Source organism: Heptranchias perlo, chromosome 33 (assembly GCF_035084215.1).
Source record: "Heptranchias perlo isolate sHepPer1 chromosome 33, sHepPer1.hap1, whole genome shotgun sequence".
In the NCBI taxonomy this organism is placed as follows: Eukaryota; Metazoa; Chordata; class Chondrichthyes; order Hexanchiformes; family Hexanchidae; genus Heptranchias; species Heptranchias perlo.
The window spans coordinates 15,019,774-15,163,952 of NC_090357.1; the positions used below are offsets into that span (position 1 = coordinate 15,019,774).

At 41.3% G+C, this 144,179-nt stretch overlaps 1 long non-coding RNA gene across 2 annotated transcripts; it reads left to right on the forward strand.

The window, feature by feature from the left end:
- The first annotated feature begins 32,014 nt into the window (after positions 1–32,014).
- LOC137301488 (uncharacterized) lies at positions 32,015–118,106 on the forward strand. Of its 2 annotated transcripts, XR_010958301.1 has the most exons (5): positions 32,015–32,108; positions 84,057–84,276; positions 98,953–99,078; positions 105,927–106,340; positions 117,888–118,106. It is a non-coding gene; the product is annotated as an uncharacterized lncRNA (long non-coding RNA). The 2 variants fall into 2 exon arrangements; XR_010958300.1 differs by lacking the exon at positions 117,888–118,106 and having other exon boundaries at positions 105,927–108,452.
- Positions 118,107–144,179: the final 26,073 nt, after the last annotated feature.

Sequence of the window (144,179 nt, forward strand, 5' to 3'; positions counted from 1 at the left end):
ATGCCATGTGGAAGAGAGAGACGAGATGACATTTATCACAGCTTGCAACATTCCATGTCACAGCAAACTGAGGCTCCAGCGTTCTACATTAACCTAACATCTAGCTGTGGAAAGCATGCGAAGTAATTGGAATCCAAAATTACATTTATTTTTATGCTGCTTGTTAATCAGATTATTAAAATACATTTCAAAGCAAAATAAGTACATGGTTGTAGTAGTTTTAACTTAATATTTCATAAAATTAAACTACAGATTGCAATATAGTAAGAAACAAGTTCAGTTTACTCTTCCTTTTAGGTGTCTACCATTTAGGCAGTGCAATAGCACAGTTTACCCAGATACTGATTCCCACTGCTTTGCAGAGCCATAATCAAAAAAAATGGACTCAAGCCAAAGAAGGAGATGCTAGGAGCAGTGACCAAAATCTTGGTCAAAAAGGTATGTTTTGAGGAGGGGCCTAAAAGGAGGTGAGGGAGGTGAAAGGGTTTAGAGAGGGAATTCTAGAGTCTAAGGCCTAGGTAGCTAAAGGCATATCCACTAATGGTGGAGCAAAGAGAGGGGAGGATGCATAAGAGGTCAGAGTCAGAGGAACAGAGATCGGAGGGGGAATGTGGAAGGTTCTGGTTTGTCCATGTTTTAATGTTTCCACGTGTCCCGTTTATTTCCACTTGGTCATATTCTGTACCAACTGTGGATTTGTTAGGTTAAAAAAAAAACCTCATTCTGATCTGTGATTATGAAGATATTAATATCAGTGTAATTTTTTTATTAATCAGTCTCACTTGATTTGAATAAGCGATTTTGTGTCATCCCATTAAATGAACTATAATTCATCTCTAATACTGATATTCATACCTTGCTGAGCTATGTAGCCAATATCTCCCTTAAAATTATTACTGTACCTAAGCCATTATCAGATACCGGCGAATAAGCCTGAATAGGCTTGAGAAAGGAACACTTAGCATTATATCACTTTGTATGGGCGTGTTGTGCTATGAGCTGCTTGCTCTGACTCTATTACCTTCTCACTAAAACTCCCATTAAGTAGCAGTACAGGATGATGAGTAAAGGATTAAAAATCAGGCCACAGCTAGCGACTTTATACAGCGGCTCCTCATGCGCACCTTAATTACTTCTCACAGACCATTTAGCAATGTAAAGTACTGAGTGAACTGACAGAAAATGTAACAGTATGTTCTATTAGAAGACCCAGCAAGAAAATACTGAATGTTGACACAACATAAATCTTACGGAGTGTAATTTATTTTCTTGTTTTATTAACTTGCTGGCTTCCAAATGACACAGTGGTTACTTTTATATGTGACTTTTCCAAATGGCATAGTTTAAAATTCAAGACAATAGCCTCTTTAAAAGTCTGCAAGAATCACATTTTCAGACATTTCCCTGAAGCCACCTTTTATTCATTTACTGTGCATCCGCAGCATTTACTGGGTTTTTACCTTCAATTTTTAAAGATAGAATAATTATGCACAGCTGTTTAATTATACATTTGAAAAGTTACTGGAGCTCTCTGTAGATTGTCTGCAGTGGTTTGGTGGTTTCTGAGTAATTTAACACACCTGGCAGTCACCAGATTATTTTAATGATTGTGTGTCTGTCGCTTTCTGGTTTTCTCCCTCTTCCACTCATTAATCTCCCTTTCACTCCTTCCCTCGCATATCTCTTTCGACATCCTCACCCTATTGCTCCTCCCCTCTCTCCCATATCACCTTCCTCCATATTCATACCTCTCAAGTATCTCACTCTTCCTTCTCTCTCCTGTAACTCTTGACCTCTTTTGTATATCTCCTCTCTCGCTCTGTCCTTTTTTCTTTTTCATTTCATTCACTATCACACACGCACTAAGTAAAACTTTAATATCTTACTGATGTGGACTCCTAGTCCAACGAGTGCTACAGTAATTATCTGTACCATCTCCTCTGAGAAGCAATATAAAAATTGAGTTCCCAAAATGCAGAACTTAATTAAATGTAGTCTAAATTTGCATAATGTCAAAAGCTTTGAAGTAAATCCATGACTTACAATGAAACATTTAGATATATTCCTTGTAACTCTTATTGAATTGTGTATTTCTAAAATAGACTTCCACATTGGATGCCTTGCTGAGCAGATATCAAACATTTGCAAGAAATTTACCCCCTACTTACTGCATGAAATACATATTCCTACATTGTCTGAATTTCTTCCACTATCAAATAGAATTTGTAGAAAGTTCAGTTTGGAGGTGGGCCATCTGCGACATCTGTCTCTGAACAGTATCCCAGGGAAAAATACTCAAAATACTTTTGGCTTATCTCAATTTATTTCTTTCAATGTTATATTTTGCTACAGAGTCCCCATGTTTTTCTGTTTTTTTCCCCCAGGTTTTAGTTTCCTCTTTTTTTAGTTCTTGTATATCTTAACAGGACCAGATATGAAGACAGAAGATAGAATATTATGAGGAAGGTTGCTATAGATAGGAAAAGAACCAGATGGAGTATTTGTAAAGTCAGCACAGTGATGGAAAATAGACTAGCTGTAAAAAACAAGAGTAAAAGTAAAATAAACACACAGCAACTAAGGAAATAAGTCAGGTAACGACTTTGGTAACTGGGAAAGAAGAATGTTAATAAAAGTGAATAGAATTTTTTTTTCCAAACCAGCTTAAATTTACACAGGCCTGGCAGATTTTTCTAGCCTTTACATTAAAAAAATGATGCAACTACACCAAATTGACAAGCTCAGTTGTGATGGGATTATAGGGCAGCTCAATTTACTTCATAATTGTGTATCAGCTGAGAACCAGGACTGCAAAATTTCCTATTACAAACTTGCCAGGGGCAGATTCTCTCAAGTAGAGTTGGTGAAAAGCATAGGCCACGTCTGTTTTGTGAGTGGTTCTTCTTTGGCTTTTTAATTCCCTCTGTTCCACTCTGCACGGCCTTCTTCCCCTCTCATTAGTTGTCAGGCTATTGACACTATTGGCATACTTTATTAATTTTACACGCCGTTAATTCTTCCAGTCAGAGTTATTGTTAGAGCATCCAGTGAGTGAAAAGCTAATTTAGGCAAGTGACTAGAAGGCCATCTCACCATGCAGAAAATCCATTAATTTAAACTAAAAAAAAATACACCATTCTTAATGTAACCTTTCAAACCTTATTAATAGATTCTCACTAATAAAATAAAAGTAATGGGTAAAATAATAAAGATTAAAAACTCCTGAATCAAAGAGCTAAAAAGACAATTTATGTTCCAAGATTTAACTCCTTGATGAAAAAGGTTTTAAGTAGAAAATCTATGTGAACTTTTAGCCTCCCTTGACAATCCTAACTTCAAAGCACTGCTCAGAATATTATGAATGAAAAATCAGTCAGCTGGAATAAAAGCAATATGAAAACCCCCAAGGGGCAAAATCTCATTCCCAGAAATCTTAAAATCCAGAGTTAATTTTCTCAGAGTGTCACTGTATTTGTTGTTTCCTGGAGTGTTAAGAATCTATTTTCAAAGGTTTTAACAATGCTTTCAATGTTGTGCACTATTATGGTAAACCCAGTGATCAATTGAGGATGAGTGTGAATCCAATTTCTGGCTGCTCAATGAAGGAATTTTTGTTTGGTTCCCAGGAGTCTAGTGTTGGGTTTGTGCTTGCTGTGGGTGTTGTAATGGGCACCTATTGATGTTCTCTGGTCGTGCTGGGGAACTTGGTGTGCTAGGAAGTCCAGTGATAATGATAGATGTGTGCAACCCAGAAGGCTTGTTTACTCGTTTCGATTAGGTGGGTGGTACGTTGACTTCGCGAAAAACATATTTTACCTTTACCAAAGCAAAACCCAAATGTTCCTTCCTGTTACCTACTACACCGAAATCTGAATTGCTGATTTCATTCACACAAAAGATCAGAATGGTTTGTCTCTGGTGTAATTAACTGCATTGTACCTTTGATGTATATAAAATAATTTGTTCTATAGTACAGATTTTGTACATAATGCCATCACTCAAAATGTTAATATTTTCTGGGATTGTCAACATTATTTTGTAACATCGGTTTGGTTAATCGCGTATATGTGTATAAAGGATTGTTACATTTAAGAATCTCTACATCAAACATGTCAACAAACATGTTGGGTTTCTAACCTTAAAAACAGGAGTTAGAAGCAGGTCTGAGGTTCTTCTGAAAATAGGTGGTGAACTCAGAATGAAAGCTCACTATCAATTTCCTGCTGCATTGATACATATATGATGTGTTCAGGCTGAAGGTTTATGAGAAGATGAAAATGATTAAATTTGCTCTACCAGGAAATGGATACTTTGTTTATTGAATATATATGGATTATTATATTCAATTTGAAGAAGTTCGAGAAGAAGAATTGATTCTTTACAGATTTTCTCAATGCATAGTATGTTTAGCCAATTTGTTGCACTTCATTTTAGAATAAATACACAAGTTGCTTTAGTCTGTCTGACAGTTGTCCTCGTTACAAAGACAGTTCGGTAGCATAAAGTGAGATGTTAAATGCAGTAAACAGATTACTACAAATGGGAGAAATTGTTAATTCCTGTGTGAGGACAGAATATAGAAAAGGCACAATTGCCTGATAGCAGTTCCTGTACCTACAATCAGACAACTGAAAGAAGGTTTTCTTTCTAAATTAAAAAGCAGAACCTCAAAAGATAATAATCTCTAGATTACTACCTGAGCCATGTGCAAATTGGCATAGGGACAAAGAGATTAGATGGTTAAATACATGGCTGAAAGAGTGGTGAGGGAAGCAAGGGTTTCAATTCATGGGGAAAGAGGGAGCTGTTCTGTTGGTACGGGCTCCACTTAAACCAGGCTAGGACCAATTCCTGGCAAATCAAATAACTAGGGCGGTAGATAGGGTTTTAAACTAATAAAGGGGGAGTGGGAAAAGAGAGTTCGAAGGTAAATTTATAAGTCTAAAGTGAAAAATCAAGGCCATAGAGCTGAGTAGTGATTTGGGTAAAAACAAACAGAGTGTATCAGGAAGGGACAGAGAGTTTAACAAAGGTAATAGGGCATTAGTGACTAAGGTCAAATCAGGGAAAAATAGTAAAAAGTTAAAATGAAAGGCACTATATCTAAATGCACGAAGCATTTGTAACAAGATAGATGAATTAATGGCACAAATATAGATAAATGGGTTTGATCTAATAGCAATTATTGAGATGTGGTTGCAGGGTGATCAAAGTTGGGAACTAAATATTGAAGGGTACTTGACTTTTAGAAAAGATCGGCAAAATGGAAAAGGAGGGGGGATGGCCCTGCTAATAAAGGATGTGATAAAGGCAGTAGTGAGAAAGGATCTTAGCTCAGAAAATCAGGATGTGGAATCAGTATGGGCGGAGCTAAGAAATAACAAGGGGCAGAATAGTTGATAGGCCTCCTAACAGTAGTTATAGTGTTGGAGAGAGTATAAATCAGGAAATTAGAGGATCGTGTTAAAAGCATAATGCAATAATCATGGGGGTCTTTAATCTTCATATAGACTGGGCAAACCAAATTGGCAAAAGTAGTTTAGAGGATGAATTCATGGAATGCATTCAAGACAGTTTCCTAGAATGATATATCGAGGGACCAACTAGGGAACAAGCTATTTTAGATCTAGTATTGTGTAATAAGACAGGATTAATTAGTAAATCATATAGTTAAGGATCCTCCAGGGATGAGTGATCATAATATGATGAATTTCATATCGAGTTTGAGAGTCATGTAGTTAAGTCCAAAACTAGGGTTTTAAATTTAAACAAAGCCAATTATGTAGGTATGGGGTGGGGGGGTGGTGAGTTGGCTAACGTAGATTGGGAAATTAGATTAAAAGATATGATGGTAGATAAGCAATGATGAATATTTAAATAAATAATTCATAATTCTCAATTAATATACATTCCCTTGAGGAATAAAAGCTCCACTGGAAAAATGATCCGACCGTGGCTATCTAAGCAGTTAAGGATAGTATTAGATTAAAAGAAGAGGTTTACAATGTTGCCAAAAAGAGTAGTAAACCTGAGGATTAGGAGAGTTTTAAAAATCAGCAAAGGATGACCAAAATATTGATAAAAAGGGAGAAAATTGAATGAGAGTAAACTAGCAAGAAATATAAAAACAGATTGTAAAAGCTTCTACAAGTATGTAGAAAGGAAGAGATTAGCAAAAGTAAATGTGGGTCCCTTAGTGGCAGAGACAGGAGAAATTATAATGGGGAATAAGGAAATGGCAGAGAAGTTAGATATAAATTATTTGTTTATCTTCACAATAGAAGACACAAAAAACATATCGGAAATAGTGGGGAACCAAGGGTCTAATGAGGGAGGAGTTTAAAGTAATTAAGATTAATAAATAAAAAGTACTGGAGAAATTAAATGGGACAAAAAGCCAACAAATCCCCTGGACCTGGTGGCCTGCATCCTAGCGTTTTAAAAGAGGTGGCTGTAGAGATACTGCATGCATTGGTTGTGATCTTCTAAAATTGCCTAAATTCTGGAATGGTCTCCGTGGATTGGAAGGTAGCAAATGTAACCCCACTATTAAAGAAAGGAGGGAGAGAAAACAGGGAGCTATAGGCCAGTTAATCTGACATCAGTAGTAGGAAAATGCTAGAATCTACTATTGAGGATGTAGTCACAAGGCACTTAGAAAATTATAATATGATTAGGCAGAGTCAACATGGTTTTATAAAAGGGAAATCGTGTTTGACAAATCTATTAGACCTTTTTTGAGGATGTAACTAGCAAGGGGAAAAGAATGTAGTATATTTGGATTTTCAAAAGGCATTCAATAAGATGCCACACAAGAGATTGTTACACAAGATTAGGGCTCATGGGATTGGGGGTAATATATTAGCATGGATTGAGGATTGCTTAACGGACAGAAAACAGAGTAGGAATAAATGGGTCATTTTTGGTTTGGCAGGTTATAACTAGTGGAGTGCCACAATGATCAGTGCTTGGGCCTCAGCTGTTTACAATCTATATCAATGACTTGGATGAGGGCATCGAGTGTAATGCATCCAAGTTTGCTGAAGATACAAAGCTAAGTGAGAAAGTAAGCTGTGAGGAGGATGCAAAGTGGCTGCAAAGGGATATCGACAGGTTAAGTGAGTGGGTGAGAGGTGGCAGACGGAGTATAATGTGGGAAAACGTGAAATTATCCACTTTGGTAGGAAGAATAGAAAAGCAGCATATTTTTTAAAAAGGTGATTGACTAAGAAATGTTGGTAGTCAAAGGCATTTGGGTGTCTTTGTACATGAATCACAGAAAGTTAACATGCAGGTACAGCAAGCAATTAGGAAGGCAAATGGTATGTTAGCCTTTATTGCAAGGGGGTTGATCTAGAAGAGTAAGGAGATCTTGCTGCAGTTTTGGTCTCCTTACCTACAGAAGCTTATACTTGCCTTAGAGGGGTGCAACGAAGGTTCACTAGATTGATTCCTGGGTGAGAGGGTTGTCCCATGAGGAATCATGGAGTAAAATTGGCCTATACTCTCTGGAGTTTAAAAGAATGAGAGTTGATCTCATTGAAACTTACAACAATTTTTTTTTCAAAAAGAGGGCTTGACAGGGTTGATGCAGAGAGGCTGTTTCCCCCAGCAGGAGAATCTAGAATTAGATATCATAGTCTCAAAATAACAGGTCGGCCATTTAGGAGATGAGGAAAAAATTCTTCACTCAGAGTGTTGTGACTCTTTGGAATTCTCTACCCCAGAGGACAGTGGATGCTCAGTCATTGAGTATAATCAAGATTGAGATTGATGCCTATTTGGACTCTAAGGGAATCAAGGGATATGGGGATAGGGGAGGAAAGTGGAGTTGAGGTAGAAGATCAGCCATAACCTTATTGAATGGCGGAGCAGGCTCAAGGGGCCATATAGCCTACTCCTGCTCCTATTTCTTAGGCTTATAAGGTTTTATTAAAACCCTAGAATTGGAATACTGAGGCAAGTTTTCATGAAAATCATGCTAAATTTACACAAATGTTTACAAACACAGTGATGGCGAGTTTGGCTGATTGAGTCTAAAAAGATTGCCCTTTGAAAAGTAATCAAATGATATTCAATCAATGATGCTTTTGACAAGGCTTTAACACAGCAGATAGCTGTAGGGAAGTGGCATTTTCCTGCTGTATGGTTTGAGGCAAAGTACAGAATCAATTGCTCAACTGACCAAGCAGTACTTGATAGTACCAGTGGATAACACAAATCACAAGATAAATATGGATGGACAAGGCCATTTGACCCATCTTAGTTCATCCATCCAAAAAGTCCCTAAAGTTGTGGGGGTCAAAGCAGGTGGCGAACTGTTTAGCATGAGGACCGGCAAATTTTAACTCTGGGGCCTCATTAGCATTTCCCAACACTGACTACAACCTGAAGCTGGTGGAAATGACATCATCACTGGCAGGCAGGAGTCAAAATTCATGAGGGTCAGGAAATGGTCCCCAGGAAGATAAGTAGGAATGGGGAGAAATGGGAATGTCTGAGAACAAGGGAGATAGGGTGGCAACGCATCCCTGTGGGGCAAGGAGGAGCACCCCTAGCCCAGAAGGAACTTTAAAAAAGAATTAAAATTAAAATTTACCTGGGCCTCCTGTGGCCAGGATCCTGCCTTTCACTGGCAGGTTTGAGGCCGTGAATCCCTTAGTCAGACCTTTAGTTAAAATGGCAGGCACGCCCAACGGACAGCATCATCAAGACACAACTTGGCCCTTTAAATTAGGCCCCCACTCCTTTGGTCTTCCTGTGCCTAATTTCCAGCTAGTTAAAATGGTGGGGGGTGGGAACACAATGCGAACCGCACCCACCATTTTAACTGTGCCCCCTCCCCGCATCTAAATATATACATAACACCCAGGCAATCAAAATAATTAGCATGTTGAGATTAATGCGCTTCACCTAATTTTCAGTTCCTCTGTATTTTAAATCATTTGGTTAATGGACGAGCTTAAGAACCATTTAAAGCAATTACTTAATATGAATAGTTCTATTGAAACCTGATACATACACTTAGTTCCTAATGGCTAAAATATGGTCCAGCAATAAACAGAGGTAGAATTTGCTTCAAAGGAAATAGATATCTCATGTGGAAATTACATCCTCACTTTTATTCCATTTATGTTTGAAATTGTGCTTTGGTAAAAGGTTTCTAAAAAAAATGAAAGTGCCAATTTATTTTTCTTTTTTTAATAAAATTGACCAGATGTTTTAAATCATCATTAAAATTCTTGGTGAAACAAAAAAGGTAAATTGTGATTTCCTATAAAAACTAATATAATTAGTTTGTCCCAGAAAAGAAATATGCTTCACTTTTTTTTTTAAAATGGGACACCATCCAGCTATATTAGTCTTCTTGAGTCGCAATGAAACTTTCAACAAGGAACTTCCACAGTTCCAACACAAGATGATACTAAAGCCTCAATTTTGCAAGGCTTAGCTGGCAGAGCAGAGCCTTGCTATTGGTGAGCATAGGTCACAAAATTGGGTGCACATGTCCATGTGCCTGATTTACTCCATTTTGGATTTTGTGGTCAAGAAATTGGCCAGGCACAAGGAGGCAGCACTGGAGACCAGCGTTAGCCTCAATTAAACAGTAAAATTAGTCAGAATTGGTCCCAGGCCAGAATTCACATTCTTTACCCAAAGAGGCACATTACTGTTCATCAATTGCTCTGTGGGAAGTGGATATCAGCCTGAATTCATCTGGATGGCAGTAATCCCAAGATTGCATCACAGATATGCTGTAAAGCGTTGAGCTGGCCACCACCTCCGGGGCAGACAAAGTCTACTACTATCTTCTGTGGAGGGTGCCTGGAGTGCTAAACAGGTACGCACATAATGCAGCATCACATCTACCATGCCAGCTATCAAACAGGGATTGGATGCTGCTGTCAATTGTCCACAGGATGTTTTGTGCCTCCACGTTCGTTTTCCTTTCTTTCTACTAATATTTTGCAAGGTATTTCTTTCCCCACTCCCTCCCTCACCCACCCAAGTGGAAACCAGGCAGGATAGGAGGTAAAATCCAAGCGGTACACTTTTACCATCCTGCAGTCATTTTAACGGTACTGCTTTCTTGGGCACTTGAGGTGTCCGCCTGACGCAAGTGGGAATCTCATGTAAATTGGGATCATATGACATACATAGGACCCCAAAGCTATTTTAACTGCCTATGGGGAGGAACATCCACTATAGATGTTCCGCTCAGTAAAACCTGGTGGGCAAGAAGCTGAAATCTTTACAGGTAAGTATTAAAATTATTTTAGTGAGACAGAAGTGCTCCTTTGGGTCCAGCAAAGAAAGATTCGGCCTCTGCCACCCTGCGATGCCACCCCTTCTGTGTTTGCGAAACTCTCAACACCAACCCAACTTACTTGAGTGCCAGCTGTGCAACCTCCGAGCCATACAATATTCACAGCCCAGAACCTGGCGAGCTGCCTCTGGATTCCCGTTTTGGGCGGGCAGTTTGCTACATTATGTTAATGAGGCCCAGCCATTAAAACGAACTGGGCCTCAACACCTGCGCTTTCTACCAGCCAACCGACCTAGGGTTAAAATTCCCCCAATAGCCCGCCCCTATATACTGCCACATCAGAGATCCTAAAAGTTTGAGCTGCTAGCCAAATTTTCTGCAACCCCAGAGCTGCGATGGGAGCTTATGCTAACTATTCCAACCAGTCATTACCACAGTGAAGAGTAGCTAACTTCACTGATCGTACCATACATCATACGGCTCACTGGATAACCTTACACAATAGAATTTTGTATTTGTGGAATGACAAATGATAGAGAAAAAAGGCACATGACATTTTTGTGGCAGTATAAAAGATTTTGGCAATATTACTTTATCAAATTATTCAGTGAAATGGAATGAATGGAACTTTATTGAATAATAAACTTCAAAGCAAAACAAAAAGTGCATCAATGCAATCTACATCACACCCTACAGTAAAATCAGCTTTAGGGTTCCAATAAAAGAAAATACATTTCATTTTTAATAGGTCATTAAACATAATTTAATCTATAGTGCTTCTTCTGCACTGATCGAGAGCCATGGGAATAAAATGAAAGACTCAGTACCCAATCTTTTTATCTTGTTGACTTCTGTTCAATTTGCATTATGTATTGTTTCAGATTTATCTTGTCATTTTTAGTTCAGGAGGCCAAGATTATGACTAATGCTGAATCTCTACTTCCAATCAGTTTATATACTGATATATAAAGATCAAAAATGTAATTGGAGGTCACGGTGGTAAAATGAACAATGCACTGCAACACTGAACCATGTGGACCCTTGACTGTTGTAAGTTAACTGATCTTTGTTGGAGCAGCAATACATTGGCTGCACATAACATCAACATCCTTGTACTTTGGAGGGACAATTGGTTAGGCTTCATAATCCTGATGGCAGTCAGTGACCCCTGCAGATAATGCATGTGTGTAGATACAGGAAAAGGACAGGATTTAAAAAATTCACATTGTGTGGTATATTTATTGCCCATCTCGTTGCCCAGAGAACACATGGTGGGTCTTCTCCTTGTGGTGACTGAGCTCTGACAATTGGGTTAGATTGGGAACTCCAGGATTGTGACAGTGGCAATTAAAGAACAACACATTTCCAAGTCAGGATGGTGTGACTTGGAGGGGAATCTGAAGGTGATTGAGTTGCCTTGATGTTGCAGCTCTATTTTTGACCTTCAGAGGTCACAAGGCTGGGAGGTGCTGTCTAGGTAAGCCTGGCGAGTTGCTGCAGTGCACCCTATATAGAGTATATAAGGCAGCCACAGTGCATCAATGGTGATGGTGCTGGATAGAGTCCAGTGGCAGGGGTGCAGATCAAGCAATTTGCTCTATCCTGGATGGTGTTGAGCCTCTTGAATGTTATTGTAGCTGCACCCATTCAAGCAAGAGCGCGTATTCCATCACACTCCTTCCTTGAGCCTTGTAGATGGTGGGGAGGCTTTGAGGGGTCGAGGTGAGCCATCCATCAGCATACCCAGCCTCTGCTCTGCTCATATAGTCACTGTGTTGCTATGGCCAGTCCAGTTAAGCTTCTGGTCAATAGTGACCCCCAAGATGTTGATGGTGGGGGATTTGGTAATGGGGGTGCTGTTGAAGATTGGGGGAAAGAGGTCAGGCTTTTTCTTCTTGGAGATGGTCACTGCTTGGTACTTACGCGGGACGAATGTTATCAGCCACTTGTCAGTCGTAGACTGAATTTGCCCAAATCCTGCTGTTAGCTGGCATGGGCTACTTCATTATCGGAGTTGCGAATGGAGCTGAATACTGTGGAATAATCAGAAAATAACCACGCTGCTGACCTTATAGTAGAGCGACGGTTACTGATGAAGTAGCTGATGATGGTTGGCCTGAGGGTGCTGCCATGAGGAGATCCTGCTTGGCTGCGATAGCCCCCATGGTGAAATGGCCTGCCAGTACTCACTATCCGGGCTTACACATGAAGAATGAGCACTTGGCTGCAGTACCTGAGGACCACTGCTGCTTATGAGACTTTTATCCCAGCTTATGTCATTGTCTGAAGGAAAAGAAATATAACAGGAGAAAATAAGAGAAAAGGGTGAAAAATCAGAAGAGAAAAAAAGTTACTTTATAACTGATGCAAATGTGTTGGTTCTCTATAAACAAGACTTGTAGCTCACAAACAATGTATGCTATGTCAGATCCCACAGTCTATCCACTAGTTGTGTAGTGAAGGGGTAGACAAATTAATTTTTTGCTAAAGGACTAACTAGATTTTATCCTACCAAAAAAGGTTCAAGATTTTGGTATGATTTGGTATGATTTTGAATGGCCATAGATTTGCTGCTTTGCAAGCTGCAGCACTACTTACCTCAAATATTTGAATCTTACTCCCCCATAAATATTTCAATAATGTTCTGGCTTCATCAGTAGGAGACTTGACAAGCTACATAAGTGCCATTGTGAAGACTAGGACTAGTTTACGTACTGAACTGCCCAAATGCATGCTCTAAACAGAAGACATATGTACCAGAGTACTTCCACAGTCCTTGGGTGTCCAGCTGTGAAATTGCTTGAACTTAGTTATTTACGTCAACTTCCAGTGCTCATAAATACCAAGTAGTGACAGGCAATCATTGAGACGGACACTTGGATCTCATTGTCTGAAGTCAATGCTGAAATGCCATATCAAGTTGCAGGAGACAATATTCCAACTTTATGACACACAGGTCTCAGATCTATCAAGCATTAACTGTTTGGCATTTGACTGATATTTGGCATTCACGGTCAATTGTAATCTTTTTGTTGTTTAATAAAGAAAGATTATTTTAGCCCCCCTCCACTTTAAAAGCAATGCAAGGACTTTTGCAAAAAGGAATTAAGCACTAATATACATGAGCTTTCCATCATTTTTACTGTGTAAAACAATAGTCAGATTTAATGCTGAATATTTAAAAAATATGGGCAACCATACAAATGCAAGATTTAATTTGGATCCACTAAAAGTTTTATTAAACTATATTTTTGAAAATTATACAGCACATTTAAAATCAAAATTAAGCCCAACTAGGAATAAATAACTAAAGCCCACAAATTTCCCACAGATTTGCACTAAACTCCATCATTAAAGATCACCTGTAACACACAATTAGATTGATGTTTAGTTTCACTGAACATTTTTTAATATTAAAGGCCTTCTGAATTGACACTTAATAATGTCAAACAATGCTTAACAGTATTTCACAGCAAACACTGTAGAAAATGGCTGATTCTTTTATTTAAGAGATGGTGGGAAACATTTACCACTAGTGGACAGCACTGGGAGCAGATCATCAAAACAAAGATTTGCTAAAATTACTGGAGATTATTGGCAGATTCCACATTATTTCAAGCTGGATCTCACAAGTAATACATTTACCAGCATGAAATAGGATAGTGTACGAAAGGGCAAGAACTCGGACCAATTCCCACACATACCAATTGCTGGATACGTATCTTTGTTTTATTAATACCCCGCATGTTATTTCAGGGACCATTATTGGTTTCTAGGTTTTAGTTGGTGAACCTGGAGTAATGCTAACAGTCACATGGTCGCTGGTCAGATTCATGAGCAGTGTCTGTACTACAGGCTGGTCACTTCCGCTCTTGATTCTACATCAGATCTTCATGAAGTGTACCCCTGATCCAAGGGTAAATTCCTGTCATTGTCCAGAAACACTTAAACTGTTAACAAGTCTAAATTTTACACTACATATATGAAGTAATGGAACTCTAGCTCTTACATTGTGTGTGTTTTTATATGTAACCTTCAGTCCATCCTCTCCTATTGCATAGTGTGAAATTCCAATGAGAGATATACTTTTGCCAGCATGCATTATTTATTTTTATTTTCTGCAGTCAACAATAGTTTGCATTTATACAACACCTTTAACATATGAAAAAGTTTCAGGGTGCAGAAGCACAATCAGACAAAAACTGATGCCACGCCAAAAGAGGAGATATTAGGAGGTGATCAAAGATCAAAGAGGTAGATTTTAAGGAGGGTCTGAAAGGAGGAGAGAGGTGGAGAGGTTCAGGGAGGGTATTCAAGTTTAGGGCCTAGACAGCTGAAGGCATGGCCACCAATGGTGGGGCGAAGTGAGTGGGAGGTGCACAAGAGGCCAGAGTTGGGGGAACGCAGAGTTCTCAGAAGGTTGTAGGACTGAAGGTGGTTACAGAGATCGGGAGGCCATAGATGGATTTAAACATGAGGATGAGAATTTTAAATTTGAGGTATTGTTAGACCAGAAGCCATTGTAGGTCAGTGAACACAGGGGTAATGAGTGAATAGGACTTGCTGAGGGTTAGGATACGGACAGCAGCGTTTTGGATGAGCTCAAGTTTATGGAGGGTGGAGGATGGGAGGTAAGCCATTAGAACATTGAAATAGTCAAGTCTAAAGGGAACAAAAGCATGGATAAGGGTTTCAGCAGCAGATGGGCTGAGGCAGAGACATGGAAGTGGAAGTAGGCAGTCTTTGTGATGGAAAGGATAGCTGGTCAGAAGCACAGCTCGGGATCAAATAGGATGCTGAGGTTGCGAACAATTTGGCTCAGCCCAAGACAGTGGCCAGGGAGAGGGATCGAATCGGTGATGAGGAAACAGTTTGTGGTAGGGGCCAAAAGGCAATAAATTTGGTCTTCCAAATATTCACTTTAATTCATGTATAACTTGAAGGAAACATATGGCGAGAACTATGGGAACTAAACATTCCTAGCTATAAAATTTTAAAGGATGGGAGGGGCATTGTAATTAAAGACATTAATGGGTTTTTTTTTAAAATTGATGATGGTTCTCAGACAGAGTCGGCCCGAACAGAGATAAGAAGTAATAAGGAATCTGGGGTCCAGAAATCCACAGTCCTTCCTCACACAACCACCATTATTCCAGTAGTTATGCAGAGGAAGGGCTGAAAATCTATGGGTATGCCAGGTTCTGGCCTTCCCAGGAGTTTCCATGACATCTTATAAGGGTCGGAGTCTCCGCTCACCCCAAACAAGGCCAGCAGTGGATGTGGCCCAGGGAGTGGACTCCCAGGCTTGGGATGTGGCTTGGACCCTCGACGATTCTAGAAATTGTTAATGGTTTTTTGAGGTAACTGATGGTGACACTATGAAGATGTTTCCAGGAGGGGAGATGCCAGGCTACTTCCCCCAGTGCCATCAGCATCTGTCAGGTTTCCAGGCCTCCCCAATCTGTGAGGGCACCAGAGATGTGCCCCTAGAATTTGAAATAGCTTTCAGAGCAATCACAGGAGCTGCTAGCTTCTTAAATAATTAAAGGCAAGTGTTCACCATTACCTTGACTAAAAAATATAAACACAGAAGTCATGTCATCTTTAAAATAAAGTTAGCTTAAAGACTTTGCTGCTCATAATTATAGAACCAAAGAAGCTGACAGAGCAGAAGGAGGCCATTCAGCCCATCGTGTCTCTGCTGGCTTTTTGTTCCACAATTCAAAATTAATCCCACTGCCCCGGCTCTCTCCATAGCTGTCTCTTCCTTTTCAAGTGCTTGCATCTTTTAAATGATCTCTGCCTCAACTATTTACTGTAGCAGAGCAGTCCATACTTTTAGTAACTCTTCTGCATAAAAACTTTTCTCCTCAGAGAGCCTACCGGATACCTCATGGAATTCTGTGTGATTAACATTCTTCATGGCCTTCAGAGCAACTTTCTCCAGGGTGGACCCTGACCACATTTTATGAAGTGTCAGTGAAATGTTGGACACAGCCGAATGCAACAAAAGTAGTTCACGATGACGCAAGAAAAGCATGTGGTCAATTAATATAGCAAAGCCATATTCCAGGCTGAAAGATCATATGATATACCAAGCTGAAAGCAAACCTGAAAATACACAGAATTAGACATCTTGGCCACCCCCAAAACCTTTATTGCACCTTAATTAAAAATAGGCTGTTTGGGAAAAAAAAAGCAGAGTCAAAATGGAATTCTACAAAGACTATTCCACTGACTCATTAAGAAAACAACACTGTCAAATCTTCATTCACTTTTATCCCAAGTTCTGCTTTTAAAAGGTCCTCAGTCATTTGACCTTTCTGGCTGAAGACTACTGTACTAATTTCAGTTGCTTATCTGTTACTTCTTGCTTCTGTAAATAACTGAAAAAAAGTTTAGTTTAGCTTGGTACAAAAGCATTTAGCGTGGCTGAGATTGACCATCTCCTAAAGCGACGTGACATGCAGTGAAAGTCCTATACCATATCTGGTAACATTAAAAGGAGTTTGTTGTTCACCTGAGGCAGGCTATCACATTACTTCATGCTTGGGGAATGACAGTTCGCATATGCGAGCAGACTTTTTGTGTTGGGCACAAGAAAAGTATGCAAAGTGAGCTTGATTAGTAAGGTCTGTTTTAACAGTCTTCACACCGTACAGGATTAAGTGAGGTGAACAGCTTAGAGTTATGGTCATCCATTTCCAAAGCTTAGGATCAGACTCAAACTATGGGCCAGAGAAAACTGGAGCTGTTAAAATTTAGACTGCCTACAGTGGAAAGGAAGTGGCAAGATTTCAGATTGAATTATCAATCTACATCATGCCTTCTCCTAGAAGAAAGATTGTCCAGCACCGCAGTATATCCACATGCAGCAAAAAAAATGGAGACCGGAAAAAAAAACAATACTGTCCTCCAACTCTAATGTTTGCAATAATGGGAATGAGATTCAGCACCTGTCAAGCAAGTCCAGCGTACGGGCATATTCCATTTGTTTAAGCAGCAAGGACTGGAAATCTGAAAAAGCCAAGAGCAATATTGTTCCTAAAACCCTTTGAAGTGCTTATAATGATGGGAATGAGATTCAGCACCTTCTCAAAGGCCGTCTGGCATAGCAGTATTTTCACACTGAACTGCAACAGTTGAATACCTAAAAAGCTAAGAACCATACTGGTCCTCAATCCTAAACCCTTTGAAATGTTTTAAGAGTCTGGTTCAGTACCTGCCAAGTGTCCAGCATAGGGCATATTCCATTTATCTGAATAGTAATAGGACTTGGGTATCTGAAAAATAATGTTCCCCAGCCCTAATCCCCACACAGTGAAGTCCAATCATTAGCATTCCTTGGAAAACATTAATAAATTTAACACCCATCTCTGGAGACCCACTATGCATGGGTGTTCTTTTTAAAGCCAGTTTACTAAGTTATTGTAATACTAAGCTAAGGGTTGAAGTACAAAAGTAAGGAAGTCTTACTACAATTCTACAGGGTGAGACCTCATTGGAGTACTGTGTACAGTTTTGGTCTCCTAATCCAAGGAAGGATATACGTAAAATGAAGGTTCACTAGATTGGTTCCTGGGATGAGAGGGTTGTTCTATGAGGATAGACTAAGTAGAATAGGCCTATATTCTCTTTAGAAGAATGAGGAGATCTCATCGAAACATACAAGATTCTGAGGGGGCTTGACAGGGTAGATGCTGAGTGATTGTTTCCCCTGGCAGGAAAGTCTAGAACTAGAAGGCAGAGTCTCAGGATAAGGGGTCAGCCATTTAAGATTGAGATAAAGGAGGAATTTCTTCATGCAGAGGGTTGTGAATGTGTGAAATTCTCTACCCCAGAGGGCTGTGGATGCTGAGAGTCGTTGAATATGTTCAAGGCTTGGATCAATAGATTTTTGGACTCCAGGGGAATCAAGGGATATGGGGATTGGGCGGGAAAGTGCAGTTGAGGTCGAAGATCAGCCATGATCTTATTGAATGGTGGAGCAGGCTCGATGGGCCAAATGGCCTACTCCTACTTCTTATGTTCTTATGTTATAATATTAATTTGTTATAATTAATGACTAGAAGACTCTCATTCCTCTCTACCCTCATTTTACAGAATTCATTATAGTTTAAATTTAGCTCATTTCTAATCAATGTATCGTTAAGTCCTTTGTGAAAAGATGTAGAATTTAAGCTAATTTGATCTCATTCCTTTGAAGTAAGTAGATGGATTCTTATACTGAAGTTGTTGACGACATAGCAGGTCTTCAATTGCAGTTTCCTTACCAGACTGATTCTCAGCAGTCACCAATTTGTTTCACAACTTAGTTCACACTCAAGACTCATCTTTGAAGAAATAATATTTGTTTCTTCCAAAATTCCATTAAATAGCAACAGTTGGTAAATTACCAACATTTATACAAAATGGATGTACATTGTATTAGGTACTGCTTGCAAACTTGACATATTGCAATTAGTCAGAGTATTTGGACCAGAGGTATGCTCTATCATTGTGTATCTGAAAAAAATCTTAAGAAAAAAGCATTTTAGGGGAGAAATTGGACGTTATTGCTCCCATTTTATGAGGATAAAGAGGGTGCAAGGAAGGCCAATGTTATTCACCCCAAGAACACCGGAAACACCTGCGGCCTCCTGAAGCAGGCATTAGGCCACTTGCATATGCTCCATGTGTGATGTCCATTTCAGGCTCGAAAATGGGCCTGAAGACATTTCCGCCCTTGGTATCATCCCCCACCCAGTTCGCTTAGTAGTTTGCAATTTTAAAAATCTATATGTTCAATGTGTTTCCTGCTAAATTTGATTATCAAACTTTATTGGAAATCTCAATGTGCAACTTGTAAATATTGGACTTCTGAATCCAACCACCTACACTCTTGGGAAGATTGATTGTAGGATCTGGGGCTTACAGCACTTAAGGCCAGGAGAACCTTGTACATAAATCTAAATGATGTTACTGAATCAAAGATATTCACTCACGAGAACACTCCCCATCTCAATGTCTACTATTCATTTTTTTTAAAAAAACCTTTTATAAGATCGTGGCTACCAGTCTCGTGTGTGACACCTACAAAAAAAGTCCAATCCTCCCCAATGCAAAATCAAGACTTGGATATTAGGTATCAGTACAGATCATGGAAACTAAAGCTTACTGCAATCCCAGGCACATGTAAACCTTGCCATGTAACAAATTCATAACTACTTGCAAGAAGGAAACTATGCTTTGATATTAGATATATATCACTGATCATGCCATTGCCTGGTATGCATGTAAGAATGATCTACAAGGCAGTCAGCCTTGGCTCAGTGGTAGCATTCTCATTCAAGTCAGAAGGTTGTAGGTTCAATTCCTACCCCAGAGATTTCAGTACATTATTTAGACTGACATTTCAGCACAGTACTGAGGAAGGGTTGGAATATCAGAGCAACGGTCTTTTGGATGAGACATTAAACCGAGGCCCCATCTGCCCTTTCAGGTGGATGTAAAAGATTCAATGCACTATTCAAAATGGAGCAGGTTCCCCTACCCGGTGTCCTGGCCATTCACTTAGGCATTTGCCTATTGTGAAAAGTTTGCTTTTGATCTGAAGTGTCAGAAGCTGTCTGGACTAGATCTACCTACTACAGAATTTTAACTTAGTCCAGTGGTGCTTCCATGTCATGTCAGTGAGGTAAAACTGTAGGGTAAAGGCATAACTGGTAGAATCATCAGACATAACAGTTAAGGACCAAAGTGCTGTTCATCTCCCAAGTTGTTTTGCTTCAGTATAACTTTACATCTCACAATAAATAAAATTTGTAGTTTAGTCTGTAACATATGGTCTATCAGTGTGGTGTTTGTCCAAATATTAAAGGTTAGGAATGGACAATGGGAATCCCGTGCTACTTCTGATGTATATTGCAGCAGTATGAGGGTAGGTTCTATCCCAGTCATATTATGCACAACGTTAAGTATCAACTTTTCGGAGGCTCCGGGCTTCCTATATAAACTGCCTTTGCAGTGAACATGAATACAAAGTGTTTGGAGAAACCCCAAATTAACAACTGATGGCAGCTAAAATGGGTTAAATATCACCTGCAGATCAAAAACAGGCTGTTCAAAGTTTAAAGCCAATTACCAGAAGCAAACAGCAGGAAGAATCAGAACTGTAGGGGGTGATTTTAAACCCCAAGAACGGGTGGGAGTTGAAGAGAGTTGTTTTTTGGGTCGTGACCACAACCCGGCTTTATTTCCAGGTTTAATGTCGACGCGTAAAAGTACAAGCTTCCCGTTGGGAATGTAAAGTCTGAAAATTTTGTGCTTGCGAGCCAAAAGAACAACTATTTTCAACTCCCACCCGCCCGTTCTTGGGGTTTAAAATCACCCCCGTACAAGAAAAGATGCAGACCAAGAGTTAGACCTGGCTTATCTGACAGCAGAGGAAAGCCAACACCATCATGAAGTTAAAATGTGCCAACCAGTGATGGAGGAGGAAAAAGAAGAGTGGAGGTTGAAGGAGGGAAAGAGTGGTGCAAGCATGAAGAGGAAGAAAAGGAGCAACAGGATCAACTGGAGAAGGAAGAAAAGAAACATCAACTCAGATGCAAAAGGAGAGGAGCATCAGTGCAACAATAAGGCAGAGGAAAAGGAGAAGTAGAATTTTACAGCCCAGGAACAGGCCCAACAGGTCGATGCCAGTCTTTATCCTCCACACAAGTCTCCACCCATCTTACTTCATCTCACGCTATCAACATATCCTTCTATTCCTTTCTCCCTCATGTACTTATCTAGCTTCTCTTTAAATGCATCTATAAAGTAGCACCAAAATGCACTTGAACTGGCAGAGAAAGGCTTATTGACTCAGAGGGAGGATTTAGTTGATCCAACCCATTCCTGTGTAGAATAATTTTACAAAATTCAATCTTATTCCAAATTTTACAGATTTACAAGGGCTATTAATTTGTTAGCAAACCACCACAAGCGGGATAACGAAGTATGGAGAGAAATACTGGCACTTTACAGTAAAGCACTTACTTTATTTTTACGTGCGACGCCAATGAACTGTACACATTAAAATGTTGCAAAACAATCAAATCTGATGTGTGACATGGCACCAGATAAATGTGTTTAGGTGTAAATTTAAAATGTTACAGAAAGCTCAAGACTGTGGTTAGAGAATTGATGGTAGGAATGGATGATTTATTGACATTGTGGTTACAAGGAGAAGATATATTTCACTCTAAGATGTTAGATTAGTTAATGGCAAAAAATTTTCAGGAAGGGATAAATATCTTGTTAAACAAATATGATCTCAATCTATTGAGGTAAAATTCAAGCCATATCAAAAAGGTCACCTTAACTGTTCCCAGTTTCAGAATAATTTAAAATCCATTCACAATAGTTTAATACGACATTGGATTCGTTGTACGCTGCCCTTTCAATCTTGATTAGAAACAGTAAAAGCCAATTAAATGTAGTCACAAGATATTCCCATATTACATTGTACGGTGCTGTGGTGATCTCAGCCATGAATCAGCTATCAACACTGTCACCTGAAGCAGGATGCAATGAGGGGCTTTACTACCTACCCCTGAACTCAGATTTTAATATCTGAATTTTACTGATAAGCAAAATATGACGTCTCTTGTCTGCAATACTGTGCTTGCACTATTGTCAGATAAGAATCACTAACTGTACCTTTAATCCTCATCAAATACAACAAACCTTGCCCTGCTGTTTGCCTCAATTAAGCAGCCATTAGTCCCAGAATCTATAGGTTTCTAATTCAATTAAGTTTGTGCATGAAGTGCACACCTGTTTAGGAATATCATGGGTTTACACAAGCTGAATCTGCTCCTAGAATAACACATGATTAAGTGTTTAAAATTGCACCTCTTGCTTGGATTCGGAGCTTAAAATTTCAGCATCTGTCTGAGATTTAACAGACGTAAGTATCTATTTAAGCAATTAGTTTAGTTCAGCTAATAAAAGCTGACCACTACTTAATATGCAGTCTTCAATTTGAACCCTTAAAATGCAGAGACTATTTCCTACCATAATCTTCAATGACAGTTTTGCCTTTTACTTCAAGTTACATTTTTCTGAATATTAGCAGAGCGTTTCCTAATTCCTGCTTTTGTTGCTTGACAACCTTTTCCTGTAATTTACTAATTTGAGTAAAATGCCACTAGAGCACAAAATATGCACTGGAGGATTCATCATAAATTCAGTTAACAGTAGGCCCCATCTGCGTGAAGCATATTGCTGTCTATACTATGCATGAGACCATATGGCCCAGGAGATTTAGTTCTCGGTTACTGTGGTGGAAACTTAATGAAAAGCACTAAAGTACTGAAGTAGTTACACTGAAATTACCCAAAGCTGCCAAGGGTTGAGAAACTTCATGCCGGAGATGAATGGGGAGAATGGGAGCCATTAGATTCTATTAGATCATCAAAGAAAAATGCAGGAGACTTGACAGGCTGTAGCAAAGACCTGAAATTATTTCCAGAATTATTTCTGCCATTAGACCTGCAGACGTTCGAGCTGTGTGGTTGCTATTTTGCAGTTTCAAAGTATTATTGATAGTTTGTGTATGTAGATCAAATAGAAATCGATTCACCTAACTCACTGTTGCCAGTTTGACAGATAAATTATATTATTCCCAACCAGTCCTGTCCCCAGAGTCAGTTCTAAATCTGAAATGGAGACAATAGGGCAGTATCCTACTCTAACTCAGTCTTTCCTACACGCTCCAATTCTTTACAATAGATGACTCTTCATTTTAAATTGCTTAATTTGAACTGTTAATTCAAATTGAAATCCTGTTAAAGCTCGCCTTGTGCTGTGTTAAGTAAATTGCTTAATTTGAACTACTGGATAATTCAAACATTTTTACATAAAAAACAATGGCTTTGAATTAATGGAAGAGGCTTGTAACTTCCTCAGGTCTTTTTCTCCTACACATTTCAGAATTATGAAACTCAAACTTTGGCACCACTGAACTAGTGCTTCTCAACTTATCCCATCTTCTCTCCTACTTTTCTCAGTATTGGTGGCGTCCGCACTGTGGACTTTCTCCACAATATTGAGGTGCAGCTGCAGCAGCTCGTGTCCTGGCATGAACTAGGAAGTCTGGCTTAAACAATAGCAACTACTCTCCTGCTCCATTGCTCATAACCTTCCAGGTTGCTGACAGCTCAATCCACATCCACCAGATATTATAGAGCACGAACTCTGGCATGGAGTATCCCCCCATCCTTATATTGTCCACTGGTTTTCATGGCGTTGGATGGTACTGAGTCCACAAGCAAATAAAGATTTTTCTCTCTAGCCTGAGTAACAGGATCCCAAAGATTGCCAAAGCAAGGATGTTGGCAGGCATATGCTATGTAGTGTAGTTTTATTCTCCAGCAGTTATATCCACAGATGTGTCCAACTGTGGCCCCCAACACCAGCCTTGGGTCTCAACCCATGGAGGTGAGTGCTAAAGGCAGCGTCCACTCACCTCTAACAATCCTGCCAGCAGATTACCTCACCCCACAGCAGATGATCAATCAGATGGAAATTTGCTGGTTCCCAAATCTGTGAGCACCCACCCACAACCTCAGCAATCCTGCTGGCTGCACATTAAGCTATTTGTTGTTGAACTATCATCTGTGAAATCGGCAAACAATGGAACTCTACAGGAGGGCTGACCGATCCAGATTGATCCTTCACTGCGCCCCTTTAGGTGACCAGAACAGGTGATTGCAGAGAATTAAGAGGGCTGCAGTTTCACAATCTGCCCAGATAAATGTATTATCATCCAGTCATAAAACAATTTAGGGCCATTTTGGGTGGCTGACACTTCCCCCAGTTAATTGGGAGGTAATAATAATATTCACATCACCTGTAGAGGAACTAAACCCATCCCCTAATGGTGGGGCCAATAACAGAGCAACTGAGGTACAAAAAGGTAGAGCATGCTGGAAACACTCAGCAGGTCAGGCAGCATCTGTGGAGAGAGAGAGAGGAAGGTAAGGCTATCATTTCAGGTCAATGACCTTTCCTCAGAACCCATTAACCTGCAATGTTAACCCTGCCTTCCCCTTTCCACACATGCTGCCTCATCTGCTTCCAGCATTTTCTGGTTTTATTTCAGATTTCCATCATCTGCAGTATTTTGCTTTTTGGGGTGCAAAGCTTCTTTCTAGCTACATTTCCGCACTAATGCGGTCCTTGGTGATATATAGGATTCCTGCTCTTCTAACTGCTTCTCAAACCATCTTTACCAATTACACAATCACTTGCAGCAAATTTGGTTTGAACCCTTGTAAGGGTTGCCACCATACTTAGTTTCTAAAGACACTCATATTGTGGCTCTCCCTCCGCTGAATATTAAGCTCAGAAAAATGGCATGAATTATACAATTACATGTCACATTTCATAGAACCTGTTAAAAAAAAGCTTTAAATTAGTAAATAATGGAACAACACTGTTTGTATAACAGTCTCCATGCAACTGTTCAAGGTACAGAATGAATGTTTAGCACTAACTTCAGTCTGTGATTTATTTAACAGTAATAATACCTGGAAAGCCACAGGTGCTGGAGGAGCTCGAGCTCCGGGTTTCAGAGCTTGAGCAGCAGCTGGCGTCACTGCAGTGTATCCGCGAGGCTGAGAGCTATGTGGATAGCATGTTTCAGGAGGTGGACACCCCACAGTTTAAGGAAGTGCAGGCAGAGAGCGACTGGGTGACCGCTAGACAGACAAGGAGGACCAGGCAGATAGTGCAGGAGTCCCCGGAGTGCATCTCGCTCTCTAACCTGAATACTGGTGAGGGAGAGGGTTCCTCTGCAGAGTGCAGCCAGAGCCAAGTCCACAGCACCATGGGTGGCTCAGCTGTATGGAGTGGGGGTGAAGAAAGGTCAGGAGAGCAAGTGTTAGGGGAGCAGACAGGCCTTTCTGCGGCTTTGGCTGCACTCCGCAGAGGAACCCTTTCCCTCACCAGTATTCAGGTTAGAGAGAGATGCACTCCGGGGACTACTGCACCATCTGCCTGGTCCTCCTTGTCTATCTGGCGGTCACCCAGGATGGTATGTTGCCTCCCTGGTGCCAGGGTTAAGAATGTCACTGAGCGGCTGCAGAACATTCTTTGGGCAGGTTGAGAGGGTGAACAGCCAGAGGTCGTGGTCCATATCAGAACCAACAACATAGGTAGAAAAAGGGATGAGGACCTGCAGGCAGATTTTAAGGAGTTAGGAAAGAGATCAAGAAACACAACCTCAAAAAGGTCATAATCTCCAGATTACTTCCGGTGCCATGAGCTAGTGAGTATAGAAATAGGAGGATAGAGCAGATGAATGTGTAGCTGGAGAGATGGTGCAGGAGGGAGAGCTTTAGATTCCTGGGGCATTGGGACCAGTTCTGGGGAAGATGGGACCTGTACAGGCCGGACGGGTTGCACCTCAACGGAGCTGGGAGCAATGTCCTCGCGGGGAGGTTCACAAGTGCTGTGCAGGGGGTGGGGGCGGGAGGGTTTAAAACTAATTTGGCAGAGGGATGGGCACCAGAATGTAGCATTGGAAAGGAGAAACAAGGGCACAAAGGATCAGGAGAGAAAGAGAGCACTAGAGCAAGTGATAGTACAGTATTAGGTGGGATCAGACCAAGAGAGAGTACAAGAAAGTCTAAGACTGGTTTGCAGTGCATGTGTATAAACACACGAAGCGTGGTAAACAAGGTTGGTGAGCTGCAGGCGCAAATAGCCACATGAGAATACGATATTGTGGCAATAACGGAGACCTGGCTCAAAAAGGGCAGGATTGGGTACTAAATATTCCTGGATAAAAGGTGTTCAGGAAAGAGAGGGAAGGAAAGAAAGGAGGGGGTATGGCAGTATTGATTAAGGAGAATATTGCAGTACTGAAGAGAGAGGATGTCCTGGAGGGGTCAAGGACAGAATCTATTTGGTTAGAGTTAAGAAATAAAAAAGAGGTGCCAAGACACTACTGGGTGTATTCTTTTGGCCACCAACTGGTGAGAAGGATTTAGAGGAGCAAATTTGCAAGGAAAATTACAGAGAGGTGCAAAAGTTATAGAGTAGTGATAACTGGGAACTTCAACTATCCTAATATAGACTGGGATAACAATAATAATAAGGGCACAGAGGGAGAGGAATTTTTGAAGTGTGTTCAAGATAACTTTCTTGACCAGTACTTTTCCAGCCCAATGAGGAAGGAGGCATTGCTGGACTTGGTTCTCAGGAATGAGTTGGGCCAAGTGGAGCAAGTGTCAGTGGGGGAGCATTTAGGGAGCAACGATCATAGTATCAAAGTTTAGAATAGCTATGGAAAAGGACACGGGCCACTCTAAAATAAAAATATTCAATTGGAGGAGGGCCAATTTCAGTGGGATGAGAACGGATCTGGCCTGGGTAAATTGGAATCAAAGATTGGCAGGCAAAACTGAAATTGAATAGTGGGCGGCCTTGAAAGAGGAGATGGTTTGGATGCAATCTAGGCACATTCCCATGAGGCAGAAAGGTAGGGCAACTAAAGTCAGAGCTCCCTGGTTGACAAGAGATAGTGAGTAAGATGAAATGGAAAAAAGGGGTATATAACAGATGTCAGGTTGATAACACAAGTGAGAACCAGGCAGAATATAGAAAGTTCAGAGGGGAAGTGAAAAAGGAAATAAGAGGAGCAAAGAGAGACTATGAGAATAGACTGGTGGCCAACATAAAATGGAATCCAAAAGTCTTCTAAAGGCATGTAGTAAGGAGGGTTGGGGCCGATTGGAGACCATAAAGGAGATCTACTCATGGAAGCAGAAGGGATGGCCGAGGTACTAAATGAGTACTTTGCATCTGCCTTTACAAAGGAAGATGATGCTGCCAGAGTCTCAGTAAAGGAAGATATAGTTGAGATACTGGATGGGCTAAAAATTGATAAAGAAGAGGTACTGTACTTAAAGTAGATAAGCCACCCAGTCCGGATGGGATGCATCCTCGGTTGCTGAGGGAAGTAAGTGTGGAAATTGCGGAGGTACTGGCCATAATTTTCCAAACTTTTGCGGGCAATAAATGTTGGCCTCGCCAGCAAGGCCCACATCCCATGAACGAATATAAAAAAAAATCCTTAGATACAGAGGTGGTGCCAGAGGACCGCAGAATTGCTAATGTTACACCCTTGTTCAAAAAAAGGTGTACGGAAAAACCCAGCAACTATAGGCCAGTCAGTTTAACCTCAGTGGTGGGGAAACATTTAGAAATGATAATCCAGGACCAAATTAACAGTCACTTGGATGAGTGTGGATTGATTAGGGGAAGCCAGTACGGATTTGTTAAGGGCAAATCGCATATAACTAACCTGATCGAGTTTTTTGATGAGGTAACAGAGAGGGTAGATGAGGGCAATGCAGTTGATGTGGTGTATATGGACTTTCAAAAGGCATGTGATAAGCCTACTGTGCGGCACTTGATCATCAAGATTGCAGCCCATGGAATAACGGGGGCAGTAGCAACATGGATACAGAATTGGCTAAGTGACAGGAAACAGTAGTGGTGAACGGTTGTTTTTCGGATTGGAGGGAGGTGCAGAGTGATGTTCCCAGGGGTCGGTGCTGGGACCACTGCTTTTCTGGTTATGTATTAATGACTTGGACTTGGGTGTACAGGGCACAATTTCCAAATTTGCAGATGACAAAACTTGGAAGGGTAGAAAACAGTGAGGAGGATCGTGGTAGACTTCAAGAGAACATAGACAGGCTGGTGGCATGGGCAGAAACGTAGCAGATGAAATTTAACGCAGAAAAATGTGAAGTGATACATTTCAGTAGGAAAAACGAGGAGAGGTAATATAAACTAAAGGGCACAACTCTAAAAAGGGGTGCAGGAACAGAGATCCAGGGGTATATGGGCACAAATCGTTGAAGGTGGCAGGGCAGGTTGAGAAAGTGGTTAAAAAGCATACGGGATCCTGGGCTTTATAAACAGAGACAGAGTATACAAAAGTATGGAAGTCATGATGAACCTTTATAAAACACTGGTTCAGTCACAAGTGGAGTATAGTGTCCAGTACTGGGCACTTCATTTTAGGAAAGATATGAAGGCTTTAGAGAGGGTGCAGAAGAGATTTACTAGAATGATTCCAGGGATGAGGTACTTTAGTTACGTGGATAGACTGGAGAAGTTGGGGTTGTTCTCCTTGGAACAGAGACAGTTGCGAGAAGATTTGATAGAGGTATTCAAAATCAAGAAGCGTCTAGACAGAGTAGATAGAGAGAAACTGTTGCCATTGGAAGAAGGGTCAAGAACTAGAGGACATAGACTTAAGGTGATTAGCAAAAAAACCAAAGGTGACATGAGGAAAATCTTTTTTATTTTTACACAGTGAGTGGTTAGGATTTAGAATGCACTGCCAGAGTGGGTGGTGGAGGCAGATTCAATCATGGCCTTCAAAAGGGAGCTGGATAGGTATTTGAATGGAAAAAATTTGCAGGGCTACAAGGATAGGGCAGGGGAATGGGACGAGCTGGATCGCTCTTGCATAGAGCCGGCGCGGACTCGATGGGCCAAATGGCCTCCTTCCGTGCTGTAACCTATGATTCCAATATCTAACTGAACTTTGAGAACGAATTAGAAGCAACTCATTATTGGAAAATCAGTTACAACAAACTAAAAGAAAAAAAAAAACAGTACAGGTAATATTCAACATCTATAAATAGAAAAGGCAAGTTAACGGTGTAGGTTTAGACCCTTCATCAATAAGCAAGGATTTTAGTAAGATTGCGGGGGGGGGGGGGGGCTGTTGGTGTGGGGGGGTGGGGGGGGGTGGGGGGCTGTTGGTGCGGGGGGGTGGGGGGGGGGGGGGGGGGAGAGAAAGCACAAGGCATATGTTTAGAGTGAAGCAACAGATAACCTAAATCATAGAGAGGGTGAATGACAGCAAACTACTTAATAGAAAATGATTTGATGCCCTAGAAGAATATCAGTGAAGCAATGGAAAGACATTAAAAGAACAAAAGAATAGTTAAGAAAGTGAAAAGACATGAGGCCCAAACAAAAAGACCAGAAAGTGAGGGAAGTCGGAGAAGGGGAAAAAAAAGCTGCAAATACAGGAGGCTTGAAGTAATAAAAAAAGGCAAGCATATTGTAAATAGACACAAATGATAGGAAAATTTCATGCAATGTTTTCCTATCATTTTCGCCTTAGCCTTAGGCATAAGGAACATTGGTGTCTTCCTGGAGGTTCCACATTGCTATGAGCAGCAGAAGGTAGACTTTAAAAAATGAATTGCCTCTATAATCAATATGCATAAGCTAAGGTGCTTCTGAGTTTTTAAGTTAAATCTGTCAACTTGTACCCAGCCTGAGGTAGATGGCCACACTACACAAGCCCACCACAGCCATTCCCTGGCCACATCCAAGTGGAGTTCAGGGAGCCCATTGTTATCCTGAAAGTGGCCAGGCTCTGAGACACACACTTGTGGCGAGCAGAACTCTAACCACATTCAAGATGTGCCAGGATTCCACAAGAGCTGAAAATCCCAGCCTACAGGTCTGCACTTCGTCTTTACTTTAATTGCTCTAAGGTATGGCTTTCAGGATATCACTTAAGAGGCTACTTCTGCTTCTCCCACATCTATCTAACCTGCACAATAGTTACAGCTGCAATTAGAGTAAGTGTGCCAGTGTGGATTACCTATTTTGTATGGTATCATTTTCAAATGCAATTGTAAATATAAACTGCGGTCATGATCTTTTTCTCATTCTGAAGCCAAGATGACACGACTTGTTTCCCAGCACAATTCACGCCCATCACTTCCGTGACCCAGCATTTTCTACAATAAATCTACACTTCGATGGAATGATCTTTCAATCTGTCACTTTTTATTTTAACAGAATTTTATCCCCTCATGTGCATGTCTTAAGGTTTTCAACTAATATCACTCTTAATTAACAATAGTTTAAGACCGTCAGCTTGAATTGTACAATATGTAGCCAATTTTTCCATCAAATGATTGAGCGCTCTTGACCCCTCCCACATTCACAAGCAAAATGTATCCTGGTTTAAGGCTCAACAGTTCAGATAAAGGGTCACATGCAAAAGCAGGAATCATACTTGAAAGATTAACCCACTTGTCTTTTTCAGAGGCTGATGAACTTGCTGTACATTTCCAGTGTTTTATGAGCAAAGGCTTTACCATTAGACCCTCACATTTTTCCCCCCAATTACTTTTCTTTCCTCTTACAAGGAAATTAAATTCCTCCTGTCAATAATTTTAGCAAAAGAAGCAGCACAAGTACAAAAGGGCTATTTCCCATTTGGTACAAAAGCAAATGTTTTCACTAAAATTATTGACAAGAGGAATTTCGACTCCAAGATGCTCTAAATCAAACATGGTGTTGTATATTAACATACAAAAGAATGAGAGCAAAAGTATTCAGCACAGGAGACACCACTGCTTGTGGAACAGTGCGAGTAACAAAAAATTCCAATATTGTTTCATTTTTAGCTGTGATGCACGTTGCACATGACCAGACTCCAGAGAGTTTGACCATGGTTGGCAGCCACTGTCTTGTACTTTTTTTTATGCCCTTCGTGTAGGTCTTACAAGACAATTGGACTGGAAGATTGTGTTTTTAATATAGATGCCTGTAAATGTACAGCATTCAGTGCCACTGTGTTATTTATGTTCCAACAGAGCTATAACAACATTTTTCAGTCCTGATGTTTTTCCTTCTTCAGAGAATGGGCGACATAAAGCTCTAAAAGCTCCAATTATCATGCATTTAAGAACTCTTGGAGCCAATACGTTATCCTGGTAATTGTTATCTTCAGCACTTCTTTTACCGAACTTTAGCAGTGGCAGGCATATCCCCTGCAGATATAATAGCAGTCGGATGTGGGTAAGCCTGATTTTCTCCTCAGTTTACAAAAAAAAGTTTAATTTCTGTAATCATAACAGCTTGTGCCTACTATACTCAATTTATCACATTCCCAAAATATAACCACAGATTCTAAACAAATAATGCATGAAACATAAAAGTTATTGTGCTACTGGGACCATGGAATAGTGTGTGGTTTAACCATTCAGAGTTGAACATTGTCGCTTCTAACAATAGATTAATCCCTGCCGCACTGTGAGTCTGTTACTTATCTGGATGCGCCTGTTTGGTGAGGGAAACCAAAGACTTTACTGGTCGGTCAGCAGCCCCCCACCCTCCAGTTCTGATACAAAGATTAACCTGGTCGTGTTAGTGAGATGATTCATGGCAAATTCTATCACTGCTGTTTGTGTGGAACGAAAAGGATCACAGTGGGAGTAGGATACTGGGAATAATAAAATATATTTTAAAAATAGGAATAGGTAGGATATACTATATATGAGTTAGAAGAATAACATTTTAAAATGGTCATGGGGAAGAGAAATAAATGGTAAGGTGCCCACAAGTGAAATGTTGATTTTTTTAATTTAAAGTTGTGTTGTGTTTGTTTTAGATTTTTTTAAATCAGGTTAATGTTACTAACATTTCAGTAACTTATTAGTATTCCTTCAGTGTGTAAGTATTTCTTCAGTGCACAGTGTATAAGACAAAACCAGTCAGCCCAGGGGGCCAGCAATTTATCTGGACCTGGAAACAGTCCAATGATTAACACTCTGGAATGTTGCTAGATTACTTTGAGGTTAGAAAGAAAATTGGCAGAACTTTATCTTCAAGGAACTTTTGTCTGTGGTTAGTCATCTTTTAAATGAATGGGCAGAGGCAAAGTGATAAAACAAATCATGCGGAGCATATTCCAGGAGGTGTAGTGACAGAATAGTCGGAGAAATGAGAGTTGTGGATCAGCAAAGATGAAATATCATACCACGTGAGCACATTTTTCAGCTATTTTGTATTATCCACACACACAAGTAGATATAATTGTGAACTAGGAACTTTTTTATTTAATCTGAAGTTTCTTTTGTTGTTCTATGGATTTGTAGAATGAAGTGGTAAGAAAGGCTTTCAGCTGTGAATGTCCAAGTTGTTTGTGGTAACTACTTGGGTGCTAATTTAATTCTGCCATTTTAGTTACATCATTATCTTGCTAGCAAGTCTGAGAGCAGTTCTTTGCATGTTAGCTGATGGTTGGGTAAGTAATAGTTAATATCACCCTGCTCTGGGCTTTTGTGTGTATTTCTTTGACACTGGAATATTTTTATTCTTCTAGGAGCTGATAGTAGTTATGGTTTAAAATTCTGATCTCAGTTTTTCCTCCAAGGCAAAGAACATTGCCTGACTTAGTTCCTTCCTGTTAATGTATTAGAAACTGTGCCTCAGCTTACTAAAGATGCAATTTTGCTGCCTTGATTGATCAAGTGATGTGCTACAGTATAGCTCACAAAGTAGATTCATGCTTATTGCATAATTTGTATTATTAAATATTGCAACAAAATTAGAGACTTGCTAGGGAGCAACAGTGACACTAATGATAGTGACGAGTATAAAGCTGAAGCATTTGAACCCTGAAGGCAGAAGTATGCCCCCCTCTGCTGTTCCATGTACTACACAGGTCTAATGAACAGAAAACAATTCCCACAATTTTTTTTCTTTTAAAATTGAGAAAATAATTTGGTATTATTACTTGTTTTGTGCATTTTGCCTCGAGACAGCGAAGCTTTAGTTTGTTGTGGATGAAGTTATGGAGATGTAGGGAGGAGGTCGGAGGCAGGAGGAGGTTAAACCCTGAAAAACGTGGAACCCAACCCCATCACAATGCGTATGCGCCTGCTGCCATTTTTACGGTGGTGGGTTGCGAGGTATGCGTATATCCCGACTTGGAGAGGCGGGACACTTCATTAACATATTTAAATCAGGCTCCCACAGTGCAATTGGGAGCCTGATTTAAATTTAACAGTTGCCGTGTGGGTTTCCCAGGGCTTGGGAAACGCCTTAGTAAAAGGGAGGTAGAAGCTGCCGGTTCCAGAAGGAGAGTGCCTTTTACAGCACTCTGTGGGCCAGGAGGAGCAGGAGTACTCCCCCTGGTCCTCAAGGAAGCCTTCGGCCTCCCACTGCTGATCGCAGCCTCTCTCTAGCCCCAATTGCTGGCGAGCATTTCTTCCAGCACGAAAGAACAACACAAACAATCAGTGACAGTTCAACAAATCACCAGTTAGAGACAAAAGAACAGTTACCCCAACACCCGGCATTTATGTAGGATGGGTCCCAGCTGCTGGAGTCCTTCACACTGAATGTAGCAGTTCTGCAGATCAACGTGTTTTAATGTATCAGAGTCCAATGGCATGAGACAGCACCGCACAGTCGATCGGGGTCAGCCACAAATCCTAAACATTAAGTGTTCCCACAGACCCCACCGTGGCCTAAGCCAGTCCTTTACTCTCAGACTCAAACAGGTAGTGCAATGTATTCAGGAGGTCCCTTTTACCAGTTTTACTCTCCATGTTTCCAATCTGTCCTTCTCCTTCACCCAGTCGGTCACTCGGCAGGGGGCTGGGTTTTCTCGCCCGGCAGTCGGCCGGCCTATCAATTTGGCCGGCTACCAGGGGGGAAATGGAAGGATAAGATATTATAATGAGGTCCTGCCATTAAATTTGGCAGGACCTCCGCGTCCCCGGCCTCACCGGGTTCTTTGGCCGCTTTCAGCCTCCTCCACAAATATCGAGGCAATAGTCACCCTAACCCATGGACAAAACAAAAGCCATAAGGTGTGGCAGATATATTTTAGTATTTTTCCCCGGTGTTGGAATTCTTTGTAAAGCAATTTACAAGCCAATTTACTCACCACGTATGTGGTTAGCAGTTTTACTAACCAGGCTTACTTCGAAGGCACTTCAATTGATAATCACAATGAATTAAAAGTGGAATTAAGGAGTATCTGGTCTGATGTTTACCCTAACTGTAATTAATTTTCATTTTAGATCATTTCAGCATTGCTCTTAATCAGTCTGTCTTTGGGTGCACCAAGGGCCTTTTTGAGGTAAAATTCCTACCTTTGTCATCTTGGTTCATTTTCCTTATCTTAATAAAGGAATGAAAGGAGGATCATAGTTACATGATCATGCTTTGGTTCCTTAATGGCTCCAATAAGCATCTTATTGAAACATAGACAAAAGGAATATTATTTTGTATTTAATTTAAAGAAGTTTTTTTTCATCTTGGAGACAAGGATCTAGCAGAACATTGGGTTTTGAACAGAGGAAGTGATAATTGGGCGGCAGAATGGGACTCATACTCAGCAAATATATAACAGGTACAATGATTGATTAAAACCTACACCTTAGGGAATACAGTGAAGCCAGCTTGGGGAGGATGTCCTTCTAGGCTGACAACTGCAGTAAAAGACAACCCTCCTGAACCAAATTGTTCACAGGTCTACCAAATCTTCTTTGGTGTCAAGGAGCAGTGACATCTGCTAATTGGGCTGTCAATGGACCTATAAACAGATTAGGTTTTTTTTGACCACTAAGAGAACATTGGTAAGAGGACTTGAGGTTACAGGGCGATGAGGAGGAGGTTGGAATGCCCTCATCATTCGAGAATTGCGTAAGTGAATTGAGAATTCATTTCCTGACACCTGTGAAGTACTTGGCCTTGGAGAAGTCACAGTTGTGCAGTTAAATTTGCATCCCATCTGCTAAAAAAATTAATTACAAAGTTTAATACACACACTAATTGCATTTGCCTAATGATTCCATCTTCTTGCACTGAAATTGAAAAAAAAACATATTTTTGGCAAATGACTACATAAGGATTTTTTTAAAAAGTAGGAATGTCTCTTTCTCACAGCTTCGTGTGAGAGAGAATTTCCCTCATCAACAGCGATAAGATCTGCCTCTACATTACGGTGAAAAACCATGTGCTCCAAGCTTGCTTCTGTTTGCATTTGCAATCATGATTGACTAAAATGTTGTTTACATCAGTGTAGCAACATAACCAATTCCAACTGTATAACTACAGCCCACTGAATTTTAACCAAAGCAGAAAACAAATACATTTGTTTCTTTAGCACACTTTACAATTTACCATTCAGGCAGCATAAAGTATCAGGCTACTTCTGATCAATCCTCTTGTTACAAGTTTCAGGTCTGCATCAGATATTCTCTCAGGTTCAACGTCACCAGTATGCCATAAGTGGACCCTGCATCCCCTACCATCTGGAAAGTACCTTCTATCTTCAGACAGATGGACTCATGAACATTCTAGTAATTATATTATTTTACACAAAATACATGACAGAACAGAATACAATTTTCAATGAAATCCAATCCATTTTGCCATTGCCCTTGATACAAGACTAAGTTCACTTTATAAGCCAGTGTTCACTGAATTGACTAACATTAGGAGGTGAGAGCTCTCTTGACTGTTTCAAATTCAAACCTGAGGAAACTGACTTCTCCAGCTAAACAGGAAACAAAAAGCCTCACCTTGACCACTCCCCAGCTGCGTCAGGGATTGGTTCATTGAGCTGCCAATCAATACTGCCACCACTCTTTCATATGGGTCTTATGGCAACTACGTTGTCGGTTCAGCTAAGCCACCTGCTGGGCTCAATGAAAGGAAGCCATTGTAATGGTAGATGTGTGAGTATCACTAGAAGATGCTGGAATGTGCTAATGACCCTCCTCCCATTGTCTTGAGCTGATACAAATAACTTTTAATGTTTTGCTTATTTCACTAACACAATGCTGGGGGATTAATTTGGGGATTAAGCCCTAGGGTCCAGAACTTGACTTTATACCAAAAACATATAAGCCCCAAAAATCCATAGGCCATGATCCCAGTAGTTACACCAGGATTGTGACTGTCGGTTACACAAGGACTTACCTGCCAGTGTTGATCCTGCCAGAGTTTATGGCGCATCTCATTTGCAGCTGGTTGGCTAGCTGGAATCCAGGCCACTATGCTCACGGCTCCAGTGCCCACCTATCTTTGTGGTTGAAAATCCCTCACCTTGCCGCCACTGGGGGAGGAGGGACTATCAACAGCACTGCCCCCATGCCCCAGGAGACCCCAAGACCCCAGCCTCACATAAGGCAGCCAATCCAGTTTTTCATTTAAACATTTTTTTAAAACTTTTATTCAAGGTCCAGGTCACTTCCCTCACCCCTGTGGGGCCCACTTGCATCCATCTGGAGGCTGTCAAATCCCTTGGTGTACTTACAACAGCTTTTGCTGATCCTTGATAGGCAAGATGACAATAATTTGGTTAACTATGGGGTGGCCCTCTCTGAAGTGATAGGCATCCCAAAGATTTTTTTTTAATTTCCATTTCTGCTTTCTGTTTCTTGCTACACCATAATTTTGGGCCTTGTCCATTTTGTCTTGATTTATTGCTTTGCAAACCCAATTTACATCTGAATTTAAGTTTAATTGCACTATCTTTTACCCGTGTAGATTTTGTACCATTACAAAATATAACATTTTTGCACTGTGCCAGATAAGGAGCAAGATAAAAGCACATTTACAGCTACCATAGTAACCACACAAGTGAAAATATAAAACTGAACCTAACATATACTTTCAGATCCATGTCACATTTTTCTAACATGCTGTAATTAACTGTGACACTTTTAGTTTTTCTTTGAAATACAGTTCGGTAACAGAAAGGCAATTATGGTGACAACATAATAACACATCGGTAAAGATGCTCACTTCACATCTCTATGGTTATACATTTGAGTCCTGACAAGAGTTCAGCAGTTCAACCTTTTGGTGTACATGGGATGACTTTTAAGAAGCATCCTTCAGGCATTCAGTTTCCTTTTTATTTCTCAAGATGCTTAGTCGGAAAAGTTAATGAACCCAATGAGGTGCTGCATCTTATTTGCATAAAGAATCTATAAGAGAAAGAATACGGAGAAGGTTCATTGGGAAAATAATGACCTCATCAACATGGCTGCTACTCCCCTCTCTTTGCAACTAGTTTCCTGGAACCTTTTTGTCATCTAAACAGAACCTTAATTTAATGTCATACATTGGTTCCTACCTCCAGCAGGTTAGTGACTCAGTATCACGTGGGGATGTCAGCGGTCAATAAGATGCCTAGTCCTTAGGCGATACTTGAAGACATTGGTCTCTTTATAAAAAGTGGATCACACAGTTGTAAAAATGGTCTCATTTTTTAAAAAAAACTTATCTTCTCCGACTCTTATCTGTGAGATCTTGATACAAAGTAGCATGAGGTTATGTACAGGAACATGAATAATTTCATCAGCGTTCTTTGGCTGAGCAACCAGGGTGGACATTTGAGCACTGTAGAAAGGAACCCCAATCGTCCCTTGTTCCTAAATCAGATTCCTGTAGATAAACCATTTTTTCCTGCAGTATCCTAACATTTGGAGCTGGTATTTATGTTTATTCAATAAAAAAAAACACATGGATTAAAATGCCCCCAAATAATAGAATTGAATGAAACTTAATATTTTTTTAAATCTGTAATGGGCATAAAGATCAAGCAGCAAGAAAACATTTGCCTAATGTACGGAGAAGGTGTCTATAAATGGAATATACAAATGAAATAGGCAAATGAAGTTACTTTAAAATGCCAGTTAATTTAAACTGTTATTGTTTTCTTCAATTGCCAGATGGAATATGGGAAAGTACTTCTGAAGGGGAGAAAGGAAAAGTCAGCCACTGTCATCAACCGATCTAGTTGGCCCTTCTAGCACAGCTACAATGTAATCCGTGTCAATAATAGCTAAGATGTCTTTGGTTGACTTTCCTCCCACCCCTGCACATGTCGGGGGTGCGCTCCTGCACTGCACCTGCCTGGAGCACAGCTGAATCCGGATTAAATTACAGGTTTAGCTCATGAGCAATGGCCTGGCCTTTAGCCAGGCCCGATCGAGAGTAAGAACTTGTCCAGCACTAATTCCCATCACCTTCCGGGCCTTCTGGGCACTGACAAAAACAGGACCTCCATCCCTGCTGCTCCTCCTTGCCGGCCTATACAATGCCCAGTTTACCTTTCAAAAAGGTGCTGGCTGCAAGCTCCAAGACCCACTTTCTGTGAGTAATTTTATCGTTGAATGTGTGCCAGGCACAAACCCAGGTTAATGCGGCAAGCAGCATTCTGACATCACTCCAGCACCGTAACATACAATTTTTTTGCTTCAGGCAGCAGCTTCTCACCTACGCCAGGATATTAGAGGAATTGAATGTCAAGCGCAAAGCAAGGCCTGATATGACGGACCTCTGTTCCGACATCCTTGGCCTAACGTTCTGTGTTTCGGTGCTCACGGGGCCTCAGGCAAAGGAAAATTGATTCGGGCTGAATCAAGATCTTCAAATTATCAGGACTGAGCCATTACTGAAGTCACAGTTTAGGAAGTCAAGAGACTAGCACAAGGCAAATCATCTCTTTGCACATTAGGCTGTTGTGATTAGTATTCCCCTGAGCAGCAGTAAGGAACGTGAACCATTATCATCCTACTTGTGTTAATAGAAGTTATCTTTTGGCTATTTCTCAATTATGTTATCAATTGGAACCAATGATGGTTAACTAATTCCCAGCAGGAGCAAGTTACAATATACAGAGAAAGTGCAGAAAAAATAAATAAATTGTAGAAATATTACAGCAGGAGTTTGTAAATGTAAATTAGGTCATGTTTATAGCAACCATTTTGAAATATGTAATATATAATTTTGTAGCGCATGGATATTTGCAAGTATTCTGTTCAGATAAAGATCATGAATTGATGGCTTTTAATATTTCAAAAGACTGTAAAGGTAATGTAAAAAGAATGAGATAATGGATGACAACTATCGCTTTATGATTTACTCATTTAACCCTTTTACTGAGTGTCCATTTCTTCACAGAATTAATATTGCTTTCCTCTGATTAAATAATTTATAGTGGCCATCCCAAAGCCAGAAAACATCACGCGATATTGCGCATTAATGTCTTTGTTTGCGGAGATTGGGGAGGGGGGGTGGGTGAAAGTAATCACTGAGAAGCATCCACAAGCCACTGGTCATGCAGTGATCCCAAGTACTTACGTTATTTGTCACAACAAAGCTGCTCTAGTATTGCTAATGTCTGCTAATGAACCCTTTACACACTTTAAATATCAAACATGCCGACCACCAGCATTTTACACTGACATCAGGATTTTGGGGGCCTCAGTGTATCAACATTTGATGATAAAAATCAGTGCAGACCGTTCCCTCCTCTCCCAGTATCACTCCTACCAAAGTCTGGCTGCTAATGTACCAGACAGGAAGAGAAAAACAGTTGTGTCAGTGAAGAAAACACCCACAGGAAAGACTATACCATTTTCTGAGATGTTCCAAGATTAGCTTAGAGACACAACAGCCTCTAACAATCGATAAGTTCAAATACATCATGCACTAAAATGGTGCTAAGCTACCGCTACAAAAATTAACTCCTAGTTGCTTTTAAAACCATTAACCATTTGGTCGCATGCCCAGTAATGTTTTTAAAAAACCTTCTTGTAGGCTTGTGTGGAGCCTAAAAACCTACACAGACCAGTTGGGCCAAATGGCCTGTTTCTGTGCTGTAAATTCTATGTAATCATACCACTGGCATTGGGGATGTTGCTGTTGCATTGGAGGGTTATGAGAGTGAGATCACAGGCCTCTGGAGTTGTCCACACCTCAGCCCCAGAGCAACACAAATTTTATTAATAAATAAGCTCTATATTACAACTTCACGTAGATCGCAAGATGAATTACAGATGAAGTCGCCCATCCAGCCCATCTTAATTTATTCATCCCAAAGCACTGTACAGTACCCAGGTGCCAGGTGTGGCAAGGCAGTAGAGGCTGTAAAGTTAGCACTACAGTTATGTCAGGAGCAGGAGGGATGCAAGTGGGCACATGAAGAAACAAATAATCCACTCTCCAAACAAGGATTTAAAACACTGTAGATAGAGTCAAACTCATCAGCAATGAAGAAAGGCAGGAAGGCTGCTTAATATCAATAAATGTCGCTGCCCAATTTAGCATGATAATTAGAGTGCTCGGTGGAAAGATAATTGAATTACATGGAGGAATGCTGGGTGAGAAGGCTCGGAGATGTTAGATAATTGACTGGTGGCCACACCTGTGTTTGTACATTAATAGAAGCATTCGGAGTGAACCACTTGTACTGAGCTGGTAAAGACAGTTAGAAAGACAGTGCTCTGGAAAATATAAACCCCTACTTCCTGCTCTGTTATTCCTGTTTCTTTCCCAATCCTTAAATCTCATTGGTTGAGGAGATAGACTGTTGATCCCATCGTTCATCAAGGTCCCAGATTCCCTGTTGCCCTCGCTATGCGATTATCAGCTCGTACTTCCAGCAATTTGCAATGTAAAAAATTTTCAAGCTGAAGGATGATGGAAAAAGTCTAACTAACCGGGCACACCATCAGATGCCCCACTCCAGCAAATTCTGGGCCATGAATTCATGGCATGGAATGGAGTTATGCACACTGGGAGCGCACAACAGGAATTCAGGCACCAAGACCAGAAGGCCCTGCAAGACTTTGTGATCCCAACCTCTGCGACCTGAGGTCTGAAATGAAGAATCTCTACACCATAGAAAAGATACAGCACAGAAGGGGGCCATTCGGCCCATTGTGTCCTCGCTGGCTCAAAGAACAACCAGGTGCCCATTCTAATCCTACCTTCTAGCACCCGGTCCGTAGCCCTGCAGCTTACAGCACTTTAGGTGCAGGTCCACTTACTTTTTAAAAGAGTTGAGGGTCCCTGCCTCTACCACCAATTCGGGCAGCAAATTCCATACACCCACCACCCTCTGGGTAAAAAAGTTTTTCCCTCATGTCCCCTCTAATCCTTCTGCCAATCAGCTTAAATCTATGTCCTCTAGTTCTTGAATTCTCCGCCAGGGGAAACAGGTACTTCCTGTCTACTCTATCTGGTCCCCTCATAATTTTGTACACCTCAATCAAGTCTCCCCTCAGCCTCCTCTGCTTCAAGGAAAACAGCCCCAGCCTATCATCTCTCTTTGTAGCTGCAATTTTCAAGCCCTGGCAACATTCTTGTAAATCTTCTCTGCACTCTCTCCAGAGCAATTACGTCCTTCCTGTAATGTGGTGACCAGAACTACACAATACTCCAGCTACAGCCTTACCGGCGTTTTATACTGTTCCATCATTACATCCCTGCTTTTGTATTCTATACCTCGGCTAATAACAGAGAGCATTCCGTATGTCTTCTTCACAACCTTATCTGCCTGTACTGCCACCTTCAGGGACCTGTGCACATGCACTCCAAGGTCTCTCACTTCCTCTACCCCTCTCAATATATTCCCATTTACTGTGTATTCCCTTCCTAAGTGCACTACCTTACACTTCTCTGGGTTGAACTCCATTTGTCACTTTTCCGCCCACTCCACTAACCCATTGATATCTTCTTGGAGTCTACAGCTATCCTCTTCACTATCAACTACACAGCTAATTTTTTGTGCCGTCTGCAAATTTGCCAATCATGCCCCCTACATTCAAGTCCAATTCATTAATATATACCACAAATAGCAAGGGACCCAACACTGAGCCCTGTGGCACACCACTGGAAATGGATTTTCATTCGCAAAGGCATCCATCGACTTTTACCCTTTGTTTCCTGTTACTGAGCCAATTTTGGATCCAATGCGCCACATTTCCCTGTATCCCATGGGCTTTTACCTTTCTGACCAGACTGCCCTATGGAACCTTGTCAAATGCCTTACTAAAATCCATGTAAACAACATCCACTGCACTACCCTCATCAATCCTCCTGGTCACTTCCTCAAAGAATTCAATCAGATTTGTAAGGCATGACCTTCCCTGAACAAATCCATGCTGACTATCCCTGATTAAACCAGGCCTTTCCAAGTGACAGTTTATCCTATCTCTCAGTATTGATTCTCATAGTTTACCCACCAGGGTAAGACTGCCCAGCCTATAATTGTTCAGCTTTTCCCTCGTACCCTTTTTAAACAATGGTACTACATTTGCAGTCTTCCAGTCCTCCGGTACCTCCTCTGTATCTATTGAGGATTGGAAAATGATCCTCAGAGCATCCGCTATTTCCTCCCTAGCTTCCTTCAATAGCCTAGGAAACAATTCAACCGGCCCTGGTGATTTATCGACTTTCAAGGATTCCAGTCCCTCTAGTACGTCCTTTCTCATTATGTTTACCTTATCCAATATTTCACATCTGTCCTCTTCAACTACTACGTCTGATCATCCCTTTCCTTTGTGAATACGGAGACAAAATATTCATTTACAACCCTACCCACATCCTCTGCTTCTACACACAAGTTACCCTAATCATCCCTGATAGGTCCCACCCTCTCCTTAGCTATCCTCTTGTTCTTAATGTACTGATAAAACATCTTTGGGTTTTCTTTAATCTTACTAGCTAATATTTTTTCATGCCCTCTCTTTGCTCTCCTTATTTCCTTTTTTACGTCATCCCTGTACTTTCTATACTTCTCTAAGCTTTCTGCAGTATTTAGTTTTCTGTGACAGTCATAAGCTTTCTTTTTCTGCTTTATCTTGCCCCGTAGACAACCAGGGGGCTCTAAATTTGGCAGTGCCACCCTTTTTCTTCGAGGGGACGTGTCTGCATTTGCACCCGGAGTGTAAACTTGTAAAATTTCAGGAACCTGGCATCCATGAGCTGCTCCTGGTGTTTAAGCTATTAAATCTGTTTCACGTAGCCCAATGGCAGACACCTAAATCCAAGTTTACCTGGGTCTACTGGAGGGTTAAGGAGAACGGATTTAGCAACAGAGTCACTAGGAGCCAACTCATGGACGCCTGGATCTGAATTAAAATATGGAAAGAAGGAAAATGTAAAAATCCTCCATCTCCCCCACACACACACAATAATAGTCATGAAGTGGCCTAGATCGTAAATCTAAGAGACAAATCTTATCCATTTCTTTTAAGGAATGGAAACTGAGTTTACAAGCAGCCGATGAAAAGGAAAGGGTTTTTTGGTCATACAATTATTAGGTTTAACTGTCTTGTCTTGAAACCCTGCAGTATCACAAATCGCTCTATCACAGGGTAACCACTGTTCATTGTGTTCGGAAGTCCCAGCTCTCAGTGTAACAAAAATATTCTGGCACAAAAGGAGGAACAAGCAGGGGTTACCTGAAATTTAGTTACAATAAGGAACAATCATCAATCTCCAATACTTTCACTAATCCGAACTATATAAAGTTTAAAGTACTTAATGTGGCCACCAAAAGTGGAATTTTGTTCTACACTTCCTGTGCTGGTTCTTAAACCAACTTAAGAAAATAAAAAAAAAGCTAAACCATAAAAATAATTTTCCAATTTTGAGTAAATCTCAACAAAAAAGAGCACATGAAGGGAGGAAAATCACTCAACAAAGTGGTTTCTGTGATAAAATGTGTTCCATTCTCCTGCATGATAACGAAAAGAAAAATATGTTCCTTCCGCAATAACAGAGGCATTAATGGCCCTGATTTTAACTGCCCCCAACTGGTGGAAGCCGGGTGGGGGGGCAGTTAAAATAAAGCCCAGTCATTTACCCCCCTCCGATCCCGCTGCCTTCCTGCCATGTCCTGATCTTAACCTGCTCTTTTGAGCAGCCAAGCAGGACACCCACAGGAAGGAAGCGGGGTCTGACCATAAACACACAGATCAGGTCTGATTATGTCATCGAGACCCAATCTGCAATTTTAGTTGAAGGCCCGAGCGGGGGAGCAGTGATGGCTTCGCCATGTGGCAATCCTTTCAGGAGCTGGGTCAGGGCCAGAGGAGGCCCAGGCAGGTAAGCTTGCAAGTTTTATTTTCAGTTTCCTTGTGGGCTACGAGTGCTCCTCTGGGCCCCACAAGGAAGCCTTGGGCCTTTCTTACGCCAGGTTACCCCTCTCCCAATTATGCCCAGAGCCTTCCCCTCCCTCCCGACCTTTCGCACAGGCCTCCCCTCCTCTCTCTACCCCCTCGCCCCAACTGGTGGGGACCGTTTCCATGGGTCCCCGGCTGCGGCCTCCTGCCGCCAGGTGCCCACTCTTGCCCACCAACCAGGTAGACAATCTGGCCAAGTGTCTGGCGGGACACTGTAGCGATTTATTCAAATAGGGCCCTGCCATTAAGGTCAGCAGAACGTCTACGTCCCCGGCCTTGCTGGGTTCGTCACCCACTACCGAGCTGCCGCATACCCTTCCTGCCACCACCCTCCCCGCCCCTGTAAAAATCGAGGCCCTTATTTTCAGAACCCTCCTCTATGATGAGATTGATGGCATCCTTTCTCCTCTATCTTTCAGTGCTTGAGCTTATTTCATATTGTGTGCGCTGCCGTTTACAGTTGATGGTTTTTGATCATGGATTTCAAAAAGACTTCACAGCAACAACCGAGTGAGGTGATTTAAATCCAGTAGAGCCATGTTTAAAATTCATAACACTTGAGATTGAAGCAAAAGGAAAAGAGAATTTCATCAACTGTGACATGCTGTCATTATGATGATGTCGGTGGTGTGCCAAAGGTACATGGTTTTGAAAGGATGGGATAATATTTACAGTAAACTCTACTAAAAGTTATTTTGCCTCAGGATTATTTTACCCTGGATTACATTTTAAAAGCCAAAGATAATTTTGTTTTAAGCACATATTCTTTATCCTGGCAGTTCTGGACACCATTGACTCTGTCCTTCCACAACAAGAATAAAAAAACTTGCACTTATGACACCTTTAATGTAGGAAAATGTCCCAAAGTGCTGCACGGTAGCGTCGTCTGACAAAAATTGACACTGAGCCAAAGAAGGAGATATTAGAAGCGTTGATTAAAGGCTTGGTTCGAAAAGGTACACTTGAAGGAGCGTCTTAAAGAATAAGAGAGAGGTGGAGAGGCAGAGACTTTTAAGGAAGGAATTCCAGAGCTTAGGACCAAGACAGCTGAAGGGAGTGGGAGATGCATAAAGAGGTCTGAGTTGGATGAACGCAGAGTTCTCAGAGGGTGTAGGCCTGGAGGAGCTAACCTAGATAGGGAAGGGCAAGGCCATGAAGGGATTTGAACACCAGGATGAGAAATTTAAATTGGAAACTTTGGGAGACTGGGAGCCAATGTAAGTAAGTCAGTGAGCACTGGGAGAATGTGTAAGGCGTAACTTGGAGCGGGTTAGGATATGGGCAGCAGTTTTGGATGAGAGGGGACGATGGGAGGCCGGTCAGGAAAGCATTGGAATAGTCGAGTCTGGAGGTGGCAAAAAACACGGGTTTCAGCAGCAGGTAGGCTGAGGAAGGGACAGAAACTGGCATTGTTACGGATTTGGAATTAGGCAGTCTTTGGGATGGAGAGGATCTGGGGGTCAAATAGAACACCGAGGTTGCAAACAGTCTTGTTGAGCCTGAGACAATGGCCAGGGAGGGGGATAGAATTGCTGGTGAGAATAGAGTTTGTGGGTTGGAGGGGAAAGATGATTACTTCAGTCTTCCCAAAGTTTAATTGGAAGAAATTGCAGTTCAGCCAGGACCTGATGTTGGACAAGCAGGCTGACAACATGGAGGCATTCTAGGGGTTGAGAGAAGAGATGGAGACGTAGAGCTCGGTGTCATGAACTTACGTGCGGAACCTGATGCCATGTCTTCAGATGATGTTGCCAAGGGGCAGCATGTAGATAAAGAAGAGGAGGGGGCAAGGATAGATCCTTGGGGGACTCCAGAGGTAACGGTGCAGGGGAGATTCTTTGGCTATGATTGAATAGGAAAGCATGGAATCAAGCGAGGGCAGTCCTGCTCAGCTGGACAACGAAGGAGAGCAGTTGAAGGACGATGGTGTGATCAACAATGTCGAAGGCTACACGGAGGTCAAGAAGCACGAGGAGGGAGATTGCACCACGGTCACAGTCATATACACATACAATGTCATTTGTGACTTCAATTAGGGCCGTTTCAGTATTGTGGCGGGGCAAAATCCTGATTGCAGAAGTTCAAACAGGAGTCACGGGAAAGACGAGCACAGATTTTGGAAGTGACAACCCATTCAAGAACTTGAGATGAAAGGAAAGTTGGAGATGGGGCTGGAGTTCGCAAAGATAAAGAGATCAAGGGTGAGCTTTTTAAGGAGGGGGTAATGACAGCAGTTTGAAAGTGAGGGGGACATTATCTGAGGAGGAGAGGTAACCATTCATAACATCTGCTAGCATGGGGGCCAACAGGGGAAGTTGAGTGGTCAGCAGTTTAGTAGAATGGGGACGAGAGAGCAGGACATAGGTCTCATGGACAAGATAAACTCAGAGGGCTTCAGGGTAAATCGAAGAGGAATTAGAGAAAGATGCAAGTTTAGGGCTAAAGTAACACGGAATCTTGGGGGAGGTTTGGCTTGGAACTGGAGGAATGGCAATGGATACAATGAGTGCTGATAATTATAAGGGAAGCGAGAATATCCTACAGGAAAGAAGTAATTCTTCATTAATATGAAGACATTTAAACCTTGTCAAAATCCATTTATATTGTTCAAATAACATCAAGGTGGAGCTAATCTTTATTAAGAGAATAACCCATTTTCAATAAAAAAAATTATTCACTCAATCATTTAAAATTAATTTAGCTGGAAATCATATTGCATAGTGTTTATTTTACACTATAATCCTGAAGTCAATTCTGAATCTTAAATGATCACAATTTGGCCAATTTATGTGGATTATTTTCTCCCCAGGACTTTCTCGTTGGGTTTTGAATGCTGGCTCTGCCCATAGGCAAGTGCAGCAGGAAGTGTTCCAGTCGATAACACAGGAAGCTGGAAATAAAATTAATTTAGCATTAAGTAATCCAATCTAAAATAATCCAATCTAAATTACAGATTAAATCTGACAAGTAATGTTTCTAATCTGACTGGAAATTCAGATACAGATTCCCTCTGACATTATGAAATCGGTTTCAATTAGCACTGCATTCAGCTTGAGGGATCTTACCACTCAGAGGTAGATTTTGACTTTGTGCGATAGCGAATTGGCAGCCCTTTTTGCATCTCTCCCTATTTTTATTTCCATTCAGAGTCAATAGAAATAAAAAATCGGGAGAGGTGTGAAATGGGCTGCCAACTCGCTATCGCCCAAAATCAAAATCTACCCCATAATATCAAATCGATTGCAGGACAGGCACACAATAGGGGAATTCACCTAACTTTCTACGGTTCTGCTTTCACCATTATGTTTAGATAGGTGACAAGAAGGTTGTTATTCTCTGACCATGCTTTAACTTATGATTGGCTATAATTAAATAGCAAAACATTAAAGACTGCTCTGATTATTAGGCAATTCCCTTTTATTGATTGGTCATTTAAAGCGACATTGCATTCAGAGCTCAGCGAGGCCTGTAACAACACAGCAACATTTAGTGTGGAGCATAAAATGAAAGATGCACATTTATCACATCTCAGAAATGTGTCAAAAGTACAATGCATTCATTTGAAATGCAAACACTACATTCATTATGCCCAAAGCAAGATTCCACAGAGAGCAATGAGGAACAACCAGTTAATCTGCACCTTGGTGCTGTTGGTTAGGTCAACGGAAGAGCTGCCTGATCTACTTTGAATAGTGACACGGGATTTAGCATCGACCTGAATTACTGCAACAAGAGGAGAGGGTCTCGGTTTAACATATCAAGTAGATCCACAAAATACAAATCCAAAAAAAAACCCAAATTATTAATGCAGACATATGTGGAGTGTTGTGTCCTATTTTGGTCATTGCACTTACAAAGAAAAATGGAGGCAATGGAAAGGGTGCAAGGAATTGTAACAAATTGTAACTGAGAGTTCAGTGATTATCAGAAAAGTTATGGGGCAAGGAGGCTTTAGAAAGGGTATAATGTAGATTCATTGGGAGGTTGTCTAGTTCTGAGAAAATACATAATACAAAGAAAGACTTGAAAAATTGGGTCTTTTACCATTAGAGCAACACAGATTATGGGTCGATTTGATGGAAAGGTTTAAAATTATGAAAGGATGGGTAGATAGAAGCAGTTGGGTGAGGGGCCATAGATACAACATTAAACACACAGATTTAGAACAGAGGACAAGAGAAACTTCTTTACACAGAGTTGTGAGGCTGTGGAATTCACTTCCAGAGTTAGTGGTTGAGGCCGAAATTAAGTCAACATTCAAGATTAGATTGAATAGGGGGATGAAACAATCTGGGAATAGGATGGGTAGATGTGATTAGAACTATTTGAGTGGAGGGTAAACAACGACACGGACTGGTTGAGCAGAATGGCCTGTTTCCATGTTGTAACTCCAATGTGTTTCTATAACTTTTCACACATGCCAACCATTAAGAGTTTCATAAGAGCAAGGAGCAGAAGTAGGCCATACAGCCCCTCAAGCCTGCTCCGCTATTCAATAAGATCGTGGCTGATCTTCGACCTCAACTCCACTTTCCTGCCCACTTCCATATCCCTGGATTCCGCTAGAGTCCAAAAATCTATCTATCTATCTATCTCAGCCTTGAACATATTCAATGACTCAGCATCCACAGACCTCTGGAGTAGAGAATTCCAAAGATTCACAACCCTCTGAAGAAATTCCTCCTCATCTCAGTCTTAAATGGCTGACCCCTTATCCTGCAACTATGCCCCCTAGTTCTAGACTCTCCAGCCATGGGAAACAACCTCAGCATCTACCCAGTCTAGCCCCCTCAGAATCTTTTCTGTTTCAATAAGATCACCTCTCATTCTTCTAAACTCCAGATAGTATAGGCCCATTCTGCTCAATCTCTCCTTGTAGGACAACCGTCCCATCCCAGGAATCAATCTAGTGAACCTTTGTTGCACCGCCTCCAAAGCAAGCATTTCCTTCCTTTGATAAGGAGACCAAAACTGTACACAGTGCTCCAGGTGAGGTCTCACCAAAGCCCTGTATAATTGTAGTAAAACTTCCTTATTCTTGTACTCCAACCCCCTTGCAATAGTGGCCAACATGCCCTTCCTTATTGCTTGTTGTACCAACATGTTGACTTTGTGTTTCGTATATGAGGACACCCAAATTCCTCTGAACATCAACATTTAATAGTTTCTCAACATTTAATAGTTTCTCACCATTTAAAAAATATTCTGCTTTTCTATTCTTCCTACCAAAGTGAATAACCTCACATTTCCCCACATTATACTCCATCTGCCACCTTCTTGCCCACTCACATAACCTGTCTATATCCCTTTGCAGACTGTGTCCTCCTCACAGCTTACTTTCCCACCTAACTTTGTCAGCAAAGTTGGATACATTACACTCGATCCCTTCATCCAAATCATTAATTTAGATTGTAAATAGCTGAGGCCCAAACACTGATCCTTGTGGCATTCCACTAGTTATAGCCCGCCAACCTGAAAATGACCCATTTATTCCTATGCGCTGTTTTCTATCCATTAACCAATCCTCTATCCATGCTAATATGTTACTCCCAACCCATGAACCCTTATTTTGCATAACAACCTTTTATGAGGCACCTTATCGAATGCCTTTTGAAAATCCAAATATACTACATCCATTGGTTCCCCTTTATCTACCCTGCCAGTTACATCCTCAAAAAACTATAAGATTAGTCAAACACGATTTCCCTTTCATAAAACAGTGTTGACTCTGCCTAATTGTATTATGATTTTCTAAGTGCCCTGTTACCACTTCCTTAATAATGGATTCCAGCATTATCCCGACCACTGATGTTAGGCTAACTGGCCTGTAGTTCCCTATTTTCTCTCTCCCTTCTTTCTTGAATAGTGGGGTTATGTTTGCTACCTTCCAATCTGCTGGGACTGTTCTACAATCTAGGGAATTTTGGAAGATCACAACCAATGCATGCACTCTCTCTGCAGCCTCCTCTTTTAGAACCCTAGGATGTTGGCCATCAGGTCCAGGGGATTTATCGGCTTTTAATCCCATAAGTTTCTCCAGTACTTTTTCTTCTACTAATGTTAATTACTTTAAGTTCCTCACTCTCATTAGCCCCTTGGTTCCCTATTATTTCTAGTATGCTTTTTGTGTCTTCTACTGTGAAGACTGATACAAAATATTTGTTTAACATCTCTGCAATTTCCTTATTCCCCATTATAATTTCTCCTGTTTCAGCCTCTAAGGGACCAACATTTACTTTTGCTTCTCTTCCTTTTTACATACTGGTAGAAGCTCTTACAATGTGTTTTTAATATTTCTTTCTGGTTTACTTTCATATTCTATTTTCACCCTTATCAATTTTTCGGTCATCCTTTGCTGGTTTCTAAAACTCTCCTAATCCTCAGGCTTACTACTCTTCACAACGTTACAGGCCTCTGCTTTAGTTAGCCACTGATGAATCACTTTTCCCCATGGAGTTTTTATTTCTCACTGGAATGTATATTCATTGAGAATATTGAAATATCTCTTTAAATGTTTGCCATGTTTCCCTGAATTGAAATGGAGATATTCAACAGAGAGGAGAGGAATGTGAACTTGGATCCAGGGCAGGAGAAAGTGAAAATGTTTTGTTCAAATACTGGCAAAGGAGATGTCAATGGAACAAGCTGAATGACCTTTGCATGTTCCTTTCATATATTTTGCATTTTGCCTGACTGAAAAGTTACATGGTATGAAATATAACCTTGTTCTCTAATCTACTGTTGGACTTGTAGGCTAGAGCCTGAATTTCAACTAATCCAAATTAGTGTTTTTAGAAGTTACTGAAAATTACCCTGCACGTTAAAACCTATTCAAATTCAGCTAGCGCAGAATCACTTGAAGGGCATGCATGCAGTGTTAAGGCTTTCACATACAGGGGTGGCAATTAAAAATCTCAGCTCTCTGTGGAAGGTTTCAAATTCAAATCTGGGTTCATCCAATCGTACTTATCCACGATGTTGATGAACATTAATTAATTTAATCTTGGTTCTAAACACAGCAAGGGATGTTTAACAAGAAATGAAAGTTGTGTGGACTTAAGCTATAAATGAATACAATGAACATGGACAGATATAGCTTCTGGTGAGCGACTTTCTGTTCAGTTAACAGCAGTTGTCGGTTAAGTGGAAATATTTAATTGAAGAGTTATCATCGACAACGAAATTGAATGGAACGTGCACGAGGCCCATGCGGAGATCCAGAAAAACAGGCCAAGTAACATTTTGTAGTAACCTCCAATGCTATTGGCATAACAATTGATACTTAAAATAGAGTGGCATGATCAGCCACGGTTATGTTCCTGCTTCCACAAAGTTGCGAAAGTAATTAAGTTCATTGCTTGATCAGTGCTATGAAAGCACAAGGTTCTATGATGAGAAATCTTGTATGTGGTCTACAATGTCAGTGGTATCAGATCAAATTGTTCAGAGTAAAAAGGACTTCAAGCATGCAAAATCTAAAATGCTAATTTGATGTTGACATTTGAATATATAAACTGTTTCAATCATCTGTTTTTAAAGGGTGCTTTATTTCCATTTCTCTGCACTTTAGAAGTAACAATTTCAAATTCCTTGTCTGCTTTTGCAAATCTAATTTCCCTGGTTTTTTTTCTTACAAACAAAAACTGCCTCTCTAATATTAATACAATTTACAAATTGACAAATGTCTGAACTCATCTTACAAAATTTAAAGAGAACATTTTGTTGGCCACCTGCAGCAACACCAACTTGATGCCAAATTACTTTTCAGTTTTACTTTTGCTACATTATTTCACATTATAAACATTCAATAAAAACTCTGACATCATTGTGGAATGAAACTGCCACCTTGAATGGAGTACAATTTAATGTTAATCAAAAGATGCCGTCTTAACATCATTACGTTAAATAGCACCAGCAGTGGACTCTTGTTAAAATCATACTCCAAGGTGATGGCTTTCTCACAGTCCAATCTTTAAAGGCATTTTAAAATGTCAGAAACACTAAAGCTAAAAGAACTGGAGAAGCAGCTCAAATGCTTCTAACCCAAATAACAATTCTACCAGAAGACCTCTACAGATCCCTTGGGTACTGACCGCAAGTAGGAACCATTAAATGAGCAGACTGTCTAAAGTGTATCTTGTTGCTTACCACTCCATCTATTGATCACAAAATGGCCACTACTAAGTAAAAAGATTAGCTAATAGAACCCCTAGCTCCCAGTGAGCTACCTATCAATTGCACACGGTCGCCACTAAAAAGTCAAGCTAGAATAGAGGTGTCCAAATTACAGCCCATAGGCCACAATTGACCTGCGAGCCCAGGCAATTCAGTTCTATTTGCACTTCTATTTCTTTCTTGTTGGTTTGTCCTGTCTGAATTCAATGGGCTTCGAGGTTTAGAAAGAGCATTGTTGCCTCATTGGTGGATACATCTCAAGATACATTAGTATCTGCGGCTTGAGAGAAGTGTAAATTAAGTTGAACGTTGATTGAAACATATGTAGCCGACAAGGCTCTCTGGTATGTATCTAAGTGGCCCATGAAGATAAAGATTCTCCTTGCTCAAGAATGTCCAAGCCTCAATTGTGTAAGAACAGAACAGCATTTACCATGGCTTAGATCAGTGATGTCAAACAAATCCGGACTGGGCAACAGTCTTATCTGGCTGGCGGTATGCTGGGCCGAGTCGACTGGAGCGGGACATGAATCTCCCGGCCACTACTTCCTAAAGCCCGGGAGAACTGTGCTTTTTTAAATTTTGTGCCACAGTAGCGGCTCCCCACGTTCCATGACATCACCATTAAAGACTGCTCTTTAGACCGCTGTAGAACTGAAAACTGGTCGGAGATTGCACGGTGCATAATCCACCTAGTTTTTCCACACATTTTGCAGAAGGGTCTTGAAACTGGTGCAGGATCACGAAACACGTACCAATGCTACCCCGGTATGTCCAAACAACTTTTGCTGAATGTGGCCCATGCCAAGTGCAAGGATGTCAGATCAGACCCACCATATACAATGCATTTGACACCCCTGGCGTAGATGCAGCTGCACTGGCAATGGGGTGGGTTGGACGTGCTAAATTTTGCAAGGCAAGCTGCTCCTCTCCATTTTAATTTTGCCCCCTGTACATGGAAAGTATATGCAAGGAGGCAGTTCTGCATTCTAGTTCGATAGGAGTCGCAGAATTGCCCCTTCATGAATTTGTCCTCATTGTCCAATTTATGCAGCGCAATGAGAACAGCCAAAGGCATTCCAAACTTGTTTGGTTGCAACTTGTAGTGCAGCAGCAGTTGCAAATACTGCAGGGAAGTCTTGCTTAGTAAACTTAAGGTTTGTTACCCAAAAAAAAATCTAAACTTCCAACATTAACAAACAGCATCCTTATTTTAAGGATTAGGCCAAACACATCAGGCAGGCTATTGAGCAGATGTGCACATTCTACGTGGGAGAAGTGGGCACTCACCCAAAGTCATAAAATTGAGACCGAGACTAAATTTGAATAATCTTATTGTTTAAATGTGGGATGAATGTGCCTGTAGAATTTAGAATTTCCTAGGCAATGCTCAGAAAAATATCACATGCCCCCTTCATTTTCATATTTTCTGCAGACTTAATGAGGCTCTTACTAACGAGTAGTCTCTGGAAAATACATGGTTGGATGATTTGGGTGCAGAGTAGGTCTAAGGCCTACTCACCCAATTTTCTTGACCCTCTGCCCATGTGTATTGCATGATGGGTGCCCAAGATCAGAAAATTGATCCTAAAATGTTTAAAAGGTTGTTTGGTAAAACACCAACTTTTGCATAAAGTGTCAATCTTAATTTCAGGGATTTATTGTCAGTGTCAGAAGACTTGAGAACACAATATGGCAAAAAGATTAGTTGGCGGTGGGGGGGTGGGGGGAGGGAAAAAAGACAACCCAGAGGCTACGTAGAGATTACAGTACAAGATTTATGTCCCAAGATGCCTTGGCAGCACAGTTCTCCTTATGATGTCTGAGATTGTTGCTACCTCAGTTATAACACTTACTGGTTGAATCCCAAACTGATTAGACGCTCATACTGCTATTGCTGTAGTAACCAGTGACAGAATCATATGCCAGCAGAAGTCGCCATCTACAGGAGAGGAATGGTAAAAGGAGCACGTCAGAGGGATAGAACTGGAAAGAAAAGCCTTCTGTTTGACATCAACTTTTGGCTTCATTTTACACTGCGTTCCACTGTATTCCTAGAAAGAGATGTGAAGCTGCCTGAAGAAAAGGAATTCAAGTCAGCTGGGGGAAAATATTGACCAGTGGGTCTCACACTTACTGTCTTTTGAAATGGTTTTCAAACTCCTGAAAAATAAATCACTGGGAGATACAAAATATCTCATTCAACTTTTTCCAGTCATTCACTTTTTTTTGCAAATTATTTTTCAGTGTGCAGCATTCAAGTCTTCTCCAAAATAATAGTTATACAACATATAGAATTCTGACTTGACTTTCAATGCTACATATTCACCAAGTAATAGAACGCTGCATCAAAGCAACACATGACTGGAAAACCATCCTATTTTTTCCATGGATATATTTATTTCATCAGGAGCTATTTGAAGGAGGGTCCTGATAATGATTTGCGTTGTTGACCTGTTTTTTTTTCATGCTTCAGACTGATTCACACCTCTTTGAGGCAGGGGTCATTTCGATAGGAAAGCGAGCAAAAGCCAAAGATTAATTTCTAATTCCAAGTTTTCATTCCTTCAAGTGCTGTCCTTGACCAAAGAAAAAGGTTACAGTACAGCCCCAGCTGTAATATCTCTCCTTTCGATTCCATGAAACTAGCTGTCCTGTGTTCAGAAGTAAGTCAGTGAAATTAATGTAGTTATGTAAGATATAATAAAATCACTGTTCGCTAATCCTGGTATTAAAAGCTCATCTGCTGCTGAAATCCTCATCCATGCCTTTGTTACCTCTAGACTCGGCTATTCCAATGCTCTCTTGGCCGGCCTCCCATCTTCCACCATCCATAAACTTGAGCTCATCCAAAACTCTGCTGCCCGTATTCGAACTCCCACCAAGTCCAGTTCACCCATCACCCCTGTGCTCGCTGACCTGCATTGGCTCCCAGTTCGCAACACCTTGATTTTGAAATTCTCATCCTCGTTTTCAAATCCCTCCACGGCTTCACCCCTCCCGATCTCTGTATCCTCCTCCAGTCTTGCAACCCTTCAAGATCTCCGTGCTCATCCAATTCTTGCCTCTTGCACATCCCCGTGCTTTCAGCTGTGACGTTCCCTCTCTAAACCTCTCCACCTCGATCTCCTTAAAACCTACCTCTTTGACCAAGTTTTTGGTCACCTGTCCTAATATCTTCTTATGTGACACGGTGTCAAATTTTGTTTGCTAACATTCTTGTGAAGCATGTTGGGACATTTTGCTATTTTAAAGGCACTATATAAATGCAAGTTGTTGTGGTGAATTGGGTTGCCTTAATATAAGTTGATACTTGTCCATAGGATGATTTCACTGTCATTTCCCTGGGTTTATACTTTTACGTCGCAAGATCTCAGCAAGTTGATGTGCAGACAGATTCACTTCAGTTCGTCAATCCATTATATAATCAGTGCTTACTGGAGAATGGAAATTTCTCAGATGTTAGATGTCAGAATCCACTGACTGAGTCCATTGAAATAAAAAGAGTTACGAGAACTGTCAGAAGTGGGCAATTGCCTTGTAAACAGCAGCCTGCCATGAACTCTACGTACGCTTCAAGTCTTTGTCAAACAAAACATCACTGGTATTCAGCGATCTTTGGTCACATTATGGGTATTGCAGTCACCTGACCCATCCCATGGGTGGAAGTAATAGCAAACCAGTCAAAAACCACAACTGACAGCTCTACACATTGCAAGGGTCCACCTCTTAAAAACAAAGAATCCACCTCCTCCGGCTGGATCTTTTATTTTCTAGGTTGATCTACCGGGGCCCAGTGAGTCGTTATGTAGAACATTCCCTCAGGAGAGTTTTTTAAAAATTAAGGTAATCCACGATATGATAGATTGTATACAGTTTGAAAAGGAATGGGTTTCTCATCCTTGTTTTCATATCCCTCCATGGTCTCGCCCTCCCTATCTCTAACCTCCTCTAGCCCTACAACCCTTCGAGATCTCTGCGCTCCTCCAATTCTGGCCTCTTGCACAGCCCTGATTTTAAAATCGCTCCACAATTGGCGGCCGTGCCTTCAGCTGCCTAGGCCCTAAGCTCTAGAATTCCCTCCCTGAACCTCTCCTTAAAACCTACCTTTTTAACCAAGCTTTGGGTCACCTGTCTCCTTATATGGCTCAGTGTCAAATTTAGTTTTTTTTCAAAAAATAAATCGCTCCCGTGAAGCACCTCGAGTTGTTTTACTACGTTAAAGGCACTATATAAATGCAATTAAGGTTGTTGTTATTCCATGATCTCCATTTTAAATCCAAGCTGCAATTTTATTCCTACAAAATCATTTTCTATTTTGTGAAAAATATATTTTCAAATATGTTTAGTTTTGCAATCCACAGTAATAATCCTGTTATCTCCATTACAAATGACTTTTTTTATCTGGATGGGTCAGTTTTGCACCTTATTAATTATTAATTTCTGGGTCACGTCCTATTTTTAAGATGTGTTAACAGTCATAGAAACTAGAGGAGAGAAGGAGGCCATTTGGACCATTGTACCCGTTGCTATTTATAGAAAGCAGCATTTAATTTTTAAAAAATTATACCTACTCTTCTCCAAATCTATACCCTAGATAAGCATGTATGAAACTGGTTCTCTATACAAACAAGAAAGTACTGCATAAATATGAGCACTGGTTTAAGCCAGCATTATACCCGCTGTCGTCAGTATGCTGTATGGTGCAGAAGGGTAACTAGTGTCCCAGAAGTAATATCATATCAAACACAAGATGACAGGTCTGCAAACTGTGAGAAGAATAAGGAGAGTTTTCTTGCAGGTACTGGCACAGTAATTTGCTGATCTTTGACCAAATAAATCATTGCAACTTTAATTATATTAAAAGGCTTCCTTGTTTGAAAGTTTCAATTTGCATTACCCAGTGGAATAGCAATAATTTAAAATCACTGGATTGCAAAAATTAGGCCCGATAAATTCATACTTGAAAAAAATTAAATCTCCGGTATAATCACGTAACAAAGTCTTAATAAAACCAAGCAAGTATTCGATAATTCATTTTGACATCAATATTAATTGCTTGACATTTTTGGCTTTAGACACCAAAACTGGGGGCTGCATAATTTGCTATTAAATGAGATGCTTTGCCCTATTAAAAAAGATCCACTTTTCAATACAGTACAATCCTCTTTCAAAAATTAAAAAGCACAAGTAATTTAGCCTTGGAGAAATCCAACTTATAATGTTTCACCTTTAGCAACAGTAATGTCATCATATGAATCGTTCTTAGATGGATTATGTAATTTCAGGCAGTAGCTGCACAATATATAGGCAGGTGGACAAGAGACCCTGAAGGAGAGGATGTGATGGCAAGAGAAGGTTAATTGAGGCTGAGCAAGGCTCATCATATGTAGTTTCAGCTGCTTGTGCTTTCTTAAAGGTATTGCAATGACCTGCTATTTCTCCAAGGGCAAATGTCACTGTGCACAGTTAAACAAGCTCTTCTGACTTTCACATTATAGGGGGTGCCTCGAGGAAGAGGTCAGCTACTCCGATGACCTCCCAGATCAACAGCTGCTGCCACATTCTCCCCAACTCTGTCCTGGCATCTTATCTACGCAAGCACCAGCAGAGAGAGACTCACTCATTAGGAATTAGACAGACAGTTAGAAGTGTTGTCACTGGGGAAAGTCACTGAGCACTAGTGAAAATGAGAGAGAGGAGAAATAACCTCCTTAGCTGAGGAATCTACAGACCCAGATCTCAGGAGTCCAGTCTTTAAAAGGAAGAGTGATTTGGGAGCATCAATATAATTTGCAAGCAGTGAATAGAGCTTCCACACTTAGGGTTGAGATGATGGATAAGTGGGTTCAGTCCATTACCCACATCTGCAACACATTGTGGGTTCCCACAACCTGCAGAACACTCCGGAGACTGACAGCGGGAAATTGCTCTAGCATCAAGATGCCAGGAAGAGCTTATAAGGACACTACTGGCTTCCGGATTACATAGGAACAGGAGTAGGCCATTCAGCCCCTCGAGCCTGTTCCGTCAATAGCAGCTACCAATGCTTCAATAGGGATTCAACATTCATAGGGCTTCCAAAATCTCTTTGGGAATATTAGTTCTATGATAACACTGACCAGTAGTATCTGAACCTGTGCCCAGCATCAGAGGGCTGCAACAAGTGCGCCCAGATGTTGAAGTCTCTCCAGAGTGTGGCAGTGAGCCCACTTCCTTAAGACCCCCTCCAATGCAGGAGCATTGACATTGGCCTAGTACCCCTAGCTACTACAAGTGCCAAGCTGTTTTTTCTGGAACAGCAGCTACCCGGAGACTAGAGGCACTTGGGGTCTCTATGGCTCCTATGGAACCATCCCAGCCACCCATTACTTAATTTCATGCCACTCAAGGAGCACTTTTTAGGAGTAGAAGAATAGGAACTAGAGAATGTTGGAAATATTAATGCTACCAAGGGTTGTTACTCCTTCATAATGATTCAGGCTCAAGTGTGACCAAACATGCAAGCTTTATTATAGACACAAGAACAACATTCTAATACAATTATATCAAATAAACAAGGATGGTACAAACTGTCCCGAGGAAGTTTCAAGCTGATCAGGCCTTATCCTAGGGTGTGGGCCTCCATCGTCCCAGAAGTTGCTTCTAACTGTAGTGGGTCAGTGCCTCAGGTTTATATCTTTTTCTGAAACATATTTGCTTCTAGTAACTTAACGACATTAGCTCCATGATGTCACCTGTACCAGACATCTCCCCCCGAGGGTGCCCATTGTTCCAGACATCTTCATCCATTCTATGGTGTTAACTCTTGTCCATTCCACCTTTCTTAAGGGGGAGGGATACGCTCTTGTCTTTGTCGATTTTGATTGGCATAAATGTCTGCATCCGAACAATCGCGAAGGTTACCTAATTAACTGAACAAAGCTCCTGAAATTAACATTACAGGATTAGTCTGTGTCCAGGTCCTGAGTCTTTGATTGTGCCTTGGGACTTTTTGTTATCTGTTTCTGACAATTGGTCTTCAATGTGTCTGTTTCACTGAGAATATTACAGAGACAATATTCTCAATAACTTTGCTTGATGTCAGGCATATGATTTCCTGTGGGATGCTGGCTCCCTTTGTATTGAGCAGAGCTGAGTAAGAGTAGCAGCAAAAGGCCTGACTCAACCACCAAAGTACATTAAAAGGTCACAATGCAGGCAAAGAAACATCAACCTTCAGTAGCAGCAAACAAAATGGCCTCCTCAGTGGAGTATCCACCTCGGGGATACTTTGCAGCAGCTTTTACTGCCACTGATTTAATAGTGGTACTTATTGGGCTGGAAATGGAGGGGAATACGGTGGAGGGGTTTAAAATGGGGATGGCACCAGGACCCAATCTGCAATTTCAACCTGAGGCCTGAGTGGGGGAGCAGTGTTGACTCCCCAGACAGGCAAACCTGTCTGGAGCTGGTTTGTGGGCCAAAAGGGGCCCAGATAGCAAGTTTTAAAAGTTTTATTTTACATTTCCATGTGGACCCGCAGGAGCAGGAGCGCTGCTACAGGCCTCACAAGGAAGCCTTGGACCTCCCTTGCGCTGGACTACCAGCTCCCCCCCCCCATCCCCGATCATCGCCAGATCCTTACACCGCCCACACCCCCACCTTTCCTTACCAACAGTCTTCCCCCTTCCTCCCAATCTTTCCACAGGCTTCTACTCCTCCTTCCCCCCCTCCCCCAACACTGACTATTGGGGACTGTTCACACAGGTCCACGACTGCAGCCTCTGGCCTTCAGCTGCCCAATCGCGCCCACCAGCCAAGTAGTCAATCTCTAGGTGTCAGGCAGGACTTGCAGAGCTTTATTTAAATAGATCGGCAGGGCCTCCACGTCCCCAGTCTTGCCTGGTTTGTCACCGGCTTCCAGGCTCCCCCTAAACCCTTTACGTTCCCTCCCTCCACTCTGAAAAATCGAAGCCTATGTGGCCACTTGGGGCAATCACATAAAACATTATGCAGTATTGCTTTTAGGAGAGTTTAATATCCATTAGAAATTACAACAATTGTTCATTTTCTTTTGAGAATATAGCTGCAGAACTGAAGTAAAATTAACATCTGTGATGCAGACAAAATGGTGCCAGCAGCTATGAGTTTATAAAGTACCAGAAATGGAGTGTATAGCCTCAGTTGCTGATGTTCTACATGCACATTGTGTTCATAATATAAAATTCAGATCAGTGACCAGCAGGAGGTCATGTTTTAATAATGAGTAGCTTTTTACAGAATCCTTAATGTGACATGTTTTAGGAATTAAAATGAGAATGGCTAATTGTGCACTACATGGAATAATTACCAGATTATACAGAACTCTATAGTTATGTTCGTATTACAGAGTTATTATCACCAACTCCCTTACAAAGTTTATATTAAAATGAAGGATGATTGCACTCAGCAATAAAATTATGGGCTTACATTCAGCTTTAACAATGGGCTAAGTATCTACTTTTTTCAAAATTAACAAACTTCCAACAAAATCATGTGAATCCCGAGAATGCAATTTCATTAATGAAAATGATTAAAAAAAGCATGTGGAATAATGATCCTTTAAGGTTTTCTGAGCAGCTAATGAGTCACTTAACCACTTCAAGTGTTCGAACTTTTATTTATCCAGCTGTAGGAGTATGTAAAAGGTGTGGAAAATGTCTCACCAGCACAGAAAAGTATATATTACTGACCAGCTCTGCAAATCCTGGTGAACTCAGCACAGCACCACATCATAGAGCTGGTGAACTCTGTTCAGCTACTAGAGTCTAAAGATACAGCATGGCTATTACAGTAATGTTACTTGCTGTGGCATAACTACAAAATGTTACCATTCTTTAAGCTGAGGCCTGGACTAAAATATTCCTTTTTACATTTGATTATGCAGCTGCAGAATGCTGCAGGAGCTCGTTATTAATGTCATTTAACAAAGCCCGAATAGACAAACCTCTTATTTTTTGCTAATATTTGTTAATCCAGGTTTGGAGAAGTAGCAATGCTCGTGCAGCACGAAACACAGGCAAACAATCCATAAGCACTTTATACCACCTGTGCACTATTTTTCAAACATCTTTTTTGGCTAAGTTAGCAATTCAGTAACATTACCCCTTGGTACAAAGTCACATCAGGGTCAAAGTCAGAGTCAACAATTAACAACTTGGCCACTTAAGAATTGGTGTTCAGCCTTCTTTTAAAAAAAATGTTGCTTCTTTAATGAAAATAAATTGTGATGCTTTTAACATCTATTCTGTTAGTAGACTTCATTCAAATGTGGGCATCAGAATTTGCTGTAAACACTTGATTGTCACATTTGGATCTTGGAGTAAAATGCAGCCCTGACTAAAGGGATGAAAGTTTCTTCATTCCGTTTTTTTTTTAAAAAGCAATAAGGATCCTTAATTAATTTGGGAGTGCTTAGAAAAGCAAGCAGGTGGTTTGTGCGGAAAACCAGAAATGTTGTTATAGCTTAGTAGATATTTTTCTGAGGCCAGCATTAAGGCATAATATTTGAAAGGGTAAATGGAGCTTTGAATCACATGCAATGTGATGTGTTTGAGCAAGAAATTTACAATTGTATGTAAACATGGATGAGAAAAAATACCTTCTTTGATGGTATTGGTTGAAGGAGGAATGATGGTCAGGACAACTCACAGCTCTTTTGTACTGTGGGATCTTTTGTATCCACCTTAACAGGCAGATAGGGCCTCGGTTTAACGTCGGATCTAAAAGGCTATGGGGGGGGGGGGGGGGGGGAAATTAGATGGGGCCCATTTTCGGGCGCAGGTAGTGTGATCCCCTATGACCCCACACCCGATGGCCCCTACACAGACAGCACGTGAACTGAGCTGCCTGCTACTTACCATGATATCTCCATGCAGCTAGCGCTACAGAAGCTGCACAGAGAACGAGAAAGCCAGAAATGGGGTGTGCTCAGCGCACGTCATCGGCAGCCTGCATCTCTTCAAAGGTGTAGGTGCACATTTTGAAATGGGACATGCACAGTCCACTAAGGGGAGGGGAAAATGGCTGCAAGGATGGCAGGACCAGCGAGAGAGGGCCCCATGCTTCTCAGACGCTGTACTGGTGGAAGGGGTGGGAATGGACGGCCAACATGTACCCGTAGGGGGGCAGGAGACCCTCCAGACTGCAGCTCCACAGGCATTGGCAGGCTGTGGCGCAGGAAGTGAACGCCAAGAGCATGGCAACACGCACGTGGGTGCAGTGCCGAAAGAAGTTCAATGTTTCGATACGAGTCGTCAAGGTGAGTGAATGCAAGTGTTAAGTGGCACATTCTACCAACTGCACCACTGCTCAGTGCATCACACCCCCCCCAACAAACACTGCCATCCATATGCAATGCTGCACTCGGCATGCTGCATCTCACCCGCACATAGTACTACACTTGCAGGCCACACAACCACCACTCGCAGGTCACATACACTAGCAGCTATTCGACCACGACAGGCATATCACCCACACACCTTGCAGGATGCTCACTGACACACTGTCCTCTGTCTTGCAGGAGAAGGTGGCACGTAACAGCTGGCAGCAGGAGACCCCCAAGGGAGGATACATGTCCTCACCCCCCTAGAAGAGACTTTGCTTTGGATCATTGCATGGGCTGTCACAACACGCCATGCTGGAAGTCCCGATGAAAGGGGTCTCTGCATATCTAATGTTCCTTCTCGTTTTCCACATCTCTCTCTTCCATAATCTTTTCTGACTCACGTGCTGCAGATGCTGTCGGCACGCACATCTCACTTGCTCCTCTTCCCGCTCCACAACTCAACCTGTTTCCCTTTGTCATTGCAGATACCCAAGAACACGTGGCGGCACCGTCCAAGGAGGAGGATACAGAAGCCACACGGTCACTCGATCTGACACTTGCTCCCAGCAGCTCAGAGCCTGAAACCTCGTGTCCTTTCGAGGCTAGTTTAGAGGAGGGATCTACACGTGGTGAGACACCGGGCACAAATGCGCAGGAGCCTGGGCTGGGGGAAGGAGGGGCGGTGGTGACGGATACCACAGGTACCAGCTTGCTGGAGGGCGAGGTCACTCGCTAGTTCTGCTGCAGAGGAGACAGATGAGGACGTCGACGAGCCAGGTTACAGAAGACAGCTGATGGGCGTGCACCACCAAATGCTTGGGGCACTGGAAAGCCCCAAGCATTTGGTGGTGCACGCCCATCAGCTGTCTTCTGTAACCTGGCTCGTCGATGTCCTCATCTGACTCCTCTGCAGCAGAACTAGTGAGCGACCTCACTAGAAAACAATGAGAAGGAGCATGGAGGAGGCCAGCTCCAACTTGGCACAGAGCTTTGCGCAGGGCTTGGAGCCCATCCTTTCCAACATGTGGAACGGGTGGTCACCTCCATCAGAACACCTGTGGAACCCACCATGATGCAGCGTCTGATGGCCGACGACGCAGCTTCCATGCAACACAAAGCGATGTCATCAAAGGTCTGCAAACTACGGTTGCTGCTCAGACTGCTGCACTGGCAGCTCAGACTGCTCCCACCCCTGCCACTCCACCATTGTCCTTGTTGTTGCCCATCGACCAGCAAGGCCAGACTGCTGCAGCCTATGCTGAAATGGTGCAGTCTGAAGCCGGGCCCTCCTGGCCTGGAGCTGCTCGAGGTCATCCTCCAAGACAATTTGCGCTCTCCTCCATTGAGGGCCAGCAGCCTCCCATCACCCATGCTCCAGCCGTCGGGGAAGCACCTCATAGGAGCATTAGGATACGAACAAAAGGCACTAAGGTAATGCACAAGGTTGAATAGTTCTGTTCTGTTTCCATAATTTCATTTATTCATTGATAAATGTGACTTGAATTTGCATTTGGCGGTGGTTTTTATTTGTGCGATGAGCTGAGGGGGAAACCAATGTGCAATCAGATGGAGGGCGATTTGATTGTCTTGTGGGAGCAGAAAGGTGGGGAGTGTAGGACTGTTGGTAAGTTGGGGGATGTAGTTGACATTATTGAAAGTGGGCACGGATCAGGCGAGCAAGCAGAGCCCTTGCAGACAAGGCGTGTGATTCCTGTTATACCCTTGAGTCTTCCTCTTCCAGCTCCTCCACCTCTGGCTCAGGGTCTTCTCCGATGATTGGTGGCAAAGACTGGTCCCTCATGATGGCGAAGTTGTGCAGCATGCCACCATGAGTCCACCCACCCGCTCAGGGGAGTACTGCAGGGATCCTCCAGACCGGTCCAGGCAGTGGGAGCGTTGTTTCAGGAGACCTATGGTGTGCTCCACGATGTTGCGTGTGGCGGCATGGGTCTCATTATCGGCCTGCTGTGCACATGTGCGTGGGTTCCTGATCGGAGTCACAAGCCACAGCGTGAGGGAATAGCCCTTGTTGCCCAGTAGCCAGCCTTTGACTTGCCGAGCTGGGTGAAAGATAGCTGGCACGTTGGACTGCTGCATAACAAAGGCGTTGTGACTGCTCCCAGGGTAGCGAGCATCGATCTCAATGATTTGATGAATGTGGCCGCACACCAGCTGCACGTTCAGGGAGCGGAAGCCCTTTTGGTTGATGAAGATGGTTGAGTTGATACGCGGGGCATGCAGGGCAATGTGCATGCAGTCAATGGCACCCTGCACCATGGGGAAGCCAGCAATAAGAGCGAACCCCGTGCTCGCTCGTTCTGCTTATCTCGGTCAAGAGGGAAGGTGATGAACCTGTTCTTCATCTGGTACAGTGTGACCGTGACCTCCCTTATGCTGCAGTGCTCTGCACACTGCGAGATGTTGCACATGTCGCCAGCAAAGACCTAAAATGATCCTGAGCCGTAGAAGTTCAGCGCCACAGTTACCTTCACAGCCACAGGCAATGCTGTCCATTCCCTGCTCTGAGGCTGCAGTTGTAGCCACACCAGTTGACAGATCTCGGTCATGGCTTCCTTGGTGAACCTGAGGCGTCAGATGCAATCCTCCTCGGTCATGTTGAGGAAAGAGAATTGGTCCCGGAAGGCCCTCATTGGATACGGCCCCCTGCTCAGTGCCTCCTCCCTCTCCTCGCAGCTTGACCTGGTGTGCGTGGCCTCTCTGCATGCTCCCAGTCTTGCTCAATGCTCAGCGGGAGCCCTAGCAGGCCACCTGTGGTTACCAGAAATGTTGTTCTACCACAGTTGTAACTTTCAGACCCGTAAGGCAGTCCCTGCCAAACGACTCTCAAATATACTCCAGGAACTGTCAGGAAGTATAGGGAGCTTCAAAAAAACACTTCCTATTCCACCAGCAGCCAGAAGCAATAATCCAGCAACTAACCTGTAAATCCTGCATGGTCCCTTTAAATAGCACTGGTGGGGGGTCCTCCAGGCACTGTATGACACGTTCAGATGTGCGTGGTTAAGACAGCGCGTTGAGTTGAACGTTAAGGTCCAAAATGGTGTCCATCACTTTAAATCAGCATTGCACACTGATCACACGCATTTTCTCCCTACTTTACACGCTTCCGGCGTTCGGTATCAGTGCATGCTCTAACTCCTATACCAATATGGCGTCTGGCACAAGTCGCACTGGAAACATGCGTGCGCAGCTAAGACACCATCTTGGCACCTCGAGTAGCCGCGTAGCGCTGAAACAATGGGCGCTACACGGCCCAATTTAGCGCCCTGGGTCTCCAACAGTGAAGCACTCCCTCAGTGTTATACAGAACGGTCAGAATCGATTATGTGATCATGGCTGCAACATGGTTTGGACCTGTATCTCCATGACTTGAGAGGCAAGAGTACTACCAACTCAGTCAGGCAGAGTGGGGAAAGATTGTTTTGTCGACTCCTATCCTGATACTGGGAATCATCTCAATATTGTATTCAGAATAGTCTCCATGCATATAATGAGAGCATACAATACCAACTGTTTTATATTAAATTTTGTTCCAATCTATTTATTGTAAATTTACATGCAATACAAAAATTTCCAAAGAAAAAAAATTGGAAGAAACTTTATTCTTCAGCATCTCATCATATATCTTGATGAACAGAAAAGCAATACATACTAATATTCTGCAAATCCTTTTTGAATGTATTTACAATACTTTAAGCTGACAGCAAATATTAAAGAGAAATTAAATCCTCAGAAAAGAAATTACTTATAAAAGGTTTAAAACTAGAGAGAGAGCTTTAGTTAGGATCCAGCTCCAGTGTGTGAGCTCGACAGTTCCAGAAATGTGAAGCCCTTCACCCGACGTACCCCTGTTTTGACAAAATGAACTCCAGTGCAACCCTCAAATGTACCACCTATTACAGTACAATGTCTGGAGACTACTAATGTATGAGATAATGTTGAAAACAGTAATCAAGGTAGATCAGGATTAAATATGCGACAGTATCATACTCTACAAACATTTGGGCCTAATGGCAAGAACTGGACTTAAAAGCCAAACAGCCAGGAGCTGGTTCAATTGGGTCAGGATCCTACTTTTATTTAACTGGCAATCAGCCTGTTTTTCACCCCACCCGATTTTCTTGTCCAAAGTCAATGGAAAAGAAAATTGGTGGAGTGTAAAATGGGCTGACTGTTCGCTAGCGTCCATTCAGAGTTACCATCCATTATGAATTTATACCCCACCGACTTCATTTCAAAAGGAAGACTAGTTAAGAAACTCTGTCAATGTGATATTCATGATGTGGAGATGCCGGTGATGGACTGGGGTGGACAAATGTAAGGAGTCTTACAACACCAGCCTCCGAAAGCTTGTGATTTCAAATAAAGCTGTTGGACTGTAACCTGGTGTTGTCAGACTCCTGACAAATGTGATATCCAGTTTAGAACTCCCGCTGTACTTTGAGCCTTTACCCGAGCCCACCTGTTCTGTCCTGAAATAGCTTTTGTTTGTATTGTATAAACAATACAATGTGATCATGGCTGTAAGATGGTTTGGGCCTACATCTCCATGGCTCGAGGGGCAAGAGTACTACCAACTCAGTCAGGCAGAGTGGGGAAAGGGGAGAGATTGTTCTGTGGAGTCCTTTTCTGCCTCCTATCCTGATGTTAGAGACTATTCAGAATATAATGAGATCAATTCTATGCATATAATGAAAGAATGCGAAACCAATTGTTTTATATTAATGAGAAAGTACAGCTGCATCAGGTGACATCAGAATGGTGTTACGCTCTAGCTACTTCAAAAAGTGTTGACTTCTGCCACCTTCCTTTATAAACCATTATTCATCTTTTGTCCTAAATAGCCAAGAAATGACTGCTTATCACACAAACACTTCACATATTTGTATTGCGTTCCTCGTCAACTGTTATAATTTTTAGGCATTAATCTATTCAGAATAAACCGACTAATGATTCTGCTAAAATAGCATAGTGGAATGTCATATGAACACATTAAGCACTTGTATGCAAATATCACAATCATCTCCATGCTCAGAGTTAATGGATTTTTTTTGAACCAAACCTTCCTTTTACAATTCCATACAGAATTTAAGCTGTTTTTCTAACTTCTACTTACTATATTGTACAATTCCTGTGGGCTAGTAGGCCTTAGCTGGCGTCACTATTGCCCCCAACTCAGTGTAGTTACTATTAAATTAATCTGCCAATATTTAGGGAACATCAAGAATTCTCTGCAAATCATATCCTTCAAACTATCAGAGGAGGAACACGAAGAAGAAAACAGAAAAGACAAATGAGATTAAACAAAGAAAAAAGCAAAATCAGAATGAGATAAATGGAGGAAACAGTGCACAGTAATAAGAAATGTAACTTGTTCTAACAGAGAAAGGTCTCATAACATTGAGTGATAGTCAAGTGGGTTATTAAGATCTTAATCACCACTGCATTGGTGTGCCTGTCATACTGCTCTCTATTTTATATTCTGTTCATGCCACTGAAAATAATTGATATACGTAATTAATTTTAAATCAAAAAAACAGTATTTTAAGTTATTTGAATCAGTATAAAAAGTAGTTATGCTGCCATTGTCTCACTGCTCCTAGGCCTCAGTCACTGCTGTCTATCAGACAGCTGCTAGGAGGTATGCAAGTACAGCCAAAGTGGGAATCTTTTTTCTCCATTCTATAAACAATTACCTTCATCAACACGTCACTTGTACACGACTAACCAGCATCGTACCCTAAAATCACATCTTGCAAAAAAAAAATGGACAACCCAACACCGCACTGGCAGTTAAGTTTCCTTAGGATGTTCTAGAAAAGTTGCCATTTCACAATTTCTGATAATGACTATTATATATATGTTAATAAAGAACTTCACAAAGTAGCTTATTGTCTTACAATAATGGTTTAAAACGTCCAAAGTAACAAAGAAAGAAAGAAAGGTCAATTTCTGGTTACCACGGAGTTGATTTTCCACAGTGTCCATACTTTGCATCAACCAGAGAAAAGCACGTCGACTCCAAGGAAGTGTTCGTTGCCAGTGCCCAGCATGCAATCTGCCAATTGTTAAGAGATCACAGATTTGGGGAAGGGATATCTGGCACGACTGCAGTGACTTCAAAGGGCTGCAGCAGCCTTGCAAGGGAAAGGGACTTGTTCGCAGCCAAAAAAATTAGCAAAGTTGTATTTGTGTTTCATTCTAATGTGCCAAGGAAGAACATCCAGATTTACAGGTACAGCATTTGAGGCACTGATGAAAAAAATTGTAGGAAGAGGAATTCCATGTTAATTTATCATGTGATTTATATAAATTAGTGTTAATTGTATTCAGGTGGTGTGTGTCAATTGGTACCTCACACATACACACACACGCAAGCTTATCTAGGATGTGGTGTGTTTGTGTGTAAGGAGGATCTCTGTGAATCAAGGCTTTGAAGCAACTAAAGACCTGGCTCTAGTATTCTATCCTTCACCACTTGGCTATCCAATTTATAACATTCAAGGGTTTCTTTCCACAACAGTATGCTTCAAGGCGCCTGGGAGGAGATGGTACAACACAAACACAGTGGCTTTGCACTCACAGGTGGTGCTGGCAGATTAGAAAGAAGTGTTTGGGCCTGAAGAAAGCAGTCAAAGTAAGGCAACCCAGTAATACCAAGTAGAGGAGCAAAGTATGAGTCACAAAAGATGTTTCTTCATACCCCATTAAATTTTGACTGCTGTCTCACGGAAAGAATTCAGACTACTTTACAGCCCTTTGAATGCGTACTGTGCATGCCATTCTGTAGCAGCACACAAATTCAGGCTGCAATTCATCACCAAAACTCTTAGTGCACTGGTATCTTTGAAGGTCTTCATACAACAAATCCTTCTAACAAAACTAGCTGCATGATGTATGTTCATGTATTTTCAAGATTGGACATGTGTCAATTTATCTGCTACTGACACCTCTATCATCCCAACCCGACTTCTCTGCTTGAAGGTCAAAGCAGCACATAATAGAAGGGAGCAGAGATGAACTGGAGAAGAGCCATAAGATTAAGAAATAGGAGCAGGAGTAGGCTCTATAGCCTCCCGAGCCTGCTCCACCATTCAATATCATAGCTGATCTTCGACCTCAACTCCACTTTCCTGCCCGATCCCCATATCCCTTGATTCCCCTGGAGTCCAAAAATTTATCTATCTCAGCCTTGAACATATTCAATGATATGTCAGCATCCACAGCCCTCTGAGGTAGAGAATTCCAAAGATTCACAACCCTCAGTGAAAAAATTTTCTCCTCTTCTCAGTCCTAAATGCCCGACCCCTTATCCTGTGATTATGCCCAAGAGTTCTACACTCTCCAGCCAGGGGAAACCACCTCGCAGCATTTACCCTGTCAAGCCCCCTCAGAATCTTATATGTTTCAATGAGATCACCTCATTCTTCAAACTCCAGAGAATATAGGCCCATTCTACCCACTCTCCTCATAGGACAACGCTGCCATCCCAGGAGTTAATCTAGTGAACCTTTGTTGCACCGCCTCAAAAGGTAAGTATATCCTCCCTCAGATAAGGTGACCAAAACTGTATGCAGTACTACAGGTGAGGTCTCACCAAAGCCCTGTACAATTGTAGTAAGACTTCCTTACTCTTGTACTCCAACCTCCTTGCAATAAAGGCCAACATGCTATTTGCTTTCCTAATTGCTTGATGTACCTACATGCTAACTTTCTGTGTTTCATGTACTAGGACACCCAAATCCATCTGAGCACCAACATTTACTAGTTTCTCACCATTTAAAAAATATTCTGTTTTTCTATTCTTCCTACCAAAGTGAATAACCTCACATTACACTCCATCTGCTGCCTTCTTGCCCATTCACCTAACCTGCCTATATCTCCTTGCAGACTCTGTCCTCCTCACAGCTTAATTTCACACCTAGCCTTGCCCACCATGAACGATCAGAAAATAGTGGGTACTTTTTGCTTGAATTTCTCAGGGAGCAAGATTTCCCCACCGGAAGCAAGAAGTTGAAAATGACCCGTAATATTTCCTTTCTATGTTTCTCACCCCTGCCCAGTTTAAATTCCATCTCCCATTACCAGACTTCCTCCTTCAGCTGGACAGTCTACACTGTGTTTTTGTAATAAGAAGCTGCATCCTGGGTTTATTAATGTGCCCAGCCCACATACTGCGGAGAGAGACAATGTGACCTTTTCAACAGTAGTTTTCAGTCAATGGCTGTCTGGTTTGAGAATCATTATAACTTTATTCTGAAGTCAACACAAACCTTAAAAAAAAAAATAGAAAATGTTGGAAATACACAGCAGACCAGTCAGCATCTGAAGTCAAAAGTAGATGGTTTGGACATGGACATGGAGGGACGAACATCAACATTTCTTGATGACACCAAATTAAGAGGTGTGGCAAACTGCAAGAATGCAGGAGAGCAGAGAAAGGTTAGAGGAATGGGGAGGAATATGGCAAATGTCGATCAATGTTAAGTGGTACATTTTGGGAAAAGAACAGAGAATGGAAATATACTATGAATAGTAAAATTCTCAATGGAGTGGAGAAACAAATCTGGGGTGCAGATATACCGATCTTTAAAAGCACAAATGTGGGTGGAAAAAGCCATGAAAAGGCAAATGGGGTTCTGGGTTTTATATACAGGAGCAGTGAATAGAAAAGCAAGGAACTGTTGATGAATTGGCACAAGACATTAGTTGAGCCTTTGTGAAGTGCCTAGAGACTTCTATATTAAAAGGTGCAATATAAATGCAAGTTGTACCTGCATGTACCTGTTGTACCATGTAATTTTGAGCACTTTACAGAAAGGATGTTGGATCCATGGAAAAGATGCAGCACAAACTCACTAGATGATACCAGGCAATATTGAGCATGCTATCATTCATGTCCAATACATGCTCCTTGCCAGAACTATGCACAGTGGGAGCAGATCATTTATCCTATATGTACGATAAGAGACTTGAGAAACTAGTCACTTCATGAGAAGTTAAGGGTGAACTTACTAGACTTTAATATAAGTGTTCAAATTTTGAAAGTGTTTGTGAGGGTAAATAATGAAGAGCTATTTCCATTAGTTGGTGAATCAGTAACATGAGGCCATAAGCTTATAATCAACACTAAAAGCATTATGAGGAAGGTTAGAAGAAATGTTTTCATACAAACAGGTTATTAAAATATGGAATGCACTATTACTGGAAGTTATTGAAGCCAAAACAATCACAATATTTAAGAGGGAATTAGACATACAATTGAAGAGAGTACAGGAGAGAGTAGGGAAATGTGATTAGAGTCGATAGCTCTGAAGTGGCACAACAGGCTAAATGACCTCTTAGTATGCTTGGGTTTCAATGAAAAAATGTAGTACCCATAATAAAACACTATAATTCAAGACAAAATCAATGTTTTGAGTGGGCCTTGTTCTGCTGAAGGATTTCATCCAAAACTTGCCTTTCACTGCATTTTCTATTTCTCGGCATTCATCATTTTTGTATTATTTCCCATTTGATGAATACAAGAGTCCGGAAATTGCACTAAAAAATAACTGCGATCCTAACAGTGCTCACCGTTAATTCAGGGCAAGTGGAAGAGAATTTTTTTTTTAAATAGAAAATTGTTTTAAAGAACTTTTTCTGTCTGTTTCTTTTACCTCTGTCTTTTAATTTGATATTTCTTACCCTCTTTTTATTTTGCTTTCTCTAACTGATTTTACATTGAATTTACTGTTGTAGCTTGCACTTCCTGGTTCCGACTGCACGGCTTGTCAAGAATGTTTCATGCTGATTCTTTCCCTACAACCAGAGATCCTTTCCCCACTCTCACAGCTCACAGAAGCCCAGGAAAGGCTGCACTTTTCTCATTTCCCCATTGCAAGTTAGCAGCCAGAAGAGTGCAGATAGTTTGTGGGTGAGTTTTAATCTAACGAGCGAGTTTTAATCTAACGAGCAGCGGGCATGTTCGTTTACTGCTCAGTGCAATTGGCCTCTATTCCTTTTCCTCTAAAAATAGTACTGCATTGTACAAAACATTCTTTATGGACAGTGGAAGGGGTGGAAATGTTTTACTAATCAAGATGTCAGTGCTGGGAATGTGATACTTTCAATTTTCAATGAGTAATATCACCATCTAGCACTCCCTTTGTGCACATTTCCAATATCAGCCATACATGTGAACACTATTTCCCAATTATTGTCAAAGAACATTGAATTATAGACTTTTATTATGGGGATTATAGCTTTGCGCCCACTTGCAAACTGGACTGAGAACTCAGATCTCAGAGCACTTGAGGCTGTCAGAAAAGGTTCTTTTCCCCCGTCCCTGTGGGCTGGGTTTAAGCTGAAGTCTCAGGAGGTGAATCTGTTCCATGCTGGCGCCAAGTTCTACTGAATTTAACAATGAGGTCTTGCCAAAGAATTTTTTTCTTGGAAACTTTTTTTCCCCCAAACAAACAGTTGACTTAATTACAAAATGTGTTTCCAGATGAATTGTGAAAATGTTATTGCAACAACAATCCAGGGCTGTTTTAGCTTCTCCCTTTCTGGCAATAAAAATATTATCTCTAAGCTGTAAAATATATTTACCCCATGTGGTCCTAACTGCACTGTGGGAGAACCTTCACCACATGGACTGCAACGGTTCAAGGCAGCTCACCACCACCTTCTCAAGGGCAACTAGAGACAGGGCAATAAATGCCCAGATCCCCAGAATGAATTTTTTAAAAAGACTTCACCATAAAAAAAAATCAACACTTACCCTTGGCAAAGCAATAAGGGACCTTTACATCAATACTGTGGGGGGAAATTATCACATTTGAAGGAAAGATAAATTCTACAGCACTACAGATCGTAACATTGTAATTACACATACGAGTTGAGACTGAGACAATTCTCAAGTCTGAAACATGTTAAGTAGTGCAACAATCAGTGGTAAATTAATGGCTACAGTGATGATTGATCACCATTAAAAGCCTAAAACACCACAGGTGTGCTCTCAAATAATCCACACTCATTAATGCCTGTCTAAATTTGCATTGCCATATAAACAACTTCTATCATTTCTTACCTGATTACACAGTAAAGTTGCCAAAAGGCATCCGGAAAAGGATGATGCAGTTACAGACTGTCATAATTATTCATGCTTCTTAGAGACAGCGACATCGAATTGAGATTACTATTAATCAGCGTTCAATTAACTGCATTGCAGTACCTAAATCATATCAGAATTTTAAGCTTAAAGGCAATGTATAGGATGAGCTTTGAAAGCCTAAGTGGACACATTCTGAGACACTGAGCTTCATTTGGATTACAGTCAGCTTCAAATAGACAGGTTTCTAAATTCAGATAATGTTTTGATGCAAACAGAGAAGTCTAACAGACCAAGCATTTTCTAACGACTGCTATTCTAGGGAATGCTTAATGTGAATTCTGCACTTAAAGTACAAGATTCAGATCCTAGCATAAAATGTAAATGTGTTTCACCTATAGACAGTTCCACATTATAAAAGTAGTCAGTTTTGTGTAAAATACAGGCCAGTTTATTCACTGTTTTCTCTGGTTTCTGCTTAGATTTGGAGAATGACAGATTAAATTAGTTATTTGCAAATATATGCAAACAACTTCCATCAATTCTTCTCTAATTATGCAGTAAACTTGCCAAAAGGCATTCTGAAAAAGACTACCCAGTTATAGACTGTCATAATTATTCAGTTTCCCAGAGACATCTAATTGAGCTTACTGCAATGCAGTTAATTGAACACTGATTAATAGTATCTAAATCATATCGGAATGTTAAATTGGAAAGACAATAAGTATGCATGGCAAGATTGTATGTGCAATTTTTAGAATTCTTGATTCAAGCCTATTTATTCCTTTATGTTTTTCACTTTCTTAAGCTGTCTTTTATTGGTTTTAACAAACTTTGTAACCCTATGCTTACTGTAAAGAGGCCACTTGCCTACACTCAGTCTGTTGGATGTAAACCGCCATGGCATGAGAGAGACTGGGAGACAAGGGGAGAATGCAAATTTGGAGAGAAAAGTGCAATAATAATCCAGGTGGCCTAAATAGGTGAACACAGTACTTTGGCCAAGAGACTACAGAAATATGAAAGTTATAATTATTAAATGAGCAGTAAAATATTTCCATGAAAGTCATACCCATACAAATTATTTCCCCACTAATGATTTCTAATAAGGCAATCAACCTGTAGCTTCATATTGCTCTTAAAAGAAAAGAATTCTACTATCGTTCTATACTGAGATGAGCATATTTAAATAATTTTTCCCCACTCTCTGCTCATAACACTGGGAGTGCACAGGGGTCAGGAGTCAAGTTCTATGGCAACGGCAACCCTTGTAAGGCTGCTGATTGGCCTTAAAGGGAACGTATGCACTGCATGTTGGCTGATATCTCCTGCAGTTATTTGGAAATGCTCCATTGCTTAAAAGTTCAAGGCCACCGTCACCTTGACTGTGACTGACAGAAATCGCTGTTACTGAAATGATTTACAGGTCTGGCCAGGAGCAAAGTTCATTCTTTGGGAAAGAGTCCTTTCAATCTCCTGAAGCATAAACACAAGTATATGGTATGGCTCCCATGACACTCCTCATCTCCAGAACATAGGGATACCAATTGCTCTTCTCAAAACAGTACACAAAGACAATTCTGTGGAGAAACAGAAAAAACACACACATCGCAATTAGCCATTAAAAGGCTTCAGCCCTCATACCCTATAATTTGAGGAGCCAATACTCAATGTGCAATAACACAGTAGGTGCAATAAATTGTGTTTTTGTCCCCCAAGTGTCTGCCCCTGATTTTCTGTACATGAATTTGTTAGCCAGATTAAACGGCAGTCACACTGCTCTGTGGGATTCTTCCAAGTAGCTGACAGCTGTGCTATCCTTTTGACAACTTGCATTGCTGCTGCACTCGTCACGTAAGAAAAATATCTCAAGAGTGCTTTGCAGTGCAGAGGAAATGGTGGGCACTGAGCTGGAGAAAAAGGAAACAAAATGTCGGTAGGGAATGCTGAAAGGAAAGATGTTCACAGAAAAAAGTTTTTAAGAGCAGTGAGCAGGGTGGTACGCTAGAGGAATTTATGGAAGGAGAAAGCAAGGGCATAGTGACTGAAAAAGAGTTTGATTTCTGTTAAACTGACAAGCCTATGCATTGAAAGAAGTCCCTTCCCTGCATGTTCAATTTATTCAAGAGATCAGCAAAGCAACCTGAACATGTAGGGTCCTCTTTCACAAACCAGATTATCAGTTTAACAGAATCATAAATGCAACTAAACAGAACAGTTTTGATGGCACAGCTCACCAAAAGAAAGGCACACTGACTGAGCAAGCTGGTTTGAGTAAAATTTAATAAGAATATCTTTAAGAAGGGATATGATAGTTGTCAGTTATGCAGCAGAACCTCAATCAGCTTTTTAAAATCTAACTGGCTAACAAATAAGGTACAGGAAATCAGTGCAAGACACATACCATAATACTTTAAAAGCTGTCTGGTATTTCATTATTTGGCTAATGAGGTCAAGCTCTAGCTAAGCTAACTAAAGTAGCAGAGCTAACATTTAAATAAAGCAGCTGCATTTGACATTTAAAACTTCACTGAATGAAATACTGGAATTGGCCATACAAGGCTGGCAATTACAGTGAGCATATATAAATAGCAGGCAGAGAAATTTGATATGAATGTGTTAAGTGTCAGTACTTTAATATTATTCAGGCTACAGTCTTGCACAACAACTGTTCAGAGTTGATAGCAAAATCCATCGTCTTTGAACAACTTTTTCGGTGTCTTAAAGCTATTATTTTGAAAGCTAACTTTTCAAATTTCTCAAAATTACAAAAAAATTTCCGAGGGCGTGGGTGATGATGGCAAGGCCACATTTATTGTCTATTCCTAGTTGTCCTGAGAAGGTGGCCTTCTCCTTGAACACTGCAGTCGTTGTGGTAATGCTGGTGTTAGGCAGGGGATTCTAATATATTGAACTCTTGTAGAAATGTCTTGGGACTGTGATGATCCGACTATCTTATCTGAATTTTACATTATTTGTCTACATGGACTTTTGAGACCACCGTTTCTTCAAAAATGTCCCATCGATCCCTATAATTCTGCTATTGATTTTTCCTGTGAAAAGTGACGCCCTGCTTGATGCATCTGTGCATAACTCATGAACTACTGTTGCAGACGTTCCCTGTGGTAGCCTGGAAGGATGCAGAGGCATAGAAGTCAAGGACAATTATGACTATGACTACCACTGGCAATGGTTGTCTGCAGGTCAGCTTGCAGCATATGGGACAATTCCATCACCTCCTCCCTGTGGACAATCCCAGGTAGCTGCGCCTGGCTTTGTAAGCACAGCTCGCTGAATAATGGTGGGTGCCAGCAGCCTGCCTCTGATGCAGACACACCTCCCTGGGATCCCTTCATACATCATCTTCATCAGCCTCCAAAGAAACTCTGATAGAGAAGAGCACTGAATGCAAAAAGTTCAACTTTAACAAACTCTTTCTGAAGGGCCTTTAACACCAGCGTTATATGGGTGAGAAAAGCATACTGCATGAAAATCAGGTGTGGGGGTATAGTAGTGTTGTGGCCACTGTACTAGCAATCCGGAGACCAGGACTAATAATTCAAATCCCACCATGGCTGTTTTGAGAATTTGAATTGAGTTTTAAGAAAAACACAAAATCTGGAAATAAAAAGCTGACATCAGTATAAGTGACCAGTGTTGGATCATCACAAAAACCCAACTGGTTCACTAATGTCCTTTAGGGAAGGAAACCTGCTGCCCTTACCTGGCCTGTCCTACATGACTCCAGTCGCACACTAACGTGGCCCACTCCTAACTGCCATTTAATGTGGTGGAGAGGTCAAAGTTGGGTGGCCAACATAGCTGCTTTGGGGGCGGGGGAGATTTCTCAGTTCTAATTTAGAGGCAGGGATTTGGTAGTGTGCCTCCCTACTCCATTTTGGCTACTGCAATACTCCAGTACCACCTGAAAAGAACCAGAATAAAATCCAGCCCTTACTTACTGGGACTGTTTCATGTTGATATCAAGTGCTTGAAATGGGAAAGTGTTCATTGTTACAGTAGAAACATCCTTCACCTTAATGAGTACAATATTCACCCAAAAGATTTAAAAATGAAGAGAGTTTGAATTGATATTTGCTTGTTATGGAGTAAACTAACACTAATATATCACATAAATTAAATGAATCCAGTTAATGTCGGGGAAGTTTAACAATTTTTTTTTTAAAAAAAGTCCTATATAATAAAAGGCTGTACCCAAAGTATTTGAAAGGAGTCTTACAACACCAGGTTATAGTCCAACAGCTTTATTTGAAATCACAAGCTTTCGGAGGCTTCCTCCTTCGTCAGGTGACTCACCTGATGAAGGAGAAAGCCTCCGAAAGCTTGTGATTTCAAATAAAACTGCTGGACTATAACCTGGTGTTGTACGACTCCTTACATTTGTCCACCCCAGTCCATCACCGGCATCTCCACACCAGTATTTGACCACAGCTATACACTATTACAGTGTCAAAGTTTTGAGCTGGGTGGATTTAATCAACAAATGTAAATCATCAGCCTAATTCATCATGTTTAAATGTGTTGCATAGTTTATTGTCTAAATTCTGTGTTACCTTGCTTTTTAAAATAATTAAATATTCCCTAATCTTGGAACACTGCTTAATTCCAGAATCTCATGACATCAAGTGTACACAAAGTCAAAAGTCCAAGTGTCAAATTAAGCTCAGAACCAGACAACAATAACACAATCAATACCAAAGGCCGAAAGAAGCTGATTCGATTTCATAGTTCGAAAAGCAAATTAGGTATCTACCTAGACTCAAGTGTATATATTTTTCAACAGTCAATGTTTCTAGAAATCTGATTATCAAGGGCTTGTTCTCCACAGCTGTTCAGAACATTCAAGAATCTAAGACATAACTCACCACTGTGTGAAGTCAGATACATGCCTGCTATTCTTGATTAATGTGTCCATCACAATTAGATAACTCCATGTGCACAGAGACATTCATTTTGTGGTAACAAGCACTGTTGCCTAATTTAGCAGTAAGGTTCATCTCTGTATGCCCCCGTGTTAATCTATAGAATATTGCCTACTGTCAAATAATCCTTCAGATGCTGTTATAATCAACAAAAAAAGGACTAATTCCAGAAAATTAGACAATAAACAAGGCACTAGTGTATTAGTTGCCAGCTGGAGCCTTCATTTAAACTGTGCCATCAACATTGTTTTGTTAAAATCTTGGTTTTCAGTTCAGATGTACATGTTGGTGCTACTATCAGCTATAAGTTGCCAGCAAAAGGCTTTTTTTTTTAAAAAGTGTCTTGCGTGTTGCTAATCAATATTTCACGTTCTAATGTACAAATCAAAATATATATATTTTTTAAAACAAAAGCCTGAAATTCTTGAGTTGAGTGAGGGAGGAAAAACGGATTCTCACCTGGGGGAGCTGGGCCAGGAATTTGGGGCAGAACCCAGTCGTCAGGATTTCGCCCAAACAAAATGTCTCTTTATATTCCAGTGGGGGAGGCATGAGTAGGTTTTCCACCCAGTCCCTCTCAGTCAAGGTGGTATATCGGAGAGAGATCCCAAACTACCCCAGGAAATTCCACCCATTCTGCCTTAAGGTTTCAGGGGAACTCATGCCAATAGAAAGCTGCACAAGTTCCCATCAGGGCCTTAGAAAGACACCAAACCTTTACTAGGGAAGATAAATTGATCTCCTCTGGGATCAATTACCTTCCCCAAAGCCCACTTGACCCATGGAGAGCAGGAGCAGTAAAGCAGAATATTTTGGTTGAGTCCTTCCAGGGCCTCAACCCCATCGTGTTAGCAGCACTGCACCAATTCAACCGATACTGTGGGTCAGGTGCATCTGAAGTATCTGTTCAGGTACCAAGCACCATTCCAGCCATGTAAATGACACCATCCCATCAATTTGGTCTACATCTTTGGGAAGGTCCATTCTGCTACATTTGCACTGGTGGAGTGGGACAACTGGAATTTCAGGGCTGAGTCAAATCTTCCCGAATGAATGGCTTGCAATCCAAAAGACAATTGTAATTTTCATCTCGTGTACTGAATGATTCTCTTCTCTTTGTTGGGAAGAGACATGTTTCTAATGGCTGTTTTATCATTGCCCATGAACTACAGCTACATTCCTCAGAAAATAAGAGCTTTATCTTTCCAGTTTTGAGCAGGGAAATGTATAGAAAATATTGAGCGATTAATTCTGACAAGAATGAACCTGATGTCCAGGTTTCAGCTGGGGCAATATGGATGTTTCATGTGCTACTTTTTCTACAATTAAAAAACCAAATATACATTTGGAGGCTAGAATTGTTCTGTGTTGCCTGTGTGCGTACCAAAACTCTGCTGCCTGTACCCTACAAGCCTCAGACCTCTGTGCTCCTCCAATTCTGGTTTCTTGCACATCCCCAATTTTCACCACTCCACCATTGGCGGCCATGCCTTCAGCTGCCTAGGCCTGAAGCTCTGGAATTCCCTCCCTAAACCTCTCCGCCTCACTTCTCCTTCAAGTCACTCCTTAAAATCTACTTCTAACCAAGCTTTTGGTCACCTGTCCCAATATCTGTGGCTCAGTGTCAAATTTTTTCTGAAAGCATTCCTGTGAAGTATTTTGGGACGATTTACTATGTTAAAGTTGCTTTATAAATGCAAGTTGTTGTTGTACCAATTAGCACAGGACTGCTGCAACAGTGATAACAGGTACCAGCTTTTGCAGGAAAATCATGAACGCAGGGAATTTCCTTAGGGCTTCTTCTGCTCCATCAATGCAACTTAGGCAGAAGTTCAGTGGAAACCCTGTTAACATACGTAAACGGGGTTTCCGTCGATCTTCCACTGAAATTATAGCTGCTACTCAGCGAACCGCAAAGAAAATTCTCAACATTAAGCTTTGGTTTAAGACAAAACGTTGTTGCTCTCACTGATCTTCACTGACTGCAGAGACACACGCACAAGTTTTGTTTTTAATTTTCTTCTTTGCTTCATGGCGTGTCATGGCTTACAGTGGCTCCTGATATAATGGATCAGACACCCTAAAGCAAAACTAGTGATGAGAATATAATCAAATTATAGGTTCAATAAAAGGTAACTGTCTGAGCAAAGCATCGTTTGATGCTCGGACATTCAGAGACTCAGACTGATATCTGTTCCTGCACTCATACAACACTTTTACTTCCTTCAATCATTACTGTTGTTATGGCGTAATGATGAAGTCCACAAATTTGCCATTTGCGTTACATTCAAAGACAGTTTTGTGATGTGGATTCATGAGCACTGGAAACTAAACTGAGAATGCCCAAACTCATTTCAATTGAGACCACTAACTACAATGAGAGAGAAACATTTCCACTCTGTCTAAATGGCCTTTGAATCCAGCCTTAGTATCAGATGTGGACAGTAAAACCTTTTATTGTACTAACATACCCAGTCCAGTCACTAAACTCACTAATTATTTTCAAATAAGTGGGTCCCAAAATTCCCGGGGCTGTAGAGGGCAAAGGAGAGATTCAGGAATTTGAGACACATCCCGGTCACACTGGGATACCACCCTATTTACATTGAATCTGCAGCACAGAAACAGGCCATTCAGCCAAACTGGTCTAGGTCAGTGTTTATGCTTCACATGAGCCTCCTCCCTCCCCCTACTTCATCTACCCCTATCAGCGTACCTTTCTATTCCTTTCTCCCTCATGTGCTTATCTCGCTTCCCCTTAAATGCATCTATGCTATTTGCCTCAACTACTCTGTGGTAGTGCGTTCTACATTCTTACCACTCTTTGGGTAAAGAAATTTCTCCTCAATTCCCTATTGGAATTATTAATGACTATCTTATATTGATGATCTCTAGTTTTGGACTTGCCAAGTGGAAACATTTTCTCTACATCTACCCTATCAAACCCTTTTACTATCAAGGCCTCCATCCGGTCACCCCTCAGCCTTTTCTTTTCTAGAGAAAAGTGCCCAGCCTGTTTAGTCTTTCCTGATAAGTATATCCTCTCAGTTCTGGTATCATCCTGGTTAATCTTTATTGAATCTTCTCCAATGCCTCTATCTCCTTTTCACAATAGAGACTAGAACTGTGCACATACTCCAAGTGTGATCTAACCAAGGTTCTATACAAGTTTAACATAACTTAGGAACATAGGAACAGGAGTAGGCCATTCAGCCCCTCGTGCCGGCTCCGCCATTTGATAAGATCATGGCTGATCTGTGATCTAACTCCATATACCTGCCTTTGGCCCATATCCCTTAATACCTTTGGTTGCCAAAAAGCTATCTATCTCACATTTAAATTTAGCAATTGAGCTAGTATCAATTGCCGTTTGCGGAAGAGAGTTCCAAACTTCTACAAGCCTTTGTGGGTAGAAATGTTTTCTAATCTCGCTCCTGAAAGGTCTGGCTCTAATTTTTAGGCTGTGTCCCCTACTCCTAAAATCCCCAACCAGCGGAAATAGTTTCTCTCTATCCACCCTATCTGTTCCCCTTAATATCTTATAAACCTCGATCAGATCACCCCTTAACCTTCGAAACTCCAGAGAATACAACCCCAATTTGTATAATCTCTCCTTGTAACTTAACCCTTGAAGTCTGGGTATCATTCTAGTAAACCTACGCTGCACTCCCTCCAAGGCTAATATGTCCTTCAGAAGGTGCAGTACCCAGAACTGCTCACAGTACTCCAGGTGCGGTCTAACCAGGGTTTTGTATAGCTGCAGCATAACTTCTGCCCCCTTGTACTCTAGTCCTCCAGATATAAAGGCCAACATTCCATTCGCCTTATTGATTATTTTCTGCACCTGTTCATGACACTGCAATGATCTATGTACCTGAACCCCTAAAAGTGCCTTTGGACATCCACTGTTTTTAAACTTTTTACCATTTAGAAAGTATCCTGTTCCATCCTTTTTTGATCCAAAGTGGATGACCTCACATTTGTCTACATTGAATTCCATTTGCCACAGTTTTGCCCATTCACCCAATCTATCAATATCGCTTTGTAATTTTATGTTTTCATCTACACTGCTTACGATCGGCAAACTTAGATATGAGACTTTCTATGCCTTCATCTAAGTCGTTAATAAATATTGTGAATAATTGAGGCCCCAAGACAGATCCCTGCGGGACTCCACTAGTCACATCCTCCCAATATCCCTACTCTGTCGCCTTTCGCTCAGCCAACTTCCTAACCAAGTCCGTACTTTTCCCTCGATTCCATGGGCTTCTATCTTAGCTAACAGTCTCTTATGCGGGACCTGATCAAATGCCTTCTGGAAGTCCATATAAATAACATCCATTGACATTCCCCTGACCACTACTTTAGTCACCTCTTCAAAAAATTAAATCAGGTCTGTCAGGCACGACTTACCTTTCACAAATCCATGCTGTCTCTCTGATTAACTGAAAATTCTCGAGGTGTTCAGTCACCCTATCCTTAATTATAGACTCCAGCATTTTCCCCACAACAGATGTTAGGCTAACTGGTCTATAATTCCCTGGTTTCCCTCTCTCTCCTTTCTTAAAAAGCAGAGTGATATGTGCAATTTCTCTGCTTTTCAATTCTATCCTTCTAAAAGTGAACCCCAATGCTTGGTTTGCCTTTTTCTTTGTAAATGGCTTTATTAACCTGTGACATACTTTGAGTGATTTGTGTATCTGTACCCAGAGATCTCTTTGCTCCTCTACCCCATTTAGACTCTTATTATCCATTTATTTGAAGTGGCCCTTTAAATTACAGTGGGGCCTTGGGCAGATCTTCCACCCGCCTAAGACCCCACATCAACAGGATGTGTCCGGAGAAGATCCCAAGGTATGCTGGGAATTCCACTTTTTACACCCTCCAAAGGCCTCAGTGGAACCCACACCAGCTGAGAGCTGTGTAGTCCCATTCAGGGCCTTAAGAACCTCCATACTTTTAGTAAAGAAAGGCAATCAATCGCAGGCAGAATCGAATACCTTCTCAAAGTGGCCGGCTTGCTTCATTAGCAGAATATCCAAAGAGGAGAATTTTCTCCAGGACCTCAACAGGCCTCGTCTCAACATTTGCTTCGTGGTTTGGGGCAGGAGTCACTGATGAGTCCATCCCAGCCTTGCAAATTACTCCATTCCCACAATTTGGGATCTGGTTTCTGGCTTGTGGCTAGGGAAAAATGGGGTTTTCACCCTGCTAGACATGTGTTGGATAAGTAGATGCCTAGGAATTTCAGGGCTCACGATGTATAAAGACACAAGTCCATGTCAAATGACTTATGAGCAAGTTACTCTAGTATATAAAATGTTGCTATTGTTTAAAGTCCACAACTACCTCATTGAAATTGCACATCTTAAGTGGTTAGCTGGTAATTTAAATTTAACTTTTTCAGGAATACATCGCCACAGAAGACATGTTGCACTTAACAAGTTCAAAGCCCCATTTTCATCTCAAACAAAGCTTCTTCGTTCCATAAATCATCATTTTGAACGGCGCTGCCATCCACCCCTTACAAGGCAGATGACAGCTGGAGGGGTAGGAATCCCTACGCTAGGAGTTCCCACTCGAGACTAGAAGAGGACCCAACGTTTCTGTGGTAGCTGTTACACCAAGTGAGTGGAGATGTCCCGACTTCCATAAGTGCCTCCAGGTCATGTGACATTAGAGAACGTTAACTCCTGTACTATGTAACTTCTAGTAAGTAGTATGTCGTGACATCCCCAATTCCCTTGAAGTCACTCTCCTCCTGGTATGAGGAGAGGCTCGAGATGCCTGGACCATTTCCACCCAAGCAGAGAAGGCGGAGATTTAAAATTATGATGGGTTTTGATAGGGTGAAGGGGTCATAACTTTAAAATCAGAGCCAAGCCATTCAGGAGAGAAAAGTTAAGAAACACTTCTTCACACAAAACAGTGCTAAAAGTGCAGAACTCTCTCACAAAACAGCAGATTCTAGCTCAATTAATAATTTTAAATCTGAGATCGATAGATTTTCATTAGCCAAAGAACATGGAGCCAAGTTGGGTAAATGGAGTTAGGATACAGATCAGTTATGATCTCATTGAATGTCAGAACAGGCTACAGGGGCTGAATGGCATACTTCTGTTCCTATTTCAGCTGATTGGCCCACCCCCATCAAGTTAAACTCATCACCAAGAGTGAGGAGATGTTAGAGCATGGAATCCTTTTTTTTTATTCGTTCATGGGATGTGGGCGTCGCTGGCAAGGCCAGCATTTATTGCCCATCCCTTTGCCACTGGGAGTGATTAAGGCAGACATCATTGCATCTTTTAATGGAAAACTGGGTAAATATTTGAAGAGAAAGACACAAGGCTATTGGAGAGAGTAGGACAGTGGGGTTAGCTTTGCATTACTCTAGATGATGTGCTGAATGGTCTCCTTCAGTGCTGTAAACATCTATGATTCTATCTAGTGAAGCTGCCAATTGAAGAGTGATTCCCACCTTGGTTCTCTTTGCCTGGGAGAGGATGTGGTAGTGATCCGATGATCTACTATAATGTATTATTCTTCCCCTGTATTCGGTGGATGCATCAAAAGCTGACACATGCAATCACATTGTGCTGAATTGAGGGCAACTAGAGACTTGCACTACAATTTTGTAGCTTTGACCTTATCTATCTGGAATAAAGCAATCGTCAATGAATTGCATGTTTGTTCTGGAACAGATCAAGACAATGTTTTACAGCCACTGAGTGACTAGCTACCTAAAATTCTTCATAGTTGGATCCTTCATTAAAAAAGCTGCCATAGGTCCTCAAGATAATGATAATGAAGCACGTTCATTTCAATTGAGTATTGTGATCAGTAGCCATGCATTAGACTTCAGACAATCATATTCTTTGATTTTCTTAATACTAGTGAAGTGCAGCCCACAAATAATTAGTTTGATCTTTGTGGATGCCATTGAATTCCATAGATCTTTAACGGCATATATGTATGCACATAAAAATGGGTAGATATTACGAATTGGTAATGATATTTGTGGCCTCAGGGATTAATTATACGATACTTCATTTAGTATCAGAATGGAAAATTGATTTGCTTTTGAATATAGAACGTTTGTATGATAGATTTCATGGCCAATCTGTTTATTCTACACTCAATTTACCTCTGCTACTGAACAGGGATCGGTTGTCTAATTATTGTAATTCATGAGTCAATGATACAAACAAGACTATTCAGTAATGAGGCAATATTCTCCCCAAACAAGCAGACAGAGAATTTGGGCATAAAAATGGTATAGATATTATCCAATGCTATTAGTCTCAGTGCTGTGTGAGTAAGGTGGCATTAAACTACATCTCACTTGAATCCGCTCTTTTACAGTTTCTTGGCGCATTCATTTCTTCAAAACATGGACCACCACTACTCCCAGATGAAAACAGAAAGTGCTAACTGTTTATGGTTTGCTTAACCCAGCAGCACATGTTCAATCCAGTCCCCAACTCAAGTCTGCCATTTTGAGGGGGGTCAGATACACCACATCGGCCAGAATTTGCTGGGTTGCACTTATGCAGCAAGTACACCGAAATTTACACTGGTAAGATCGGTTTCTATGCCGGTCCTGCCGACGGGACATTACACCGACATTTCCTGTGGAGCTTTTTTGCCTATGCCGGAATATAAAATCCAGTGTAAGATAAGCTCAAATGCAGTGCCAGTAGGGAAAATAGCGAGTGGGCTGTTGTTTTCTGCCATGGTGCCTCTCTGTGCCTTTTGCCTCTGCTGCTCCACTTCCATTATTATTTCACATCGTTCACCTGACGAAGGGGGAAGCCTCCGAAAGCTTGTGAATTTAAAATAAAATTGCTGGACTATAACTTGGTGTTGTAAAATTGTTTACAATTATTATGCAGAACAGAGGTATGTCCATTGGAAAGGCCACTCCAGCTGCTTAGTCCTTCTGAACATGTCAGGGAGTTGCGGGAGTCACATGTATTAAGACTGACAGCAGTTAGTTTAAGTATAATGTTGGTCTCGATAAGTTTTAAAAAAAAACAAACTCCAGAAATCTCAGTTACATGAAGATCAGGTGACTTTGGGCTGTGCTGCGCCTAAATTTCTGGGAGTAAATTTACACCAGCACATTACTGGTGTAAACGCAGGAAACTCATGTGAGCTGCATGGGACGGGGAGGGGGTGGTGGAAACAGAGTTATGGAAACGAGAGGCAGAGGGTTGTATCAAATATCAAGTGGCATAAATGATCAAGGAAATTTAGGCACAACAATATTTTGGCATCAGTTATGTATGAATTTCCTCAAAAAAAATGCTACACCACTCTCATGCCTTAGTTATGCTGAAAAGTTCCAGGAAATTCCAGGCCATTTTGTTGGCTCTAATTGTTATACTGGAGCCAAGATAATACATAATAGCTGTTTTAAAAAAAAACAGGGCCTAAGTCAGAAACCACGAAGAGACACTGATTAGCTGAATTGGTATACCTTAGTGTTATGCTACCAATCTACAACACCAACACTAAGTTGGTCGTATAAGACCATTGATCACAGCATTAGTCACTATTCCACATATTCAAGGCTGTCCATTGTATAATGAGCTTTATAAACGGCTTCATTAAATTTTGTGCTTTAAGTAATTTCAAGTTTTCATTTTTATTTAGTAAGGCATGCACAATAGTCAAATCTTCCAAGACAGAGCACTGATAAGTGACAAATACAGATCAAATGGAAAGATCAAATGGAAAACACAAGAGGGAATCAAGTCACAATGGAGGAAGCTGAATTCACTGCTTCTACTTCTGTGTACTGGTTTCCCAGAATGCAATCAAGTTCTAAACTACCACATCTAGGCGTGTTAGAGAGATGGTATTTATGCCATCTTAGAACAGCAGCTTTCATCAAGCAATAACCATTTCGCTGCTACCCTAGCAATGAATCTTCCCAAGTAAGGGTTGTTGAAATAGAAAATGAGGAATAATATAGCTTGATTTCATCCAGGATTAAGAGTCTGGAAAAGCAGATAATAGGGAGCACTGCTCCAGTATGGTGGGGAGAGAGAGCAGCCCGCAATACTCTGAGCTTACCCACAACCCAGGAGGCAATGAGTGGGGTGCAAACTCCTTCAGTCAACCTAGAATGATGTCATATACTGTATGATTCTCCACTAACCAGAAAGAGGCACAGGTCTCCTGACTGCAGCGTGACCAGTTTGTAATGAACCTTTCTATGCACTAGGATTATTCCCACTTACAGACCAAAAAGTATGGGTTGTTCTTACAATACATTTTTTAATGTAGGCCTGGCATTGGGCCTAGGGTTCTGCATGACCACATGGGTACTGTCAACTGTACTTTGGGAAATACAGCAGTGGGATAAAATTGGAGAGCACGGCATTTTATTGTTGTTGACTACCATAGGAGATGAAGGTGTTGGCTCTACTGAAAAATGCTTTAGTCACCTTTTTGACACACTTGTGGACAGCAAATTAGCTACAACAGCTGATATGCTCAGTGCTAGCCTGGAAAGAGTTGGAGACATAAAAACTGAGGGCTGTGGTCACCTTGACTGCACTATGAGATCATCTCTATGGTGGAGATTGGCTGTAGGTCTTCTGAAACCAGAAAGAGTTGGATAAGCACCTGTCTGTTGAACCAGAGCCTGTTGAGGCAGCTGGCCTCCTGCACACTAGGTAGCTCTGCATAAGCCTGTGGATAGAGTTTGTGGTGTGGCCAGTCTGCTTCTGGTGCCAATTGACATCAGTGGCAACCCTTTGGTGTTTATTTTTATCTTTTTCCATTAAATCCAGTAAGAGAACAATGAATGCAATCCCTACAACTTGCAACTGTGTGCCTGGAAAAATGAACAAACAGTGCAACTTTAATGAGCAAGAACCTGGCTTGCCTTGAACAGTCAGCTGAAATAGATGAGCATAGTGCACTACACATATGTGATAATACAGGAATTTCCATTTCAAGTGCTGCTCTTGCACATGCTGTGCCAGACATGACTACCAGCAGGGTTAGAAAAATTCCAAAATGCAGAGTAGACAGGAAAAAGAGCCAGTTACTTGATTTATCAGCCCCACTTGCATTTTCTACTGGCAAAAGCACTTTTGTCAGCAGGAACCTCCAGGCATATGTCTTTGTGATACCTACAAATTTCTGCTTGGATGAATAATTTCTGGCTAGTGTAAGCAGAGAGTGGCGCTTGCATGGAGCACACCTCAGGAAATCTCAACACTGGATCATGGAATCATCCCTTTACACTGAATATCACCTATTTGTAAAATTGTATGACAATGATATTATTGTGGTATCCTTATATAACTGGGAGGATTGAAAAATACTGCTCAGTATCTGCAAGTAAATCTGCACAACAATGGCATAACATTGGTGTTCAGAACTAGAGGGGTTGGCATGGGTTATGGAAAGGTTTCACACTGGTCTGAGTGGGATGCTATTTGGGATCAAGCACATTGCTGGGACACTGCAGGACCTGTGTGTGTTTGGTCATCCTACCCCTGACTTGGGAATGATAACATTGTGTACCGAATTTCCTTACTTCACAAAAAAATTCACCCAAAAATATTTTTTTTAAAAGTGGAAAAATGAATGACAAAATACATTATTAAAATGGAATATATGAAAATCACCCCCTTCCCGAAGGCAGTCTTGGGATACGGGATACCTTGTACAATTGTGGTTAACAAAAAGTTTGAAATGAAACTATTAAACTTGCTTTTTAAGCATGCTTCTGAAACTAGTTGTTAGTGTTTTTGTACAAGTTAATTCAGGATATGTGACGTTCTTGATCCTGGCGAAACGACAACATTTTTATCCAGTTAATGTCAAAATTAGTTCCATAGTCTACAGCCAACAGATGAAGCCTCCCACAATCCTTTTGTATTTTCCATGTGCCAAATCTGACAAGTTCCATTTGGCTATTAATTTTTCCCTTTAGACGCCAGTTCAGGAGACACTGATAATCTCAATGAAAACACAAGCATTTTCAATTTTTTTAAAAGCAGGTATTTGCATTTGGTACATTGAGGTAATCAAATACAATGGTGCTATAGAGTGGAAGCAGAAAAGAATAAATTCATATGTAACATAAAATTGTCTTAACAATTCTAGCAATTATTATAGTGGAGTCATCATAATTCTAGGATAAACCTTGAACCACCTCTGGTTATAGCATGATGCACAATTAGGCCTTCAGGTCTGCCCAAGACTCATTTCAGGCTTTGGCTTCTAACCTCTGGATCTTACTGTGGCTTTGGACTCCTACCTTCATGAGCTTGGCCCTTGACACCAAGTCTTGACCTTGTTACAGGTTCAGCCCATCTTCCAGATTTCAACAGTGTCTGCAAGAACTTTAAAAGACCCCTCTGGGGATTATATAGTCTGAACAGCCCTGGGACAAGGGTTAATACATAATTCAATCACATTTGATCAAAACTGAAGCTACAGTCAACGTGGGAGGATTCCTAAAAGTTAGATTGAAATAGCAAATCTTCAAATTCCAGTATTGATCAATCTCTTATTACAGCTTCTCATAATAGGAGATGCCAGAATACCCAATATATAGTAAATTGAGATTAGTTGGCATTTGAATACCCATCATCTGACAAAGAACAGAGACACGTCCTTCCCCACCAAGCCAGTTTAAGGAATATCCTTAATTACTATATAAACATGCCTTGCCCACCATACTCTCCAACATAGTGGAGTATTCAGAGATTAATCATGTACAGTAATGAGGCTACTTGGTAACTATGGTAATGTATTTAGTTTGACTTGTTGCAGATCAGGACTGAGCGAACTGATCACTTCTGACCTGTTTCTATAAACAGATCTTGTTCCTAAAACAGCTTTGTATCAGACACAAAAAATGTGGCCACTGTTGTGAATACTTTGTATAATTTGGTGATTAAATTACTGCTCAAGTTATTGTTCAATTAGTTGGTTTCTAATGAAAAGTGTTTGTCTGAACAGTTGTTTAATTGGTTTTGTGCATTACAAGAAAATGCAATGCCAAGCTGATGTTCTCTGAGCTAATGAAAATATTCAAGTATTTCATATCAGATGAGACATCAGTTTACTAATGTTCTTTCCTGTACAAGTCCACTTATGGGCAACACAAGGTCCAACACCCATGGCGGCCTTTTATTTTTTTTAAAGAAAAATATACATACATACTCAGCACGTGGGGATCGTTGGCAAGGCCGGCATTTATTGCCCATTCATAGTTGCTCTAGAGAAGGTGGTGGTGAGCCTTTTTCTTGACCTGTTGCAGTCAGTGTGATGAAGGTGCTCCCACAGTGCTGTTAGATAGTGAGTTCCAGAATTTTAACCCAGTAACAATAGAGCAACAGTGATATTTGTCCAAGTCAGGATGGTGTGTTACTTGGAGGCGATAGTGTTCTCATACACCAGCTGCCATTGTCCTTCTAGGTGGTGGAAGTTGCGAGTTTGGGAGGTGCTGCCAAAGAAACCTGGACATCTTGATGCAGTGCAACCTGTAAATAGTACACACAGAGGCCACGGTATGTTGCTGGTGCAGGGAGTGGATATTTAGACTAGTAGGCGGGGTGCCGATCGAGCAGACTACTTTGTCCTGGATAGTGTCAAGCTTTAGTGCTGTTGGAGCTGCACCCATCCAGGCAAGTAGAGAGTATTCCAACACACTCTTGGATTGTGCCTGGTTGTTGGTGGAGAGGCTTTGGGGAGTTAGGAGGCAAGTCACTCACTGCAGAATGGCCAACCTCTGACCTGCTCTATTCACCAAGGCATTTATATGGCTGATCCAGTCGATCTTCTCATTATTGGCAACCCCTAGGTTGTTGATCATGGGAGACTCAGTGACAGAAATGGCATCAAGGAGGTGGTTAGGCCCTCTTGTTGGAAATAGTCATTGCCTGGCACTTGTGTGGCAAGTAACATTTGTACCACACATCAGCCCAAGTTTGGATGTTGTCCAGGTCTTGCTGCATACAGGCATGAACTGCTTCATTATCTAAGAAATTGCAAATGGAGCTGAAGACCATGCAATCATCAGCGAACAGCCCCAGTTCTGACCTGATGGCTGGGTCTAGGATGCTGACCCAAGGATCTCCTGCAGCGACGTACAGGGAGTGAGATGATTCAACCACTGCCATCATCCTTTGTACCAGGTACAACTCCAGCCCTGAGTTTTTGCCCTGATCCCCATCAACTTCAGTTTTACTAAGTCTCCTTGGTTCCAGATTCAGTCACATGGTGCCTTGATGCCAAGGGCTGGCACTTTGACTCACCTCTGGAATTCAGCTCATGTCCACGTTTGGACCAAGGCTGTAATGAGATCTGGATCCAGGTGGTCCTGGCGGAACCCAAACAGAGTGTTGATGAGCAGGTTATTGGTAAGTGCCACTTGACAGCACTATTTATAACACCTTCCATCACTTTGCTGATGTTTGGGAGCAGACTGATTGATTGGCCAGGTTGGATTTGTCCTATTACTGCCCTGCTTTTTGGGACAGGACGTATCTGAGCAACTTTCCACACTGACAAGTAGATGCCCTTGTTGTCGCTATACTGAAACAGCTTAGTAAAGGTCATGGCTAGTTCTGGAGCAGTACAGCCGTGATGTTGGGGCCCATAGCCATTGCTCCGATTAAAAGAAGTGCAATATCCTTACAGGAATCTAATTTTGGTGGGTATGCATTCCCAGATATAAATTCAATTAATTAATTCAATTCAATTAATTAAATAAAAATCTGGAATTAAAATACCAGTATCAGTAATGATGGCCATGAAACCACCGGATTGTCGTAAAAACCCATCTGGTTCACTAATGTCCTTTCGGGAAGGAAACCTGCCGTCCTTACCCAGTCTGGCCTATATGTGACTCCAGACCCACAGCAATGTGGTTGATTCTTAATTGCCCTCTGAAATGGCCTAGCAAGCCACTCAGTTGTAAAATCTCGCTACGAAAAGTCATAAGAATAAAACCGGACAGACCACCTGGCATCGGACCACTGGGCACCAGACACGACAACGGCAAACCAAGCCCAGTCGACCCTGCAAGGTCCTCCTTACTACCACCTAGGAGGACAAGAGCAGCAGGCACATGGGAACACCACCACCTGCACGTTCCCCTCCAAGTCACACACCATCCCGACTTGGAAATATATCGCTGTTCCTTCATCGTCGCTGGGTCAAAATCCTGGAACTCCCTTCCGAACAGCACTGTGGGAGAACCGTCACCACACGGACTGCAGCGGTTCAAGAAGGCGGCTCACCACCACCTTCTCGAGGGCAATTATGGATGGGCAATAAATGCCGGCCTCGCCAGCGACGCCCACATCCAGTGAACGAATAAAAAAAGATTCAGATAGTAAAATGTAAGGAAAAGATCAATATCAATTCTAGGAACAGCTTTGAGAAATCAGTGATTGGAAAGTGAGATAATAGAATAAGTTTGAAAACAACCACATTAGAAAGTTAGCCAACTGAAGCATTTGGGGGCCGTATACTGCAAGAGGATCACATTCAATTCAGGAGTATGGGATTTCACTTTTCAGAAACAGCTGCAGACAGTGAAAATAGATAATTAGTTTATTTTCTCCATTGCGTTCAGAGGTTTTTACACCCTCTACCCCTCATCACCCTCGTCCCATTTCTTCACATGCCAAACAATAAAAATTGGCCAAGGAATTTGCTTAGAAAATAATTCCCCAATGCCAGCGAACCGCAGTCCTCGGTAACAGATATCGTGCAGAAAATGCACAGACGGGTCGTTTCTTCCCAGTCATGTCCCAGTAACACTCCACTCTGGCTACATCTTGCCTTCGGGAGTCTAAATTCTTTTTGTCAGCTTCTTGACAACCCAGCTAGGCTGTGTGTAACTGTTAATAATTTCACCTAGTCAGGATTACAAAGATCCTCATCATGGCCTGTTTTATTGCATTCTAACTCAAATGAGGGAATTATATTGTCAAACTCCAATTGTTTGGCTATAATGGCTTTATACTTGACCAAGGAACCATGTATCCACGCACAACTTGCTTGGCACTCAGCCACTGCAAAACTGGCAACATCTTCCGGGAGAGATTTGTTTTCCAAGAAGAAATTCAATTTATCTTTTGCCAAAGGGAATGAGAACCTGAACCATTCAAATAGAAGAAATCAATCTCCATTGCCTTGATTCACAATATTAACTTGTCTATTAAGAATCTCCCATGTCTGACTGCTTGATTTGAAATGTAAACCAATCAGATACCCTGCACATTTAGGTTTTGGGAAAGCAGAAATAATTATTTTGGAAGTAACATTTGTGAGGGAGAGAGAAAAAGTGTAACCTGTGCGTTGTGCAGATCAAGTAAATGCCAAGCTGGTAAATCTCACATTGGATCAGTGTAACCACAGTCAGATTTATGGCATTTAGATGTGACCTCTCTAACTTGGGCATGAAGGTGAAATTCAGTTAGCTCAACTATTGGCTAAGGAATAAGAATAAATCACTGTAAACCTGCAGCATGTCAGCAAGTTGAACACACACAGTATCTGTTGATACGCTTCAGGCCTTCCACAACCGGTGGGCACAGGTAATAACATTTAATGTTCTGTTTCCTTTGTTTTATGGTTTAGTTCTGCTTCTCAAAAAAAGGGGGCACTTTTGTTTGACATCACTGGGATAGTCCAGTGTCTCCTTATTGGAGAGTTAGAAAAGGCCACTGCTCAGCACACATCCACCATGTGTTCAATAATTGATCCACATTTGTAGATGAATACTGTCGTATCCATTGACTGTGGATCGTAATTCAAATACTGCTACCTGCCTTCCTCAAAGGTGAACACATCTTAATCAAACATCCGCAAAAGGAACGGCATTTTTAAGTAGTAAAAGCAATTTCATGTGCTCGTGGTTTTAATCTTTCTAAATGTAACCCACTTGACGTGTCCATTTGTCTTACAAAAGACAAGATGAAATAACTCTATATTAGATTTGTATATTACATCCTGTATTCTGATGTCATTACACATTTCAAAAGGCTGGTTCCTTCTAGAAGACTCTATTAAAAAGTTAATTTGTATTTTCATTTCAACTGATACAGATGAGAAATCTTGCGTCATTGTCTAAAGATGTTGTGAAATTCTATTACATAAATTTAGTTTGATTGTATTGAGTGCAGCCAAAGATTAATCAATCACCAACTTCTTGATCTCACTTGTACAGAATAAAATCTCCAACCACTGCAGAATATATTAAAAAAGCTGTCCTTTTCATGAAATAATTGTATTTTTTTTATTTTCCACAACACAATTTACTTTGTCACAATTATGTCTTGAGTTACACAACGGAACGCTAATTTTATTTGAACGAAGCTACATCTGAAGAAAATGAGGAAAGCACTTGAAGTTTTATTAGTACAGTTTACCCTAGTGGAAATGGCACAACAGGGGGACATTTGCAGCACCAAGCACGAAAAGTTTATTGTTCAGGAAAAGACACTGCTACTTTAATGAATATTTATGGCCTTCCTTCAATCGGTTTCTGTGGCACTTAACTGGCACAGCCAGAATTACCACACAATGAAGAATGGAATCATGTCACAAGGGATCATCTTCCAAACTTGAAACACAAAATTCTTCAAATCTTTTGTATTAATTAAAAATCTAAACAGAATAAAAAGGACTTTTAACTTCCTTGATGCAACTTGCATTTATTTTTTATTCGTTCATGGGATGCAGGCGTGGCTGGCGAGGCCAGCATTTATTGCCCATCCCTAATTGCCCTCGAGAAGGTGGTGGTGAGCCGCTGCCTTGAACCGCTGCAGTGCGTGTGGTGAAGGTTCTCCCACAGTGCTGTTAGGAAGGGAGTTCCAGGATTTTGACCCAGCGACGATGAAGGAACGGCGATATATTTCCAAGTCGGGATGGTGTGCGACTTGGAGGGGAAGGTGCAGGTGGTGTTGTTCCCATGTACCTGCTGCTCTTGTCCTTCTAGGTGGTATAGGTCACGGGTTTGGGAGGTGCTGTCGAAGAAGCCCTGGCAAGTTGCTGCAGTGCATCCTGTGGATGGTACACACTGCAGCCACGGTGCGCCATTGTTGAAGGGAGTGAATGTTTAGGGTGGTGGATGGGGTGCCAATCAAGTGGGCTGCTTTGTCCTGGATGATGTCGAGCTCCTCGAGTGTTGTTGGAGCTGCACTCATCCAAGCAAGTGGAGAGTATTCCATCGCACTCCTGACTTGTGCCTTGTAGATGGTGGAAAGGCTTTGGTGGGGGGGGGGGGGGGTCAGGAGATGAGTCACTCGCCGCAGAATACCCAGCCTCTGACCTGCTCTTGTAGCCACAGTATTTATGTGGCCGATCCAGTTAAGTTTCTGGTCAATGGTGATCCCCAGGATGTTGATGGTGGGGGATTCAGTGATGATAATGCTGTTGAATGTCAAGGGGAGGTGGTTAGACTCTCCCTTGTTGGAGATGGTCATTGCCTGGCACTTGTCTGGTGTGACTGTTACTTGCCACTTATCAGCCCAAGCCTGGATGTTGTGAAGGTCATGCTGCATGCTGGTACGGATGGCTTCATTATCTGAGGGGTTGCGAATGGAACTGAACACTCTGCAATCAGCAAACGTGGTTGGGCCAAGGACACTGCCACACCTTTAACATAGTAAAGCATCCAACAGTGCTTCACAGGAGCATCGAGACACAAATATTGATACCAAGCCAAAGAAGGTGACATTAGAACATGTGACCAAAAGCTTGATCAAAGAGATAGGTTTTAAGGAGCATCTTAAAAGGAGAGAGGTAGCAGAACCTGGGAGCAGGGACAAAAAAAGGGGGGCAAATGAATCTCTGTGCCTTATTCTCCAATCCACCCTCCAAGTGCAAGATTCTATACCAAGAGCTGAGCCACTGAACGTTTACTCAAAGTTTGGTGATTTTCTTAGCATTTCTTTCCATCTCTGATCTCTCTCAGATGGATGTTTTTCAGCATTGTAATTGACTCAGGTCAAATAAAGACACCCCAATATTTTCACCTACTTCTGTCATGCGTCAATTATATTGGTGTCCTTCCGTACAGTGCTTCCGTTTAGTACTAGTGTACTCTGCATAACTTCTAGTTCCTAAAAACAATGACTTCTCCCAAGTGAAGGAGTAAGCAACTTAGGTGGCTGCAATGTTTTAGTAAGAGTTGCTCGGATTCAGACAGCCCTGCATTGGTTTAGATATGTTGACTGTTCCTCTTTCAATTCTCCAAAGTTCCAAATATATCGTCTTGCACACTCTTCCTGCTTCCGGTATCTTCACTGTGTTGAAATCAAAGCTCACCACATTGTTTTCTGATGTCACTCGTTTCCAGACCCTCAAAATTGTAGAAGTCCGAATTCCAACCCCCAACTTAGTCCTCCCTTCCTTCTGCAATCTATAAGCATTCAAATCCATGTTGGCCCCATCTCTTGATTTTTCACCTTCTCTTTTACTCTTTAATCTTTTTGTCGTGTATTGCACAAAGGAATTTGGCCCTTCATCTAGGTTTCTTAAGAAACAAGCTCTTGTATATTAACATTAGATACTTTTACTTGGAAATAATGTTCTGCCAGAAAGAAAGGAAATTGATGTGTTTTAATGATTTTTAGACAAGTCCTCATGAAAAAGTTATTAGCCAAGTGCTGGACTATCTTGCAATGGTATTTTGGTTTGATCACAAGTTCAGGTCAGTATTGCGACCGACACAATGCTTTGAACGTTCTTTGGCAGATATCGTTCCTTAATTACTATAATTTGTGTGACAACCCTCTGCTCTTGGCTGGAAAGATCAGGAGCTATGCAAATCTTACATGTTGACATCAGCACCTGGCTCTCCAATCCACGCTTCCTGCGAGTTGAGTCTCTGTGCCAAGAGCTGGATCACAGAAAAGTTACTCACAGGTTTTGCTGATGGGGATGTGCATGTTTTTCTTTGAAATTAAGAGGCTGATATTACATTTCACATGATTTTGCGATCAATAGCAATGAAAAAAAAGCTGCTTAACAAGCAACTAATGAGCTGGTTAACTGGCATTAATATCAAAAGAGTTAATTAATACAATTGTGGAGAGCATGTTTGGTAAAAGTGGATATAGTGTGAAAGAGAAAGCCCAATTTGATAAGGCCCTGCAAGTGCTGATAACATCTTTAATTGGCATTTTTGATTAGGAAGGTGGTGGGTGGGGAGATGGGAGTACAGCCTCCAGATATGTGAAGGCAAGTCTTTTCATACCAACGTGTCAGTGACAGAGTGAACTCAGTCTCAATCATCTGGAAAAGACTTGGCTGGAAGTCCAGATGATGCTGCATGATTAACAGAGCCTAAGGGTAAGGTAGAATATTGCTGTAAAACACAAGCACAAGAAATAGAAAGGTAATTTTACAAGTCTGCAGGGAGCTTTGCGCTTTGGTTTTGGGCCATTGTTACCCACAACTTTCAGTCCATTAAATATTGGGAAAATGGTGAACAGCACGCACATGAATTTCATCACTGCTGTTGGGCAAGGCTTTTCGCCAATAGCTCATAACAACGGCACATGCTGTACACAGGCATGAAAGAAAATAGTAACTGCTAAAGATATGTGCAAAGAAAAAAATATTAGCAAGGACCTAGGAAGCAAAAAGCAATTATGAAAATTCAATTGTACATGCCACATGGAGAATACATCACAGGAATACATTTCCATGGGTCAAATCATTGCCTCAATCGCCAAATGCTATTATGTTTAAAGCAAAATGGGTACATAAAAAGGGCACAGTGTGGAATAGGGAGTGAAGCCCAAGATGTTTAGCAACTTATTTGTTATGAGGAGACTCTCATTGATTTGTTTGAGAAAGACAGTTTTGAAGGTGTTAGGTCTACACAGAGTGGAGGAAAGTACAGAACATTGGTTGTGCACAAAATTGTGTGTTAATGCATTTAGTGATGATACAGTACCAAAAGAGTGGCTATGTTATTAAACAAGCAACCTGGAGATCATGAGTTCAAATCCCACCATGGCAAGTTGTGAAATTGAATTCAATAAATCTGGTAATTTGTGGCTGACACCAGAAAATTGGCCATGAAAGGTTCCAGATCATTAAAAGCCCAACTGATTAATTAACATCCTTCTGGCCGACACACAACTCCAGTGCCACACTACATAGTTGGCTCTTGATGCCCTCTGAAGTAATACAGCAAGCCACTCAATTGTTCAGGCCAACAAATGCAGTTTTGCCTGTGCCACCCACAAATAAAAAAAAAGGATAAGCATGTTTATGTACTCACAATATACCATTTACTCTCTTCACAGGGCAACAAGAACTCTGTGATCCATCAGGCACACCCAAGCAGCACCATACACCAGGGCACCATCATCACCACGTGAAGCATGTACCTCCTCAGGGGAAAGGTCATGGTAATACTGAGCAAGCACAAGGTGAGGCACCAGTGAGGAAGGAATAGCGACGGAGGTGGCTGATAATGGCCATCTGGTACAGGGCGGAGATCCAGAATACTGACTCCATTTACTGAGTGGTATAGAGGTACAGTCCTTTGTGGGCACATCTGAAATGGAAAAAGTTACAACAGCAGTACTGTATTGTGGAGTCAGTTATCTAATTGAACATGACAGTAGATGATCTGGGTGGTGCAAGGGAGTTCAGTACCCTTTCACAAATGACAGAAGAGGTCATCTGTGAACCAGCTCTGAAAGACAACGAGTCCACAGTGACAGAGCTGATACAGAGCTCCCTGGACAGTTAACCGTGAGCAATGAATTACCAGCGACCATTGCCCACAATTTATGTCACAAGGTCCTTCCAGGCACCCACTAGGAAAATTGGAGGAGTCAGTCACTTTACTTGTTTGGTTTTTGGACAACTACTGTTCCCCTTCAGTTGGCTATGCAGCCTTCCACCAGTGCTATTTCCTTAAATAGAAGAGCACTTAACAATGGGGGCCATCCATAAAAAAGATGGAGAAGTTCAAAGCACAATTGGCAAATGCAACAGCAAAATGCATGTACACCGCTAATGCTGCTCAACTCAAGAAAATGTATTCATCTTGACTCATTGCCTAAAAATAACGCATTATCGATGGTTGACTACATGTCTTTGCGGACGAACTGATGGTATATTTCAGTCACAGCTTTCCTAGTGAGCCTAAACCTCCTCGTGCACTGCAGCCACTGTTTGCTGCAAGTTTGTGCTCTTAAGGCCTTCCGTGCTCCTGAGTGACCTCTCTTCCTGCTACGTTTTGATGTACCAATTAATGGGTATTACACCCATGCTCTAATTACAGACTACCACTTTGTACTATTCATTTCTTTCATTACTATGCCTTGGCTCAGTGATAGCACTCTCATCTGACGAAGAAGGTTGTGGGTTCAAGCTCCACTCCAGAGACTTGAGCATATAATCTAGTCTGTCGGTACTGCACTGAAGTGCCAGAGTGCTGCAATGTTAAAGGTACCGTATTTCAGATGCAACATTAAACCAAGGCTCCATTGGCCCTCTCAGGTGAACGTAAAAGATCCCATGGCACTATTTTAAGAGCAGGAGAGCACTCCCAATGTCCAGGCCAAAAGTTATCCCTCAGCCAACCAACACCACGAAAAACAGATTATCTAGTTATTTATCTCATTGCTGATGTTGAGACTTTGCTGTGCACAAAAATTGACTGATACCTTCACCTATAACAGTGACTACACTTCAAAAGTACTTCATTCATTGTGAAGCACTTCAGAACATGTGGAGGATGCGAAAGGCACTATATAAATACAAGTACGTTCTTTCTGTACTATGGTAGACCGAGAAATCTTCCCCTTCACACAGCAAATTAACTTCAGGTCTGACCTGGAGTAAAATACTCAATTACTAGTTTGACTCTGCAGCCTTGTGGAATGTTACATTAATGGCCTTTAAACAGGGCCTCGACAATTAAAATGGGCCTCATTTCACTTCTCACTGGCCTTTTTTTTTTAAGGGGTATGAATACTCAGACCAGCACTGAACAGATCAATTATTTTCTACACTTTTTCCTGACATTACATTACTTTTGCTCATATCTACTTTTCTGTTGAAATTAGGAGTGCGAGGCCCTCAATGATTAAATCACATATGCAAATTAGAACAGCTGTTGCCAGCGTTACCATCAAAGGCTTTCAGTTCATTAACTTACAGCATTTCACAGCATGAAATATAATTGCTTGGAATGGAAATGCTGACAATCTGCAATGTTCCAATGTAAAGTTGTTGAAAGGATGCAATGCAATTGAGAGAGGTCACTTCATGTGGGATGTTTGTGAACATGTAGTCTTGAAATCTTTATACAACAACTTGGACAAATGGTTTATTTTCTACCTTCAGAGCTTCCCTGGTAAAGCTAGATTTTTTTGAAAATGGTGTGGAATGATTAATGCAATTTTCTTCCAATTCAAAACATAAACGTGGATATCTGGGGATAATGAACATCGGGTTAAGCAGTTGGGTACAAATTTATTTTAACACTATCTCAACAACGGCAAGTAAATCAATTGGAGGAATTTGGAACTTACCAACTTGTTTTCTTTATGCTGATCCAGAGGATATGATGGAAAGAGTCAAACTGGACTCCTCCGCAGGGTTGCTGCACGAAGCTTCACATGGATGCTCAAGCTGTCAGGAAATGCGTCAACGCCAGATTCATCAGCCGCACTCAAGACAGTCCAGAACGTCACCAGAGCACAACGCAACGCCATCGACGCTCTCAAGACCAACCACAATATTGTCATCAAACCAGCAGACAAAGGAGGAGCCATCGCCATACAGAACAGAACGGACTATTGCAAAGAAGCATACCGACAACTGGACAACCAGGAACACTACAAACGGTTACCTGCAGATCCGACCAAAAAACACACCCACCAGCTCAACAAACTGATCAAGACCTTCGATCCAGACCTTCAAAGCATCCTACGTACTCCCCGCATGGGAGACTTCTACTGCCTCCCAAAGCCAACACACCCGGACGTCCCATCATATCTGGCAACGGAATCCTGTGTGAGAACCTATCTGGATACGTCGAGGGCATCCTGAAACCCATCATACAGGGAACCCCCAGCTTCTGTCGCGACACTACAGACTTCCTACAAAAACTCAGCACCCACGGGCCAGTTGAACCAGGAACACTTCTCACCACGATGGACGTCTCGGCACTCTACACCAGTATCCCCCACGATGACGGCATCGCTGCAACAGCCTCAGTACTCAACACCAACAACAGCCAATCTCCAGACGCCATCCTACAATTCATCTGCTTCATCCTGGATCACAATGTCTTCACCTTCGATAACCAGTTCTTTACCCAAACACACGGAACAGCCATGGGGACCAAATTCGCACCCCAATACGCCAACATTTTCATGCACAAGTTCGAGCAGGACTTCTTCACTGCACAGGACCTCCAACCAACACTATACACCAGATACATCGACGACATTTTCTTCCTATGGACCAACAGCGAAGAATCACTGAAGAGACTACACGATAACATCAACAAGTTCCATCCCACCATCGACTACTCCTCAGAATCGGTTTCTTTCTTGGACACACGAATCTCCATCAAAGACGGGCCCCTCAGCACCTCACTCTACCGCAAGCCCACGGACAACCTCACGATGCTCCACTTTTCCAGCTTCCACCCTAACCACGTCAGAGGCCATCCCCTATGGACAGGCCTGTGAATACACAGGATCTGCTCAGACGAGGAGGAATGCGATGGACACCTACAGACGCTGAAAGACGCCCTCGTAAGAACGGGAGATGACGCTCGACTCGTCGATCGACAGTTCCGACGGGCCACAGCGAAGAATCGCGTAGACCTCCTCAGAAGACAATCACGGAACGCAACCAACAGAGTACCCTTCGTCGTCCAGTACTTCCCCGGAGCAGAGAAACTACGCCATGTTCTCCGCAGCCTTCAACAGGTCATCGATGACGACGAACACCTCGCTAAGGCCATCCCCACACCTCCACTACTCGCCTTCAAACAGCCACCCAACCTCAAACAGACCATCGTTCGCAGCAAATTACCCAGCTTTCAGGAGAACAGCTTCCACGACATCACACAACCCTGCCACGGCAACCTCTGCAAGACATGCCAGATCATCGACACAGATACCACCATCACACGAGAGGACACCACCCACCGGGTACATGGTTCATACTCCTGTGACTCGGCCAACGTTGTCTACCTCATACGTTGCTGGAAAGGATGCCCCGGAGCATGGTACATTGGCGAGACCATGCAGACGCTGCGACAACGGATGAATGGACACCGCGCAACAATCGCCAGACAGGAGGGTTCCCTCCCAGTCGGGGAACACTTCAGCAGTCAAGGACATTCAGCCACCGATCTTCGGGTAAGCGTTCTCCAAGGTGGCCTTCGAGACACACAACGACGCAAAATAGTCAAGCAGAAATTGATAGCCAAGTTCCGCACCCATGAAGACGGCCTCAACCGGGATCTTGGGTTCATGTCACGCTACACATAACCCCACCAGCGGAAAGAAAAAGCTCTCTCGCTCTCTCTCTTATACTGGGATGTACTGTTTTCCGTGGCTAACCTGTCTGAACACCAACGACACCTTTGATTGCTGTTATCGCCTCCCAGCCTAATATATGCTATGCTTCACTCACTCACCTGACGAAGGAGAAAGCCTCCGAAAGCGTGTGATTTTCAACTAAAACTGTTGGACTATAATCTGGTGTTGTAAGATTCCTTACATTGATCCAGAGGATAAGCAGTGGTGCAGAGAGTGATGTTTGGTGTCTGTGCATATGCCCCAGGAACACTAGGGAGAAGGGGACAATGGATTAACTGGCATGTCTGGAAATTGCTTGCTAAACCTCTGCTTGAGTTGCATCTGATCAACGAGAGTGTTAGCAAATTGACTCTTGGTGCAGGAATTTACAACAGAAACAACAAAGGAACTGGAAGTGAACTGAAAGCAATAGCTGAGCAAACTGGTCTAATCACTTGCTAAGGGTTTGTGAAGGAAGTGCAGGGCAGAGTTGTACATAAGAAATAGCAGAAGGAGTAGGCCATACAGCCCCTCGAGCCTGCTCCGCCATTCAATATAATACCTGATCTTTGACCTCAACTCCAATTTCCCGTCCGATCCCCATAACCCTTGATTCCCCTGGATTCCAAAAATCTATCCATCTCAGTCTTGAATATACACAATGACTGAGCATCCACAGCCCTCTGGGGGGGGGGGGGGGGGAAGAGAATTCCAAAAAATTCATAATGGAATTCAGTTTAGACAAAGGTGAGGTCGTCCACTTTGGATCAAAAAAAGGATAGAACAGGGTACTTTCTAAATGGTAAAAAGTTAAAAACAGTGGATGTCCAAAGGGACTTAGGGGTTCAGGTACATAGATCATTGAAGTGTCATGAACAGGTGCAGAAAATAATCAAGAATGCTAATGGAATGCTGGCCATTATATCTAGAGGACTGGAGTACAAGGAGGCAGAAGTTATGCTGCAGCTATACAAAACCCTGGTTAGACCGCACCTGGAGTACTGTGAGCAGTTCTGGGCACCGCACCTTCGGAAGGACATATTGGCCTTGGAGGGAGTGCTGCATTGGTTTACTAGAATGATACCCGGACTTCAAGGGTTAAGTTACGAGGAGAGATTACACAATTGGGGTTGTATTCTCTTGAGTTTCGAAGGTTAAGGGGTGATCTGATCGAAGTTTAAAAGATATTAAGGGGAACAGATAGAGTGGATAGAGAGAAACTATTTCCGCTGGTTGGGGATTCTAGGAGTAGGGGGCACAGTCTAAAAATTAGAGCCAGACCTTTCAGGAATAAGATTAGAAAACATTTCTACATACCAAGGGTGGTAGAAGTTTGGAACTCTCTGCCGCAAACGGCAATTGATACTAGCTCAATTGCTAAATTTAAATGGGAGATAGATAGCTTTTTGGCAACCAAAGGTATTAAGGGATATGGGCCAAAGGCAGGTATATGGAGCTAGATCACTGATCAGCCATGATCTTATCAAATGGCGGAGCAGGCACGAGGGGCTGAATGGCCTACTCCTGTTTCTATATTCCTATGTTTCCCCCTGCTCGAAGAAGTTCCTCCTCATCTCGGTCTTAAATAGCCAACCCCTTAAACCCGAGACTATGTCCCTAGTTCTGGACTCTCCAGCCAGGGGAAACAACCTTTCAGCATCTACCCTCTCAAGCCCCTCAGAATTTTATACATTTCAATGAGATCACCTCTCATTCTTCTAAACTCCAGGAGAGAAGAGGCCCATTCTACTCAACCTCTCCTCATCGGAGAACCCTCTCATCCCAGGAATCAATCTAGTGAACCTTAGTTGCACTGCCTCTAAGGCAAGTATATCCTTCCTTAGATAAGGAGACCAAAACTTCACAATACTCCAAGTGTGGTCTCACCAAAGCCCTGTACAATTGTAGGAAGACTTCCTTACTCTTGTACTCCAACCCCATAAAAGGCCAACATATCATTTGCCTTCCTAATTGCTTGCTGTACCTATATGTTGACTTTGTGTTTCTTGTACGAGGATATCCAAATCTCTCTGAATACCAACATTTAATAGTTTCTCACCATTTAAAAAATATTCTGCTTTTCTATTCTTCCTACCAAAGTGAATAACCTCACATTTCCCCACATTATACTCCATCTGCCATCTTCTTGCCCACTCACTTAACCCATCGATATCCCTTTGAAGACTGTGTCCTCCTCACAGCTTACTTTCCCAACTAGTTTTGTATTATCAGCAAACTTGGATATATTACGCTCGGACCCTTCATCTAAGTCATTAGTATAGATTGTAAATAACTGAAGTCTTAGCAGTGATCCTTGCGGCACCCCACTAGTAACTGCTTGCCAACCTGAAAATAACCCGTTTATCCCTGCTCTCTGTCTGTTAACCAATCCTCTATCCATGCTAATATATTACACAAGATAAAGGTTCATGGGTTTGGGGTAACAGCCTTTTGTATGGCACCTTATCAAATGCCTTTTGAGAATCTAAATATATTACATCCACTGGTTCCCCTTTATCTACCCTGCTAGTTACATCCACAAAAAACTATAATAGATTTGTCAAACATGATTTTGCTTGCTGCTGATACAACTGTAACAGGTCCAACCCTGCTTCATTAAAATGTAGAACACTAATCACCCAAAAAAATAAATGTTTTCATATTGTGGTACACAGAATGTTTAGTTTTTCCTCAGACAGGTAACAATTTTTTTTTTCCAACAGCACCTCAAGATATGATGGAGATATTTCACATCACCTGAACCCACAACCTGACTCAGGTCAGAGCACTACGAAACTGAATTGGAAGATTAAGCTCTTAATCTAAGTCAACAATCCCATGCAGCACTGAAATTACTGCATTATTGGAGATGCTGTCCTTTGAACGAGATGCTAAACTGAAATTCCGTATTCCTGTCCTCATGACATTAAAATCTGAAAATACTATGCAAAGACCAGTGTATTTTCCCAGTGGGCAAGATTCCTCTCAATAATGACCTCCAAAAAAAGTCATTCGTCGCATTGCTGTTTGTGGGAATTTGCCTCTCAAAATAGCTATCATACGTGCATCGATACAATGCTCTTTGTATACAGAGAGATCCCAGTATTTTTCAGGATGTGGAACAGAGAGAGTATATGGTGAGTAGTAGGAAGAAAAAGGGAAGAGAGGGATTATGGACAAAGACACTGTCAAAAAGATGGATGTTCAGGAGCATTTGAAGCCAGGGAAGGAAGTGACAAGGCAGGGGTGCTGGACAATGGAGTTCTGACACACTGAGGCATAACTTCTGAACTAGTGGAACATAGGAACAGGAGTCGGCCATTTAGCCCCTCGAGCCTGTTCCACCAATGAGATCATGGTTGTTCTGTGACCTAACTCCATATACCTGCCTTAACCAAAAGGTACCAAGGGATATGGAGCTAACAAAATCTATCAATTTCAGATTTAAAATTAACAATTGAGCTAGCATGAACTGCCATTTGCGGAAGAGAGTTCCAAACTTCTACCACCCTTTGCGTGTAGAAGTGTTTCCTAACTTCACTCCTGAAAGTCCTGGCTCTAATTTTTTGGCTATGTCACCTGATCCTAGACTCCCCAACCAGCAGAAATAGTTTCTCTCTGTCTACCCCATCAGTTCCCCTTAATATCTTGAAAACGTCAATCAAATCACCCCTTAATCTTCTAAATTCCAGGGAATACAACCCTAGTTTCTGTAATCTCACCTCGTAATTTAACCCTTGGAGTCCAGGTGTCATTTTAGTAAATCTACGCTGCACTCCCTCCAAGGCCAATATATCCTTCCTAAGGTGCGGTGCCCAGAATGGAGCACATTACTCCAGGTGTGGTCTAACCAGGGCTTTGTATAGCTGTAGTATAACCTCTACCCCCTTGTATTCTAGTCCTCTAGATATGAAGGCCAGCAATAGATTAGCCTTTTTGATTATTTTCTGTAGCTGTTCATAACATGATCTATGTACAGGACCCCTGATTCTCTTTGGACCTCCACTGTTACAAGCTTTTCACCATTTTGAAGTACTCTGATCTATTTTTTTTTAGGTCCAAAGCGGATGACCTCACACTTGCTTACATTGAAATCCATTTGCCACACAGTTTTGCCCATTCACTTAATCTATTAATATCTCTCTAATTTTATGCTTCCATCTACACTGCTTGCAATGCTGACTATCTTTGTGTCATCGGCAAACTTGGATAAGTGGCTCTCTATCCCATCATCTAAGTCGTTAATAAACACTGAACAGTTGAGGCCCTAACCGTTCCCTGTGGGACACCACTCGTCACATCCTGAGTGGAGGGTACATGTAGGGAAGGACATGGAGGGGATGAAGGGATATTAAAGTCTAGGACATGAGCACCTAGTGGAACTGGTCAAGGAGGGATGCTGAATGGTGTCCAGGCCTCAAGTGTGGCTAAAAAGACACAAAATTTATTGGAGTGTGGAAACAGGGGGCTGACGAGCAAAGCATTGGAGAAATTCAGCCCCAAGGTAGTAAAGACATGGCTAATGATTTTAGCATCAGAGGTAGGTAATGTTTCTACACTTCAAAGTAATTTATTGCATGTGAAGTGCTTTAAAATGCTTAAGAGACTTGAGAAGGAGCTTTATGAATGCAATGTTTCTTGTTTTTTTTCCCTTTCATTTCTATTGCAGTACATCAAGAATAAAACAGTCAACAAAGTAGCTACACGATTGTGGTAAAGGAACCAAGCATTGGTCACCCTTTGATGAGATCACCAAAAAAGGATTTAAACTTACCATTATTGCCAGTTGCAGCGACACATTTGTGAGGCATTATATAAATGCACAAATGAGATTGGAAGAACCCCAAACATAAAATCACAGTAGGACCAAATTAGAACAGCCCTTTGTGCATATATTAATGAGGCACATTGAGATTTTAAATATTTAAGGGATCAAAAACATATTTCTTCCACCCCCACCCCCCACAATGTAGGGGAGTATTGCACCTTTTGTACAAGTTGTGAGGGAAGCATCCTTCCTTCCAATCGCACACCACTTTTCCCTACGTCTATTCCAGTGATCTTAAAGTGTCAGAACATGAAGCATGTGCTTTTTCCATTTCCATGTATCTGTACATAAAACCCCCAATTAACAACCCTGCTTTAACATGCTCTACATTGAGATAATACAGGTCATACATGTAGTAATTAACTGGTAGTATTTTTGCTCCTCAGCTTATTCCCACGAGTAAATATATCTAATGCATGGAGTTAAACATGGCTTTTGGTTGTTAATGCTCACAAAGCAGCAAATAACATGAAACATGGAGATTTAGTCAAGAATTACTTCATTCCCATTGTGTTCATTTCTTCCACTTGAAGCTGGTGTTGAAGCACCATAGGAGATGACAAGAATCCAAAGGTGGGGAAGATAAGACGTTGGGTAAACAAGGATCCTTTCAGTGAATTCTTCAGGCTGGATGTCCCAAGTCAAGCAATTTTACACAAGTAGCAGGAGCCTTATCAGAGAGATGTACAGTACTCGCTTCTACCACAGTGTTAAGCATAGAAAACAAAGGGATTTATTGCAGCCAAATCACTTGCCCCAATTATGCATGTTCCAGCAAGTGTACCATCAAAAACAAAGAAATCAACTCATTTTAAAACACAATCAATGCATGAAGAGCAAATTGAATCCCTAGGAAATCAAAATAAAAAGGATAGATGACAACAGGAAGATAGACAAACAAGTTTGTTGTTTCTGGTTTAAATCATCAATTATGCAGATACACAATAACAGGCAGATTCTAAAAGACTATCTTTTACCCACTTATTTTCCATAGTCACCCCATTGCACTGGGGAAGATGTTTCCCCATTATCTTCTCTCCCCACCACCACAATATAGTTGAAAGTCATATTTTTGACTATTTCACACTAAGGGTAAACATTTCACATACAAATCTAAATTTAAAGAATGTAATTTGTCCACATGGTAAGGAGCTTTGTCTGCTGCTATTTTTCCAGTCATTTTGTTAAGATTCAAAGGCATTTTAAACCTTGGATTGTGTAAAGTACATACCTAACTGGAAAAAAACAACTGTATGGAACAAATGGTACCAAAAAGTTAAGATTTTAATATAAAATTTGGTCATCATGTATATCTTGGTCCAAAAGGTAACATGAATAAATGGTCCTGACCCAAAGCCTTGCACGGCAGGAGTGCCTATCAGGAAATTCTGGGTCCACTGCCACTATTTCCTGATATGCTTCCAGCATATTCAGTACATTAGCCCATCTGGCCAATTTTCAAAATAGACTGTAGGGCTGCAATTTCCTGAGCTGGAAGTACCTCTGCTCAGTGGGAGTGCCCAATCATAGAATCAGCTTGACCTTTCCTCTCCCCTAGAGAAGATACTATTCCATAATTTCTCACGTTGGATGGCATTTCATTCATTCAGACTCATTGAAATAAGTTTCCACCCAAAGCAATATTTGACCAGTTTAAAACTCTTGTCATACAATCCACAAGTGCTGCATACGTCTCTGACTAAATTATAAATGTATGTGATAGTCAGACCCTGGAATGTGTTTGCAGATATAAAGGCACATTGTTGCAAATATATAATAGTCAAGCATAGCAGCACGTTACACCTCTAGTTAAGGAGTGTTTTGTTTGTGATCTTTTGAAATCAGAGCCCAGTGTGTGGTGAGGTTAGGTTAGGAGTAATCAGAGATTCTTTAAGTATGTGATTAATCTAAAAAAAAAACTGTAGCTACTCAGTTAGAAGTATCAGTCATTCGAGGATCAGAGGAACAAATGGTTCACACACTGATAACAGAATTTTGTTCCTGTCATGACTAGCCATCGCCATGAAATTTGTTGCTTGTAGGAACCCATTCTGATGAAAGATCCCAACCAAAATATCAACTCATCTTCTTCTTTCTGATGCCAATCTATCGGTTCTGCATTTCTAACATTCTCCTGTTTTTGCACACAGACCAAAAAAAACTCAAGTTCAGAAATAAGTCTACATTACTAATGGTTAAAAGGGAAAGAGTAGTGAGTTGCTAGTTTAGAAAATAAGAATGTATCAGGTTAGCGCAGAGGCCAATTTTGAATTAGGGTTGCCAACTCTGGTTGGACATATTCCTGGAGGTCTGATCACATGATATTTGCCAGTGATATGCATACAGTTTACGTTCAAATGGGTGTTATGCTGATTCAAAATGAAGTGCGCTGTTTGCATGCAACCTTTCATGGTCCGCTCATCATAATCTTGCACATTGGAACTTACGCAAGAAGTAAAATTTAAAGCAATGCAGACAATGAAAGGGGTGTCAGAATAGAGGGACAAGCATTCTCATAGACTTAAGGAAGACTCTGCAGTCACTGGCGGCCTTTGCCAAGGCTGAAAAGGAAAAAAAGCTGAAGATGTGACAGGCAAAAATGAAGTGACAGGAGACTCAAGCTGCAGGCAAGTAACAGAGCAGACCAGCACCTGACCCCACGTTGGTGGCTGCTGATTTGGAGGTGGGTGCCACTGAAACTGTTTGAGGAGACGGGCCCTCTTTGCCACACATCATCCCCATAGGTCAGCATTGCAACAAAGAAGGAGAGGCAAGTTTTAGACCAGAACTGATTAGGTACATTTAGTGTGCCAACTCTGTGCTGCAAAATAATTAGTTATCCTTCAGCAAATGGCATAGCTCAATATGTGTCTCTCCAATGACCTAAGCCCAGTCAAGACAGTCCCCCATGGTCATTACCAGGTCAGTGTGATAATGCCTGCACATGCAGTTGATGGCATCTTGGTGCCAATCAGACTATGCCAGCTGTTAATCACTTGGCAGGCCTTCTTTCATACAGTACCCCTAAAGCATGGAGTGCTTCAAAAGGAAGCATTCAGCATCTTGGCTAGTTAGACATTCGCATCTTATGTCCCAGCTTCCTTTCGAAACAAAAGCCTCCACATGCAGTAATCTTCTCCCAAAATGAAGGATGTGCACCTGCCTGTGTATGTGGGGGGTGCAGATGGTACAGAGTGCCTCTGCTGTAGCAGGACTACCTGACAGCCCTCTGTTGGCCCTCACCTTCCTCCAAAAAGAGATTCCCCTTGGTGATGGCAATAGTGCTGGGAGCAAAATAAAGATACAGCACAACAAATGGCACAAAAACTCAGACCAGCAGGAAAAAAGGGTCAATAGCTTAAAACATTCTGAACTTTCATATCGTTATTACCTAGCAACCCTGGATCCCTATTTCAAATGGGGGTAATTCTGAATTAGTGTATCACATACATGAACATTAGGAAATTGTGTGCAGGGCATTGGGGTGATTTTAGATTCAAATTAGGTTCCTGCCTGTTTCAGGTACCATCAGCATTCCGCGGCCCTGGAAATTTGCGCACGAGGCAAAGTAGGCAGAGATTTTGACCCAGTTTTCTGATTGAGTTCACCCAATTTACAGCTGTACATCGAGTGAACCCAATCAGAAATTCTAGGCTAATGCATCTCTGTATAACATGTACATGACCAGTTTGAGATTTCTGAAATTGTGTGATCATTTCTCAGCTACATACTTCTTGCATTCCAAAGGCTCCTATTACATGTCTGAAATTCAGTCTATTCAGTCCTTCCTGCCTCAGTTTAATTTAATTCAAGCAATTTGAACCTCAGCCAGCTGTTCATACAGTGACACGTATTTGTAGCCCATGCTGATTTTAATCTACCTATAAAGCTATGCGAGCTACAATGAAAGCTGAAGAAAGCTTTATAATTTATCTTTTCCCAGCACGATCGCACATTTTCTCCACCACATGATCTGATTCAGACTAGTTTGTTATAAAAGGAGACGGAAGAGCTACTTTGAGTTATTGATTGATTGGGATTATTTTAAGTATTCAATCATGTTTTTAGTAATTAATTAAAATGGCACTCAGGATAAGAGCCAAAGAACATAGTGTAGTGTCTGTGCAGATGTCTGGCGATGTGAATTATATTCAGACTTTTGCTTATTGCAAATGCCCAGTTTCTACTCATGCCAAAAAAGTGTAAAGAAATATTTAATCCACTGGAAGAGTCTGTACACAGTGATTAAATTAAAGAATCACCAAGTTGTAACGTAGCACATATGCTAAGGCCACATTTCCTTCAAAGTTTTAAAGCCGCTTTATTGTTGCCAGACAGAACTGTCATGTTATTCAGTTTGTGAAGTCATTTCACATTTGACCTTTTCACTGTTGAATTAAAAATATACAGTTGCCAAGAGGGCTGTCACCTAACTTATGGGAGGTTTAATTAAGTCCTGTTTTACATTTTGCTCTCAAAATTAATAAGCTGCATTGTGCAGAGGAGCTGTCATCTTATTTGTGCACCAGCATCCATACATGGCAGAGTTGGGTAGATTGTGAAGATGTTTTTTTTTTAAAAAACAGAATATGTAAATGCTGTGTGTGGAGAGAGGGGGAAAGTAGTGGGGGTAAAATACATAAGCAAGCAGCTCCTGAGGAGTAGTAAAATCTAGTGAAGCCTCTCAACCGAATGCTGCAACACAAATTATAAGGTCTAAGTTTTGTCATGTGATCAATTACACAGCCTATTTCAATATCAACATTAACCTCGACAAGTTTATAAAGGCACCAAGAGCTTCCAGCCATCCACACATCCATTGATTCACCATCACTACCAAAAGACTTAAATTGCAAAATCTCCTACTCTAACCCAAGAAAATCAGGACCACACAACTTTGGAACTTCTTCCCTCCCTCAGTCTTGCTTTCTTCCTACAGTCTCTTAAAAGCTAAGTTTAGCATAACCTAATCCAGAGGTATAGAAGCTTCTGGTCATAATGGGCCACATCGATGCATGGCATGGAGCTTCAATGACCATATGAACATTTATATTCCTATTAATTTGCATCCATTTTAAGTTGTTGCTGCAAACAGATCTGAGGGTTCTTATTATCGATTTATCCAGCAGTGAAACCAGAATGCTAACAATGGCCCTTTCCAAACCTTTAGCCCCATAAAATGTAAAACAAGACAGGTCAGTTGATAAGACTGTGTTGCCTGGGCTTTGAGGGCCAGAATGATATGCCGGAGGCCACAATTGTCCCATGGGCAGCAGTTTGAACACCCATTATTTCTCAATTTATCTCAACATCTAACCTCTAATTTGGTGGTGTCCTCAGCTATACGCTTTGCCCCTTTACCCAAGTTGTTTAATTATATAAAAAAACCACGAGAGCTACAAATAAATAAATAAAATTAGCAATCCTACACAAGCATATCTCAAATTGTACAGAATTTTTGTAATGTTCAAAAGTACACACCAGGGCTGGAATCCCACATGGGGGGGTCGACCAGTCTCCTGCTGTAATTCCCATGAGAGGCCAGTGGAATTCCAAGGGAAGTGAAGGACATGACAATTTCTGCTTTTGGTGGTACTGCCAGTTTCCCCCTCAAGAGTTGCGGCAGTGGAACACCACAGAATTTCAGCCCCACCATTGTCGATGACACAGCTTTACCCCAATAATAAATCTATGAATGTATCTTGAAAAATCTATGACCCATGTAACACTGAACAATGGAGAATCATTTCAATGCCTCTCAAAAGGCACTCACACACCTGCCCATTCTCAAGATTTCTCTATTAATCACACCCTGCATATTTACATTCATTAAATCATTTGGTGTAGGAAAGTTAGTACCTACGTCAGTCACGACACTGCCAATTCTGCCATCTCTGAAAGGCAAAAAAAAAAACTTGACCTTGGCTGACAAAATTAAGGGATATGGAGCTAGGTCACTGATCAGCCATGATCTCATTGAATGACAGAACAGGCTCGAGGGGCAAAATGGCCTACTCCTGTTCCTATGTTCAAGTTTAAGCAACCATAGCTTTAACTTATTCAAGGAATGAAGGATTACTTTTCACTAGCCGTACAGTGCCGGTCAATACATACATATTCATTACTTTGATTCATATTCTGGATAATGGTCTAAAAGCAGCTTGTAGTGAAGGCGTCAATTATACAGCTGAAAAGAAAACTAAATATTGGAAAAAGCACACTGAAGGAACATCTAATGAATCACCACCCATAGGGGGGAAAAAAATTGAATTTGAAAATTGTGAATGAAGAGCCAGTCATAAAGCAGCACTCTGGGTGATACCAGTCAGTTTGATAACAGTTTGTATGTCCCTCATCCAGATTAACTGCAGACATAGCAACTCCAGGTCAATGCACCTGGGTGCATCCTAGGTCAGGCATACATCAGCTTGTGGGCAAATTTAAATACTTTGCATGCTATTTGAAACACAAGAATACTTACCGCCAGAGGCAAGTTAGTATTTGTATCCAGCTTGGCATCAGTCTACCATTCTGGATGAAGGTCATATTGATATGTTAGGCAAGTAAAGTCACCTAAAGCTCTCTGGACATATTTTCAGGCTAAATCAGACACCTAACTATTCCAATTCTTCCTGTGGGTACCCAAGAGAGCTTGGCTGTCATTGTACAGAATTAGAGTAATGTAGGATGACCTCCATTTTAGCTCAACTTACTGTGTGGTACAGCCTTCAAAGCTAACTAAAATAGCTCAAGGTAAAGCTGGATAAGGCTCATGGGTGTGGAAGTACAAATAACAATGTCAATGTGCAGGATTATTGGGTTTTGTTACCAATTGCAGTCCTTCAATATCTAAAAGGATCTCAAATTGATAACACAAATTGCCACTAAGGGGAGCCCAATATCCCAAAGAGAGTGAACATCCCAACTAACTGCACATTGGAAGTGGGACAGGAAGGAGGGAAACAGAAAAGCACCACTCTAGTAGCGACTGTGCTTCCATGAGGCATTGGCAATGACTCCAAACTCTGAAGAAATGCAGAGTGTAGGATACACAAACAATAGTTAATCAAAGATCTTTTCCTACATTGAGTGAAACTGCTGCAAAAGTCAGATAGTCTCTGCACTGCACCTCATGATAAATCAACCAAATGCCTATTTTGGACACCACCATTTGACAAAACCCCTCTGTATCTGGGAAGGAAAATTGAGAAGTCAGAAATTGTGCAATCTATATGGATCTTTTCGAACAGCTATGACTGGATCGGCAAATGTCCAAAAATTTTGATTCACTACAGCTTTATTGCAAGAATCAAGGAGAACACAAAAGGAGGAAGATCTGATTGCTACCCCAGTTACTACTAAAAACATGTGAAATAAAGATATCTGGCTTGCCACCTTGGAAACCACATACAGCAAGTAGAATCTCCGATGGTTCAGGGGTCTTTTTTTTTTTTAAAAAGGCATTGCAAAGCTGGAAATATGGCCCTTCCAATTTCACAGTTCCTCAATATGGTAAAAGACCACACCAGAGATCTCTCTGCTTTCCAATTTAAATCCATGTCTCCTTTGATTCCAGGATCTAGTTCAGGTTGTCTTTGTGTTGTTAGATCATCACTGAACTTTCACTTAGAAAGTTGTATCACGGGAGAGAGGTCAGCTCACATCAATGTATGGCCTTTCTTTACATCTCTAATGAAATTAGATTTTTGGACACTTGTTCCCATGTGCAACTTAAGAGAAGAACTGACTTTCACCATCACTCTTCAAAAATAATTATAATCCATCATGATTAAAAGCTTTTTGCTTTATTTTATTTGTTTTTTTTCCCCAATGAGTACTAATGACACCATTAAGGATCTGACTTTTGCCTTTGTTAGGATATCTATGCCCCATTTACCCTCAAAGGCATAAATACAATGTGAAATCCCAGTATAGATCTAACAAAGTCAAAGTGGCTCAGCTAGTGTCAATTTCAGAGGTGATAGCCTAAAGATGGAGTAGTGTTGTGTCCAGTTAATAGAGACACATCCCTCCAAACTCAATGTGGATTATAATGTCAGAGTATATATTAGAACCATAATTTATACTCATGCACTGACAAGAATTCAACTTTTTGGGTTAGTAGATGATGTGCCAGTTGGCCAGTCTAAGGTGTACAGTTTTGTACTTAGTGCTTTCACAGGGAACCATGACCTTCCTGAAATTCCTGAAGTTAAGTATGTGCAATCACAATAACTCATACCACAGCAGCTACATACTTATTCATGGGCAATGGTACAAGGAATATCAGAGAAAATTGGAACAGGTGATCCTGATAAACCAAAATAACTCAAGCCAGTGATGTTGTCCAACTGAGCCTGACTCATGACACGCAGATAAGCTATAACATTCACATTGGAGAAGTTCCAGAGACCAATGTTGCAAAGGAGATGACTGACAGACAGTCGAGCTGCACAACTGCTGAAGCTTAGGTTCAGATCTGATCCATATGGAGGAGAGGAAAGGCTCCTCTTTTTGTGATAGCTGCAAAAGTATTAAATGAAATTAATTTTAGATATTTTCAAAAGTTCCTAGTGGATACAAGCCCTTAGCAAAAATGCTTAGGAATTGGTATTAATTTATAGTGTTACTAAGAGAAGCAGCAAAGATGGAGCTTTTCTGAAATAGGGGTTGGGGTGTATTATTGCCGACAGAGGGAGCTTTACCCTGAATTTAAGCCCACTCCATGTCCAACCTGGGTCTATCACATGCTGTAATGATTAGAAAAAAAACTGTCACATTCCTCAGCAATCATATCCTTTCATCTTAATGAGCACAGTATTCATCTGCAAAAATTAAAATAATAAAATCAACTCTGAAAATCAAGGATGCCAGATCTCCAATTTCCTAAAGCAATGGTATTTCGACAAGCTGTGCACTTATCTGCTACAGTCTCACATGCCATACTAAGCTACATTTCCTCAGGCGAAGCCTGTTCTTATGCTGGTTCTCTAACATTATCTACCATTTTTCAAAGCTATAGTCCCAATTATTATTGAACTATTGTTGAAATTACTAATCCACATTAACAGCTTCTGCAAAAAAAAACTATTTAAATATTTTCACTTTTGAGATGTCTAAGTAGACATTTGGGAAATTTAAGTTGAAGTGATCAATTTCTCTTTCTGTGTCGCTCCCACTTCAATCATGTCATCCCATTGCAAACTGCAGGACAACCAACAACCCACAAACTAAAGACAGGTCACCCATTTTAATTTTCTTCTACGATCTCTATAAAACAGGATTATATTACACAATATGTCTGGGCAACTTTCAGAACAGTCAAAACATTAAAATGATAGTTTCTGGAAATAATAAGCAGACTAAACGGAAATCAATGCTCGTCCCACCTGCCAATACATGGAAAGCCTGGCATGAGCTGCACCACTAAGTAAACTGAAATCCAACTCGTCTGATCTAATGGATGACGTGCCTGACCTCTTCAGTATGAGTGATACAGAATGCTATAGTACTGGTAGAAGTGGAACACGGCCTCTCACTACCCTCACACCTTGAGGCAGATGCAAAGGCATCATTATTTAACCCTTCCAGTACTGCAATACCGTTTCTGGACCAAAGACGACAAGATTCATATTCCTTGTTTATTTAGCATGTAGAGTTAGGAATATACCATGAGGCTTGTTCACAGCGAGTTCTAGTTCAAAGGACAATATATTGTTAAGCCTTCAATTTAGGGTGATACTGCTGAAAGAATCCAAGATTAGGGTTAGCCCACCTGCATACTGTAGTCATATGTTGCACACAACTGTTCTCCCTGCTTAGCACAGGCAAAAACTTCATTTTTATTTTGTACCAGTCACAGCCTCGACATGGATAGATGGTTGAACAGAGTTCCATGGAGACGAGCAAGACCGAGACCAAGGATGCAGCGAATGATGCACATCAACTCCTTTTAGTGTTATCAGAATATACATGACTGGAAAACACGATTGCTGCCCAAAGACAGTTGTACATATTTATTGCATTTACTTAACACATTGTATTTCATCCCTCCAAATTAGGTTTTGCCAAAAACATTTGTCCCTTCAAATTGTTTTGCTGATTAAACACTTTCATTTTTGACCCAAAAAGCACGTAATTTTTTTTTACCTGAATTCAAGAAAATGTAGCATTTGAAAAATCGGGCAGCCTACATATAAACAAGGACACAACACAAGAAGCACCACAAGAACAATCCAAGCCAAGCTGACGTCGATATGAAGTATCAAATTGCATGGCTCACTGCAGCTGGTGACCCATAATTAACTCTGATCATTTTTTCTTTTAAGATCTCAGTTTTGACCATCAGGAATAAAACCCGATCATAATTATTCCAAGAATACATAAAAAGGTACCATTATGTTTAGTTACAACTGGTTTGATGCACTGATGCACACAAACATTTGGGGGAGGGGAATAACAATCAAGACATATAAGCATTTTATTTTTCCCATGGTTTCATTCCAACACAAAATTCTGATATTGGGCATTTTATAGAACCAAGCTACTGTGCTAATATTTCATTCAGATTAAAATAACACAAGGATTAAGAGGCTAAGTGGTTAATTAAGAGAATTAAGGTAAATTTGCCAGGGGAGTGGGATGCCGTTATGTATCAGAAAGATTTTGACCTGAAGACATGAAGGTGCCATATACAATTCCTGGTGCTGTCTAAACAGAGACTCATTTTGCTGAGCTCCAGGGAAGTTCTCTCATGTACTCCCCTGCGCATCTTCCATTAGAAATAATGAAGTTAAATTCTAAGTAAATATCATGTTACTTGTGATGTTCAAAATGCTATCAAAGAGCTCATGTAGGACCAGTGAATTTTAAAAAAAGGTCTCTTGAAGTGCTATGAGCTGAAGAATCTTTTGTTGCTTTTTTGAGGCAAGACTGAAGCATTATTTTCATAGTATGTTCTTTATCTGCTGTGACAACTTTTCATATCTAATTGTACTAGAACAGAAAGAGAACCAAAGCATATGTCGGAGCCCTTCAGTGACCTACCGCACTTACTCTTCAATGAAATGTTCTCCAATTGCACGTAGTGCACGTGAATTGAAAGTCTCTCGCTGCTGCCCCATAAATTACCAAGTTTGAGACTGTAACTTTCACTCCTTGTCTCAGCACAGTGCTCTACATACATAGTTAGCTTTGATGAGTGAATCTTACATTATCATTGAGCAAGATGACGGATAACATTGTAAAGCCTGCTGATATTTATGAGTGGTACTAATTCTCAAATGACTGGCCATAAATTTGCAAATTCATGATTACATTCAGTTATTTCTATTCAACCAGCTTATTAATTTAGCCATAAGTTTAAACAGAATAATTAAAGTTACACTCTCCTTTGGTCATCCTAAACTTTAGAGTGGAAAAAAAAAGCTTTGTCCAGTTGAGTTATTTTTACCTTTTCATACTTTGTGTCAATGTGTAACTGAATATCAGTAAAATAAATGATAAGATGTACAATCTCTTTGGACAACCTAAGAAAACGTGAGCTGCCCATCACCCATCTTAACCTTGTACTAATTTTGAAGAGGCTACAAAGCCTGTATTGTACATTAGGTGTCATAAAGTACAACTGAAGGTTACCAAGAGCACAGAAACACCTGGAACATTTTATATTGAGCTGTTAATATATAACCCAGAGCTTTGTTCCCATTCCCTATTGCTTGCACCACCAAATCTAGTTCACCAGGCAACTCTGCATTTGAGCTTCTACATTAAAAAAAAGTTTGTTGATAACATTCTCGGGCAGAATTCCATAAGTAGCCTGCAGATGTTTTTTGTTAACTGACACAATGCTGAATTGTAGCTGCAGCAACTCTTTTGGGTTCATGGTATAAATATGGAGTCTGGCTTATGCACCATCAATGTTTGTGTTACTTTTCCACTAACAGTCTTGTCAATGACCTGTAGCTCACCACTGCTATCCAGCATTGAAGAAAATAGACTCTGGCATGGAATAGGCTAGTCATATCCAATTCAATCTTCTTTATCGTTTTGAATCTTACTAAATGGAGAAAGAAAAGTTTTTACTGCAGCATGTCCCATTATTAAGTGGTCAGACTTTGTAGAATGAAGTTTCAGAGAGTAACCAAAGAAAACCAAATTTTCTTGAGGCTTCCCATTCCTACAATGTTTATTTTAAAGTTTAGAAGTATGTTGTGGGACATCAATTTGTTTAGAAATATAAAAATTAGCATTTTTATGCATACAGTCTCACAGAGGAAGAGAAGACTAAATCAGAGAAAAACAATCTAAGCTGCCTATTGATAACAAGTAGCCACCACTAAATCATGATGACCAGCTGGGGAAAGTGAACAAACAAATAGGTTAACTTTGAACTTATCGGGCTTGCTCAAGGCAACTTCATCACAAAACAATTTACAGAGTAATTAATCTAAAGAGTTACAAAGACAAATATTCAGCACAAGTTTCCTTCCTGTGCTTCAAAAATATAACAAATCAAGGTCATTTGATCAATTAAACCATTCCCTCTGCAAACCAGAGTTTATTTTATCATGTCAGCTTTCCTCTCATTCAATCTCCTGAGAGAGACAACTTATCACAAGGGAGAATTTCCCCAATAAAAAATCCAGGTGAAATTTCCACATCCATAATCAACCAAAACTCAATCTATCCTCACAACCCATGTTGTTCAATTCTGGTCATTTAGATGTCACAGATGATACATTCATGGGCCCAACAGCCAAAGAATAATTGTGTTCCACAAAGCATTCAATCATCTATAGCTATTATCTTCATGATCTTCTATCTTAAGCAGATATTTAACCACCTTTTAAAACAACTAATGAACATTGCTTTTGATAATTTATCCCATATTTCCACTATAGGAGAGAAAATTCTTTTAATCTTCAGTCTTACTTGAGGGTTACTACCATTTTAGCAATACCATACAATTCTATAATCAAAGTTTAAAAAAATCTTACATCCACAATCTCTACATTTCTTATAATTTTAAAGGCCTGCATCAGGTCTTTTCCAAATTTTTCTCCATTGCAAACAAGTTCATTTTTGTGCATCTCTGTAACTTAGAGCCCAAGTACCTGAATTGTCCTTGTCCTTGTCCTTCTCTGTACGCGTGCTTTCTCTCTCAACCTCCTTTTGAGAGAGGGTGCCCAAAATTGCACACAATATTCAAAATGTCTCCTTATCAATGAATTATACAGGCTTCAAACATAACCTCTTATTTTTAAACAAGACTTAGACCACACTCTAAAAGAGCTAAAATGACAGTCGAGAGCAATAAGTGGCTAAGAACAACAGGTGAATCTGATGGTGCATGTCTCCATTTTATTGCAATCAAACTTTAATTATTTAATGCACAATCAGGGACTGCAGCAGCAAGGTTTGAAATGGAAAGCAACAATTAGTTAAGTGCATCAGGTAAGTTTAATGGAGTATTTGCCCACTACAATATGACTAATTGAACACTTTAACACCATGTAATGAAAGTCAAAGGGATTTAGAAAAAGCAACAAAATGCCAACAACCTTCCCAGTGAAGTGTTTAAAAACTGCATCTTGGTCTTATCAGAGGATCCATGGTACCATGTATAATCAGAATAGACCCATATGCAGAAAACATTTTTATAGCTCTTACTGATTACATGGGCACTTAATTTTCTTTCACAGGAATTAAATGGGATATTTTCAGAAAGCAGGGATTTAAATGTATTGCAAATATTTTGATTGGAATTACAGCCTATGAAGGCCAACAAATATATAATAGCAGCTGGCTGGCACTAATTTAAGGCTATAATTCAAGTTCTAATGATGCCAGAAAGTTCGAGAATAAACACCACCCAGAGATTGAGTTATAGCCCAAAACCAGTATTTAAAAAGCAAAGTTTGCTTTATCTTTTGTTCCTGTTATGTGGCAGGTCAGCAGAGCTAACTCTGACATACGTCAAAGGGTAAAATGAAGCTGCTTGAAGATATATGACAGATATCCTGGATTGTCAACAACTACTTAGTACATATATGGAAAATAATGGATACTTGGGTATGATTACAAAGCTGTCATTTCATTAAGGGACATGGATAGCATCATAAATATCCATGATGTGTGATAAGCACATATACCATGCAGGGCAACTGTCTCAGAGGCTTGTATATTTCAGTTTCTGGTTTAATCAATGATTGTTAATTAGAAATTATGTGTTACTATTATGGAAATTTCAAATTTTCTGAATTATTAATATATGGTTCAAAGTTCTGTTGGACATAAATAAATTGGAAGGAAATATAAAATCAAGAAATTTAAGGCGCAGGTGGAGGCCATTCTGCCCATCGTGTCTGTGCCAGCCGAAAAAGAGCCATTCAGCCAAATCCCACTTTCCATCTCTTGGTCCGTAGCCCTGTAGGTTACGGCACCTCAAGTGCACATCCAAGCACCTTTTAAATGCGATGAGGGTTTCTGCCTCTACCACCCTTCCAGGCAGTGAGTTTCAGACCCCTACCACCCTCTGGGTGAGAAAATGTCTCCTTCTACCAATTACTTTAAATCTATGCCCCCTGGTTAATGGCCCCTCTGCTAAGGGAACAAGGTCCTTCCTATCCACTCTGTCTAGGCCCCTCATAATTTTATAAACCTCAATTAAATCTCCCCTCAGCCTCCTCCTGTTCCAAAGAAAACAACCCCATTCAGTAGCTGAATAGCCTGGGCACAATGATTGTTTAGGCTCACATATTAAGAATGGCTATGTGGGTGAGGTACCAGAAGTCAGCTGTGATACCATGCACCACCAAGAATTTAATGCCTACAAGAAAGGAGACAGACAATTGATCAACTCTGAGTATTTGGTTGAACCAATTTGACAAAATTGGTTCTACTACCTTCACTCAATTTAGTTAACAAATGAGCAACTTTCCAGAGTTTAGTGGGAATGAATGGTCTCTTGTCTCAGTATCTAGTAAACAATAACATACATCACATAACATGTGTCTTTAAATGATAGATTGCTCACATGTGCAGACAGAATATTAGAACTGTCTGATTTATCTTGTTTTCAAATTGTAAGTGACATATCTGTGGAATGGGCACTGTGGAGTGATATATGGGATAGGTATACCATTTTGTACAGGAAACATGCTATTTATATAGCTGCTGTATGTCTCTAAGATGTGAGACAAATGAATACCAGCTCCTCCAGTACACAACACAGCTTGTCCTGCTCTCTAATATCATTTGCTTTATCATGCTGTAAACATGCCAGTTTTGTAGCATTCATCAGCAGAAATCATACCTCAGCCATACGATACCTGATGTCAGTAAAATGCTAGGCGGCACCTGCTGTGCAGTGTAAATCTAAGACCCTGAGTTCCCCCCTAAACAAAATCAAAAGCAATACATTTGAAAGTAGTTCATGTGTATCAAGCTCATTTAAGAGATGTTTTAGGAACATAGGAACAGGAGTAGGCCATTCAGCCCCCCGAGCCTATTCCACCATTCAATTAGATCATTGTTGTTCTGTACCTCAAATCCATTTACCTGCCTTTGCTCCATCTCCCTTTATACCCTTACTCAACAAACATCTATTAATCTCAATCTTAGAAATTTCAATTGACCCAGGTCCGCAGCCTTTTGGGGGAGTAAGTTGGAGATTTCCATTACCCTTTGTGTGAAAAAAGTGCTTCCTGATTTCACTCCTAAATGGCCTGGCTCTAATTTTAAGATTATGCCCTCTTGTTCTAGATTCCCCCACCAGAGGAAATAGTTTCTCTGTTATCCACCCTATTGAATCCCTTTATCATTTTAAAGACCTTGATTAGATCAGTCCTCAACCTTCTAAATTCAAGAGAGCACCTTCCAAGATTTCGATGGCTTTTTCATATGGGCTTAGTAGTCTAAAGTTAGGAGGTTGTCCTCCTGTTAAGTGATCTCTCAGTTTTTATGGGTTGTCTTCTCCTGCAAGAAGACTAAAAGAAGTGAATCGGTTCAATTGTTAAGATATCATGCAGTAATAGCCAAGTCCCAGAATGCAGCCAACAGTGGGTGTGAAGATATGTCAGCTACATTAGATGGGAGGATACATTTGGGCTGAATACATGCAAGGACGCGTTGAAGGAACACTTGCAGGGAAGGCTGGGTGTGTTAAGGGCACCCTGTTGTCACATGGGCATTGGTGATAAGGTTTAGACAGTGTGAATGGGGAGGTCAGTGCCATTCACACTAAGCATCAATGGAAGGTAACGATTGGTTCTCCTACCTCGGCTGACCTGGTAAGATCACTAAGCTTTTTCCTGCATGGTGCTTCCAGCCACACAGTGTTATGGAGGTGGTATTCACATTGCTGGCCACCTCCTCCCATTCTCCCAGACTTCCCTTCTTGGGAGTCGACAGCACTCAGGGCTGAAGAAGGATCCCCTCCTCACATCCTCTAGAAGAATCACAACTGTGCCCTTGGATGAGTGGGTAACTCCTTCCAGTCATCGCTTTTTGTTTTCCACAGAAGCTTGCTGTCTTCCAAATTTTAATATTCATAATCCCTGGCCCTTAAGCTGCTGCAAGGCTTGAAATCCCCCAGTAGCGCACTATTAATGCATTCCAAATCACATGCCACGAGCTGCACCACCATATTTTACTTCGGCTGACTCCAGACATTCATGGGGGGGGCGGGGGGAGGTGGAGGGAGAGGTAGTCAGAGCACCATAGGTCAGTGGGTACGATTTGCACACTGCTCCTCATGCCAGGTCAGAAAATCATCCACAACAACAACTTGCATTTATATAGCACCTTTAACATAGTCAAAAGTCCCAAGGCACTTCACAGGAGCAATTATCAAACAAAATTTGACACTGAGCCACATAAGAAAATATTAGGACAGTTGACCAAAACCTTGGTCGAAGAGGTGGGTTTTAAGGAGCGTCTTAAAAGAGGAGAGAGAGGGAGAGAGGCAGAGAGGTTTAGGGAGGGAATTCCAGAGATTAGGGCCCAGGCAGCTGAAGGCACGGTCACCAATGATGGAGTGAAGAAAATCAGGTCAGTGGCCAGAATTGGAGGAGCACAGGGATCTTGAAGGGTTGTAGGGCTGAATGAGGTTACAGAGATAGGGAGGGGCGAGGCCATGGAGGGATTTGAAAACATCACTATCGAGTTCCGTTGTTGGGCTTCGATGCCCTGCATGTGCTCAAAGAAAACTGAACTATGTTTCAATCTGATTCAAGTTACCACAATGCTAATATAATTACAAGATAATTCAGTTCCAGAGCTCATCATAGGTTAAGAGATAAAAATCTCATTAAAAATGTAATTTCATTTTCATTATTTCTCGTGTTTTTTCCTGTTTCTTTTTAAATTAGTATTTGCATAAGATATTGACATGTATTTAACCTTTTAAAGGGGTACTGTTCTTTTTCTATCAGAAGCAAAATGTTACAGAGTATAAAGTTTATTCTGACGTGAGAAGGTCGAAGGAATTGCTCTGGTTGCTATGTGTAATGACATCAGGGTACAAATTACACAGTGTCGCTCCCAACATGCATATCAAGGAATTCTGCACTCTCAGCTAATGGATGGAAAATTACCAACTGAAAGTGTGTGATCTTGGGTTAGGTGCTCCCAACATCTGCCAGGACCAGCAGTATCTTAGCATAAATAATTCAAAAAGAATATTTGTATGATGTTGCACACAGCAACCAGCATGATCCTTCCGGTGCATAATAAGCAAATGTCGGAGAACAAATGGATTGACTTGCAGAGCCTCTCGGTGGTACAGTTTTTGAGAGTCGTACAAGAGCACAATACAAAGAGCACAGGAATGGGACCAATTGAATGGCTCTTTCAAAGAGCCAGCACAGGCACGATGAGCCGAATGGCCTTCTCCAGTGCTGTACCTGCTATGATACATCAAAGGCCACATATTTGTGTATTTCACGGTAAAATGGACAGAATCATGGAGCATAGGGGCAAATTTTGTGATCCCGGTTAAGATTAAGCTTTTTTACCTAGCTGCTGCCACAAAGCCAACCAAAGGCACAGTGAGCCCACAGCCCACAATTTTGATCTTGTTGAGGGAGCTAGCCATATGGAGATGTGCAAATTTCAACAGGTGTGCACACTTAAAGTTAAATGGCTGCATATGGGGACAAAAACAAATATAGTTTCAGCCTTTATAAAACTTCAAATGAATTTTGGATATTCATTAGTCTTTACTAAGGCTGGGGTTGGGCAAAGGGGAGAGGACTGCCAGAAAAATGAAAGGAAACCCAATGTGGAGACATGAAATAGTGTTTTTGGGAAGTGACAGAGTGGTACAGCATCTGAATCTATGTTCACTGGCTGGCAAAGTGGACAGTCTGCTGCATGAGTTGGGCACTTCAGGATATCCTCCTCAGGAGGACAGGAGTGCACCATTTCTGGCAGCATTGACCAAGCTTATTCCTGTTTGCAGTGCCTACAGGACCTGGGATCAGATGCAGAAGGCAGCACACTTTAAAGAATTCAACAAGATAAGATTAGTCAACAGTACCACATATTGGGTAGATGGCCCAAGATTGCATGCCACAAAGTGTTGCCTGTCAACCTGGTTGGCATTTACTGGTCATCCATGCCAAGCCCTCACACAAATGTACAGCTTTCTCATTGCATGTTCTGCATATCCAAATTTCAGTAGGCACCGATTCAAGATACAACATACAATTGAAAATCTTGCTATGCTCACATCTTCGAAGGGCATTATACCTCAAGTTATTGTAACACAACTTAACTGCATGATGCATAATTACTTACTGACACTCAGGTTGGGCACATTTCCAACATTGAGCATGTGCTTTTTTGAACTCCAAAATCTCAAGACTACTTTTCTACTTGTACAAGATGCCACCTAAGGGTACAGTCCAGGCCTGGAGAAAGGCTGCTCTGGTGGAGCATAGGTGGCAAAGGCACATCTTCTCTGACATGCCCAAGGTGGTCTGGTGGGATCAGTGACCCTTATATTTGGACAATGGCAGCTCGGGACAAACGCTTGAGATACAGGTAGGTCTACCTCTGTGCATTCCTGTTGAATATCTACTTATCCTTCAACTCCCCGAGAGCAAGAGGAATTTTCTGAGGAATGCTCAACCTCCAAGTTTAAGGTGCTGAAATAAAGAGTTAAACTCCCTACATAGGGAAGAAATAAAGAATTCAAAATAATAGGGCAAAAAAAATGCAGCTAACTAAAAACAAGAAAGGCAACTCAAAATGTCAAAAATAGGATTGAAAATCTGTCATTCCCAAAACAAGGCAACACACTTTTAAGAAAACTCACAAAGTCCAGAAACTGGAAGTTCCAAAAGCTCCTCCTTTTAGGTTGCCTAAGTGTTGTCGCTTCTATGTGGCAAACTGTAACAAATTCAGAGTTAGGGAAGCATTACCCTCATTTACATAGTTTGTAATGAGCTTGCGGTGCTGAGCATACGAGAGCCTTGAGCAGCACAACACAGTCCCAGCGTAAAAACACGATTGATGCACCCCTCGCAAAACTACCCGAGTGATCCCCAAAACAAGAGTAAAGTCCCATAATCCCATGTGATCAAAACATAATTTAACTTCTTTGGTTACTAAAAATCAATAGGTCTAATTATAGACAGGTAGAATCATGGAATCATGCAATCCCAAAATACCAGTAAGAAAATTCGGGCATCACATATAATAAAAGTGAAATTGGACTTTATCCAGACTCTGTAAAACAGTTGCTTTGCCCGTGTTACATTGCAGACAGCTTTTTCTATGTTTTTTATATGAGAGGATCATGAACCAGTGACTCATCACTTTCTGTACAGAAATCTCAATAAAATAACCTGACCTTTAGGTCAGGGGTCTCTGGAATATAAATGGAAAATATTGATTTTTTCCAGAACATTTGATGGCCATTGACGAGGTTAATTAGCAAAAGCCCAGTTTTGGTTTGGATGCATTGGTGGTTCCGTCACATTACAATCCTGCTAATGCATACATAGATATTGAGTTGAGCTACCTTTGGCTGCAGTTAAAGAATAGTGGACAATTAGAAAAGACACCTTAGCAATGATTTTGGTGGCAATTTATCCCCTAAATGAGAGATGAAATTGAACAAAATTATTTATTTGTGTTTTTTTCTATTTCAGTTCTACAGCATAAAACTGTCCTCGATGTATTGGGGTATAGTGGGGACAGTATGTTGTGATGTACCTCTAGATACCTGGAGAGATACAGAGGATATTGGATGTTGACCATGCAAGGCATCACTGCAATGAGATATTTCAAATATAATAAACCAGAAAAGATAAAGCCTGAACAGTTTCTTTATCTGTCAACCAGAGGATTGGGTTGCTATCTGTAAAGAGCTGACAGAAATCTAGTGTCATTTACATGAAATCACATTTTTTCTTTGTTTAAATTGACACTGTTCCTTGTTTTGATATTGTGGTAATGCTGAATGACATAGTATCTGACACATTATTGGGCTGTGGGATATGGGACCTTGCAGGAATCCTGGAACTCCCTACCTAACAGCACTGTGGAAAAACCTTCACCACACGGACTGCAGCGGTTCAAGAAGACGGCTCACCACCACCTTCTCAAAGGCAATTAAGGATGGGCAATAAATGCCGGCCTTGCCAGTGACGCCCACATCACACGAACGAATAAAACAAAAAGGATGCTGGGCCTTTGACGAATGATGAAATGCAGAATAATTTGTGTAATATTGTACAATGACATGCATTAAAAAATGTACTTTTGCCTCAGATGAGGTGGCACTTGTTGGGGGGATGGGGGGAGGCATAAGTAACCTCAATACCTCTGGACTGGGAGGGGAAATATCCGTCAGAGTTTCTATTCCTGATCACTATTCAGTGACATCTGCTGAAAAGGTATCGGGATTTCAAGTGAGGGTAGGATTGAAAGAAAGAAAGACTTGCATTTATATGGCGCTTTTCATGACCTCAGGATGTCCCAAAGCGCTTTACAGCCAATGAAGTATTTTTGAAGTGTAGTCACTGTTGTGATGTAGGAAACGGACTGAGCTGTGATAGCTGCCATGATCAAATAACCTGCCAGCACTAATTGTCCAGGCTCACTCATGAAGAATGGTCACTTGGATAAGGTGCTGGAGGCCTGCTGGATCCTGTGGTACTGGTAATTCAGTATGAGCCAACACCTTCAGGAAGGATGGGGAACCGAACCAAAAAGAAGAGCAGTTCACCTTTGATAATCCACTTCCAAAAGTGCTTCTAATACTGTATCTCCGGCTGTCAGATAATATCATATCATTTTTGAGGGAGTGACATTCCTTTTTTTTTTAAATGCAAAATGGGAGATGCCTGCCTTTCTTCCATAATTAATGAAATCGTGGGAGTATATGGCTTTGAAAGGTACAATTCCTGAATGTATTTTCATCAATAGATCATTAATTAGATGAGACAGGCATTCTCCTAATTGTGATTAAAAGAATTTCGCCCTATCTTACACGCAATCAGCTTTGTTGCCCTTTCACCTATGGCCCTACAAATATCCTGCACTCAACGTGCCCTCTGTGCAATGGTAAAAAAAAAATATATGGAATATATGTGGAATTCTGCCAGGATATGACATTGTAGCCTTGATTTACAGGCCAACACTCACCACCAGTGGGACTGCGCGCTGAAAGCGGAACCTCACAAAATTGTACCTATAATATATAGGATAACTAGATGGCAGTGAGCTTCAGGTTGATTAAGTCTGAAGGGCGGGTGACATTTATAAATCACTTTACTTTTGTGGTTGATGATGATGTCATCAGAACCACTCAGTTGAATTACAGCCCTGAACTTGCTGCCAGCAACTCATATCTCATGTGGATGGTACACTTACAAAGCAGTAGATTACCCTGAGACAAAGTTTACAGCAGCTAAATTACAGCACCTAGATGGTCTTAACTGTGTTTACTGTAAGGATCTGAGAAAGTACTGTATGTTTTGAGCAATAGTCTGATTAACTGTGTATGCAAGTCTATGAATTACAGTAGCTGTATGAATGAATGTCTCTTGTATTCTAGTGTTATAAAAACCTAGATGACTAGTAGTAAAAAAAAAGAGCCTCATCAATTGTCAACTGCTGTCTCCCAAGTGCCAGTTCAGTTATATCGTCATTTAGCGAAGAAGATCCAAATCCTCTTTGGAATGGACTAGATTGAGGCAGTTTTTTCCTCTTATGCGCTTGGGTATCAAGGATTGTCTGGTCAACAGCTATAAAGGAGAGTTAGATAGACTGTTACTGGTGTGCCACCCTCCCCACCTGACCTTCCCCTATGTGCTCCACCTCGGTGATTCGTTATGCCACAATACTATGAGAGGAAAATCCACCCTGATAACTCCAGAAAAGATATCAGCCTAAAATGACTGTTGCTGATGTTAATGGGTGAATGATAAACACTCTTTCTTTTACACTTCAGCAGAGATGTTGGATCCATTTAAATAAACATTTGCCGCTAATATCAACAACAGTAGTTACCTGCCTGGAAGGTTTCCAGATACAACCTGGGGAATCGGAGACTATTCAGGAAGCAGCTCTGGTTTGATGGCCATTATAAGGAAAGGGAGTGAGTCAATTCATTCAAAGTTGTTTAATTCAAATTTTTGAATAATTTAAATTATTTTAATGCCAAAACAATTTTGAATTATCAGGAGTAAATAATGTAGGACAAAACAAACCATTCACCTCAGGTCATATCTGGAAGCGTTAAAGTAAATACTGTTGTTCCTATTAATGGACAAACATTTGTTTTAAATGGGTTAACACCGCCACTGAAGTGTGAGTGTCATATAAGCACATTAAGCATTCATCTGCTAATATCTGCAATGGTAATTTCAGGCTAACATCTTTTGAACTTTTCTGGAGTTATCAGGCTGGAGTTTGTTCTTAAAGTGTTTTGGCATAACGGCTCACCGAGGCAGAGCACACAGGGGAAAGTCAGGCACGGCAGAGGGCTTGTAACAGAGCCGACCTGACTTTCCCCTTATACCCAAGCGCTATGAGGAAAAACTGCTCAATGTAATTTGGATTTGGATCTTCACTAGATGACTATATAACTGAACTGGTGCCAGCAGACGGCAGCTGACAACTGATGAGGCTTTTTTTTTTACGACCAGTCATCTAGGTTTCCTGAAATCTTGAAAAGAGGTGACAGAGCTCTTTCTTGAGAAATTGGTTATCTGGCAGCAGTGATAGCTTTTGATCAACAATGCTCTGGAATATTTGTGGAAAAATAGATGCTCTCTCTCTGTATCTCTTCCTCTCTCATTTTCTCTTTGTATCTCTCTCTCCCCTCCATTTCTTCTTAGCCCCGTTACTTTCAGAACTTGTTCCCTTTTTTCATTGTCTCCTTTCTCCTCCTAACTGCATAGTAAGTAGCAGAAATGTCATGTTTAATAAATCATTGTACAACTGTATAAAAATATATTCTTAGAAACTGCATTTGTCTATTTGTAGTTTAACTGTACAGTTGTAATGGTAGCTGAGTGCACTCTGCTCTGCAGGTGGAGTAAAGTTATTTTTTTTACAGGCTGCTTTGTTCTAATAAAAATCTTTTCTCTCGATCTACTCTGTTCGGTGCTCCACACAACTGTAAGAAATGAGGGAAGGGGACTGACCAAATCGTGAGAGGTAGAGCGCTCAAAAGGTGAGCAGCCCACACTCTTAAACCTTCCTCTGATTCCATTTTTAAAACAGAATTTGTCACCAAAATTGCAGGTTGTGCATGTTTTTAATGCTCAATTCACTATGTTTCTTCATCTGAAGCTGCATCAGACACTAACAGACATCTGAATAACGCAGTAATTAGTTGCTATTGTCACAAGATTGTTACGCAAGTGCACAATATCATTAAATGTCACTTGTACTCCAGGAGGCCATTGCCATTTTCACCTGGCTTCCAGTGGTGATGGTGGACAGGGGTCTTCCTCCTAACTAGCTATTGTGAAAGCAGTGATGCGCCAGCCAGCCAGCCAAGTATGTGGCATCTCAATAGACTGCTTGACGCTGATTTATTTTGCTTTCATCTGATTGTCTATTGTGGCCACATTGTGACTTACCAGTGTCTTTCTGTTTTGTTGCTTCAAAGCTTTTGTGACTCACTGATCACAAGGCTGTACCACACTTGTCATATTGGGACGCAGGAAGACAAGCAATTCAAGATAGGCTGGGCAGAGAGCACAAATAGCACCATCTTCCACATCTCTATATCAGGCATCTGTCAAATAAAAGTAACCATTCCTGAAAGAGTTCACTCATCTTCCAAGTTTTTATTTCCACAATACACTCACTGAAAAGGCTTCTAACATGAGGGAAGAAATTAAACTTAATCAAAAGCTTCCAATTGTCATTCCCAAACATTTTGATACAAAAGATGCTATAATATAATCCATTGCCTGACATTGCTCATTCCTGATGGCCGGGAATGGGGTCAGGTTGGGGTTAAGTTGCTCAATTCTGATATTTTAACACCCCCCTGACCCTCTCCCGTCCATCAGGGTGGGGTGGGGGCTGTTAAAATAGAGGCCACTGTATGCATCATGAGGATCCTCATACCAGAATGGGTGAATCTTATTTTCAAAATCTTCAAGCATGTGTTGAATACTGCAGGGGATTCACCAGTGTCACACAATTTTATATGGATCTGATTGTTAAGGTGTCATTTCATTATAAAGCCAGGACATCCATAACTCAGATTCTAACACCAAGGAAGACAATATAGGATGCTATACCCAGTACTATGTACAGTTTTGGTCTCCTTATTTAAGGAAGGATATACTTGCCTTAGAGGCGGTGCAACGGAGGTTCACTAGATTAATTCCTGGGATGAGAGGGTTGTCCTATGAGGAGAGGTTGAGTAGAATGGGCCTGTACACTCTGGCGTTTAGAAGAATGAGAGGTGATCTCATTGAAACATATAAGATTATGAGGGGGCTTGACAGGGGGTAGATGCTGAGAGGTGGTTTCACCTGGCTGGAGAGTCGAGAACGAGGGGGCATAGTCTTAGGATAAGGGGTTGACCATTTAAGTCTGAGATGAGGAGGAATTTCTTCACTTAGAGGGTTCTGAATCCTTGGAACTCTCTACCCCAGAGGGCTGTGGATGCTGAGTCATTGAGTATATTAAAGGCTGAGATAGATAGATTTTTGGACTCTAGGGGAATCAGGGGTATGGGGACCAGGCAGGAAAGTGGAGTTGAGGTTGAAGATCAGCCATGATCTGACTGAATGGCAGAGCAGGCTCGAGGGGCCATGTGGCCTACTCCTGCTCCTATTTCTTACGTTCTTATGCTGTAAAATTAGAACATACAGCAGTTATGAACCTGTTGGCATTAAATATTTTATTCCCAGTGTTAGAAAATGGGAGGTAAGATGAAGTAATCAGCATAATACCAGTACAAATGTTGTTTGTATCCATACATGCTGAGTAAATCTATATATACCATAGAAGTTATAGAATATCATACAGTGGAATACTTCATATTGAAACCTGGGAAACATGACTTGAATTTAGACATTGAAGTACAAAGTTTAAAAATGTAAAGTCACACAAACAAAAGGTTATGTTTTTCACTCCCGCGCAGACCTTCACACACCAAGGATGCATATTGGGAATTTGGGTTCACGACCATTTGCCAATACACACACCCCAAGTGCACAAAGATCTGAACTGTGAGTACTAAAGATAAAAAAAATTACCCTATTATTTTATGAAACCCTTTTATAATACATTGTGTATTATATTTTTTTAATGTTTTTTCAATTTTCTCTGCCATAAGCACTGACTCTTGCTGAGGTATGGTGACATTCCCCTACAGCCTCACCTATTCTTTAGGTGCAACCATCTTCAGCCAGAAGTGCCAAGTAGATGATTCATCTCGGCCTCCTCCCAATATCCCCACCATCACAGAAGCCAGCCTTCAGCCAGTTCTATTCACTCCACGTGATATCAAGAAACGGCTGAGTGCACTGGATACAGCAAAGGCTATGGGCCCCGACAACATCCCGGCTGTAGTGCTGAAGACTTGTGCTCCAGAACTAGCTGCACCTCTAGCCAAACTGTTCCAGTACAACTGCAACACTGGCATCTACCCAACAATGTGGAAAATTGCCCAGGTAAGTCCTGTCCACAAAAAGCAGGACAAATTCAATCCGGCCAATAATCGTCCCATCAGTCTACTCTCAATCATCAGCAAAGTGATGGAAGGTGTTGTCGACAGTGCTATCAAGCGGCACTTACTCACCAATAACCTGCTCACCGATGCTCCGTTTGGGTTCCGCCAGGACCACTTGGCTCCAGACCTCATTACAGCCTTGGTCCAAACATGGACAAAAGAGCTGAATTCCAGAGGTGAGGTGAGAGTAACTGCCCTTGACATCAAGGCAGCATTTGACCGAGTGTGGCACCAAGGAGCCCTAGTAAAATTGAAGTCAATGGGAATCAGGGGGAAAACTCTCCAGTGGCTGGAGTCATACCTAGTACAAAGGAAGATGGTAGTGGTTGTTGGAGGCCAATCATCTCAGTCCCAGGACATTGCTGCAGGAGTTCCTCAAGGCAGTGTTCTAGGCCCAACCATCTTCAGCTGCTTCATCAATGACCTTCACTCCATCATAAGGTCAGAAATGGGGATGTTCACTGACGATTGCAGAGTGTTCAGTTCCCATCGCAATCCCTCAGATAATGAAGCAATCCGTGTCCGCTACAGCATGACCTGGACAACATCCAGGCTTGGGCTGATAAATGGCAAGTAACATTCGCTCCAGACAAGTGCCAGGCAATGACCATCTCCAGCAAGAGATAATCTAACCACCTCCCCTTGACATTCAACGGCATTACCATTGCCAAATCCCCCACCATCAACATCATGGGGGTCACTATTGACCAGAAACTTAACTGGACCAGCCACATAAATACTGTGGCTACAAGAGCAGGTCAGAGGCTGGGTATTCTGTGGCGAGTGACTCACCTCCTGACTCCCCAAAGCCTTTCCACCATCTACAAGGCACAAGTCAGGAGTGTGATGGAATACTCTCCACTTGCTTGGATGAGTGCAGCTCCAACAACAATCAAGAAGTTTGACACCATCCAGGACAAAGCAGCCCGCTTGATTGGCACCCCATCCACCACCCTAAACATTCACTTCCTCCACCACCGGCACACGGTGGCTGCAGTGTGCACCATCCACAGGATGCACTGCAGCAACTCACCTAGGCATCTTCGACAGCACCTCCTAAACCCACGACCTCTACCACCTAGAAGGACAAGGGCAGCTTGCACATGGGAACAACACTACCTGCACATTCCCCTACAAGTCTCACACCATCCCAACATGGAAGTATATCGCTGTTCCTTCATCGTCGCTGGGTCAAAATCCTGGAACTCCCTTCCTAACAGCACTGTGGGAGAACCTTCACCACACGGACTGCAGCGGTTGTAGGCAGCGGCTCACCACCACCTTCTCAAGGGCAATTAGGGATGGGCAATAAATGCCGGCCTTGTCAGCGACGCCCACATCCCATGAACGGATAAAAAAAAAAGAGCCTTGACAGTGAGTGTGGGCAGGTTATTCATCAATCAGGCGTGTTATTCATTCACTCACACACCCTTTCAGCAGGAGTCATTGGATAATGTTCAGGAGTGGAGCCCTTGTGGATTTTTCCCAAGCCCTAACCCTAACCTGGGGGAGACTGAAATTGTGATGCCGCCTGCCACCCACCGGCTGAGATCAACTAACTCGCTACAAACCATGGATTGAACCTAGGAACCTGTGGCTTAGGTGCCACCCCGTGTTGTGCGTTTACTCACTAAGTCATCAGAGGAGTTCCATCTTTTACAGTAGTGTGTCATCAAAACCTTGGTGGCAATTATAATAGCCTTTAATACGACGAGGGCAATTTCCTTTATTTACATGCAATTTTCTCAGTTTATTTTGAGCATGATGACTACAAAGAGCCAATAGTACCATTAAAAAAAAACACATTAACATTAGGAACCAAAGCCGGGGATTGAAATATCTAACGACATCCAGCACGGTCATGTACAAGCTTGCTGAACTGTTGTGCTTGTGTTTTCCAAAGTCTTTTACGTTGAGAGTACATTTAATAAATCCCTTGAAAAATGACAGCAATTTCCACCAAGAAGAGAGCTTTGAGGATACTCAGTAAATAATAGGCACCTTCTGCACAATATTAGAACTCGATTTGTGTGATAATGTTGTTTCACCTGAGAGCCAATGGACTTCAACTTACAGTGCAAACTGCTCTCTCTGGCCTTCATTAATACCATCTATCACAGTCACAGGATTAATATATGCCAGTGGGCAGGAGGAGAGGCAATTTGTCTCTGCCGTTGTTGGGACAAGCCTGTGCTGGATCTTATATCTGTCTGGGATTTCAGCGGCATTCATCCCAAGTTAAAAAACGAAGAAAAAAGATTAGAATTGCCTAATGCATTTATCACTGTCAGCCAGGATTCACTCCACTTCCTGCATTTTGTCTCCCATTTTCAACACAGTTAGAACATCAAGTGACTCCTGTCCTCTCTGAAAAGATTCATTTTCGTTCAGCAGGAGAACATTTGTAACAAATGCAAGGCCGCTCAGGCAAGCGTATTCACGCATGTCTTAACAAATGAGGTGCAATTTACCAGCTATACATTTTGTCTGTTGACATACATGGTGATGGGTTGGAATGTGCACGAGGAGACAAACAGCAGTTCGTCTTACTTTCCAATGTACAGGAAGCATGCGGTCTGACTGCCCTCTTGTGGTTCTTTCCTTTTCCAAATCATGACGTCTACACTAACTGGATCTCGACTAAACAGGATGTTTCACTATCAAATCGCGAGTGAAACAATTAGATTCTGTTATTTGCATTTTCTCCATGACCTCCCCTTCAACATGTTCTCCCTCTCCCACATGGAATCTCCTTCGGTTTCAAACCTGAGCATCGACCATCTCCATAACCCATGTACAGTAGATGTTATGAGCCTAATTTATGGATTTTAAACCTGCTGTACAAGTCCTTCCAGACTAGCTGCCATGGGTCAGGGAATAGGTTTCATACAGGAGTAAACCTCCGACAAACATTCTACCAACTTAATATCAGAATATAGGAGCACCCGGTGTCACCTGGAATTACAACAATTTCTTTGTGACACATGTACCACATAATAAAACATGGAATGAGCAAAGCCAATTCACCCACAGACCATGTACAATCTGCTCTATCCTGGACCTTATCTAAAGCATTAATCTACTGAAGAAAGATTTGACATAGTTTCTCCTCGCTCCCACCCCCACAAGATAAATCAAATAAAGCTACAGAGCATCCAGCTAACCTAGCATAAATTATTCATTGGTGACCAGCACCTTCCTTAAACAAGATTTCTGCAGATGCAGCAATTTAAGAACCATCATATTTCACAAAGAATCATCTTTCTTTTCTAAAGGCTTTAACTGTATCGCATTTTGCACCGTGGCGCAAAACAAACTTCATTTCTTTCAGATGAAATATTAAATGGAGCCCTCTATCTGCCTGCCTCAGGTGGGTATAAAAGATCCCATAGCACTTTGGAAGAGCAGGAAGTTCTCCTGATGACCTGGCCAAAATTTATCACTCGATCAACACCACAAAAACAGATCAACTGTTCACTTATCTCATTGGCTGTTCGTGGGGCCTTGTTCTGCTCAAATTGGCTGCCACGTTTGCCTAATTAACAGTAATGAGGGACCGCACCCGCCCATGGAGAGGGACTTTGCCCACCTGAGGTGAGGGACCTCGTTCGTCCCCGGCGAGGGTCCTCGCCCACCCCCAGTAAGGGGCCTTGCCCGCCCATGGTGTGTGTTGGCTAATCATAAGCAGACTGCCCACAATTTTCTATCCTTTAAATTGAATGGAGGGGAAATCATTGATGATGCTCTTGTGATTTTCTGGGAGATTTCTTGCTGCTGACATGTACTCAGAAAATTATCCCCTTCATCTGCTCTGCCCAGCTGTGAGTATAGTGTGAAAAAGTAGCTCATATTCTTATTTTGATGGTAGTGGATGCAAATTATATTGGAGTTGCTGCAATGATGTAAGAGACCGGAGCACATAATCTAGGCTGACACTTCAGTGCAGTACTGAGGGAGTGCTACACTGTCATAGATGAGATAAACTGAGGCCCTGTCTGCCCTCTCAGGTGAACGTAAAAGATTTTATGACACTATTTGAAGAGCAAGGGCATTCTCCGTGCCAACGTTTATTCCTCAATCAACCACCAAAACAGATTATCTGTTCATTATCTCTTTGCTGTTTGTGGGACCTTGCTGTAAGCAAATTGGTTGCCATGTTTTCCTACATTACAACAGTGACTACACTTCAAAACTACTTCATTGGCTGTGAAGCACTTTGGGATGCCCTTTAGTTGTAAAAGGCACTATATAAATGTAAGTTATTTCTTTCTTTGGTGCTTCTAAACAGACAACAGGGCATGAGACAAAGACTACACAGAACTGGGATGGAGAGAAGAGGCTAAAATGATACCTGAGCACTGCCAGAAATCAGAGATAGAGATTGACCAAAGCCAGGAAGAGAGAGCAAACAAAGTTATTGCAGAAAGCTGGGAAGGAGTTGAGGTAGTCTGACCTTAGCCAGGAAGGAAAATTAGAGAGCTGAAGGAAAGGTAAATCTGAGGTAGAGCCTCAGGTCGAGGGATTGGACAGACAAAAGAGAAAAATAATGCTCAAAAAGGTTAGGCACAGCTGGAAATGAAAGGTCAATTTTATTAACCTCAGGTTTTTTTCACTGTCATATTTTTTAATCCTTTACGATGTGAGAAAACGTTCTAATGATCAGTGCTTCAGTGAAAATAGTAACCAGCAAGGGCAGAGAGAACTCATATGTGCACATAGTTCAACATTCTTCAGTTATATTAACAATAGAAATTGCTGGAGGCTAATGTTTGGGTGTGACATTTCTTCAGAAACGAAATGGATACCAAGAATGTTAATTTAACTTTCGTTTCCAGTTGTTGATCGACCTGCCTTATATTTCTAACAGTTTCTGTTTTTATTTCAGATTTGCATCATTCCTATTTTGTGCATAGCTCTATCTCAGTTAGATTGTTTTTCAATGGGATAAATCTTAACAAAATCTATATAAAACTTTTGCAACCTGAATGTTCTGCACATTTTAGTTGTTAACACTCCAAATGCAAAAAACAAAAAGTAAAACCAGGGTTTTTCTGACCCTGATAAACTGACCTCTCTGCAAGGTGGGAGCTGAGGATTTACACAAGATCCAGTTGGCAATCTACTGAGAATTCCCTCAACAATCAAGGCCTCATTTTCTGAATGAATGTACCCCATAGCAAGGGGCCATCGTGGCACGGGCACCATTGAATACTTTGACCAGAAAAGTCTCAGTGCTATGGGCTGGCTGGAAACTGCTTTGGAGGGACTCAAACAGGGGGGTGATAGGAGAGGTGAGCCCATAGTTGGGTGGCAACAACATGTTCAAGAATCTTGGAGAGAAAAGGCAGATTCGAGGTAGGATGGTAGTTCGTGAAGATGGAGGGATCACCAGTGGACCTTTTAAACAAGAACGTTGATGGCAGCATTTCAAGGAGATAGGAACAAACGCAGACAATGTTCTCATCCTGATTTGCTTCACCTCCACCCTTCACAATGAGAAATGTTGACAATGTTAGCAAGTATGGGCTGAGAAGGAGAAGATTGAGTCAGGAGAGGGTTAAAGGAATAGGTGGTGAGCTTCATGAAGGAAGTGAGACTGATGAGGGTAAGGGATAGGAGATAGGGGAAAAACTGCAGAGTGTAGGGATGAAGAATGAGTTTGGAGGGTTTTATGAGGGTGGGGTGTAGGATTGTGGAAGAGGTGGCTGGGCAGAAACTGAAGGGGCCTTAGGGAGGTGTGATGACTGAAGAGAGGAGGCAAAGATGGCTGAGTGGATGGCTTTGATTTTGGAAACAAAAATCCCATGAGTTCTTCACATCTGATATCAAAGGTGAGGTGAGGATGGATGGTGCAAGAAGGGAGGGGAATCAAAAGGAGGTAGTTTATGCAGAAGAGCAATTTGTGTTGTTTTTGCCCTCCAGAATAATTCCTTCCCTCCCTCCACATACAGTGATCGTATAAATATGCTTTTTTGTTGGAAAGTCACTAATATCCCAGCCCTACATTGTGAAGCGTAACCCTGACAACAGTCTCCAAGGGCATAATTTTCATTCAGAAAAAAGCCGCAGCTGCAGGATCTGGAGAGTATAAATCTGAGGAGAGATTCTACGCTTCATGCACATCTGATGAGTCCAGCTCTCAGACTGAGACGGTGGAAAATAATTTCAGAACATCTCAGCTTTTCACAAATCTATGGATCAGAGAAACAATTATCAGCATCAACAAACTTAATAGCAAAATGTTCATTCTATGCTGCTTGTTTACTAGCTATATATCTAGATATCCTGACATCAGAGTAACTCGAACATTAATGCTAAGTCATTTTGTTAATCTCCTCCATGCGAGCAGTCTATTATCAGTCTTAATCTCACACACACAAATATGCAATGCATACAAACACATGAGCACAGCATGCACACAAACATGCACTTGTGCACACAAACATACACCTGCAAATGCATGTACAAGTATACACATGCATGTGAACATGCACAAGTATACACATGCATGTGAACATGCACAAACACACATGCAGACCTATATCTACATGTAGACAATGCACACATGCAGACACAAACAAAAATATACATGTGGAGACATGCGCACACACACACACACTAGATAATTGCATCCAGACATAAGCAAGTTCTCTGCCTGATTTACAGCAGATCAAAAATTGGAATTCACATTAAAAATGAGCTTTTGGCTGATCGTCTGGTCATTTAAATTTACTGATTTTACAATTATTCAGGCAGAAGAAGTTTTCTGCACAATGACTAATGAATCAGTCAAATTAACCAGTTATTGGCCGTTTGATCCTTGAGACTCCTTGTGATTTCCAGCCTAGCTATAGCCTTCCACCATGTGTGGAATTCAGGCCTGATCAAATCATATTAAAACCCACATGGTCTGGATGATAAAATGAAGTGGATATGATTATAGTGAGAGCAGAATGATTGGTACCCTGGAGCGTTCCTGTACCCACTTACTGATTTTGTATATAACATCAAAATTAAAAGCTGTACCCCCCTCCACACACACACACACACACACACCGAGAGCAGAATATCAAATATGTTTGATGATTTCCAGATTACATATAGCCAGAGGAGTGGTGGGGGGGGGATAGAGATTATCAAATCCTTAATCAATTTTACTGTGCTGGAAGAAATAAGTAGGCTCACAGATACATTGAATTGATTCATTAAAATGTGTGTTGACTGAACAATTCTCCAAACTGTGCCTTATCAATGTGTATAAAAGAGAAAAAATAAAAACTTAAGTATTTTAATTAATTTTGATCTTAACACTAAAGGTACATATAAGTGCATTGTTAAATTACAACAAGGTGAACTTGCATTTATATGGTGCCTTTAACGTAATAAAACATCCCAAAATTACTGGTGATGCTTTAAGATCTGTACCAGGTTAGAGCAATACAAGCCTACTGGATTTGAGTTATACTGCCCACCGCACACTATTCTTTGCCCAGGGAAAGCAGAGCTCAGTTCACCAGCATCCAAATCATGGTTAGATTTTAATAATACCAAATAGTTGATGGGGCAATTGACTCTCTGCCACCATTAAAAAAAGTTTAAATGGTGTGAAACCAAAGCAGTGGGAGACTGTTTGAATCTTAATTTCACAAAACAGCAATAACATGGTACTTTGAACCCAGGTATTTAAACAGGATCCCTCCCATTGAAGTGACTGTGACGGACATATCTGATTTAACATTACAGTTAATGAAAGGCTGTAAACTGGTATTTTATTATCTATTGCACTATGGTGGTCCAACCTTGAGTATTGTAAACTACATAAGATTAGTCATATCTTGTAATTAATCTAATTTACTTGCATAAATTAGATCTGATCATAATTGGCTAATACCCTCAACAGCTTAATAATGTTCTTCAATTTTCATAAAGATAGGATTTACTGATGTTGAGTTATAAGGAAACATTTCCTTTCTCATTAACCTTTTTTACATAGTTAGAAGAGTCCATATGTTGAAACATTGCCCTTCACCTCTGGGCACCAAATATAAATCTAGCCCAGGATAATGTACAGGATGAGGGTCTATTCACTCTGCTGTTTGTAATGGTCCTAAGTGAAATGTGTTTGAGCAGACTCAGGAAGTCCCCAAATAGGTGCAAATCCATTGCACAAAACTGCCCACATTTCAGAGCGAATTGTCAGTAAATGATCAGTCTCACTCAGAGAGGTGACAAGAAAGGTGAGTGCATGAAGTGGGAATTGTAGAGGGAGTTTTACCCTGTGCTGGATTTGATGCTGATGTTCCCCTACACTCACATCTATTACTGTGATGAAAACAATATTCATCCCACCAAAAATTAAAACTATACATGCAAATCATGTCCAATTAGCATAACTAATTAAGAACCTCATTCTCCCTATAGGATTATTTCCTGTAGAATAGGATTTAGGTTGTTTGATTGCAGCGAAAAACCAATTTTCAAATTAATCTAATTTGCATAACTCTAATGGGTTATCAGTATCAATTTCACTCTGCAGGATTTGGAAAGGTAGGACTTCCAATTTTTCTTGACTTATTAACAAAAATGTTCAAACTATCACTTTTTCTCCCTCTTTATACTTTATGTGGTCACATCGGTAAAATTGAATCCAAGAACCTGTAGGAATTTGTGGCCGAGGTGTTGGTAAGAGTACACCCAGAGCGTGGCATCGTGCCACGGTGAGTGCAGAAGTTACTAAGTGCAACATTTTGGGATATTGTCTCTTAGGTTTCCTCTGTGACTCTATCTGTTTGCAAGAACATGTTCTGATCCACGTGATCCAACAGAAATGACACAGAAATTGATAGTTGCATTCTCCAATTTAGTGACCGCTGTGCTGAATTTTATAAAGTGCTTTCCATAATGTTCCCCCTCCACAGTAATGATGATGTATGTTTCAAACCATTTGACTTGACTCGCCAGCTTTCTTCAGTGTTTTCATACTTCCTACTAGGCTCTTACCAACATCACTTCTCAATAGCTGGTTATTGTGTGTGTAAGAAATATAGCTGCAGCTCACCGAAGTAGCACACCTTTCAAATTTGACCTGTTATTGATGCCAGGGCAAAGAACAAGCATGTCTGCGACTATGTGCTGATGGCAGGTGCCAATTAATAAACTGGATCCATCTTTGAACTGTGCCAAAATCCAACTGTAGGCTAATAGGTGCCATTACAATATTCATGTTCCCAGTTGGTAAGTTTCATGCTCGCTTCCAGTAGTTCAATTAGAAACACCTGAGCCTAATTTGAAAGTATATCTCTTTGAATGAATAATGTTATCTTCTTGACTATCTGCAATGTTGCTCTTGATTTTTCTCTTGGTATTGGCCTAGAACTTGGTAGATGCCGTGCCCATTTTACAGGTGCAATATGGCAGGCGCGCGCACCTTCTGCACCAAAAGTGCATCATCTGCCATATTGGTGAAGGCAGGAAAAGAGGCGTCCACAGCCCCTGCTTGAAACAAGCATATGCAAATGGCCTAACACCTGTCTCGGGTCCCTTCCCCAAATTGGTCTACCCTGAACGCGGCCGCGGGGGCTGGATACATTCAGGGAAAACCAGGCCTACATGCGGCCTAACCTTAAAGGGACGATGGGAGGCTGCCACCCAAAAGATACTTTTTTAAAAAAAATACTTACCTGAAAGTGGAGCCGGCAAGTGCAGGAGTGCTCCGCCTGGCTCGACTGTAGTGTCGAAGACCATTTCTGGCTCCCTTCCCATTATTTTCCATCCTCCCCATGGCCTACCTGAGGGCCACTGCCGGCAATGCAGTGGCCCAAAATTCAAATTTGATTCACTGGCGAGCTGCCAGGTGATGCCCAGTAAGCCTCCACAGCCTACTGGTCTCAAGGTCCAAAATCGGGCGTGCATTGGGCCTACCAGTTCCAG